This window comes from Stegostoma tigrinum, chromosome 10, assembly GCF_030684315.1.
Source record: "Stegostoma tigrinum isolate sSteTig4 chromosome 10, sSteTig4.hap1, whole genome shotgun sequence".
Taxonomy (NCBI): domain Eukaryota; kingdom Metazoa; phylum Chordata; class Chondrichthyes; order Orectolobiformes; family Stegostomatidae; genus Stegostoma; species Stegostoma tigrinum.
In genome coordinates, this window is record NC_081363.1 from 49,267,623 (window position 1) to 49,411,801 (window position 144,179).

Sequence of the window (144,179 nt, forward strand, 5' to 3'; positions counted from 1 at the left end):
CACTACACAGCAATGAAGACCAACTTCTTTCTCAAATTAAACAGACGTTGTAACACAAAATTTCTGAATTAACTTGTATTCTAACTGAGGCAGAGAGCAAATCCCTTCCAGTCCATTACAGGAACCTATCAACTGCAGAATCCATTGTGAATTCTCCAGATTAGGGAGATCCAACCGGACAAAGCCATGTAAGCTTGGCAACTGCACTTCAATTCTCTAAAGTATAGACTGGCTAATAAAGGAATGTATGCATAACCCTTTGATATAGTTCCACTCCAATTATTGTTGAAGACCAAGCACATGGGACAAGTTGCAGTGTAGTACATTATATTTTAAACCATTATTTATAACTGTGGAGACTTTGAGCACCTTAAGTCAAATATATGTAGAATTTTGCACCGGAGAATAAACGATAGCATTAGTTCTATTACTTTTCCTTTTCTCTCTTTCAAAAGTTCAGAGTTAATTATCCACTTCACTTAGAAAGTGATTCTGGATCCTGATTCCATGACTAACGCACAGCAAATTCCATATCTTAACTACCCTGTGCATTACAAACCAATTCAGCAACTTATATTGAATGCCATCTTTAAATTTAGACTGCCTTATACCTTACATCGAAGGTTCACAGCTAGAGTTCATATTTGGAACTAAATCTTTGATTTAAGTTTTGCAATTTGTGAAACCACTCAAACTGATCAAAGCTCTCTTGTTCTTCTGAATAAAATGAACGAGCACTCAGATATCCAACTTAACACAGGAATACGCAGGAAAATGATTCACACCCAATTCAATGCTGATTCAACATTTCAAAACAGATGGGTGTATAAATGATCTCAAAGCTGAAAAAGTGGTCTAAAGACAGAAGAGTATGGCATCTCAGAATAGCTTAAGACAGACATGAGTAATGACGCAGCGGTGTGGTGGCAGTGCAAGAGAGTTCAGAATTACAGGAAGTATGTTTGGAGTAGAGGAGTAATTTTAGCACTAGGTAAGGCAATGAAGGAGCCAAGAAGGGTGGGGGTGTAGAAATTCACACATGAAAGAATAGAAGTAGCAAAGTTCAGATGAATTAAGGTTTATAAAGATGATGCTGAGCAAGGGAATATTATAATAGTCCAATCTGATAGAAGTGGTGGAGGAGGATTTCAGTATGAGATGTGTTTTGTTAGGTTTATGGTGCAAAATATTATTTAAAATGGGAGCAGGGAATCTTTGTGACAGAAAAGATAGCAGCTCATAAATTGAACAGGATAGCGCGCAACACTACAGGCCAGGTGCTGTGAATTGGGCCAAAGGCAGTGGCTTTGGTCTTGCCAGTCTTTACAAAAACTGATAGACAGCTGGTTGAGAATTGGGGTTGTCAATGCTGGAACATATGGAAGCTGGCGAAGGAATGATGAACATATGATGAACGGCTAAGGATCCTGGAATTGTACTCATTAGAGTTTAGAAGGTTGAGGGGAGATCTAATAGAAACTTACAAGATAATGTATGGTTTAGAAGGGGTGGACACTAGGAAGTTGTTTCCGTTAGGCAGGGAGACTAGGATCTGTGGGCACAGCCTTAAAATTAGAGGGGGTAAATTTAAAACTGAAATGAGATGGCATTTCTTCAGCCAGAGAGTGGTGGGCTTGTGGAATTCATTGCTGCAGAGTGCAGTGGAGGCTGGGACATTCTCTGCCTTGAAGGCATCCATCGACAAATTCTTGATCTCAAAAGGAATCAAGGGCTACGGGGAGAGTGCAGGGAAGTGTTGTTGAAATGCCCATGAGCCATGATTTAAGTGGCGGAGTTGACTTGATGGGCCGAATGGCCTTACTTCCACTCCTAGGTCTTATCGAAGAGGCAGAAGCCAAGAACAGGTTACTGCATAACTTTTTTTCTCCTTAGGTTTTCTGGTGCTTTAATAGCATGTGTGCTATTGCTGAGACAGACAGAGACACATACATATAGAGACAGGAAAGAAACAGATGGTGCTGCAAATGCTGCCTTATATCCTTGTTATTTATTATTAAATCTATGCTTAAAAGCATCGTAGCGTTTGAAATTTTTTCTGCACATTGAAGATCATGTTATCATGTCATCAGAACTCATTGCCTAAAGTTATTAAAAACTTTTGGTACCAGCACATAGCTTCAGCTAAGGATTCTTTGAGATCAGCCTAATATATACTCAAATCTTGAATAGGAGGTAACAAGTTAACACCATATTCACATCAATTTAAAGACCTTTAGTCTGAAATAAAATTGGACTCAAATTAAAATTTAATGGAAGTACTAATCTTTCTTCAGATTCAATAACTTTGAGTAATGAATAAACATTACTGCATTGTGTACTGAGTAATGGATGGTAAATGGGCATACATTTCTGGCCTCCACTGCATTACTCCACTAGTTACAAGATACTTGTTGCTAATTGCATGGAAAAGGAAATGTAATATATGGAAAATCAAACATTATTGAGTAAAGCTATTTCAAAACTGTTGATTTATTAGAATACTCAAAACAGTAATGCACCTAAGTGGGTTTGCCTTTCGTTCCTATTTTGAGTTTTCCTGACTTTGAACAATTAGACTTGCAGCCCCTAAGAGGCGGTTTATGAGTTATATATAATGAAAGGTCATATCTGTTTGCCCAATCATTTGACTAAGGTGGTTTCAGACTAAATGTCTTTTGGAATTCAAATTCTAAATTTGGGCAACTAAATTCTAACCCTAAATTCCAATATGACATCTCATCTTTCCCCATATACCGATAACAGTATTTCTGTATTATTGTCAATAATCCTTGATAAAGAGAAATACTTCAATTACTCTGTATACAGGGGCATTTGCAGTTTAATGATTAGGGAGCAATGTTTACAATTTTCCTAGTAGAAGCATTCTGCAGCTTTCCACCAACCATTTCCAACTTTCCACTCTTCATATTCAAGAAGAAATACTGCACAGCATGCAGGCATGGGAAATAATTACAGCCATTACAACTGCATGAGAATTATGCAAAATCATACTGTAGAATGTGAAAATGTCAGCTTTCCTGCTCCTATGCTGCTGCTTGGCCTGCTGTGTTCATCCAGCTCGACACCTTGTTAACACTGATAGATAAGATTTGTTTTAAGAACATTTAAATAAACTACAAAATAAATTTGAGTTCTGTTGAAATCACTGATGTTTACAGCAAGGATAATTAAACCTCACTAGAAAAGAAAACCATCCCCATACATTAAAAGCAATGACTTTCAGAATACTCAATTATTCTTCTATCTCCTTTAGCAATTGTTATTAGTGTAACAGAACAGTAATAACACCACAAATGTCAAAGGTATCATGTATTTAATCGAGCACTATTTGCAGTAGCTCATTAACACTAAAGCTAAGTTAACTTACATATGAATGGCATAAGAGACACATTACAGCCGTCTCAACCCTCACCCCATTTCATGATGAACAAAATAACCTATGAAGCAATATGTTTGATATGCTGAGGCATCTGCTGTAGCTGTTTAATCAAAGACCTGTATAAACAAATATACTCCTATTAATATAGTGTTACATCTGTGTACAGTAAGAGGAAGTGAATCCATTATACCTGGATAAAACACTGTACATTTTCTTCAAACAAGTGTTTATAGAACTGAGCTTGAAATTTATTATTCAGTGCTTGAACAACCTCCCTGATTTTAATTCATAATTAAATACATTTTGTTACATATGCAAACTGAGTTGTTAGTAGCTTCTGATAGGTTCAGCTCCAGATAATCATTAGAGCATGGATTGTGCAAAAACATTATCGTGTTTGACTTAGATTAACTCAGCTTGTTTTTCAGTGAAACAGTTCAATAATGGCTGCTTTTTAGTGAAGTCACAATGTCCCAAATATATTTGTAATTGGCTATATAACAGGAGTTGGAATGCCCTGTATTTAAAGCTTCCGAAGTTCCAAACAGCCTAAGCCCAAAAAGTCCAGCGTATCAAGCTCTGAATCTGTATTCCAATTCAAACACCAAAGAATTTCAGCTGAAATGACGACCGAGGCGTGCTGATCTGTAGTCAGACCGTAACTGCACAAAGGCATGAAGGATGTTCTTGTCAAGATTAGTTAGATGCTCTCCAGAACAGACCTGCTTTAAGTTGTCAGGTGCTACTACCAGGAGATTACAGAGTGCATGTAGCGTATCAAAAAGTTGCAACACCAAGGGAATCTATATTTTAAAAAAAGAGAAAAAAGTGCAATTAGCTGTTGTAATTCAAGAGAAATTGCATCTTTGGAAGAAAGCTTTTAATCTGAAGAATGCAAAAGATATGCACCAAATAGGAAGATTAATAGCTTGGGAAGAGGTTTTCTTTATCCCATTCCCTGCATCTCTCCCCTTAAAAACAGCACGCACTGGAACCATTAGCTGGAAAGTATAAACTCATCTAGATTCGATGATGATTAAGTAAACAGAAATGCTTATGAGAGAGAATACAATGGAAAACATGGAACTCTTTTGCTGAATTGGAGGACTTCTTTTAAAAAAAAGCAAATTACACTTGTAACATGCCTAAAATAATTCTGCTACTGAACTAATAACTGTATTACATTTGTCAAGTTGCAAGGACACAATGCAGGTCAAAATGGGATTTTATCTTCTCTCAAGTCTGATTTTTATGATGTAAATTGTATCAAAGTTGGGTTGTTTGATCAGGAAATAAAACAAAACCTTTGACCAGTTTCAGGTTTTCAATTCTCCAGACATCACATTCTTTAGAGATGATGTACTATTTTTGAAAGCTGACTTATTAAGGACTACAAATGGAAAGTGTCTGTAACATATTAAAATACTGTAGAAAAGCTGCTTGAAAATTGCAAGAGCAAGAAGTACACTCTTAAGAGTGACATCCAGAAGGAAGTGAAAACAATTTCTGCCATTTAGTCAGAGCTGAAAAGCTACTGACTGGAGGACAAAGTGGACAGCAACAGAAAGACGAGTTGACCTTGCCATTGCTGGATGTCACATAATGGTTATATGTATGAGCTACAGTGAATAGTGCAAAACAGTTGAGCATGGCATACCATTACCAATCTCCTGTTAGGAGCAGCTTAAAAAGGAGATTAGTAGAAGTTATATACAAGCTAACAGTTTGTAACCTTGGGAAAGAAAGACATTAGCTTTTCAACAAATGCATACCTCCACAGTTACGAACATTACAAAAATACATTACAATTAGAATAGAACATAGCATTTATATTACTTTGATACAATAATGCAAGTGTCCATGCATAATTATTTATTGTCATTAGTAAGTCCTCAGCATCAGTCTGACATTGTACACCATCTGGTCACAGAACTACAGAAATGCTTCAATTAAGTTGCTGAATATAGGACAGGTCAGCCTGATCCTCAATTTTGAAGGTGGATTTGCTGAATATCTGCATGGTTATATTTAACTTCTTCACGTCAATGATTTTCAATGATTTCTAACATGCAAACAAACAGGTGCTTGGACTAAAGTCTTAACGTTAACCAAAATTTCAGGTGATGATGTTTATACTTTTAACAACACTAAACTATCATTCAAGGATATCCCATTCTATTACTCCTGACAAATTAAATCAAATCAATGTATATTTATGTATATTATTAGGGGGAGTGTAGGACATTCCAAAACTAAAATATTCATTTCACTATTTGAGGCAGTTTTTCAATTAATTTAGCATTTTGTTGAAGGAGAGGTGATAAGCAAATCAGAAATAATGGTCACATTTAATAAGTCTTTTTTAAGTCACAAGTTTCAATTTGTTAACAAACAGGCAAGGAAATATCATACAATTAGCAAACAGCAACGTAAAACAACAACAGTACGAAGCCATGTTGAGACAAAGTTAACATTAAAAGAGTATATACGACACCTTAAATTCTTTGGCACACTTCCGATATTCCGCTACATCACAGATAGCCAGCATGCCACCCATCGAACTGTAAGTATACTGCTGAAGGTGCTCATGAATTAGACGATGGAAGCGAACTCCAAATTCTGTTAAAACAGTATCCACGTTCTTCCCGTCCATCGAATTTCGATTTTTTTCTACTTGCTTCCTGACATAGCCACAGACTTTGACACACGCCTACCCAAAAAGGACATGAAATGTGACATTACAATTTGCTGTTGTATTATACTAAGCAGTGAAACTGGGATATTGCATTATATGCTAAATGCAATATCTTCAAAACTGCATGGAAATTAAACATTCAGTGTCATCTGACAGTTGCCAAGTTTACAATGCTAACAGACACATTTTCAACTTGTAATGATTTTCATTAACCTCTATGCTCCAATGGTAAAATCACTCAAAGGCCAAATCGAGCTTTTTATTTTAAAACAAGTGTTATTCGTATTTACTTTTAAACATTCTGTCTTCACAGGATAGGTATAGCAACATTAGTTTACAAAACATTCATCCCAAATTAATAAAGACTCTGGAGCTTGTTTATAATCAGATTCCTGCTGAGATTTGTCATTTGATGTATTTCTAAAGCAGCTGTTCCTATGTAAGGAAACAAAATGATTGCAATCCCAGCCAAACAAAATGACTTCTGGGATCACTGCTAAATATACAAAATTTGAGAGATATACAATGTTGTTGTTCTACATGGGCTAACCTTGACAAATCAATATATTATCCCAGCCCACTGCATTTTTCAATCATTTTGTTTTATGTATAATGTGAGGCCACGTCAGGAGTCCCAACTGTAAAAAGTACATTATGGAATGCAGGGCACAGATAACTCTTTCTTTTGAGAGAGCTCCTTTTGAGATCTTCTGAACAACTACATTTTGATTTTTGAGAGCCACTTTTGGATTGCACTGTGACTATAACAGCAGAATTGAAAATCATCTTGTACCTCTAGTAGTCAATGACCGTTTGAACACCTCTGACCATCCTATACCAAAAATGGCAACAGGCTGTTGAAAGTTATATAGCAGAATTAGCTAGCTTTTCGTTCTAAGCCCATAGCCTAAAGGCATAAGCAGCAGATAACCTGCAGATTTTTAGTTTTGTCTCAGTCCTCAAGTCTTGATGCAAATGTTCAATTTTCTTTCTGGATATTGTAAAAGTAGTACAAGTAAAATCAACTCCTTAAGTGCAATATTATGCAACAAATTGTCACCAATTTGGTCTACTGAGGTGGGGTGGTATGAACATAGCACAAATTGTTTGCATGCACTTTTGAATAGACAGATGTGGTTTCAAACTCTATTCCGGGAATTAAACAAGTAATATACATCTAGCGAGTTTTGAGAAGATTTGTAGCTCAGGTTGAGGCTCTGGATGTGAGTTTGCTCGCTGAGCTGGAAGGTTAGTTTTCAGACGTTTCGTCACCATTCTAAGTAACATCAGTGAGCCACCAACGAAGCGCTGGTGTTATGTCCCACTTTCTATTTATCTGGTTAGATTTCCTTGGGTTGGTGATTTGGACATTGATTTGGAGCTGCCCAAATCACCAACCCAAGGAAACCTAATCAGATAAATAGAAAGCGGGACATAACACCAGCGCTTCGTCGGAGGCTCACTGATGAGGTTACCTAGAATGGTGACGAAACGTCTGAAAACTAACCTTCCAGCTCAGCGAGCAAACTCACATCCATAATATCGATCTAATCTAGTTCATGGGAGAATTACACTGACAGACATGCCATCTTCTGGATAGGACATTAAAATAAAGTATGTTGAGTTAACTGTTAGATTTTGTGGTTCACTTCAATGAGTAGATACTTTTCCAAACTAAAATTCTGCCTCATTCATTTAAAAGCAGATTCAGTGTGTTTGTAGAAACTTACTGCACACAAACAAATTGCCTTTTTTTTGCACAGCAGTGACTGCACTTGAGAAAGATTTATTGAATGCCAAGTCCTTTGCAATGTCCCAGTGATGTAACAAGGCACTATCAAATGCTAATTTATCAGAAATTCAGAAGGCGAAGTTAAAAAAGGAGGCTAAAAATATTAGTACACAGATTCAGACTGCTAGCTACAGCATAAAAATAACTGATTACAGATCATTAATTCTTGCCTAAATTTTTCAAAGCAATCATTCAGCAGATTTGGTAGAATTAAACATAGCAATGCTATTTTATGTACGATAAAACTCAGATGGTATTGTGAGATTATATTTTACATATTGTCAAGAGTCTGAAAATACATACATTAGTATATTGAATTAGTACGTTGTTTTCGTCTTCTGGCTTGAAGTCTGTCTTTTTTTGTTCAACACTCAGGATGTGCTTCATATGCCCAATCATACAATTCAATGTCCTTCACAAAACAAAGTAGGGACTTTAATGTGGGATATACCAGTTACTTCATTCTATGCTTGTACAGGACTATACAATTTAAAATTGCAAAGAAACAGCATACAGATATTATACAGATGTAAATTTTAAAGATTTATACTGTGTAAAAAGGGTAACCCATGAAACATGAATATCTACACTTTTTGAAAACTTTGAAAGGTTGACTATTGCATTCCACAGTAATAAACTACTCAATCCAAATCAGAATTATACCAGAGACTAAACTAAATGTATGCCAAGACCACTGCTACTGACTACTTTTCTTCACAATCTAGTGGTAGATGACGGGGAGATGTTTCACCTTCAAATCTTGAAGATAAAGATTATGAATCCCAAAACTATAGATTATGCTCAAATGTTCAAGCTAGATATCAAGGGATCAGATTGTTCACAAGCAAGTTGAATTTAGATGGCAAACTGCAGTTATATACTTGGGTTAGGTTACATATTGTCCAGGTAAAAACATTACAGCTGGTGGATGTCAATTTTCTGAAACCCTTTAGAAACTTAAACACTGCATAGAGTATCAGGGCTAGTGTGATCTGGACTGGTTCTGATAGCCAAAATGCACAATGGAATTGTTCAGGTTTACTTCTTCCAAATGAGGCTGGATTTTTCAATCTAGTTTCCCAGATCACCCAGATATTATGGCTTCAGGTGGGGTGAACAGTAAGTATACCCTGAATCTCAAACTGACAACTGAATGGAAAGAAGGCTAGATGGACAAGTAGGTATTTTGTTATTCAGCATATAAGAGAACATCAACTATAATGGAAACACGGAGAAGCTGGAACTGTTCTTAGCCTAGAGATATTTAAGATTTAATAAAGAACGTCCAAATTCAGTCAAGAGTTTTGATAAGAGTAAATCAAGAAAAATTGTTTACACCGCTAGGTAGGTCAGTAACCAAAAGGACAAATATTAAAAACAACTGGGGAAATAATTTGCGGAAATAAGGTGGCATCTTCTGAAAAAAGTATACAAGCAGCCGTTACAATCAGGATTAATCTGCCCAAGGAGGAAGTAAAAACAGATTTGACATTAATTTCTAAAAGGCAAAATGAATAAACATTCGATATCGAGAAACTGCAGGGTGCTGGACAGAAAGCAAGGAGTGTGACTAACTAGGACGCTATTTCCAAAAGTCAGCACAGGAACATTGTGTAGATGCCATTTAGCCCAGTCTTAAACTACCAAATGAAGTTATTATTGAACATATACAAAAGTCTTTGTTATTACATGGCCATTCAAAAATGTCTTACTCATATTTACAAAATTATATTTCCAAACAATAATATGAAACTAGTGGAAAACAAGTGCTAAAAAACTTCCATTCATACAATCTGGTTCTTAAATAGAATCGAATTGCTCTAATGAATTTAATAGTTTACTATTAATGTGCAGTAAACAACTGTATTAGGACGAGAGATATTCAGATAGATTCTGTAGAAACCTAAATAAAACATGCTAATTGAAAATATACTGAACATCCTTGAGAATCTCCCATTCAATTGGAAAAAATGTTTTCTACAGTGGAAAATGATTTTTTTTGCAGGAGAAATGTGTTTATTTTTGGATTAAGCAGCTCAATGACGACACTGTTTATTGCAAGGCTGTATCTAACAGATGTCTGACGGATGATTAACCAACCGATAATGAGATGCCATACAGACTGATGAAAAGCAGAGATTAAATGACATCCCTGATATGGCATGTTGTAATGAGTTTATATTTACCTGTCAATCCCTGTATCCAGTTTAACTTCCATCTGTTCAATCACTTCTTTCTTCTTCTGTAGACACTCAGTCAGTTTAGGAGAAGAACTGTAGGTACAATCATTTGCAAAACATCAACTTAGTTGGAATGAGGATAAATAAAAAAGGTAGATAACTAAACAGATAAGAATTTTTTTTCAAATAGGACACTAAAAAGTTTTTAGTTCTTGTACTTATGATAAATACCTTCAAGACTTGAAAGCCTAGTCAATGGCTTTTCACAATGGAGCATTAAGGATGCCATAACATTTAAGATACAAAAGACACCTTTTTCATGCAATGTGAATATGTTCCAATAAAAGTACAATAGGTTTATTGGAAAACACAAGCTTTTAGAGTCTCAGTCCTCCTTCAGGTGTTACCGAGAGAGGTAGTATCAGACACAGAATTTATAAGTTAAAAAAAATCAAAGGTTCACACGACTGATGAGGATGTACTGAACCAAACTAAGATACTGTTAAGTCTTTAAGCAGTTAGAAAGTTTTAATTGATTAATATGTATATCTATAAATCCCCAGATTCCTTTCAAGTCACAGTCCTGAGAGAACAAAAGATTTACTAAGTGTAAAGATGAGGTGACATTTTAGGTCAGACGATGCATGTTAAGTGTGAGACCTTGTTTCGAATCTGTTTGTGTTTTGGTTTGGAGTCAGACTGATTTTATTTCTGAAGTAGAAATTTATAAAACACAATATTGACTGGAGGCCTACAGATTCATTCATGCATGAGTGTGTGTCGGGACAGAGAGAACACACACACACATTAATAAAACCGTTAGTTCTCTCAGGACTGTGACTTGAAAAGAGTTCAGGGATTCATACATACATATTAATCAATTAAAACCTTCCAACTGATTAAAGACTTAAGTGTCTAAGGTTTGTTTAGTACATCCTCAGTGGTGTGGCCCTCTGATGTTTTCCTTAAAAATCCTGAAACTACCTCTCTCATTAACACCTGAAGGAGGACCGAGGCTCCAAAAGCTTGTCTCTTTAACCTGGTGTCATGTGATTTCTGACTTTGTCCACCACCAGCACCTCCACATCATTCCAAATGATTATTAGTATAATCAGAGATAGATTGAAATACTTGTCAATTAACAAAAATCTCTCACCTTAGCAGTGGCATGAGGTGGTCGTTAAACTGTTTGTCAAACAAATGAAAAATTGTATTTGCCTGTTGCACAACATCTAAGAAGTAAAGAGTTCCTGTCTTGGAATCTGTTGATGGGATTGCTGAAGGAAAGAAAGACGACTTGTTCTCAGTTTTTAAATCTTGTCACAGGAGCAAATTTCATCACAAAACTTAATTATCTACTTTATTAATCTTCAGGTTAACATAAATAGACTGGCACGGCAACCTAACTCAAAAGATCTCGGCAACTCATTAGTCTAATTTAAAATCACTACAATAAGACAAATCACTATACAGATGTTAACACGATTTCAGAAATGGAAGTTTCTACTCCTGCTTAATTTCTCAGGGGAGAGATAATTCAAGTGACATGGTAAAGACCAATGGTACAGTTTACCACTCCAAGTCATGCTTTACAAACTTGGCGTTCTTTGGAGGAGGTAACCAGCAAGGAAGATAATGGGGATCCTGTGGATGTGGCATATCTAGACTTCCAGAAAGCATCTGACAAGGTGTCACAAAAGACTGAACTAGAAAGGGCTTAGGGTAGAGGTTTGGCTGACTGACAGAAAGTAAATGGTCAGAATACATGGGTCCTTCTCTGAATGGTGATCTTTGATTAGTGGGGTGCTGTGGGGTTACAATCCACAAAATTATCTGCAAGTACGAACAGCGAGTAACATAGTAAAGTTCATGGATGATAATAAAAAAAGGTGGAAAGGAAGGTAATGATGAGGAGATAGAGCTTACAGATGAACATTGTTAGGTTCGGACAATGGCCCAGTATCTGGCATATGGAGTTTAATGTGGATAAGTACAAGATTGTCCATTCTAGTTGGAAAAATAAAAAGGGCAAATTATTATTCAATTGGGAAGCAGATTCAAAGTGTGTCTATGCATGAATCACAAAGTAGGTATGCGGGTGCAGCATAGAGTAAGAAAGGCAAATTGAATCTTGGCATTTATTGCACCAGGACTGGACTATAAGAGTAAGTAAGTGTTGTTACCATTATAGAAAGAATCAGCGAGACCACATCTGGAATATTATGTTCAGTTTGGGTCTCCTTGAAGGAGGTTTTGGCAGCATTGGAGGCATTTCAAGAGGAGGTTTACAACGATGATTCCAGGGATCAAAGGGCTGTTGTATGAGGAGCAGTTGACTAGTTTAGGCTTGTACTTGCCGGAAATCGGAAGAATTGGGGGGCGGGGGGGGGGGGGTGGAGGTGGAATCTGACTGAGATCTATACAATGCTGAAGGCGATTGATAAAGGGGGAAATCATCTGTTCAACATCGACCTTGTAAGATAGTCTCGAACAAGAGGGCATAGACATGCAGTGAGAGTAGGTAGGTGCAAAACTGAGATGAGGAGAAACTATTTCTCTCAGACAGTTGTGAATCTGTGGAACTCACTGTCACAGAGTGCAGTGGAGGCAGAATCAAACAACAGATACAATTCTGATGAAAAAGCGTAATAAAGAGCAATGGGGAGCTGGCTGAAAAATGGAGTGGAGATCAAGGCAAGATCAGCCATAATCATGTTAAATGGCAGAGCAGCTCAAAGGGCTGAACTGTCTACTCTCACTTCCCATATTCTGGTGTTACCCCCGACTCCCTGCAAAAAGTTTTTACTAAATTACAACCCTCAACACTGGTGATCTGCAAGGATGCATTCTCAGCCCCGTACTGTACTCACTATACACCCACGACTGTGCAGCCAAGTCCAAACAAACTCAATCTACAAGTTTGCTGATGACACCATCATGATGGGATGGACATCAAACAATGATGAGTCAGAATACAGGAAGGAGATACAGCGATTGGCGGTGCAGTGTGATGATAACAACCTCTCACTCAATGTCAGGAAAATAAAAGAGCCGATCATTGGCTTCAGGAAGAAAGCAGGAGGACATGCCCCTAACTACATCAAAGCTGAGGTGCAGAGGGTCGAGAAAGTCAAAAGTTCCTGGAAGTGACGATAACCGACCATCTGTCCTAGGCCTTCCACATGGAAGCAAATGGTCAAAAGGGCACAACACCTCTTCTTCCTTAGGCAGCTTATGAAATTCAGCAACTTTTACAGATGCACCTGAGAAAGGCATTTTATCTGGGTGCATAATGGCCTGGTACGGCAACTGCTCTTCCCAGGAGCATAAGAAACTACAAAAAGTGTGGGCACCGTCCAATGCATCACAGAAGCCAACCTCTTATCCATGGATAACAAAGTGTGAAGCTGGATGAACACAGCAGGCAAAGCAGCATCTCGGGAGCACAAAAGCTGACGTTTCCAGACTAGACCCTTCATCAGAGAGGGGGATGAGGAGAGGGTTCTGGAATAAAGCTTAAATCTCCCCTTCCCCTAATGCATCCCAAAACCAGCCCAGTTCATCCCCTCCCCCCACTGCATCACAAAACCAGCCCAGCTCGTCCCCTCTCCCCACTGCATCCCAAAACCCGCCTGTCTCCGCTCCCTAACCTGTTCTTCCTCTCACCTCAAGCCGCACCTCCATTTCCTATTTACTAACCTCATCCTGCCTCCTTGACCTGTCCGTCTTCCCTGGACTGACCTATCCCCTCCCTACCTCTACTCTCCTCTCCACCTATCTTCTTTCTCTCCATCTTCAGTCCACCTCCCCCTCTCTCCCTATTTATCCCAGTTCCCTCTCCCCATCCCCCTCTCTGAAGGAGGGCCTAGGCCCGAAACGTCAGCTTTTGTGCTCCTGAGATGCTGCTTGGCTGCTGTGTTCATCCAGCTTCACACTTTATTATCTTGGATTCTCCAGCATCTGCAGTTCCCATTATCACTCTTATCCATGGAGTCCATTTACACTTCTCATTGCCACGGAAAGTCAACTAACAAAGACTCAAACCACCCCCCCACCAATGTCTCCTTCCCCGTCCCATCCAGGTAATGCTGTCTTCAAACCTCTTCCATCAAGCTGAACATGCAAAAGCTTGAACACGCAGCAACAGCTTCTTCTGTCATTGTCAGATTGCTGAATGAAGTTAGAGGGGTCCAAACAAATACTGATTTTGCTAATGTTGATCTTGCTTTGCACAACTTTTGTGCAGTTATAATCTTTTACGCTTTAATCTAAGCACCCTATGAACTATATGCCCTTGTTTGGTATGAGCTGCCTATACAGCTCACAAAAGCAAAGCTTTCAACTGTACTTATGTACACATGGCTGCGAATCAAATCAAATTTGTTAGTCTCAAAATTGCGGGGATACAGTGTGATTCTTGGAACAGCCAAGAGTTGCTGACCAGCAGTAAATTGGGCTTTTTAAAACCTACAGAAAGAATTATGTCATATGATTAAGAAAAGTGGATAAGATATCAAAAACAAACAGGTAATTATCCAAACCAATGGAGATTTTAGAGTTTTTGAAATTAAATGTCAGGTATATTATCACTTAGAATTTTAATTAATGCATTCCTTTCTTTGACAGAATCTGAAAAATCTCTGGTCCTAATCTGGTTGATTCCAGAGCTCCATCCATTAGTTTTGGTAAGCATAACAAGACACAAGTAAATGCATTTGAGTGATTTGATTCCATGTGTAGGCAAAGTTACGTGAACTGAAGATTTCCTTCACATTTGTTTTCTCTCCCCCAGCCTCTTATTGCAAATAAGCTTGTGTGAGAAAAACATTTTTCAATTGTCAGTTAATGACAAGAGTGATGCACAGAGGAGGGGTAGATTGCTATGTAAGAATTTTCATGCAATGAATGCAGGGCGAAATGAGACCCACCGTTTTTAAATCAGAAAATTATTTTTCATTTATCAGAGTAACTGCCAGTTACTTTGAAGAGTGTTGAAGTGCAAACCTGGAAAATGTTTTAGAAATGATCCTGCAATGGATGGACTGTTAGGAATCAATAGATGAATTAATGACCTTGTCAATCCATAACCATCTACTAATCTTGCAAATTCAAACTTGGAATCTATTAAATTAGATTTAATTTGCACCCACAATCCTTCAAACCATACACAAAAAAACAAACATTTTATATCAATTTTTACACAGAGAAATGCACAAAACTACTTCAAACTAGTCAAGGGAAGTAACCTGTGAGTTAGAGATTAGGAGAGAGGGAGCAGATGCTTCTTCAAAGAAATTATAGACCCTGAAATAAAAGTGCATTAGACAAGTTGAGGGGCTGGATTTCACTGTGGATCCGAAGCAAGAGAAAGTACTCAAGAAATCCCAAGAGGTTAAGGTTCAGGAATGCAGAGATTGAGAGAATTGACATGGAAGACAAATTATTTTCAATTTGACTGTGACATAAATTATCATCTTCACAGCCCCGGTGCTTTTGAACAGTTTCTAGCCTTTGGCAAAGCTCACAACAGAATTCTCACCCAACTCCACTGCTGAGTTATCCAGATGGGTAGGACCGCAGTTCCATTTCTATTCCTATATATCCGCCCGTCAAAGAATCAAAGACTTGTTACTATGCAGGAGGAGGTCATTGAGCAATCTTGTCAGCACCAGCTCTGAGTATTCTGACATACTGTTAAAGCCCTTAATGACCCTGCACATGAGGGGAAGTGATGGCCTAGGACTATTATGGCAAGACCATTAATCTAGAGATCCAGATAACAACTGGAAACCTGGTTCAAATCTCACCAAAAGCTGACAATGGAATTTGATTTCAACAAAAATTGAATTAAAAGTTGATCATCAGGAAAACCCATATGGTTCACTAATGTCATTCCTTACCTCATCTGGCCAACACATGACTACATGCCCACAGCGATGCAGTTGACTCTTTACTGCCCTCAGGGCAATTCATCACATGAATGTTTAAACATAGATAATTATCACTGAACTCAATCATCCAGAACCCTCTTGAATGTCTTAATTGACTCAGTCTCCACTGCACTTCAAGGCAGGGTTCTTCCAAACTGGAATTCAGTATTGAATCACCTGCAACAACTTTTTTCTCTACTCTTGTAGTGTTTATAGTGTTGTTAACCAAGGCCCTATCTTTGACAATCTCCTATTTCTCATTTACATGTTACTGTTGAGGGCAATATGTGAAAGCACAGCTTCAGTTTTTACATGTACGGTGACACGCACCAGTCAGCTCTCCAGTTGCATGTCAAACATCCAGTACTGGCTAAACAGAAGTGTGTGCAAAACGCATAGTCTTTGGGTCCAGCATGAGCTCTGTTCCCTCACCATGGACTTCATCTCTCACCCTGGCATCTGCCCGAGCCTGAATTTTTATGTTGCATTCAACACGAGATGAGATTCCATATATCTGCATCACCAATAAGACACCTACTTACAACTCCCTAAAATCATCTGACTCCACTCCTCCTCACCATAGTTCATTTCTCATCCGTGCTTTTGACTCACCCAATGCCCTCCTGAATGATGTTGCCTCATGGCGATATATAGATAAGAAAAAGAATAATAAGTTTCAAGCACAGGTCCTGGGGAATGTATTGCTACAACTTCCAAAAATCATCATCTGGCATCATGTTTTCCTCAGAACATCACTGTTGCTGTGAATTCAACTGCCAAGGCTCTAAGCTCTGGAATTATTTTGCTAAGTCACACTTTCTCCTTGAAGATGCTCCTTAAAATAGATTTCTGATCACGTTTCTGGTCATTGGCCTAACTCAGTGGAATTAGGTAATTCAGTGTCAAATTTTGTTTGCTAACCCTTCTATGATCTATTATAATAGATCGAGATGCTTTATTATGTTTATAACACTACAAAAAAGAAACAAAACTCCTGTTGTTGGTTTTAGGTTTCAGAGCTAAGGCTACATAAAGTTCTTAGCCTTGTGTTTAAGTCCTTTAAGTTTAAAATCAAATTGGTGTCTGCGTCATTAGTGGGGCTATGGGGTAAAGGTAACTGTAATGAGAGCTTACCAATTGCAGAATTTCAAAAGGAGTTGAAATTCAAAATACATGGTCCATAAACAGCTTGTCAATAGAACATCTGAATTATCAAGAGTTGCAGTGATCAGAGATAATGGGAACCGCAGATGGTGGTGAATACGAGATAACAAAGTGTGGGGCTGGATGAACACAACAGGCCAAGCAGCATCTTAGGAGCACAAAAGCTGACGTTTCAGGCCTAGACCCTTCATCAGAAAAGGGGAATGGGGAGAGGATTCTGAAATAAATTGGGAGAGGGGGGAGGCGGATCAAAGATGGATAGAGGAGAAGATAGGTGGAGAGGAGACAGACAAGTTAAAGGGGCGGGGATAGAGACAGCAGGAATGAGTGTAGGAGACAGGTGGAAGATAGGTAGAGGGGAGAGTATACGTGGGGAGGTAGGGAGAGGATAGGTCAGTCCAGGGAGGACGAACAGGTCAAGGGGGTGGGATGAGGTTAGTAAGTAGGAAATGAAGGTGCAGCTTGAGGTGGGAGGAGGGGATAGGTGAGAAGAAGAACAGGTTAGGCAGGCAGGGACGAGCTGGGCTGGTTTTGGGATGCAGTGGGGGGAGGGGAGGGGAGGAGATCTGGAAGCTGGTGAAATCCACATTGATGCCATTGGGCTGCAGGGTTCCCAAGCGGAATGAGTTGCTGTTCCTGCAACCTTCGGGTGGCATCATTATGGCACTGTAGGAGGCTCAGGATGGACATGTCATCTAAGGAATGGGAGGGGGAGTTGAAATGGTTCGCCACTGGGAGGTGCAGTTGTTTATTACGAACCGAGCATACGTGTTCTGCAAAGCGGTCCCCAAGCCTCCACGTGGTTTCCCCAATGAAGAGGTAGCCACGACGGGTACAGCGGATGCAATATACCACAATGGCGGATGTGCAGGTGAACATCTGCTTGATGTGGAAAATCATCTTGGGGCCTGGGATGGGGGTGAGAGAGGTGGTGTGGGGGCAGGTGTAGCACTTCCTGCAGTTGTAGGGGAAAGTGATGGGGTTGGAGGGGTGTGGGGTGCGGACAAGGGAGTCGCGGAGAGAGTGGTCTCTCCAGAAGGCAGACAAGGGTGGGGATGGAAAAACGTATTGAGTGGTGGGGTCGGATTGTAGATGGCGGAAGTGTCGGAGGATGATGCGTTGTATCCGGTGGTTGGTGGAGTGGTATGTGAGGACAAGGTGGATTCTCTTTTGGCAGTTATTGCGGGGGCAAGGGTGTGAGGGACGGGGTGTGAGAAATGCGGGAGACACTGTCAAGGGCGTTCTCGACCACTGCAGGAGGGGAAGTTGCGGTCCTTGAAGAATGAGGACATTTGAGACATACGGGAGTGGAATGCCTCATTCTGGGAGCAGATGCAGCGGAGGCGAAGGAATTGGGAATAGGGGGATGGAATTTTTGCAGGAAGGTGGGTGGGAGCAGGTGTACTGCAGGTAGCTGTGGGAGTCAGTGGGCTTGAAATGGACATCGGTTCATAGGTGGTTGCCTGAGATGGAGACAGAAAGGTCCAGGAAGGTGAGGGATGTGTTCGAGATGATCCAGGTGAACTTGACGTTGGTGTGGAAGGTGTTGGTCAAGTGGAACATGAGGCGGCGCCGATACAGTCATCAATGTAACGGAGGAAGAGGTGGGATTTAGGGCCAGTGTGGGTGTGAAAGAGGGAGTGTTCCACATAAACCTACAAAGAGGCAGGCATAGCTTGGGCCCATGTGGGTACCTATGGCCACCCCCTTTGTCTGTAGGGGGTGGGAGGAATCGAAAGAGAAGTTGTTGAGGGCAAGGACGGGTTCAGCTAGGCGGACGACGGTGTCGATGGAGGGGGACTGGTCGGGCCTGCACGACAGGAAGAAGCGGAGGGCCTTTGGGCCATCTGCATGGGGAATGCAGGTGTATAGGGACTGGACGTCCAGGGTGAAAGTGAGGTGTTGGGGACTGGGGAATTGGAAGTTCTGGAGGAGGTGGAGGGCGTGGGTGGTGTCACGGATGTAGGTAGAGTGTTCCTGGGCCAACGGGGAGAAAATAGAGTCCAGATAGGTGGAGTTGAGTTTGGTGGGGCTTGAAGGTGACTTTGACAGACAGAAAAAAAAAGCGCTTAAGCTCTGAATTTCATTGCGTGGGATTTTCATGGGATGGAATAGTATTAAAAAAAAAACTAGAACATGGACTTAAAATAGCGACACAATCACATTACTAGTCAGAGATAATGGGAACTGCAGATGCTGGAGAATTCCAAGATAATAAAATGTGAGGCTGGACGAACACAGCAGGCCAAGCAGCATCTCAGGAGCACAAAAGCTGACGTTTCGGGCCTAGACCCTTCATCAGAGAGGTGAAGGCTCTGATGAAGGGTCTAGGCCCGAAACGTCAGCTTTTGTGCTCCTGAGATGCTGCTTGGCCTGCTGTGTTCATCCAGCCTCACATCACATTACTAGTCATGTTGGTCATGTTTCATAAAATAAAAGTGCTGAATAAATAAAATCAATGTTTCATTCAAAAGGCAAGGAAATCAGTCAGCTCCTCCATGCAGAGATGTAAAGAGAACATCACTGCCTACTCAAGATAACAAGGTGTGAGGCTAGATGAACACAGCAGGCCAAGCAGCATCTCAGGAGCACAAAAGCTGACGTTTTGGGCCCAGACCCTTCATTTCTGACGAAGGGTCTAGGCCCGAAACGTCAGCTTTTGTGCTCCTGAGATGCCTCTTGGCCTGCTGTGTTCATCCAGCTACACACTTTGTTATCTTGGATTCTCCAGCATCTGAAGTTACCATTATCTCTGATCACTGCCTATTCACGTTGTTTTTCACATGTTGCAGAAAGGATCATCGGCAATTAAGCTTGAAGACAATGAACTTTCACATGGAAATACAAGTTAGAAGCTTCTATTTCTGTAAACTGCTTGTTTACAGAGATGAAACTTACAATGCAACACTGTACATAGTGCACAAGTTCCCAGCCTGTCTCACCTCGAGAGTGCCCACTGGTACGCAGATGGACAACAAACAAGAAAATTCCAAGATCTTGAAGGATAACTGCAAGATTCACCATGACTGATGATCTAAGATACTACTTAAATGCCAATGGTCTCAAGTCATACAACAGGGAAACAGGCACTTTGAACCCCACATCAACAAAAAACAAACTACACCAATCTCATTTTCAAGAGCTTATGCTACAAAGACACGCAAAACATACTAAACTGCATATTATTGTCTTCCTTTTGGTACTGAACGCTAGCTTTAATTGTGGTGCCACAGTGATCAAATCAAGTTCAGTCAAAATTGGGGCTGAGAGAGAATGCTGGGTGATCATAAATTTATTTAGAAAAAAAGCCTTTACTCATCCACAGAGAATCTTCCATATACTGAACTTTCAAAAGATGGAAATTACCTGCAAGTCCAATTTCTAGAGCATAGTCAATATGCTCAACACACAAGTACTCCACGAGAATAGTAAATATCCGAAAAGCATTCTTTGGTAAATCAGAAGAATCAGACAGCTATAAATAAAAAAAAAGTTAAGAATTAGCAAAAACAGACACTGCTTAACATGATTATATTGAGCTGGTCCATTGAAAATCATCCCCAGAAATAACCACTTGCAGAAATTTTAAAAGTTAAAGACTACAAGGTATTACTATTTGAGGAAAACCGTCATACAGCCCAAGTCCCAAACAGTGCAAGGAATTTTATTCTTTAAGAACAACATTACCCTGTGACACCTCTCAAAGGCCTGTCTGGTCTCCTGCAAAAGATTGACAACTACTTCCTGTGACAGAAAAGTCTCGCCATGTGTGTCAATACTTGGCCCGAGAGGTAAGTTGGTACGCTGGCGAATTCGCTCTTTTAGGTCCTGAATCCTACAAAATACACAGTCACTATTTCACAGAAGAGTTCACAATTTACGTGCATAAAGATTTAGAACTGTACTAATTTGCAGAGGACAAACATATATAAAAGTATATCATAAGCAAAACGAGGTGAGATTACACAGGTTGACTCACCTATGGTGTCAGACATGACAGACTTCTTGCAGTCATGTGAATGTCTGACATTATAACCATACCCGAAGCTACCGTTTCTTAACAAAAAATGAATTCAGTGCACAACATTACAGATTGTTGGCCTGTTCCCATTTCCTGCAGGTTTACTATAGTAAGCAAACTCATTGAATCCTATGTGTAAAACCCAATGGCTGTGCCTATGAAACTCTTCCACATAGGCATCTGTCCCTCCAGTGCGTAAGGTTCCAAAGTTTCCATTGTGAAAATTCATACAGGCAGTCATAAATTTGAAACAGTTTTGCTCATAATTATTTTATGTTTTTACAAGAGAATGGAAACTATCTAGAAGGTCCAACAGCACAGTATTTCATCAGCCAGTGTTTGATATTTTGTAATTTGGTACCACTCAGGCAACGAGAAAACCTACAAGCTTTGATTCTGCTTCTTAATAGGATAAATGTGAACATTTCAAAACACATGGATGCTATAAAAGTCTTGCCAGAAATTCTGAACAAATTTTGTTGGGAAAAAAGCTCATAATTGAACAAGGAATCAGCTTTAGCAGCCTCCTTAATCAACCAAGGTGGGTCCAGAAATAAAAGTAATCAGTGAAGTTCATAAAGTGGCCACTGAAGTGAACTTAATTAAAATAACTCTATCCATATTACTTCAAATCTATCAGCCTTGCAAATATTGAATTCAACTTCAATGAAACTTTTATGGAGGTTTCTAACTTCACAATAGAAAGCATGTTAGTGAAGTTTAATTTTCAGTTTGCTCAATTCCGTCAATGTTGCTGATAGACGTTGGCATTTGTGACACAGCAACTTTATTGAATACTTTGCTTTTTATATACGGCCAGAAAAAGGAGACCTTAGTACAGAAGAAATCAAAGTCAACACTGAGCTGCAGAACATTTAGAAGAGACAGCAATAAGTAAGTCAGTAATTCTGAACATGATCAAAATCAAGCACTTTGATCCAAATCTACAAAGCTTTGAGCTAACCAGAACAAGAATGAAATAATTAAAATTAGTGAGGTAGACAGTATTTTGAAAAATCATGATCCTAGACTGCATCAAGTTGCTCTGACATTAAGTATTAAATTGAGAATTCGTCTAACAACTAACTTCACCCAAGAATGTTAAAATAAATTGAAGTAATGCTTCCAATTAAATTTTTAAAATAAGCAAAAACCCTTAAAAATTCTGCTAAAATTAAAATGAAATATGGGACTTGGAATATTCCTCAAATTGTAAATTCCTTCAAAACATCTTGTTTTGATGTCAAACAATTTCTCCCAATTTTGTCTGTCCAGTAGAATATAACATCCAACAGATTTGAAGGTAAATCTAAAATAACATTATCCCATAACACAGCAAGGTGCTGAAAATTCAGAAAGCAGATTAGACAGTTTTCTAAATAGTTTGTGCACTGATGTGGTTTTGACATTACTAATTTAAAGAGGCACCACCATAATATTTACAAAATGATAATGTACAGACAATTCTGAAGTCTGTCCAAAACCAAATAAAGCATTTTGATGCCGAGGTGACAGGTTGGTAAAAATGTGGATGAATCAAAGCGTAATTGGGATCATATTGCCAAAGCGCATCAGTAGCTCCAAATGCAGGCTTATTTTTCAGCATGGTTTTGAAGTGCTGCAATTATAAGGCAATCACAAAAAGGAAAGGAAGTACTTTGCTTCTGCTGATTCAGATAGATTTAATTTTCATCTAAAGGAAGTTATTCTTCCATTCAACAAATTGCAGAGGTTAATACAGGGAAACAAACTTCCACGTATGCAGTTAATATACACACTTGGGCAACTAGACAACTTTTTAAAAAATCAGCTACAGTAAATTACAAATTACTTTCTTCACACTTCACTGTACTGCATTTCCAAATGCTTCTTCAAAGCACTGTACCTTAAATTTAATTATGTAATCATACAGACATACCAAATATTACAAAAGGGGGCATAATGATGGAGTGCACCTGCTGTGTATTCAGGTCATGGTATTTAATTAGATAAATTCATAAATGCTCTTCAAGCTAAGCCGGTTTCTAGACTCTTCTGTGAAATCCAAATTGGATGTCAGGCCTGAAGCAAACTCAGTCACCGAAGTAATCATTAAATTGGCACTGTAAATGGCTGTCCATCAACGATAAGAAAACCTTTATTGTAGGAATCTGATAAATTGTTTGATTATGGTATAAATTAATTGAGTAATAAGCATATTAACAAACAGCAAAGGCAGGGAAATGTAGATCTTTATAGATGCACTCTATTAACATAATATATAAAGCCAATCATTTTTTTTCAATTTCATTCATGAGATGAGGACATTGCTGGAATAGGCCAGCATTTATTGCCCATCCCTACTTGCCCAGAGGGCAGTTAAGAATCAACCACATTCTTGTGTCTGGAGTCAAATGTGGGCCAGACCAGGGTTTGTGGCCATTATTAAAATCTTAGTTCCTGATTTTTATCGAAATAAAATTCCACCATTACCATGGTGGGATTTGAACCCAGGTCGGCAGAACATTTCCTGGGGTGTCTGGCTTAACAGTCCAGCAATAATACCACTATGCCATTGCCTCCCATAAAGGAAATTATTATTTGATAAGAATGAGGAAATTAATCGTTGATGTGATAATAAACAATTTACGTAATGGATCATTTGAAGAACGTAGGAAGAGTGTAGGGAAACGCAACAAACAATATTCTTTTGGGTTAACCCACTACCAATCACTTTCACTCAATGAATATGACCCAGTTTAAGCAACATCTGAAGTGGAGTTTCACACATCTTTCAGGTTTTGCGACAGGCTTCATAAACTGATTTTGTACTTGATTTGTCAATGAGGTGACCTTGATGAGATCATGTACTATTACAGTCTGCTTCAATAAACTAGATTACTTTGAATTCAATTATGTTGATAAGGTTAGTAAGAATATCTATTGCACATTGTAATCTTTATACTAAATCAATTAAAGAAATTTACAGTTTTGAAATCCCAAACATCAAAATTCTTCCAGAAGTGAAAATAAGTACAAGTATTTTGAACGAAGTGATCTTTGTTTCTGTAATTAATGACTGGTTACGAATGTTATCAGGAACGATTAGTCGTAGCCAATGATTTCTCTATGATGCACCCATGCACAGCAGCCAGGAAGGTAACATACAACAATACATCTTATATTTATATAGCTCCTTTAAAGCAATTAAATGGCCTATGGCATTTCACAAGAGCACTATAGAAAAGTAACACTGAGTCATACATGATGACAAAAAATTTGATTGAAGAGACAGGATTTAACATGACTTTTAAAAGGCAGAACAAGAGATAGAGAAACGGACAAAGGAGTGTGTGCGCTTAGGCAGTCGAAAGTGCAGGCACCAACAGTGAATCAATTAACGGAGATACAAAACAAGCCAAAATTAGCGAAGTGCATATTTTCCAAATTGTGGAGTTGGGAGGAGGTAAGAGAGATGTGAAGGGCCTGAAGCCAGGGAAGGTTTTGAAAACAAGGTGGTCAGTAAGCATGGGGCTGTTAAGTGAATGGGATTTGATGCAATCTAAAATATGGATTGTAGATTGAGAGTTCAGTCTAGACATAAAGGCATGAATTAGGGCTTCAGCAGCAAATAAGCTGTGGCAGGAGTAAAATCGGATAGTGCTACAGAAATGGAAATCAATCTTAGAGACTGTCGTAACATGATATCGGGGGCTCACATTGGGGTTAATTGTGATGCTGAGGTTGTTTAATCTCAGGCAGTAGTCAGGAAGACAGATACAGTTGGAATAGAATTTAGTGTTCAGACTGCTTTCAGTCTTATTAACACTAAATTGAAGTAAAGTTTTACTCCGCTAGATGTTGTCAGGATATCTGAAAATGTGACAGTAGAGGTGGCATTAGAGGTAATGGTGAGGTGGGGCTGGATGTCATCAGTACACCTGTCAGAATTATCAACGTTCTTGTGAATTCTGTCACAGGTTTAGCATATATACGAGAAAAAGGAGTGGCCCCAGAACATTCTTCTGGGGACCGGGCAGGAGCAAAAGAAGTCATTGCAAGTAATAGTCACAATTCAATTAGACGTCTGTAAAACCTTGTGTTGCAAGTGGTCAATGTCAAAGGCTGCAGACAGATCATAAAGGATTAGGGGAAGTGTATTGAGATGGACAGAAAACTGGTTGGCAGAAAGGAAACAAACAGTAGTCATTAACAGGTCCTTTTAAAATTGGCAGGAGCAAGGATGTGTTGGTGTTGTTACTTAGGACCTTGGTGAGGCCACACCTAGATTAGTGAGAGATAATTTTGATCTCCTTTTCTGAGGAAGGATGATCTTGTCGAGGGAGTGCAGCATAGGTTTTATCAGGCTGATTCCAGGGGTGGCAGGACTGACATAAGACAGACTGACCAGGTTAAGATTATTTTCACTGGATTTTAGACAAACAAAGGAGGTGGGGTGTTGGGGGAAATCTCAGAGACTTTTAAAATTCTAACAGGACTAGACAAGGTACATGCAGGGTGAATGTTCCCACTGGCAGGTGTGTCCGGAACAAGCGGTCACAGTCTGCCGAACAAAAACAGAAGTAGCTGGAAAAGCTCTGCAGGTCTGGCAGCACTTGTGAAGAAAAAAAAAATCAGTTAACATTTTAGGTCCAATGACTCTTCTTCAGAAACTGTTCTAAGGGTCACCAGACGTGAAACGTTAACTGACTTTTTTTTTTCTTCACAGTTGATGCCAAACCTGCTGAACGTTTCGGGTCTAGGCCCGAAACATCAGCTTTTGTGCTCCTGGGATGCTGCTTGGCCTGCTGTGTTCATCCAGCCTCACATTTTATTATCTTGGAATTCTCCAGCATCTGCAGTTCCCATTATCTCCAGCTACTTCTGTTTTTTGTTCCTGATTTACAGCATCCGCAGTCCTTTCAGATGTCCAATGATTTGGGATAGGCTATTTAGGATGGAGTTGAGGAGTTACTTCTTCACTAAAAAACAAAGGAGAGAGCCTGGAGAATTCATTACTACTGAAAGTATTCAAGAGTTGGCTAGAAATAGCCCTCAGGGTAAATGGGATCAAAGGTTATGAGGTGGAAGCAGACAATCAGCCATGATTGTGAAGAATGGCAGAGTAGGCTTGAAGGGCTGAATGACCTCCTTCTGCTTCTGTGTTTCTATAAATGAGGAAGGAAAGTTTATGTTTGTCAAGTCACATAGGATAGAAATGTTGAGTTTAATCAAAGTTATTATTTGGAGAGAAAAAGAAAGGATGGGTTAGTCAAGATTTTTTTGCAAACTGTCCCATTTAAAATGATCCACAAGAATGGTCTCTTAAAATTTACCAGTAGCTAACGTTGAACTGACCACTTTTAACAAAACATTGCAAAGAGTAATAATTTGTCATGTCAAGAATTTAGTAAGTATTTCCTGTTTTCCTTCATCTTTGAAATGCAACATTTAATTGTAGCCTCTGTTCATTAAATTTTGTAGCCAATGGGGTGATTTTCCCTTATTTTACACCTTGAGTTGCAACTATTGTTTCTTTAATTGTCCCATTACTGTATATCTTCAGCTTTCATTATTGCCCCTTTTGTCATTTAAAATTGATCGCCAAGTGCTCTTAGTCCTGACCAAGGGTTACCTGTTAAATATTTCTGTTAAATAACACCTAGGTGTTATTTTAGATTCCCTGGGCTGAAGAATTTTGTGTTTGTGTCAATTTCAGTCAGCGATTTAAATTTAGAGCTAAATTCTCAATGCTATCAGTGTTAATAGTCACAAAGAACACAACTGGTGTCTGTGCACACAAACAACATCCAAACTAAAAGGTGGGAAAAAAAACAAGTGCTTTTGAACATAAGAAAACAATTAGAGTCAGTAAATATCAATGATTATTTTATCATAACTTCATATTACTGCACTTACCCTCCGGATCCATAAGACCGTTTTTGATGATTTTTGGAATCGTAATAGCGTTGTAACACCATGCTACTCCTATTTTTCAGGTACCCAGTCTCAATTTCGATATAATTTTCCAGGTATGAAATGAAAATGCCTTTGATCATCTTGGCCAGAAATGTCTGTTTATCTGTGCCAAGGTCAAATTCTGCTAACTTGCTAGCTAAACTTGTGGTCCTGTAAAGCAGAGGCAACAAGAAAAATAGATTTATTACCAGCTCCCAGGCCCCTGCTAGTAGTACACAGCTAAATGCTAAGTAGCATTTTTTCAGAAGAAATAGCAACCAAGCCCAGCTCTTCCCACCCCCCCCCCTCCCCCACCCACTGCATCCCAAAACCAGTCCAACCTGTCTCTGCCTCCCTAACCGGTTCTTCCTCTCACCCATCCCTTCCTCCCACCCCAAGCCGCACCCCCAGCTACCCACTAACCTCATCCCACCTCCTTGACCTGTCCGTCTTCCCTGGACTGACCTATCCCCTCCCTACCTCCCCACCTACACTCTCTCCACCTATCTTCTTTACTCTCCATCTTCAGTCCGCCTCCCCCTCTCTCCCTATTTATTCCAGTTCCCTCACCCCATCCCCCTCTCTGAAGAAGGGTCTAGGCCCGAAACGTCAGCTTTTGTGCTCCTGAGATGCTGCTTGGCCTGTGTTCATCCAGCCTCACATTTTATTATCTTGGAATTCTCCAGCATCTGCAGTTCCCATTATCACTGGTAACCCTCTCCAGCATATATCAAAGACCCCCATAACACTATGTTGAAGATAATTAGGGGTGTTCTCTGTGGTATCCAAGACGTATTTAATCCTTATCAATATCAGAACATAATATCCAGCAATTATCACACTGCTATTTGCAGAGTTTGTTGTGTACTCATTGGCTGTGTCCCCTACATTACAACAATGAATATACTTCAAAATTACTTCATTAACTATAAAGTCATAAAGGGTATTATATAAATGAAATTTTTTTATTAAGACCAATTATTAGGATCTCTGCCTCCTAAAAGGTAGCAATAGATGTGAAAAACAATGAAAGTTCTCCTGCAAGCCATGTGCTATTCCAACTTAGAACTAGATTGCTATTCCTTTAAAGTCACTGGGCTAAAATCCTGAAGCTCCTTCCCTAACAGAACAGCGGATTTACCTTTCCACATGGACTGCAGTGATTCAAGGAGGTGACTTTTCAAGGGCAAATGGGGGCAAACAATAAGTGCTGGCTTAAGCCAGCAGTGCCTATATTTCTAAAGTAACATGCAGAAGCATATACAGTAGATTTCTTTTATATTTCTCAGGCAAAATTGAAAAGCGTAAATATCTCCATTCTTACCTCAATTTCAAACACTAATCAGACTCTCGGGCCTCTGTATGGTCTCCAATGCACAAAAATCTCCTACATCTCAAATAACCAGAACTGACTGCAATACTAAAAGTGGTGACATCTAGGAATAATGCAACTTGATTTGGAAGTTGCTACACCTGGAGTTGAAATTATTATTTCAGATGCATTCCAATAGTTTTATTTATTGGTGCTCTGCATTGTAGAGATATATCAAGTGTTAAGTTTGCCATGATTCAGTCTCAGTCCACTCCATGATTGACTATTTTAGTAACATTCAGTATATGCAGAGCATAAGCCCATTTTCCTTTGCAATTTACAATAACGTACACTCATCCGTACTAAGTTTATTCTGCCCACTTGCATATAATAGTTGCTTTCTCTGTATGCTTTGCCCTCCTAGTTCGATACAACCTCAATTTTTAAAATGTATTGCTAGTTTGAGGTCAACACAAATTATACATACTGGAAATAGCACTATGAAGTTCCCATTTCTTCCCAGCCACCCATCCAAACTGACATCTGTCTCTGAATGTATATGCAATATTTTCCATCCATCATTCCACACATCTATTCTCAAGATTTCCCATGTTTTTGCAGAATATAAGAAATCTCTTTTAATACGTAAAACATGGTTTTTGGACATTTCAGTCCACCATGCTGCAGCACTTTTTACAATTCACTTGAGAGGTTATTTGCTCATTAAATAGTCCAAGTAACTGCAATAATTCACATCGGTTTATGTTGAGAGGATTATCCAGTTAAGCCTCAAATTTATTCCTGGTAATCAATTCCATTATGTTAGAAAAGACTCAGCGAGACTGTATTTCATAGGTGCCTGTGACATTTTTGTCACTTTTGAAATCAAAAATTAAATGTCTTGCTCAATAACGTAATATTGTTCAATTGTCATTGGTAACAAATTATTAGAGCTTACCCAATTTCCTCCCAACTCTCAAAACTCTGGAATATATTCAATTTATCTTTTGATACATCAAGTCATACACTAATGCCAAGTTATATTGCATACAAGGCTTGTTTTTTTGTTAATTTTTTGCTTCTGTACCTGCAAAATCTGAGACCAGAAAGTACATCAGCAGCATTGGGTTATAATAAATTTCAAGGTGTGTATAAATTTGTAAGTGATGCTGTGAACAGGACAGTATCATTTCTTAATGCTGATGCATATTTCAAACCCAAAAGTCGCTAATGTTTACTTCAATCAGGTCAGTTTCTTTGTTTCGGTATTGCAATTTTAAATTGGTTTTGGCTATATTTGAGGAACTGGACTGGAGACCTAGTTACTTGTTACCTAAGAGGGACTGAATTTCAGAGATGAAATGAAGTATAAGAATTACAAATGCTAAGTTACCCATGCCAGGAAAGAACTAATGAAATAGCCAGAAAGTTCTACAAGGGAATTGAAGTGCCAAGCACAACATGCAGTATAGTTCGTGTTTACAACTGTCCACATCTGGCAGCCACCATGCCATCCTCTCACTTCCCTGGCTATACTGTTTTAAAATTTTTCAATGGCAGAGTCTTATTTTAACAACACTTAAGTGGAGGTACTTATGCTGCTGAAAGGCAAATCATCAGCATACTTCCTTTCACCTTTCCAATAATCCTCCTAATCCACTCTATCGTGTCATGCTCTTTTTATACTGCCAGATCTTCTGACTCCTAGTTACAGTACAACTTGATACATTGATTGATATCATCCATGGCAGAAGACTTTTTTTTAAGTTCTAGGGTTTTTCACTGCGAACATTTAATATCTTAGGTCCTTTCAGAAACAAAATATCTGAATCACATCTTTGTATGCAGGAATGTGGTTAAAAACTATTTTCTAAAAGAAGGGAGAGGGGGAAATTGATTAAGGCAATATCCTACAATACAGACAGAAAATGTGTTATTTACTTTCTTGCATATTGAAAAATATGGGTTGGTCTGAATAAGTTTGTAACAGGATAACTGCCACTGGCAAATTATGGACTTAAATCCGATAAAATCACGTTCAAAATAATCAAAATTGTATGACAAATATCGCTCATTGGAAAATATTCATTATACAGATCAAATGTGTGTTTAGAAGAAGTGAGCAACATGCTGAATACAGCTGAAGCAAGTGCTCACAAATTACAAGGGGAAAAAAAACAGTACCACTGCATTCAAAAGGGAAATTTTGTTCATCTCAACAGATACAGGACATCATTCTTGCCACTGGAAAATTGTATTTCAAATCAAAATCAGATCTCCTCCCTAGACTGACCTATCCCCCTCCCTACCTCCCCACCTACAGGCTCCATCCCCACCACTTAAACTTGTCTGTCTCCTCTCCACCTATCTTCTCCTATCCATCTTCGATCCGTCTCCCCCTCTCCCCATCCCCCTTTTCCGATGAAGGGTCTAAGCCCAAAACATCAGCTTTTGTGCTCCTAAGATGCTCCGTGGCCTACTGTGTTCATCCAGCTCCACACTTTGTTATCTCAGATTCTCCAGCATCTGTAGTTCCCATTATCTCAAATATTTTGAAAGTTGTTACACTCTCAAAACAAATGCAGATTGATACACAGTGACTAATAACTCACTTCCTCCCTAACCCTCACTGCTCCCGATGTTATGTATTGGAATACATACCTTAATTTCTTGAAAGCAATGACTGACACTTAAACTTTGTTTTAAAACAATGAATGCTGATTACAGGGCCTAAAACATAAGTATGAGTGTCTTACAATTAAAAAGATACCAGCAATGCCTTACCTTGTATACAGATCGTACAGGTTCTTTAAATATTCTTCCGCATCAGATTTTTTACATGCTTCTAATCGATCTCGGATAAAACTCTAAAAAGAAACAGAAAGGACAATAGTTTCCAGCACTAAATTTGACTATATAATCTGCTACAAGTTAGTGACAAAAATCTGACTACAACAGTGTGGTTACATTGCTGGTCAAAGTATCCAGCATGTAATCGCCTCTGCAGTAGAAAAATCAAAATGCAATCACAAACACTAGCAAAATGTTCATAGTGAATTTATATTTGAAAAAGAAAATTAAAATAAGTTAAACAAATGACAATGCTGATGAATCAGGAAGAAGCAAGGGCTGGCCATTAGTCACAACACAATTACCTTGAAAGGTCAAGATTCCAAGACTAAACATATAAAGTTTTTCATGTTTGCTACTTTTAAACTGTAGCACATTCATTTTTTTCAGATATGTGAAAAAACAGTAAAGTTACATGCGTTAAGCACAACAAATATAAAACAGTGTCATGAAATACACACCTGTCTTTGGACCACCACACAATCATCATTCCATGGTCTCTGATAATGCACAACCGTGCTATTTTATCAACCCTGCACTCTGCTTCTGATCCCATGTCTTCTCTATCAGCAAGATCAACATTGGCTTCAATATAATTACTGACCGACATTTCACTCCTATTTCAGCTGAAATAATCATCCAAGCCTCTGTTACCTTAAGTATTGACTATTCCAACACACTGCTGTCCAGCCTCTCTGTAAAATGGAGGTCAACCAAAGTTCTGTAGCCAATGTTCTAACTCTGTCTGCTGTTACAACACCACTTAAAACCTATTCACAGATAAACTGTAATTCATTTGTCCTTTTTCATTGTCAATTTTTTTTGCTGAAAATCACTCCATTAAAACATTGAGGTGTGCTGCTACACTAAAAATTTGTACAGCTATTGCTATGGTATAAAATTTAACATGACAAAGAAGTTGAAGTCTTTTGGAATGACAAAAGTGGGACTAAAGTTCTAACAAAGTTCCTATCAAAAATTAAATGAATGTTCTATCCAAACCAAGCAAAACAATAACCAACTTGCATTTAAATTGTTGTTTTTGCACAGTAAAACATACCAAGCCTCTTCAGAATTAAACAAAATTTGACATCATGGCCCATAAGGATATTAGGTTTGGTGACCTAGAGTTTTGTCATAGAGGCAGATTCAAACAGCATTTTAAAAGGAGTCAAAAGTAAGGTTACACATGAGATGCAAGAAGAATTAAACAGTGCATTCAAAAGCTTGGGGCCTAGATAAGTGAAGGAATGGCTGCCTCCAGTAATGCAGTGTTAAAAACCAAGGATCTGCAAGACCAGACTGGGAACAGAAACTCTTCACAGTAGTAGGGATGGAAAAACAGATATGGAAGGGTGAAGCCATGAAAGGATTAGAGATCAGCAATGAGAATTAAAACAAATAGTGCTAGAAAGGGAGCCTGTATAAGTTAGGTGAGTTTGATGAGTGAATGGGACTTGATGTGAATTAGAATGGGCAGAAGAGAATAGCATGACCTCAATATTTACAGAGAGTGGAAGGATGGAGGTCAGCTAAAACAACACTGGAATAACTCAAGGCTAGAAACAACAAAGCTACAGATGGGGTTTTTTGTAGCAATGAGCTAGGGCAAGGGAAGAATTTAGAGGTGTTACCAAAGTAGAATTATTTGTTCTTGGTATAGTACTGGCACAGTCAAAAGATCATCTTACAAAGGTAAGTTAATTAATGTTTTAATGCTGTTAATGGGTTAATGCAATGGCTTACTACAGTCAATAGGTTAGTATCTTAAATGAAATTCTGGTATAACAGCACTTAAGGCAAAAGCAGGCGCATTCATGTCAAAAAAATAAAAAGGCATGGCTGATAAGGTAATGAAACTGACAGAGTGTGCATGGACTTTCAAAAGTATTTGATAAACCATCACAAAACAGATTCATCAGTAAAGTTAAAGCCCCTAAAATAAGTTGTACATTAACAATGTGGTAATGAAGCTGGCTAAGCAACTAGAAAGAGCATCAATGAACTTCTGTTATTCAGACTGCAGTAAGGGATAAACAGGAATCCTCAAGGGTTCATATTTTAGGATATCTGCTCTTCTTGATGGATGTTAATAAACTGAAGTTTAAATGTAGAGAGAACACATTTGTACATCATTAAAATCAAGATGAGCTGTTGGGGTGGCAGACAAATTTCAAGAATGGAATTGGCAGCCAAAATGCCAGATGGGATTTAATGTAATGAAGTATAGAGTAATTAGCTTTGATAGGTAAAAAAAAGGAGCAGTCTAATAGAAAGGGTTCAATGCTAAAAACAGTGAAGGGGTGTTGGGTTAATTTGCAAAATCTTTGAAGATATGGGGGCACGTGAGGAAGCAGTGAAAAAAATTTGCAGAAGTTTGGGCTTTATTAACAGAAGAAAAAAAGCTTGCAATAACAAAAGGTGGTTATGCTGTTATGGCCTGCTTAAAATATTGGTTCAACCTCAACAAGTAAGCTGTGTCCAGTTCTGGGCACCACATTTTAGACAGGATGTACAGTTTGAAGATAGACTGAAGGTAGTTCCCTATGAAGAAGAGAAGAGAAGACTATGAGAAAATATGATAGAGATGCTCAAAACTGACAGTGTTCTGGATAGAGTAGATAGAGAAAAGCAGTTTTCACTGCCAGAAGGATCAAAAAGTTAAAGAAGCAAAAGATGCAAACATTGCCTGCTGAAACTCTTAACAAGTTAAGTTGTTAGGATCCAGAAAGAACTGCCTGAGGGGGAAAATGGAGGTAAAATTAATTGAAATCTTCAAAAGAGAATGAATAAATACTTGGAGCAAGAAAACTTCAGATGACTGAGGAAAAGGTGTGTGAATGAAACTAGGGGAGTTGGCTGTGCATACAGCCAAAGTAAGCATTCTCCTTCAACGTTTTAACCATTCCACGCATCTGTTGCACTCCGAGTAGAAAGTCACACAGCTTGGATTTTACCTCTTTAAAAATACATGAAATTTTATCTGCAATAGTAAACTTCTTACCTGAAGTTTAATTTCAAAAACGTTCTGTATAAGTTTGGCCATCACATTCTCCGGGCTGCTGAAGACTTCACAAACTTCTTTATTTACTCGTTGGCACAATACAGCTGTGTCTTCAAATAAATCATTCCTGAAATATGAACCCTGCACAGACAAGATTTTAACTACACTACAAAATCAAAAGATTATGGTATTACAGAAAATACAGTCAGAATTTCACAAACACATTTTTATGCAAATAAAACCAAACCAGAAACAAACAAACACACACACACACACACACACACAAAGAGGACTTAAAACAGATTACCTCCTGGCACTGTTTTATATACACATCCACACAGTGAGAATATCCCTGAAAAGAGAAAATAAATTTTATATTTTAACAAGTGTAAATGCAAAAGATTCAATTTAAACACAAATATTCTATTTTTTTAAGAAAGTCAGGTACTTACTACCTTCATTGCCATAGTTTTAGTTTCTGATAAAGAATAGGAGTGTCTTTCTTTTCATTTTTAAAAATCCATTGTAAGCAATATATCCATATTTTAGTTGCACCAACTAACATGCATCACACATGCGCGCATACACACAAACAGTTGACATTGCTAAAAGGCATGAACAGCAAATGCTGATAATATTCAGGTCAGGCAACATGTACTTTTTTTTCCCTTCTGTTCCCTTAGTGCTGCCTGATCCATGACATTTCTTTCATTCTTTATTTCAGATGTGCAGCAGAAGTAATTCTGGCTTTGATAAACATGAAGTAAACCTCAAAAAAATGCGAGAGAAACTCACCACGTCTGGCAGCATGTGGAGAGAAAAACCAAGGTAACATTTCAAGTCCCATACAGTTCTCCACAAAGAAGGGTCACATTGGACTTGGAACATTAACTGTTTCTCTCTCCACAGATCCTACCAGTTCCAGCATCCATAGTATGTTGCTTTTAAGCAGATGTCAAAGTCTGACACAAACAGGTAAGTGTGAGGGGATGGAAAGTTTGAAACATGTTTAATGAGTCTTATAGAAGAGGAGACATGGTTAAGGGAAGATGAGGCAACCATGGCTGACAGGAGAAGTCAGGTACAACATAAATGCAAAAGAAAAAGCATACAATATTGTGAACATTAGTGGCAAGCCTTTAAAACCAGCAAAAGGTCACAAGGGGGAAAAGATGAAATAGGAGGTAAGATAGCAAGATTTTGTTAGATATCTCAGGGACAGACAAGAGTGGATACTGGACTACAAAAAAGTGAGGCTGGATAAGTAGCAATGGGGAACAAAGAAATGGCATAGGAAATGAATAGGTACTTTGCATAATTTTTCAGTGGAAGACACGAGCAGCCTACCAGAACTTCATGATAATTAGCTTGGGGGGGGGGGGGGGGGGGGGAGAGAGAGAGAGAGAGAGAGAGAGAGAGAGAGAGAGGGAGGGAGGGAGGGAGGGAGGGAGGGAGGGAGGGAGGGAGGGAGGGAGGGAGGGAGGGAGGGAGGGAGGGAGGGAGGGAGGGAGGGAGGGAGGGAGGGAGGGAGGGAGGGAGGGAGGGAGGGAGGGAGGGAGAAGAGGAAGTGGCCATCGCTAAAGGCTAGGTGCTGGGGAAACTGCAAGGTCTGAAGGCGGACTACACCACAGGTTTTTGAAGGAGATAGCCAAGGAGATTTCATAGGTACTTAGATGATTTTTCAGGAATCATTGGAGTCAGGGAGGTTCCCAGAGGCCTAGAAAATGGCTAATGTAGCACCCCAGTTTCAAGGGGGGAAGCAGGGAACATGAAACTATGGGCCAGTTAGTCCAATCCTGGTCGCTGGTAAGATTTTAGAGTCCGTTAAGTGAGAGTGCGTGGAGTAATTGGAAGTGAAAGGCAAAATATGGTTGGGTCAGCACAGCTTCATCAATGTGCATGACAAATCTCCCAATCTGTTAGGATTCTTTGGAGGAGGTAACAAGCAAGTTAGACAAAGTATCTATCTGGATTGCCAGAAGATCTTTCACAAGGTACTGTACAGAAGGCTGCTACATATAAGAACCCATGCTGTTAGGGGCAAGGTACTGGCATGGACCAAAGATTAGCTGACTGGCAAAAAGCAGACAATGGGGATAAAGATGTCTTTTTCAGGATGACACCTGGTGATTAGTGGAGTTTTGTGGGGTTGTGTGTTAGGAACATTATATATTAACGATCTGGACGAAAGAACCGAGGGCACTGTTGCTAAGTTTGCAGATAACAAAGACAGTGGAGAGACAGATAGTGTCAGGAAGCAGGGGGCTGCCAAAAGCTAGGACAGAGGGCAAAGTAGTGACTGATGCAATACAATGTGGAAAAGAGTGAGGTTATGCACTTTGCTAGGAATAGAGGTGTAGACTATTTGCTAAATGGGGAAAGGCTTTGGAAGTCTGAAGCACAAAGACTGAGGAGTTCTGGCTCAGAATCCTCTCAAGGTTAATATGCAGGTTCAGCTGGCAGTTCAGAAGGCAAACAGTGTTTGCATTCATTTCCAAGACAGCTAGAATACAAGAGCACAGATATACCACTGAGGCTCTAGAAGGCTCTGGTCAGCCCACATTTGGAATATTACAAACAGTTACAGGCCCCATAACCAAGGATGGATGTGCTGACACTGAAGGGATTGCATAGGATGTTTACAAGAACAATCCCAGAAATGAAGGGTTTATCACATGAGGAGCGGTTGAGGAATCTGGATGTTGTTAGAAGTTTGAGAAGATTTGTAGCTTGGGTTGAGAGTGAAGATGTAAGACATACTCGTCAAGCCAGTGAGTTCGGTTGCAAATGTTTCGTCACCCTGCTACGTAACATTGTCAGCATGCCTCCGGTGAAGCATCGGTCTTCTGTCTCACTTGTAATTTGTATGCCTCAATGTGTTGGGTGTTTGGTACCACTTCCAATGCTGTTTCTCAGTGGCTTGTACACAGGGTCTAATGTATTGTGTCTGTTCATGGAGTTCGGGTTGGAATACCAGGCCTCCAGAAATTCCCAGGTGTCTGTGTTTGTCTTGTGCGATTATGGATATGTTGTCCCAGCCAAAGTCATGTCCCTTGTCGTCCATGTGTAGTGAGACAAGTAAGAATTGGTCGTGTCTCTACGTGGCTGATTGGTGTTTGTGCATCCATATTGTCAGTTTTCTTCCAGTTTGGCCTATGTAGTGTTTCTCACAGTCCTTGCATAGTCTTTGGTATATTACACCAGTTTTGCATCCATAAATCGCTCAGGCTAAACAAACAGAGACACTAGAGAATTCCAGGAGGCCTGGTATTCTAACCCAAACTCCACCAAACACACTGGTTTGTACACAGGGTCTAAACACCCCATCAAACTAAGGCATATAAATAACAAGTGGGACAGAACACCTACACTTCACTGGAGTCACAATGATGATGTTACCTAGCAGGGCAACAAAACATTGCGAAACCGGCTTGGCAAGCATGTCTACAAGCTTACTCGAGATGTGTAATTGAAGTTTAGGATCCCAGAAAAAAGGCAAAGGAGGCAGCAAAACAAAATTACTAACTTAGTTACGAGGCAAAGATTTTCTAGTTGCTTTTCGCCAGCTTTTTTTTTTTAACTCCACCAAGTCCCAGGTATGAAGAGAAAAATCGCACTCAAATTATCTCAACTAATTTTCTCTACTAAAATATCTTGTATGCCTTTTATTGTTTTTTTTAATCAAGTTTAATTCAGTCTCAGCTTCTTCTAAATGCTTATGCTTGAGGTCATTATTTTTCACCACCTGTGACACTCCAAGCTGTATCGAAGAATAAACTGATATAGTTTGAGTGATCACAGTTGATGAGATTCTAAACAACAAAATGGAAGAAACAGAGGAGGAGGAGGAGGACAGATAAAGAGAACAAAAATGAGACACAGGCATGTCACGAATGTATAATCTGTAAAGCTAGAAGGATACCAAATCCAGGCCCAATTATTTGCATTTTTCAATTAAGATATTTCAACAACTATAAAGTTGACATGTTGACAAAGTGAGATTACAAGGTGTAGAGCTGAATAAACACAGCAGGCCAAGCAGCAGAGGAGGAAGGCTGACATTTCAGGCCTAGGCCCCTCTTGGAAAGAGACCCCTTTTTTTGAAGAAGGGTTTAGACCCAAAATGTCAGCTTTCCTGCTCCTCTGATGCTGCTTGGCCTGCTGTGTTCATCCAACTCTACACCTTGTTATCTCAGATTCTCCAGCATCTGCAGTTCCGACCACCCCTGACAAAGTGACGTTATCTGTTGAATTGAGCTCATCTCCAACAGTGTGCAGTTTTTAAAGAGAAGTTTCAACTTTCTGCTCCACAGAACAAAAGGTTTAGTTGGGCACAGATAAAAATTAATACCTTAAAATGGAGTAAAACTGCTGCAACCTCATGCATCCTGGAAATTTCACCTCTTTTCTGTGCATTTGTAAATTCCTGAATCAGCTGGCATTCCAAGTCATGATATTTACCTACAAAGATTGCAAACTATATTTTACTTTGCTTGGTACTCATGATCTACTGATTATAATGATCATGGCAGTAAAAGGGTAGCAAATTCTCAGATTAAGACAGGAAAAAATGGCCAAAACATGAACGTTCCATCAATAACTTGATTGAGATTTGCAAACAAATTTGTTTTGAAACACCTGGGCATCTCCTCAGCTTGTCAACCTATTGTTGTATTTTATCTTTTTTTTGAGATATGCTGGCAGAGCATGGTGATCCAAACATATTTTAAGAATATGCTAATTTCAAGGGTTTTTTTTTTAAAAAGTGATAGCAACAGAAATAGAGCCGCAAGAACTCACTTGCAATTTTTGACTTCACTTCTGAAAACCTAGGAGTGAAAAAAACATTAATTTAAGGTACTTCAAAAAAGATTGAGTCAAATTATTTGCAGAATTTATTTATATTTGAATACTGAATATCTTTATTAAATATTTAGATGTGTGAGGAACACTGAAGAGCTAGTTATGATATATGTATACGTAAACTTTACGTTACAATGAAAGATCTATGTACTTGAAAATAAGTTAAAATTTAGATCAATAAAAATCTCCTAAATTAACACATTTAAAACAAAGCATCATGATCTCACTGGTGAAGCATTCGATATTCAATGTATAATTGCACTGAACTCAAGATTTTATTTAGAAAGATTGTACAGGATTTGTGGTCGACCACAGTTGGAATACTGCGTACAGTTCTGGTCACCACATTACCAAAAGGATGTGGATGCTTTGGACAGGGTGCAGAGGAGGTTCACCAGAATGTTGCCTGTTATGGAGGGCGCCAGCTATGAAGAGAGGTTGAGTGAATTAGGATTATTTACATTTGAAAGATGGAGGTTGAGGGGGGACTTGATTGAGGTCTACAAAATCATGAGATGTATAGACAGGGTGGATAGTAAGAAGCTTTCTCCCCCCCCCCCCGCTGCCCCCGGAGTAGGGGACTCAATTACTAGGGGTCACGGTTTCAAGGTGAGGGGGAAAAGTTTAAGGGAGATATGCACGGGAAGTTCTTTACGCAGAGGGTGGTGGGTGCCTGGAACGCATTGGCAGTGGAGGTGGTAGAGGCAGGCACGATAGCATCACTTAAGATGTATCTAGACAGATACATGAATGGACAGGGAGCAGAGGGATACAGATCCTTGGAAAACAGGTGACAGGTTTAGATAGAGGATCTGGATCAGCACAGGCTTGGAGCGACAAAGGGCCTGTTCCTGTGTTGCAATTTTCTTTGTTCTTTGATTGGCTTACCTGTCAAAGGGCAGTTCTTGAGCAATGAGGTGCAACTTCTGAATGATATCAGCTGCTTCTTTAATCTGAAGAAGAAACATAACACTCAACATGAAGTCAGAAATATTTATTGAATTTTTTGAAGGAGAGAAAGAGAAGAAATACAAATAGCACAATTATTAAATTAGTTTGTCAAATCCAATGATTCATTAATTTGTACTTAAAAGTTGGCCAAAAGAATACAATTTTTGATTGGTGACCAAAGTATAATTGCGAGATTAAAAATAAAACCAAAATTTCAAAACTAGAACAAACAGCACAGAAGAAATGCCAGTTATTCATGCTCTTTGTTATGTAACCTAACTGGCCAGTATAGCATTCATAAGCTGAGCATCAACATGTAATAATTTATAGAAACCTTACTGGGCTACATAAGGCACAGAGTTGGCCAGTGATGTTATATTATTACTCTCAATTTTTGCACAGGAAAAAAAGCATGACAACTTCTTTAAACTTATAATTTTGTGACCTCAAAGTACTGATTTTTCTGTTTGAGAATTAAGAGTAATGTGTAACAGTGATGGCAATTAGCATCCTTCAAAAAACCGTACAGTTTTATAAGCCAATTTCCTTCTAATCAAACTTTGAGTGAATAGAAACAATGAATGTTTCAGGGAAGAATTTGCAAAACATTATTCACAGTGATGTTGACAGAGGAATAAATTACAACAATAACCATATTATAGCACTGATTATATACTTACCTAAGTAATTTATTAGCTAATGGAAAATCCTGCAAAAGGCACTATAGAAATGCAAGTCTCTCATTCTATAATGGGATGAAATGCAGAACTCCTCACAGGACTGTGTGAGAGTAGCTTTTAAAGAAACATTAAACTATTTAAGTTTGCGACAACTGTACAATCTCATGGAACTTTCTCATGAATAAATAATGCAGTATAAACTGCATGGTGTGAAGATCTGTGAAAAATGTAGCACTTTATTATTCTAGTTTATATCACCACCAAATGAAAGCAGAATCATATTCAGATACTAATTAATCGCCCATGGACATTGTACTGTGGCAGAAGATCAATTCCAGCATTCAGGTGAAGTTAAAAGAGAGATGGTTAACTTGATCAGCATAACACTGAAGACTGACAGAAAAGGAGTGGAGGTGGAGCATGAGCTGGAGAAAAATGGTAGAGGTTGGGACAGAAGATAGACAGGGTCACACAAATGATGCAACCCAAGAATGGTGGGAGTGGGACATTAGGTTCACGGTCCGTTAGTGATGAGGGGAACGAGAGGAAAAGATAAAGTAATCGAATGTGGAAATGTTCGGAGGAAAAGCAGATATAGGGACGGGTGGCATTGGATCAGAGCCTATTTCCTTGTCAATGGGAGCTGTGTCAGATTTCTTCATTATAGCCATTAGAGATGGCAATACCTCTTGCTCAAATCAACGATAATGACGGCAACAGTCAAGCAATGTTGCTATGTAATGTAGCTACTTTGCTACACTGTAGCAATATGGGACATTAGGAAGGTGAGCGTTTGTGGGTCAGAGTCAGAAAATAAGGAAACAACGGGAACAAAGTGGATGCAGGTCAAATGGGTGGGTGGAGATTGAAAGAGGGTAGGTAATTATTTCCACTCTTATAGTTTATAGGTTGGGGAGGTGGGGGGGGAATGTTTGACACTTAGATCTTTAGTGACAAAGGTTTCACTCCACCTCAGTTTGGGAATGACAAATCTTTCCCCTGTGTTGTGCATGTAGGCAGCAAAGGTCTACTCTTATCGAGTTTCAACGAAGCAACAAAGTAATCATTTCTTTTCAGGCATGGAAGAGGTTTCACATTTGAAGACATTGGAAGGTGAATAACTGAGCTTTGAGAGTGGAGGTAAAGAGACAACTGCAAGGATTACTGTGGCAGGAAGGGGGCAAATGTTAAACAGAGCTGGGCTGAGAGGTGGCAAATGGAGTTTAATGCAGACAAGTGTGAGGTGATGCACTTTGGTAGGAGTAACCGGAAGGCAAAGTACAGGGCTAATGGTAAGATTCTTAGTAGTGTAGATGAGCAGAGAGTTCTCGGTGTCCATGGGCACAGATCCTTGAAAATTGCCACCCAGGTTGACAGGGCTGTTAAGAAGGCATAGCGTATTAGCTTTGATTAATAGAGGGATCGAGTTCCGGAACCAAGAGGTTATGGTGAAGCTGTACAAAAAACTCTGGTGCAGCCGCACCTGGAGTATTGTGTACACTTCTGGTCACCGTATTATAAAGAAGGATGTGGAAGCTTTGGGAAGGGTGCAGAGGAGATTTACTAGGATGTTGCCTGGTATGGAGGAAGGTCTTACGAGGAAAGGCTGAGGGACTTGGGGCTGTTTTCATTAGAGAGAAGAAGGTTGAGAGGTGACTTAATTGAAACATATAAAATAATCAGAGGGTTAGATAGGGTGGATAGGGAGAGCCTTTTTCCTAGGATGGTGACGGCGAGCACGAGGGGGCATAGCTTTAAATTGAGGGGTGAAAGATATAGGACAGATGTCAGAGGTAGTTTCTTTACTCAGAGAGTAGTAAGGGAATGGAACGCTTTGCCTGCAACGGTAGTAGATTCGCCAACTTTAGGTACATTTAAGTTGTCATTGGATAAGCATATGGACGTACATGGAATAGTGTAGGTTAGATGGGCTCGAGATCGGTACGACAGGTCGGCACAACATCAAGGGCCGAAGGGCCTTTACTGTGCTGTAATGTTCTATGTTCTATGTTCAGTCTGCATTATTTAGTTGAGCTCTAATATGCTGTCAGGCAAATGGCATGTAGATACAATTCTGCATGCCATTTCTCCTGATTTTTTAATGTCATGTTCTTCTCTGGCATGGGCAGTCAATTGGTGCTTCAGTGATTTCCAAAGTTATTCATCTTTCAGCAGTTATTTCTGTTTTATTGCCAGGTATCCTTTTCCACCAGCTGTCCTTAAATGAATAGCTCTTGTGGCTTCAGTTAGCAATTTCTATTGACAAAGCAAGTTGCATAAATTTAACTTCGACAATCACGGAGGGATGAGAGTGAATGGAAAGGCGTGCTTCAGACTTCTTGATATGCGCTCTTAAATATTTTATGTTAAAGGCATCCTCAAGGGGATGGACATGTTAGCTGCTTTCCTATCATACTAATTTAGCCACAATATTTATATGTACAAACACGAGAAGAATTATTTTATTACTAGTAGTTGTAACTGAATAAAGAACTTTAAATCTTTGAAGGCAAAAATCCAGATTTCAGTTCAATAGTTGAATTTTAAAAACTTTTCTAGGTGCCAACTTATTCCTCACTAATGCAGTTGACACACTTTTATTAAAATTTGTTAGCCACACAATAGCATTCAACTCAAGAATAGAGTGGTTGAAATCTCACTTCTTTACCCATGTGAATATGAATAAGCCATGAGCCAAAATTCTCAGATAATTAGCAAAATTGGAAAATAAAATTTTAAAAAATACCAACAAATGCATTATCAGCACTCTGCAGGTTACCAATTCTAATTCACATTTCTGAACAACGAAACTGTTAGACTCTTTCAAAAGTTTAGGCTCTGTGGTTTGAAGTCTTACCGTGGTAAGTCATGGTAGCAGCTTGTAATTAGAGAAACATTTCTTACTGCTTTGAACCATTTTTCTCCTGCTGACAGCACTTACCTTTTCTGGATTTGTGAAAACATCTGACTTCAGTTCTCCATCCAGAAACTCATTAAAGTATTTCATCAATTTCTGTGCCTCTACAGCCCGTTGCCTTGGCGTATTTACTCCTTCCAATTGGTCTCCAAGGTGACAAACCTTTGTTGCTACATAGCTGATATGTTCATCCAACTCTTGGAAATGCTGAAAGGCGATCTACAGGCATGAAAAGGAGGCAAAATTAGGGTTACCAGTGTATTAGAGCATTATCCAGATATTTCACTTTGACAGAAAAGACATTAGTTATTAATATTTAGGGTACAGCAGTCATGAAAAATGAAACAGTATAAACTTTATTCAACTCATCTTTCTAAAAGTAAATTCATCAAGCATATTATCCTTTGACTTGTCATTCTGGGTTGCAGACGTGTTGATAATATTTGTTGGTACTCAACTGATCAATATTGCAAAAGGATAAAAACAAAAAAAAAACCACCAGTCTTCATTCTGACTTTCACCACTCACTGACACCCAGAAGGTGTACTCAAATTTAATTTCAAATTTCCTCATATACACCTACAAATCCCAACATGGCACAATGCTACTTATGTCCGATGCTACTAGCTTCACAATCTGTACCATCTACCTTTCTCTCTCTAGACTATTGTACCTCACATCATATCCTCTCACATAGTTCCAGTGATGGAACCTTCAGCTGTTGCACATCGCAAATATCTAATTCTAAACATGATCTTTGTTCAGTTAGTAGCACTATCATCCGTGCCATGAATCCTTGTTCTTCACTGGCATTTCAGTGCATAACCTACACTGGGATTACTTCGCAGGGAGTGCTGCATCATTAGAAGTGCATATGGGAGACACAATCAAGTTCTAACTTTTATGATTAGCTAGGCATTCCAGATCCTACTATGTGTTTAAGAGAACAGAGCTCCTCTTTAATTTGCATTATCACCAGCAAAAATAGATCAGTAAGTTATCTATATCATTGGCTGTTCATGAAATGTGAGCAAAGTGGGTGGATTCCTCTCTCATGCAATAACAGTGACTTTAAAGTGATTCATTGAATCACATCTCCTCTAAATACCCTTTACCTTTACAAAATGCAGGTGCAACACTGAATTAGAAGTACCAGTTTGTAAAACTCAGATAAAATTTCTTCAGGATGTTATTCAAACGACTGAAGAAGTTACTCAATCTACGAGACAGAAGAACTTTCAACACTCAGCAACAACACAGAACTTCAAAGATTCCTTGGGACAGTGACCCAAATGCAAAAGTTTCTACCAAATTTGGCAGAGACTACTGAAGCTGAGACAGGTTTTTCAACAAATTATGGTGGAACAGGAGTGAGAAAGAGAAAAAAAAAGCTTTTGACATAATCAAACAATTAGCAGCCCCTTCAGAAACCTTAGCACACTGTGATCCATGTCTAGTGACCGTACATCTTGAACAGGATTGAGAGCAATACTCTTTCAAGTAAAGAAAGGAGTAAAAAGTAAATCAGTCAAACTACTAGCACAGACATAACAGGGCTACAATCGAGAAAGAAAAGCATATACGTTTTAGATAAAAATTGAAACTGACTAAAAACTACTAGCCACCCTGAGTCAAAAGCAATCGCAAAGATGCTGTCCAGCAATCAGCAGGTCAAATGGAAGTTTAACTGCAGGATGTGTATGTGGAAAGTACTAAACAACAGCTGAAACACTTTCAAAGTTACCATCAAGTGGAACAGAACAAGATGATATAGACTCTGTTGAGAAATAACTAAATACTTAACAGCCACTGAAAGGAAACTGCAACAGATATACAAAGCTGAGCATCCTGAATTGAAAATGTCAGTTCCTTCAGTTTTGTTAAGTCAAAATCCTGGAACTCCTTTCCCAGCAGAATTGTGGGTCTACCTACAGCACATGGATTACAGCTCAAGGGCAAGTAGGATTTGGCAATAAATGCTGGTCCATCCAGCAAAAGCCACATCCCATGCAATAAAAGTTGTAATAAAAAGAATGTGAAGAAAAATACTGAATAAAAATCAAAATAACTGCAGATACCATAAATCAGGAACCAAAAAAAAAACTTGCTGGAAAAGCTCAGCTGGTGTGGCAGCCTCTGTGAAGGAGAAAACTGAGTTAATATTTTTGGTCTGGTGGCACTTCCTCAGAACAGAGGAACCTCCAGTTCTGAGGAAGGGTCACCAGGCCAAAAATATTAACTCTGTTTTCTCCTTCACAGATGCTGCCAGATCTGCTGAGCTTTTTCAGCAAGTTTTTTTGATGTTGAAGAAGAAAAGTACTGTTTGGAAAGAAAGCCAGGTTTTGTATTTAACAATGCAACACTAAACCATTATTTTGAACTACTTAAACATCTGTGATTGTTGACTTTCTAATCTTTAACAAAAGATTAGTAATACCCACAGTTCTTTAACTTGAAATTCTTCAAAAAACATCATGACATTAGGTAATTACAAAAAAGTGTCACATGAGGATGCAGTCAGACATCACTTATTCTACAGACAAAATAACTGATAACTAAGCTCCATGTGCTTTCAATAGCCAGAATAAAAAAAAAATCACCTTCACCTTTTCCATCCAAGGTACAGGAAGGCCTGAGAAATATTTTACACGAGTTCAAAGGGAAAATCTTCATTACTGTCCTAAACCATTACAGAAGATGGATTGAAGTCAATCACCTGTATAATATTGAGGCAGAGGACGCATTCAAAAGAATCTAATTCACGTATGGGATTCTGGGCGTTGTAGCATCAGACTGTGGTTCACTGATTGCAAATGAGTAGTTGAAGAAATTCACACGTGAATCCAATATATTTAGGAGGAGTTTAGCTCATTACTTTCAAGCAAAAGGAGAAGTTGGGCAAGGAGCAGAGACAATAGAAGCATCGCTGAAGAAAACAAAAAGATTGAATATTGCTCTTAAGTTCCCAATCTACATTAATAACTCTGACACTTCATTCTTATTAATGAACAGGAAATTAATACAACTGCCATCTGTGACTCAGATGATTAAGCAGAGAAAGCTCAAAAGGAAGCACAGATCTCACTTCAAACGTGATGAAAATACATAGATGAAACACTAAGTAGAAAGTTCTTGCAGAAAATTCCAGGGACTCCAATCATACTAAATGGAGGCTAGGCCCAAAATCACAAACACCAAACACACTGAAATTTCTCGACAGCAAACCAGGAAGCAAAGTGCATTAATATTCCTTTCCTTTTGGTTAATTGAACCAGTATCTGTTTCATAAATATTACAAATTGAAATATCAAACTTTTACAAATATGTTAATAGGAAAGCATCTTATAGATAGCTAACAACTGTTTTTTGCTCTCCTGGTAGGCAATTTAGTTTCAAGTTCACTGGGAAAACAAAAGAACTGTACACCCTTCATGCTCAGTAGGAACTTACATTGTCATTATCTACTCAACAGACATCAACTTGCTTCCCAGTTTAAATTTCTAGTACTTCAGTTGCATTGCAAATCACATTCAATGCATAAAAGTCCCAATTATCTCCCTGATAACAAATATTCCACTTCCCAACCTCCTCCTCTACTTGAATGGTTTTCCCTTTCTGCTCACAAAAACAGTGTTCAAATGTTGGAAACACTCAAAATCAGGAAGCAATGAGTTAATGTTTCAGTTGTGGACCATTCAATAGAACTGGCATTTTGCATGTCGTTCCCTACTGAAAATAGGGAATTGACAAAAGATTTTTGATCTTTAAGAATCAAAGAACACGGGGTGCAAGCAAGAAAGTGAAACTGAGGCAGAAGATCAGTCGCAATTATACTGAATAGAGAAGGCTTGATGGGCCACATGATCTACTCCTGCACCTTTTCCTTTGTTGTGAATTAATGTGAAATAGAGTGAGAACTCTGATAAATTTGACTTATTTGCTTCAGCATAAAGTTAGATGGAGATGCAGTACCAAATCAAGTCATTTAGACCATGAGGTCTTCAGCCAGAGAGCCATAAATAGAGGGGAGGGCTGGTGATAGCAGGTAGATAGTGGAACAGAATTCAGACAGGTCCAGGAGGCAGGGATGAAGGTAGCAAAGGTGAGTGTTGGTAGGCAATGGTGGGGATTGGTCAGTGAAATGGAAAGAGCAGATAGGTAGGAGAGCGAGTGTAGTGGCACTATTGTAGTAGCAATGTTACAGCAAGAGACATCTGACAGATACACAAATAGGCAGGGGACAGAGGGATACAGACCACATAAAGGCAAGAATTTTAGTTTGGAAAAATGTCATGTGTTAGCACATGTTTGTGGGCTGAAAGACCCGTTCCTGTGCTATGCTGTTCATTGTACAAGCCTCTTCTCATGTGTTTTCATCTAATTCTATCAACAATATCTTTCACTTCTTTCCTTTCTAAAATTATAGATTTCAATTATAAAATACAAAGTGAGAAGCATATCCAACTGTAAAAAGCACAAAAGGAAAAAATGGGTGTCATGTGTCAATCACACACTGTTTTACAGTTACCTGTGTTTTGGAAACATTAATATCAGCCCAACAGCTTTCTGTAAATCTGTACTGAAAGACATGATGCATCAAGCATGTTATATGAATTGCATGCTAAACAGCAGGTATCTGAAATCTTTGGTTTGAACGACTATCAAAAAACCATGCTTTCTATTTTCAAATTAAACTTATGTTCTGCTGCAAAACTCTACAGATTTGGTGAAGATTACAATGTAATGCATTATGGTTTACATTTTTAAAATGTGTGAGGAAGAGAGACCATAAAATTGAATGTTCAATCTGCTTAGGTTGCTATATGGTCTGCACTTTTCATGAATATATTTTCACACTACAGAACATGCTTACTGGTTAACTGATTCGGGTTGGTTTAGCCAACTGAACAAGTTACTAAGGAAATTTGCCAATTACAACTACACTAGACTTAATCCTGGAGTTGCACCTAGTTGAAACCAGACCTGTCCATTCTCAACAATATGCATTCTTTTACGATTAGTGCAAAAATGTCCTTAAGCTTTAGCAACCCAAATGAAAAACCTTTAAACATCATAACCTTTATAAAATTTCTTTTGAGTTTATACGTTGAAGTGGCTACAAAAGCAGGTCACTGAAGTGTGGGGGTGACAGAGGCAAGTACGAGTTCAAATACATAATTCCATGAAACCACAGAGAGAGAGAAAAAAAAAGTTAAGTACTTTGCTCATTGAGGAACAGAGCTGAAAGACAATGATTTATATATGGTCATATTTAGCATGCTATGAACAATTTTGAGAGCTATTTCTATTTGCTGGTGGGATGTAAGCACTGCTGGCTAGCCAGGATGTATCGCCTGCCCTAGCTAGTGATGGGGGTAAGCTGTCTTCTTGCACTACTGCAGTGCACGTGCTGTAGACAGACCCACAATGTCCTTATAGGGAGGGAATTCCAGGATTTCCAACTGTGCAGTGAAGGAACAGTGCTATATTTCCAAGTCAGGATGGTGAGTCTCTTGGAAGGGAACTTGCAAGTGGTGGTGCTTCCATGCATCTGCTGCCCTTGTGCTTCTAGATGGTAGTGGTTGTGGGTTTGGAAGTTGCTGTCTGAGGATCTTTAATGAATTTTTGAAAAGCATCTTGTAGATAGTAGCACTACGTACTGAGCATCAGTGGAGGAGGCAGCGGATGCTTGTGAACGTAATACCAAATAGGCAGGCTGCTTTATCCTGGATGGTGAGAAGCTTCTTAAATGTTGTTCAAGCTGCACTCATCCAGGCAAGTGGGGAGTATTCCACAGCACTCCTGACTTGCGCTTCGTGTATGGTGGACACTCTTTGGGGAGTCATGAAGCAAGTTACTCGCGCAGTATTCCTAGCCTCTGACCTGCTCTTGTAGCCATTATGATTATGTGACAAGTCCAGCTGAGTTTCTGGTCAATGATAACCCCAAAGATGTTGATATTCAGGGAATCAGTGATGGCATCGCCATTGAATGTCAAAGGACATCCATTAGTACATAGAACATAGAAAAGTACAGCGCAGTACAGGCCCTTCGGCCCACAATATTAAGCAGTGGAATAATCCTAATCCAAAAATAAAATAACCTAACCTACATTCCCCTCAATTCACTGTTGTCCATGTGCATGTCCAGCAGTCGTTTAAATGTCACTAATGACTCTGCTTCCACGACTACCACTGGCAAAGCATTCCATGCGCTCACAACTCTCTGGGTGAAGCACCTCCCTCTGACGTCTCCTCTATACCTTCCTCCTAACACCTTAAAACTACAACCCCTCGTGGCAGTCAATCCTGCCCTGGGGAAAAGCCTCTGGCTATCGTCTGGCTATATTGTCTCTTATTGGAGATAGTTACTGTTTGGTATTTGTGTGGCATGAATTTGATTTGCCACTTATGAACCCAAGCCTGGATATTGTCTGGAACCTGTTGCACCTGAACATGGGTTGCTTCAGTATCTGAAGAGTTGTGAACGGTGCTGAACGTTGCACGATCATCAGCAAATACCTTCACTTCTGACCTTATGATGGAGGTGAGGTCATTGATGAAGCAGCTGAAGCTAGTTGGGCCTAGTACACTACCCTGAAGGCATCCTGCAGAGATACCCAGGAGTGCAGGTGACTGACCTCCAACAACCCTCCTGTATTCCCATGTGTCAGATATGACCCAAGCAGTAGACGGTTTGCCCCCCGATTCCAGTTTTGCTAGGGCACCTTTAAGCCACACACTGAATCTGGCCTTAATGTCAAGGATTGTCACTTGCAGCTCATCTCTAGAGTTCAGCTGTTTTGTCTATGTTTGAAATAAAGCTGCAATATGGTCAGGAGCAGAACTCAAACTGAGCAGGTTATTGTTAAGCAGGTAGTACACCTAGTAGCACCTTCCATCACTTTATGAATGTTTGAAGGTAGACAGATTAAGCAGTAATTGCCCTGCTGTGTGTTTACAGGACACACTTGGGGCAATTTTCCACATTGTCGAATAGGTGCAAATATTTTACTGTACTGAAAAAGCTTGCATAAGGGAGCAGCAAGTTCTAGTGCTCAAGTCTTCAGTACTAATGCCAGAATGTTGTCAGGGCCCATAGCCTTTGTGGTATCCACTGCTTCCAACTGGTTCTTGATATCAAGTGCAGTGAAGCAAATTGAAGACAACTCTTTTCTGCCATGCTGGGGACCAGTGAAGGTGTCCGAATGGATTATCCACTTGACACTTCTGGCTGAATATTGCTGCAAATGTTTCAGCCTTTTATTTTGCACTATTGTGTTGGACTGTATCATCACTGAGAAAGGGAATATTTGTGAAGCCTCCTGCTCCAATGAATTGTTTAACTGTCCACCAGCATTCCCTACTGGATGTGGTAGAACTGCAGACTTTAGATCATTCTATCACTTACTGCTTATGCTGTTTGGCATATATTGTAGCTATACCAAGATGACACCTCATTTTTAGTGTGTGGGGTGCTGCTCCTGGCATGGCCTCCTACACTCTCCATTAAACCAGGGTTGATGGTAATGGTTGAGTGGCAGATATGTCAGGCCATGAGTTTACAGATTGTGTTAAGAGTTCAATTCTGCAGCTGTTGATGGCCCAGAGCGCCTCATGGATGCCCAGTCTCAAGTTACTAGATCTATTCAAAGTCTGCCCCATTTAGCACAGTGATACTGTCACACAAAATGGAGGGTATTCTCAATGTGAAGGCAGGGCTTCATCTCCATAAGGGCTATACGGTGTTCACACTGACCACTACTGTCATGGGCAAATGTGCCTGCAGATTAATAAGGATGAAGTCAAGTATGTTTTTCACTCTTGTTGGTTCCCTTAACACCTGCCGCAGACTCTGTCCAGCGACTATGGTCTTCAAGGCGCAACCAACTCAATAAGTAGTATTGACGCTGAGGCTGTTTTGGTGGTGGACAGCAAAAACCCTCACCAAGGGGATATTTTGTATCCTTGCTACCATCAGTATTTCCTCCAAGTGTCGCTCAACATGCAGGAGAACTGATTCATCAGTTGAGGGAATAAGGTACATGGCAATCAGCAGGAGATTTCTTTGCCTATGTTTAAACTGAAAATATGAGATTTCATGGGTCCCAGAGTCAATGTTGAGGATTCCCATGTCAACTCCCTCCCAACAATATACCATTATCTGCTTGGTCCGTTCTGCCAATGGGGCAGGATACGTCTTGGGACGTTTGAAGCTATGGCCAAGTCAGGCTGTTGCTTGACTATCTGTCAGACAGCTCTCCCAACTCTGGTACTAGTCCCTAGATGTTAGTAAGGCAGTCTGTGCAGAGTTGACAGGGCTGTTTTTGCTATGTCTTTTCTGGTGCCAAGAGGTCCAGCCGGTTTTATTTGTTTGTCAAGGCTTGGTAGAGGCTGATACAAAACGGGTGGCTTGCTAGGCCGTTCCGGATGGCAGTTGAAAGTCAACTATACTGTCTTGATTTCGGAATCACACATAGGCTAGACCAGATGAAGATGGCAAATTTCCTTCCCTGAAGGAAGCCAGATGGGTTTTCTGACAATCGACAGTGGTTTCATGGTCATCAGCAGATTCATAATTCCAGATTTTTTTATCCAAATACAAATTCCACCATCTGCTGTGGCAGGATTCAAACCTGGGTCCCCAGAGCATTAGCTGAGTTCCTAGATTAATAGTGGAGCAATAATACACTTGGCCATCACCATTCCTCTGAAAAGGCCACACAATTAAGAGCATAGGTTCACCAGAATGGTGTCCGAAATTTGCCATAAGAGATGACAGCAAAAACAATTGCACTGGTGTAAAGAAGCTGAGAAGTTTAAGGCAACTTTCCTTAAAAGTTGTTAAAATCGTAAATCTTCAAAGTCCTCAGGCAAGGATAACTTCCTTTGGTTGATGAATCAGTGGGAAGGAATCAATTAAAAATGTCATTAAAAATATTGAAGATGGATTATTACAAATTTATGAGCACAGTTACTGGAGCATGGGTTGCTCTGCAGCAGGGGATAGTTGAAGCAGAGACAATTGAATTCATTAAGGAAAAACAGATAAAGCAAAAAGCAGGTATATAATTCAGTTGCTCACAAAGTGCTGGCACAGACATGATGGGTAATAAATCCCTGCATTTTAACTGCTACAAAGATGAAGATTGAATAAAGGACGAATACCAAACTGAGGTTGTAGATCATTCACCTTTATAAGAACTAATACCACAATTCTGTCAATACATTCCTTGCAGAGTGTGTTCAATTTCAACTAATGTTCATTTTCAAAAAACCATCTTCCTTCTAATCAGTCTAAACAAAAAAGATGCTGTAGTGAACTACAGCATAATAATTGGTATATGTAAGTATAATAATGTAAGGACAGTGTCTTTTTATTTTTGTGTTTTTAAAAACTGTGGACTGAAATGAGGGAAAAAATAGTTTCCAACAAAAAGAAAATCAATGTTTGAAAGAATGGCTGCAGTTTTGAAAGCAATAAGCCCAATACCCATGGCAGGCATTGTAAACAACTGTTTGAACAAGCAGTTTTCAGACTGCAGACAATCGCACCAAGAGTACGTACTGATGCAGCTCTTAGAGGCATCAAGAAGTCAACTGATCTGTAGGCGAGCGACTAATGAGACACCTGTTCTTCGAAAATTGAAATTGTTTACCAGGTAGCTGAGTAAATTGTAGCTAAAAACATAGCAAAAGTAGGCAGATCTTTTCCCAGCCCAGAAGCTGCCTCATCTCTGCATTCAAAACTTAGTTTAAAGCTAAAGAAAACCTGTTAACTTTCTTATCAGCTGTGATTTTTAACCAAATAAATCAGGCATTTTCCAAGTGAATCAGTGACTTCTAACAAACCAGAAGGATTGAGAGAAACATCTCCAAAACAAGCAGTCTAGCCAACTGCAAAACGACCATCCCAACATTAAAACTAGGAAGCAAAGACCCCACCTCTAACTCTCCACATTTTCTACCTCCGTAATTAATCTACTTGGCAAGCAATACTCTCATAATGCAGCCACATAACGATTAATCGCAAATCCTTCCAACATATAGGGAGGAAGTAAGAGACAGTGATATTCCTGGTCAGCCATATCTAAAGCTCATTATCCAAAGCTCCAGATTATAACATGCATTTGATCAAGTACATATCATCAGCACAACAACTCACTGAGTGATCTGTAACACCACCACCACCAGCATGTGGCTTCACAGCAGGCAGATCAACTGTAGACAAGATCTCATCCTTAAGTCAGTTAAGGTTGGGAAGAACACCAAATTATGATTGCAGTTTACTATTCTGGATCTCTTAGAAGCATATGACACTAGAAACAATATTATATCCCTCCTAGGTACCAGACAAAACTGGTATCCACCAACCTTCTCAGGATTCATCCAACATCTCCATGATTAGGTTTCCAGCATTAGTCAGCAATTATACCATCTCAGTCTGTTTCACGATCAAGAATGGAGTGCAACAGGGCTGTACCTTGGCCCCTAAACTGTCGTATATCCTTTTTATCTGTTCTTCTAAACTATACTTTCCTGACCAACATCAAAGCAATGTACTTCCACACGTGTTCAGATGGGAAACTCCTCAGCTTATCAAGAATAAAAACCAACACAAAAGCACATCATGCCCTGGTCAGACAATTCCTGATTGCAACAATATGGTGACATAAGTTACAAGCAGCAACGCACCATCAGTTTAACATGTATTCAGAAGTTCCAAAGTAGATGCAAGTTCAGCAAAAAAAAAGGTGTCACAGATCACCACACACCATCGACAAGGGGCAATTTCTGGTGTGGTACCTGTGGCAGATTTCATTATCCTAGAATCGACTTGTTCAATCAAAAGTGCAGATGACACCATTTGATCTCAACAAATGAGGTTACAATCTCAACATTTTCCTGTTATGTGGACGATATATTTCTTAAACAATGGAAATGTAAAGTTAGAGTGGAGTCACTTACCATTTGTCTGGGATTTTACTACTGTTCAGTACAATGGAACTATAAACTTCTCTTCCACTTCTAACTGATTCCTGCACATTGCTGACACTGTACCTTTATAGCTTTTCCTTAGCAGTTAACAAACAACCACGCCCCTCCATGACAATCAATGGCATTACCATTACTGAATCCCCCACATTGAAGAACCTGGATGCTACCATTGACAGAAATTGATCAGAAAAAACTGTACGAATACAGTGAATGGAAATTTTTCGGTAAATAACTGAGCTCTTGACTCCCTAGTATCTGTCCACATTTACAAGGCACAAGTCAGGAATGTGGTGGAACACCCCCCACCTGCCTGGATAGGTACAACTCCAAGAGTACTCTAGAAGCTCAACACTATCCAGGGCAAAGCTATTTGCTCAATGAGCACACCATTCACCATCTTCAAAATTCACACACTCTAACACCAATGGATACTGACAACAGTGAGTACCATGTACAAGACGCACCAAAGCTCATTCAAAAGGACGTTCCAGACCCCTAACTTCTATCTAGAAGGATACAGGCACCATGGGAATATGGCCACCTACAAGTTTCCTTCCAAGCCACACATTATCCTGAATTGAAACTGTGTTGGGTTAAAGCCCTGAGGCACCTTTCCCAAAAGCAAAGTGAATGTACCTGCACCACGTGGACTGTAGTGGTTCAAGGCGGCAGCTCTCCATCACTTTCTTCAGGTCAATAAATGGTGGCATGGTTAGCAATGCCAGCATCCAGTGTAAGAAATATATGAACATTTGTCATCTAATAGTTTGATGATTGTTGCATTGCATGTTTCATTACAATTACCTTGATAGCAGTGGCACCAGGTACTACGTGTACTATTCAGATTGATGGGTATGGTGTTGAAACTAGACAAAAATGCGTTATGGCAATCAATGTGGCCACTCTGTAAAAGAGACCACTAGAGTTAAATCTTATAAATCATGCCTCTATCAATTGAAGGTGTTATAATAAAGACAATGTTGCATACAAATGCTTTGCTACATGAATTCAATAAACACGAATTTAAAACTGGAAACAAAGGGAATTAGTCATTGCAATTGCACAGTTAGTGGCAAAGCTTGCTGTACTCAACAAATATACTGATACAAGTGCAGTGATTTTCTTTGTGAAAAGTACAAGTTTTAAAAATCAAAATCACTTTCAGCCTGGTTGGTTGAAATGCACTGTACTTTAAAATACAGCATTTTCAATCCAACACAAAATTCCAATGATACTCTACCAACCTGGTTGCTTTTCTGTAATTCTTGAACCTTTCTGGCAAACTCCTTGGCTTCCTTCTGGCATTGTTGCTCCAGTTTTTCCACTCTCCTCTGAATGCGTTCATCCAACATCTTCAGCTCCTCAATGTGATTGACAAATTCTTCCAAAAGCCTATTGCATAAAAGTATATTCATCCAATGTTAAATACCAGTTTTCAACCACCATATTAACAATCACTGCTTCTTCCACATTTTAACAACCTTACTATGGATAAATGTAACAACATTATGGCCTTGACTATAGATTGGCTCAAGAGTGGCAAAACAGCATTGCATCCCTCACAACTACCCTGCCTGGCTAGATTAGTCGTGACCTGCCTCAACTGAATAACAGCAGTGGCAGTTAGCCAATATCACTACATCAAACACCTGTCTCCTCATTACTACAACTCACTCTTTACTATTCTCCAAACTGCGTCTAAATCTCCCTCACTATCTGCGAGTGAATGCTCATTTTCTCCTTCAACTCCTGTCATATTTCCTCCAACTGAATTCAGTTTACTAAAATCAAAAGTAGTGTTTTCTGCAATTATGACATGTAACTTTTTCCCTCCTTAATCAGTGTGTCAGTGCTTGCATAGTCATTTAGACCATTCTGCTCTAACATCACTGTTCTATCTTGGTCAGTGGGGTTTTCCACGCTTTAATCAACATTACGCTCCGTGGTTAGCACTGCTGGCTAACAGCGTCAGGGACCCAGGTTCGATTCCAGCCTTGGACAACTGTCTGTGTGGAATTTGCACATTCTCTCCGTATCTGCATGGGTTTCCTCCCACGGTCCAAAGATTTGCAGATTAGATGGACTGGCTCTGCTAAATTGCCCATAGTATTGCAGATGTGTAGATTAAATGGGTTATGGGGAGTGGGTCTTGGTCTGGGCAGAATGCCGAGGGTCAGTACGGACTTGTTGGGCCAAAGGGCCTGTCTCCACACTGTAGGGATTCTGTATATATATATTATTTACCCATTCATTGTCCTACCCATACAGTCACCTCTGGAATTTCTCAAGTTTCTATCCTTGATCCACTCCTCTCACTTCCAGGTCAGCTCGTAGCAAGGCTATCCAAGATTATTCAGCCAGCTTCCAAATCTATTCTGATAACACTCAGCATGCCCTCTATAGGAGCCACACTGCTTGTGCTGTCTAACTGCATACCCAAAAGAGAACTTCAAGTGAGGTACAATTTGTTTCAGTTAAACTCTCACGAAACCAGAGCCGTTATTACACCTTGCCACAATCTCCATACTTTTTGCCAATGGTTCCATCCCTTTCCCTCACCTGTCTCACACATCTGGAATTAAAACTGTTTGCCAACTTTACATTTATTCATTTCCAAACTGAGTTCCTGTCTCTAAAAGTTTATTACAAGAGCACTCCCTACACTTTTATCAGAGTTGACCTCCACTTCACCTTAGTTCAGCTAGCCACGAGACTCAATTATTTTAGATGATCTCATCACGAGCCTGCCATCCCCCTCCATACTGTGCAAACTTTAGTTCATCTAAAAATCTTCTGACTGTATCATACACTTCAAATCCTGCTCACCGATCACTCCTACCCTTGCTGAACTACATATCCTCTCCATCAACTTAAAATTCTTCCATTGTGCTGTTTTCTCATGCTATTATCCCCCTCTAACTTGCTTTAGCTCTACAACTCTTCAAAAATCCATCTTTCAGATACTGGCTATTCCGCATCCTTTCCCACCATGGCTTTGTCTCATCCCACTCGTCCCTATATTTTAAAAATTCTATCCATGAATTCTTTTTCCAACAGTATTATTCTCAAAAAACTAACCAAGAACAGACCTCTTTGATTATTACTTATTCAGCTCTTTGGTCCTGGCTTAACAACAGTAATCTCCTTGTCAGCCTATTCCTTTCATCTCTCTGTCTGGGCTTCATCGCCAGTTATTTGATCACTACCTCCTCCTCTTTCTATTCTGCACCATGTCCAACCCTACTCTGCCTTGACCATAAATACCTTATTTCCCAAACTGCTAACAGTTCTGATGAAGTGTCACCAGACTCCTGTGTATGTCCAGTGATTTGTTTTGCTGGATTTTCTCTTTTTTTGGAGATGGCTACTGTCTAGCTTTAGTGACATGCATTTTACTTGGCACTCACCAGTCCAAGCCTGAATGTTATTCGCATCTTGCTGCTCAAGTATTTCAGAAGTTCCGAATAGTGAACACTGTACAATTGTTAGCAAATGTCCACATTTCTGACCTTCTAATAGAGGCAATGTTATTGATGATGTACCTGAAGCTGGTGAGATAGAACACCGTGGCAGCAGTTACTCTGGGTCACATCCGGAGACTAAGATGATTAGTCTCCAAAAATCAGAACCATCTTCCACTATGCGACGTGTGGCTCCAACCAACAGAACGTCTGTACCTCCAATTCTCAGCGACTTCAATTTTGCTAGCACCACTTGACGTCAAAATCAGTTGAATGCTGCCTTGATGTCAGGAACTGCTTCTAATGCATTTATATCTTTTCTTAAATAAGGAGATCAAAAACGTACACAATATTCTAGACGTGGTGTCACTAATGTTCTATATAACTGCAACGAAACACTTAGTTTTAAAAGAAAATTCCAATCCCAAAACCAATAATTTAAAACACAACCACCTTCCCAGACTGCATATTATACATACACATATTTGAGTACCAGATGGCATATAATGGTATCAAAACCACTAGTTTATCAAATACTCTGAGGTCTTCCAGTTTGTCGTTGCATAGTCTAAAACTAGCTACTTCATGAACCAGGATTAAAAGCATCCATTGGATTAGAACAGTATGCATAACACACAGATTTCTCTATTACTCTTAAATTACAGCACACAAAGGAAGTGCACCATTCCTGAAATAGTTTGAGTTGAACTGATAACTGCCATTAATAGACAGTACCTTTTTGGATCAAAGGCTTCTGCACCACCTTTGGAGCCGCCACCTGGTGTCCTCCATGCTAAACGTTCAATGTACTCATCAACATCAAAAGGTTCCTGGAAAGAAAATAACTCTGTAACAAAACAATTTTGAACAGTCAAATACATGTAATTTACATGAATAAAAATAACTGCACAACTGATCAGGATAAATTGGACACTCAAAAAGTTTTACGACAAAACATTCAGAGAACTTCCATATCAGCAAATATTGATATTTTGATGGTTGTTTCCTATTAACGCAATATTATCAGCCGAACCAGAGGTCACTTCCACAGAGGTCACTTCCACAGAGGTCACTTCCACAGAGGTCACTTCCACAGAGGTCACTTCCACAGAGGTCACTTCCACAGAGGTCACTTCCACAGAGGTCACTTCCACAGAGGTCACTTCCACAGAGGTCACTTCCACAGAGGTCACTTCCACAGAGGTCACTTCATAATATTCTTACACAAAAGTAGCCTAAATTTATATTGCCCTTGTTGGGGTAACATATCCCAAGGTGCCTCACAGGGGTGCTATTAAACAAAATTTTGCCCTAAACTACATAAGCCAAGTGCAGTCGACCAAAAGTCATGTCAAAGCTAGGTATTAAGAGGCATATTTAAAAAGAGGGGGGGCCAAAGACACAGTGTAGAGGCCTGGAACTTCAGATCTAAAATATACACATCTGAGTTAACACAATTTTGAGTAGGTAAATGCAAGTTACTTGTATTCAATAGCTGTGCAGGTGAAAATGTCTGTGTTCATGACTTTAGACAAATTATTCTGACATAGGCATGGCATGAAATTGCCATAGAGACTGCTGTTTCACATGCATCATATCACCCGAGTATATGCATGTATATTTTGAACATCAAAGTTATTTTGTACTTTCATTTAAGTTCAACATTCAAACAAAAAGGAATAATTAACAGCAGCAAATGTAATTTTGCACTAGTCTTCATGCTGTTGCTGCAGCATCTGAGTATTGAGCACAAAATATTTATAAATTATTTTTAAAATGACAACTTATAATTCTGGGCCACATTTCACTGATTGTGTAATTTTTATGCTTGCACAAAAATTCACTGCAATTTCTAACCACTTCAAATCTTGCTCACAGAAGTGCTCAAGTGGCATTGCTATCTCAAGTTTCTCCACTCACCCAGTCTAACCTATACCCATTCTCTCAGGCACATACTAACCATATATATAACCAATGCATAGCATTGAAAACCTGTTGACAAGATGGATGCTGCAGTTTGCTGACCCGAAATTTACCCAGCACAGGCTGAATGCCAACTCTCTACTTCCCCACCCTGGACCATGACTTGCTGTTCAGTGATGGAGTCATCATTTGAGAGATGTTTTTGACATTACCTGCTCTGAAGATCTTTGCTTCACAGCCACCAACCTCACTCCCAAGCCTTGATCCCATCAGCTTCTCAAACACAAGCAGGACTGCCCTGACAGACCTATTGTTTCTGTTCTTTTCCCACAGTACAAATTTTCCTTTCTTGACTATCTATTCATTCTTCTCCATCCAGCTTTTACCTAATTTCACATTTACAAGTGGCTCTTCTGATGTCCCCTGCTAATTTTGAACAGTTTTCCCAACTTCCCTAACTGTCACCGTGACATCAAATCTCCGGCATCGTTATTGCCCAATAAGACAGTCTGAGAGTCCTCTGCTTCTTCTAAGTACACACATTCAACCAATCACTATCACCACCCAACTTGGCCAAGATAGACTTGTTCTCACCTTTGACTAAATTCTCTATTTATCTCCAGGCACTTCCTCCAAATACTTCGTACTGTTTTGCGAACGTGTATGAGTTACAGGCATGCCTGTATTTTTAACTGGCTATGTGGTATATCTTCTGTTCCAGAACCACTCAGGTCTCCACCTCATCTCAGCTTACAATGAGTTTTTCCAATTACCATCCCCTTTTACTTTGTACTCTCTATCTTTTCAGCATTTAGTTTCTCCTGCCAATCACAGATCTTTAACTCTTGTTTCCACCCATTCCCTGCCAGTGCATATGCATTCGTCACATAGTCATTAACTTGCCCCTTCTGGTGATGCTGACAAGTCTGTCTCAAAACATGCAGCTCAAGTTATGACTTTTCTTCCCAGTATTTTACATTAGTCTGTCTGCCTATGCACAAACCAATTTTTGTGTTCAGCTGATGGAGTAAATTAAGAATTTTATCCTTATTCAATAGAATTATTAAATAACAAACCCGGCAAACCCGGCACTAAAAACAGCAACAGTTCCTTCCTTCAAAAGTACAATTAAATTTACATAGAAAGAAAGTGCAAAAGATTTCAAACCTGTGAGAAATTAGTCAGCCTAGCTTGATCTAGTAAGGTTTACTTTATGCCACTGGCTAAAATGTGAGCACACAAAGTTATTAGTGCATAAATCAAGGCTAGGGACTAAATTGACAACTTTTTGATACGACTGTGAATAGAAGAAAATTCTTTATCTTCTATGGATGATATTAAAAATTACTTGGTCGTCATCCTGGCTTCTTCACCCCCTCCCTATGATATAGCTGGAATGGAAGTGCTTTCACGAAACAATTCAGAGTCAATTTTGAAAAATTGTAAGGATGAGAGTTGGATGTGAGACATCGCTATAAATCACTGCAGTCCTTCTGTGACAGAGGAGTTATAAGTCATTTTAATGTGGAACTAAACCTATACATTATATACTTAGTTATGAACTGTCACAAAAGACCTTAACATGAAATCACAGAGGCAATCATATTTCTGGCAATATATTCAAAAGACCCTCATTCAAAAGGGGAAAAATTAGCAAATGGTAAAGGCAAATTACTGAAAACTGCAAAATAGTCGGCAAACTATTTCAACTATCCTGGGACTAAATTCAATGTGGAACATATTGAGGGTACAAGTTATTTTGTTAAATTATTTAGGAGAAACTTATTAGCCAGTACTCAACAAAACCAAATACTGGGGGCAGTATTAAACAGCAGTACCACATCCTGGACATTAGGTTTAGGGAATGAAATTTAAAAGATGGAAGTGCCATCACAGGGAGAGCATTTCAGTGAGAGCAATCATTATTTTTTGAGCTTTAAAATGGTTATGAAAAAGAATATCAAGAGAACAAAGGTAAGATGGGGTAAAGATGAATTTTACAAATCAGACATGGGATGTGGTAAAAGAACAAAAAGAGAACTACCGCACAGGAACAAGCTCTTCAGTCCTCCAAGCCTGTGCCAATCATCACGCCCTAACTAATCTAACAAGCAAACCTTTTGTCCTTATTCGGTCTGTATCTCTCTATTCCCTCCTTATTTACATAACTATCCCAGTGCTTCTTAAACGTCACCAATGTGCCTACTTCCACCACCTCTGGCAGTGCATAACAGACTCCTGGAACTCCATATGAAAAACTTCCTTCACATATCTCCCTTAAGCTTTTCCCCGTCGCACCTTGAAAGTCAGCCCTGGGGAAAAGCCTCTGACTATCCACCTGTCTATGCCTCTCATAGTTTTGTAGGTCTCTATTAGATCTCCTTTCAGCCGCCATCTTTCCAAAGAAAACAATCCTAATCTTTTTAACCTTTCCTCATAGCTAATGCCTTTGAGACCAGGCAACATCCTCGTGAGCCTTCTCTGCACTCTCTCCAAAGCTTCTACATCCTTCTGGCAGTGTTGGGACCAAAACTATACACAGTACTCCAAATGCAGCCTAACAACAGTTTTATATAGCTGCAACATGGTTTGCCAACTCTTGTACTCCATGTGCCAGCTGATGAAGGCAAGCATGCCATATGCCTTCTGAATCAACGTGGCCACCTATGTTGCCCCTTTTAGGGAACTGTGGACCTACACACCCTGATCTGTCTGAATGTTAAAGTTCCCAAGGGTTCTGCCATTTACAGTATAATTCACACCTAAATTTGATCGTCCGAAATGCATCACACCTCTGGATTAAACTCCATCTGACTTCTGTGCCCAAGTCGCCAATCTTTTACCTGTTGTATCCTTTCACAATCGTTGGCACTATCAGCAACTCCAATCTTCATACCATCTGCAAATTTGCTAATCAGACCATACGCATTTTCTTCCAGATCGTTTATAAATATTACAAGTGGAGGACCGAAGGCTGATCCCTGTTGAACACCAATAGTTACCGGTCTCCATTCTGAAAAACGCTGTTCCTCCGTTAACCTTCGTCTTCTACGAAGTTGATTGAAAACAAACACAATTGAAGATAAATATGTTTGACATCTGTCAAAGGTGTTCAGGGAAGAGATAAAGATGGTATAGAACAGGTACGTGCTCATTAAGAAACAGGGAATAAATCTTTGATCATAACACTGCTGCCCACTTCTTCATCTTATCAGATGTCAAAGTAGGATAAAGCAAAATAAAAGTTTGTTAGATGCCAAGAGCTCCATACCGCAGAAAAGAGAGGGGTATATACTGAGCAGGGATGAAAATTAAAAGGAAATTAGGATGTAAAAAGAGAGGGCATGAAAAAATATTATTAAGCAAACATCAAGGGACAACCAAATATTATTCTTCTGTGCATGAAGTAGTAGTACAATTTGAGAACCCAAAAGTAACTTGACTGTGGAGTCCCAAAACATGGGCCTGTTCTTAATGGATATTCTGGTACGGTCTTCACAGAGGTGTGTAGCAATATTGACTTTATAGTTAAGCAGCATCAGATAGGATAAACATATTGAGGAGGATAAACTAAGCAATTCAATATCCTGGAAAATGCATAACCAACAGACCAAGATTATGCACAACACCAGCCTAGAAAAGCAAGAAATGAAATAGTAAAGGTCTGACTACCACTTTCTAATCCTCTGGCTATAGCCTTGATGTCCAAAAACTGAACAACTGCAAATATTGTCACCGTTTAAAGAGGGAGGAGAGAACGGCCAAAGTAGTTACAGTTCAGTCAGTGTGGGAAAATTATTCTGAAGAAGTTAGAAAGGCATGGAATGATCAAGGACAGTCAGTATGGATTCTTCAATTGAATGGGCTTGACAAGGTGGAGATGGAATGGATTTTAATCCTGCAGGCAAGTCCAGAATTAAAATTTGGAGATACCCAAATAAGACAGAGATGGGCATTTTAATTTTCTTTCAGTGTGTTGATGCACTTTCAAACACTGCCACAAAATGCAGCAGAGGTGATGTCACTCAATACTTTTTAAAAGATGGAGACAGATTTGTTCCCTTGCCTAACAAGAATCTAAGGTTTTTGGGGATACATGGGAATGTGGAATTCAAACACAGATAAACAGCCATGACCATACTGAATTACAGAGTTGACTCAAAAGGATGATCAGCCTATTTCTGCTCCTAATGCGTTTACTTGCAAGTCACAGGTTGTCATGGCTAACTAACTTTATCAATTTTTGAAAGTAGGTTAATGAAGATGATGCATGTGATGCCAACCCCGGGGACTTTTGAAAGGATTTCGCAAAGGTTTCACATTGACAGATTAAATAGAAAACTGCAAGTTCATTGAATCTGACTGAAAATGGCAGGTCGTATCCAAAAATGACTCAGTGCCGGACAATAAAGGTATTTTTGTAAGTGGAAAGCTTCTTTCAGAGTGGCACACGGTATTAGTCCTCCACTGATTACATCAAAGATCAATTCTTTAGACTTGTGTTTTTGTGGATAGGATTCAGAAGTTGGAAGATAGTACAAAAATTGACCTTACCATTTACAGCAAGCAAGCTGTAGATTGCAGAAAGATATAATAGATCAGTCAACGGGCAGAAAAGTGCCTTCATTCTGCAGAATGTCCACTGGAGTAGTTCCAGATGTTTGGAGGGTGGCAATGTTATTCCCTTGTTCAAGAAAGAGAATAGGGATAATCCTGGGAATTACAGACCAGTCAGTTTTACTTCTGTGGTGGGAAAATTATTGGACAGGATTCCAAGCGATAGTGTTTATGATTATTTGGAAAAGCACAGTTTGATTAGAAATAGTCAGCATGGCTTTGAAGGGGGCAGATCATGCCTCACAAGTCTTATTGAATTCTTTAAGGATGTGACAAAACACATTGATGAAGTTCGAGCAGTAGATGTTGTCTATTTGAATTTTAGCAAGGCGTTTGGTAAGGTTTCCCAGGAAAGGCTCATTCTGAAATTAAAGGAGGCCTGGGATTCAGGAAAGATTTAACTGAGATGTACACAAAATGCAGAAGGACCCAGATAGGAATTTTAAAATATGCTTGTTAGCAGAGAGATCAATAATCAGGATTTTAAATTTAAAGTAACTATTTGAAAGATCAAAGGGAACAAAAGCAATATGTCAAAGAATGGCAGGCATCTGAAACTGTCTGAAAAAAGGATGGTAAAAGCAGAAACTATTCATATCTAAAAATGCTTAGAAACGTGTTCAAACTCCTCTAATTACTGGGTAATGGGCAAACAGTTGAACAGTGGAACTAGACTGGTTTACATTTTTTTAAACTAGCCAAGTTAGAATAGTCCAAATAGCCTCTTTGCGACCTCACTGTTTCACTATTTCATGCAATGATGCTGCACAGCTTCGTCGATCATTATAATAGCTCCTCAAAAAGAACTAACCCATTAAACCATAACCCACAACATTCTTCCAAGATGAGATTTTGTTTGGGAAATGGCAGAGAACATCTGCTCAACTTTAATTTTAATATTGTTTCTTCCAACCATATCCAACCAGTATATTGCATCTGAGATTGCATATAGGAAATCACTTCTTCCCCCCCCTCCCCTCAATTTCAACTACTGAATGAGTCAATACCAGAAACAACACTGGGCTTCGATTAATTTATTCAACTTATCCTGCCAATGAAAAAAAAAGAGATAATCCCCACTAAGAATCCCCAGTGATGGAGGATTAAAAAACAAACAAGCCAGGAACGGAAGGCACAAGCTTAAATCCTAGCTTGCCATGAGACCACTTGCTGAACGGTCCAATGTCTCACCATAAGAATGAATCTAACCACTTGCCTTTGACATTCAATTGCATTAGCACTGCTGAATCACCCACAATTAACATATTGTGGATCTTAATCAGGCCAGCCATGTGAATTCTGTGGCTAAGAGAACAGCTGAAAGGTTGGGACTCCTACATCAGTAACTCTCACCTTGATGAGCAAAACTTGTGCAGCATCTACACGGCACAAATCATGAATGCTCTCAACATGGCTGGATGAGTTCATCTGAGGCAATCGGTTTCACTCCCAAGCAATCGATTCTACTTACTACGCCTCATGCAAGGCAGGCGGTGCTTAATAGCTCAGGCAGAGAGAGTGTTTGGTAATTTCCCTACTCCCTGCAATGCCTCAATAATGCCTCTGCATGCTCCTGACAAAATCCCATGAAAACCTTCTCCATATTAGTCATTCACAAGTTGGGATCCTCCATGAATCATGAGGATGTTTGGTCTCTAGAGGGGGCTTTGAGGACATCCCCAACATGTTTCTACTGTACTTCTGGGAGTCTCTAGCCTTGACCAAGTTCCAAAAACTCAAACAACAGCAGATGTTGTAAATCAGAAACGAATACAGAAATTTCTGGAAAAGCTAAGCAGGTCTGGCAACACATGTGAAAAGAAATCAGAGTTAGTATTTTGGGTCAAGTGACACTTACAACTCTGAAGAAGGGTCAATCAACCCAAAACATGAATTCTGATTTCTCTCAACAGATGCTGCCAGACCTGCTGAGCTTTTCCAGCAATTTCTGTTTTGTTCTAAGTTGAACAGTTGCTTCAGAATCTAGTATCAGGCACATGAATGTGCCCTATCCAATGAAGCTAATTTTGGGTGATAGTGCCTCTACACTGGATAGATTGGTCTGGGAGAGGACACTGGTGTTGGACGATCTTCCAACAAGTTTGAAGGAGCAATGACAGTACTTGCTCATTGCTTTGAGGTGTCTGTTACAGGTTGTCCCATTCTCTGATGCAGTGCAGGGATGACTGCTGCCCAGCAAAACATCACTTTAGTCTCCAATTTATCTGCAAGTAATCTTTTTCTCACTTGTCTGAAAACTAAAATGGAACAATGGAGAGGATGAAGAATTTTGTCATCTATAACTACTTTCATAGAGATCCATCCCAAGATACAGACAACATGTCCTGAAAGTGTGCAGTTCCAACACTCAAGAAGCTCAATAACATCCAGGTCAAAGTAGCCTGCTTGATTGGCACTCTATCCATTAATCACTCATGCCCTTTGCCATCAATGCATAGTGGGAGCAGTACATGCCATTCACAAGATGCACTGCAGCAAGCTGCCACACCTCCAGAAACAGCACTTTCCAAACCCTTGGTCACAACTATCTTCAAGGCCAAAGATCGCAGATACATGGAAACACTACCACTAACTCTTCCCTTTGAAGCTACACACTACCCTGACTTGAAACAAAATTGCTGTTTCTTCACTGTCACTACAAATTCCTTGAGATCCCATTTCAACATCAATATGGATATATTTACACCAGATGAGCCATACTGGCTCAGTAGATAGCAGGTTGCGATCTTCTCAAGTGATACTAGGGATGGGCAACAAATGTTAGACTTGCCAAAAATGTTCATATTCCATGAAAAACTAATGGTGTACAAAACAAAGCAGTACTGAGACCAAGTTGAAAGTATCAAGTTTAAGGAATAGAGGAACAACAAGTAGAAAGGGAAGATAAAACAAATAGGAACTCCATGGTATGAAGTCATCTGTGACAAAATGACAAAAGGATAATGCTACAAGGGTAAATGGGGGATAGAAGTAGAGAAACAAAAGACATGTCAAAAGGAACCGTAAACGGAATTACTGACAGCTGTCATCCAAAAGCCAAAACACATCGGTCCAAAAGCTACAAAGTTTCAAAATGAAAGATAAAATTCTACCACTTGCTTGTATCAAGCTGATTGTGCATGGGTAGCTGAGGACAAAGTGGTTCGTTTCGGACTGGAGCTGAGAATTAGAATGACAGGCAACAAGATGCTTGAGCCTCAACCTTGTTAACCAAAAAGATGTTCTACAAAGTGAACACCCAATTTGCATGTAGTTTCCTCAATGTGGAGGAGACCAAATCATAAACAGCAAATATATTTCTTTCAATTTAAATATAGTGTAAGTAAGCCATTGTTTTATTTGGAAGAATGTAAGGACCTTGCAATAGAGAGAAGGGAGAACATAAAAGGGCAGGTGTTGTGTATTAATTGAATCAATTGAAGTGAAGCACATGCACATGGAGTGAACGTCTTGCAGAGGAAAAGATGACAAGAGACTATGCAAACGGCAAATAAAGCAATGCCTCAATTAACGGTCAGGTAATCCTTTCTCAGAACTGAAGCAGCTCTGAAGTTCAGTTCTGAAAAAGAGTCACCTGAATCAAAACGCTAACACTGATTTCTCACTACAGATGCTACCAAATCAGTTGAGCTTTTCCAGCAATTTCTGCTTTTGTTTCTGATTACATCATAATTCTTTGGCAAAGCAGCTAGTGTCAAATCTCCAGTACAACAAGGTGGCTCTCAGAGGTTTGAAAGTTTTTCCTCAATAACGTTATCATAGACTCAGTGAGTTACACCGAGCGCAACAATCACAAGGTCAGAGATAGTAGGAACTGCAACTGCCGATGCCAGAGCCTGAGATAACAAGGTTTTTCATTTTCTGGAGGAGGGTCCAGGCCTGAAATTTTCTTGCTCTTCTGATGCTGCTTGGCCTACTGTGTTCATCCAGCTCCACACCTTGTAATCACAACAAGATGGCGGCCATGGATATGGCACACGTATTATGGCATGAAGGGCAGGCACTAAATGGCTTCAGTGATTGAACATTATATAAAGAAAGTAAGTTTGTCTTTATGACTCACATTCGGACACAAGAGTTGAGTAAGTCTGGATCAAGGCACAATTTTATGAGGGCTTTTCTTGATGGATACATTTGTATTTTCATTCTCCCTATATCAATGATTAGGCAATGCAATCACGTACTAACAATGCTTTGAGTATTTGTCATACAGTAGACAGCATGGAAACAAATCCTTTGGTCCAACTTGTCCGTGCCAATCGGGTTTCTCAAGCTCAACCAGTCCCATTTGCCTTGTGTGGCCCAAAATCCCTCTAAGCCTTTCCTATTCATATATTTGCCCAAATGTATTTCACATGTTGCAACTGTACCTGCATTATCATGTCCTCTGGCCGAACATTTCTTTAATGCATCACCCTCTGTGGGAAAATGTTGTCCCTCAGGACCTTTTCTTTCTCACCTTACAACGATGCCCTGTAGTTTTGAATTTCCCTGCGCTAGGGAAAAGACCTTTGCTATTCATATCCCTCATGACCTTATAAGCCTATATAAGATTAAACCTCAACTCCAGGGAGAAGAGTCCCAGCCTAACCAGGCTCCCCTTCTCACTCAAGCCCTCTAAGTACCAGTAACATCCTTGTAAATCTTTCCTGCACCCTTTACAATTTAATAATATCCTTTCTACAGCAGAAGGACCAGAATTGTACACAGCACTCCAAGGGTACAACGACAATGATCTTTGGACTCAAAAAGGTTCAATATCCTCAATAACCATTAACCCTCCATTCAATTTAAAAATCACAACCCACAAGGAAAATATCAATTTCCGCACCACAGTATTTAAATTGGCACAAGAATGCAGACATAAGCAATAAAAACCTGACACTTCCACACCAGAAAACCTTTATGTTAAAAACACTTACCACGGATGAGTTACATCAAATGCCTATCCATCACATGCACAAAGCTGGAAGATTTTAACCAAGTAGTTACTACCCCATTCACAGCCTCTCGGATCTCAATTTCAGATCTAAAATTTACCATTTTACACCTGGTTCATTATAAATACACCTACTGCATTTTTCTGGAGATATTAGCTCCTGAACACACAGCTACAAGTTAGAGAATCCACATTGATTTGCAAGTAAAGGTAAAGTTGCCATAGTCTTACTAGCCCATAGGGCTGTTCACTCATTAGAGAAAGATACAAATAGTGGTGGTTTTTAACTGGAGGTCACCACTCCTCAAGCGACAGCCAAGACCTTCACGGTAACCGACAATTTTTGTTGACGATTTTAAAAACACCCAAGCGATCTCCCTGCAAGCACGCCAGCCCACTTGCAGGCTCCAACCGGTCCTGGCCCTTTCACATGTTCCGCTTCACTCCCAACCTCTTCCCTTGTCTCAACTGTCGGACGAACAAACAAACAAACAAACAGGGTCCACTCAGCCATCTTCATCCAATCATAGGTCATTTCTTTTCCAGGTTTCTCTTCCAAGGATCCATACTGGGGCCTCTGCTGTTTGTGATATATATATATAAATGACTTGGGTGAAAGTGTAGATGGGTGAGTTAGTAAGTTTACAGGTGATATAAAGATCAAGAGAGTTGTGGATAGTACAGAAGGTTGTCAAAGGATATAGTAGGAAATAGATCAGTTGCAGATGAGTGCAGAAAGGGCAGATGGAGTTTAATCCGGGCGAGTGTGAGGTACTGCACTTTCAGAGATCAAATATTAAGGAAAAGTATACAGTTAATGGCAGGACCCTGAACGGCATTGATGTACACAGGGATCTTGAGATTCCAGTCCATTGCTTCCTGCAAGTGGCCACTCAAATAGCCTGGACAATTAAAAAAAAGGCACGTGGCATGCTCGTCTTTATTGGTCAGGGCACTGAGTATGAGTCAGGATGTCATGTTGCAGCTTTACAAGATTTTGCTTAGGCCTCGCTTAAGAGTACTGCATTCAATTCTGGTTGCCACATTACAGGAAGGATGTGGAGGCTTTGGAGTGGGTGCAGAAGAGGTTCATAAGGATGCTACCTGGATTGGAGGGTGTGAGTAATAAGGAGAGGCTAGAAAATCTGGTGTTGTTTTCTCTGCAGCAAAGACTGAGGGGAGACTTGATAGAAGTCTACAAAATAATGATATGCATAGACAGGGTTGGCGATCAGGATCTTCTTCCACAGAGCTGAAATGTCCAAAACTATGGCAACATGAACTTAGGTAAAGGTGAGGGGAGGTCACAGGAGATGTGAGGACCAAGCTTTTCTTTAAACAGACAGAGTGGTAGGAGTCTGGAATGTGCTGCCAAGTGTAGTGGTGGAGACAGATACAATAGGGGCATTTAAAGAGCTTTTAGATAAGCCCATGAATATGCAGGGAATGGAGGGATATGGACCATGGGTAGGCAGAAAGGATCAGTTTAATTTGGCGTCACGTTTGGAACAATGTCAACGGCCAAAGGGCCCGTTTCTGTGCTGTACAGTTCTACATTTAATATTGATTGATGTACAAGTGAAGCAGCCTGCGACCGGCAATGTGTGAAAGATGGTTATCTGAATCAGTACATTGACCAACCAACTGGAAGACGGGCCATCCTAAATTAGGTATTGTGTAGCGAATGAGAAATAATTGGCAATCTAGCTGGGTGAGGCTTCTCGGGGGGGAAGCGACCATAATATGATGATAGAGTGTGACATAGTTAATACCGACAATCGGGCCCTAGATGTAAATAGAAGAACCTGTGATCGTTTGATGCATGATCTAGCTATGATCAATTTGTGAACATTACTTAAAGCAATAATGGTGGACAGCTAATAGCAAACTATTAGCAGTTGTTCATTCCTGTCTGGTACAAAAATAAATCGGAAAAGATGACATGACCATGGCTAACAAGCAAAATTAGGGATAGCATTCGATCCAATGAAGGGGCATACAAATTCACCAGAAACTGCAGCAGGCCTTAGGACTGGGAGCAATTTAAATTTTAACAAAGGAAGATAAAGCAGTTGATTAAGAGTGGAAAAATACAGTATAAAAGTCAGCTTATAGGGAACACACAAACTGATTGTGAAAGCTTCTAAAGGTATGTGAAGAGAAAATGAGTGAAGATAATTAGAGAACACTTACAATCAGAAACAGGGGTGGTTATAAGTGGACAAAAAAGGTAGACCAATTAAATACATAAAAACAGAAACTGAAGCAGCTCAGCAGGTCTGACAGCATCTTTTGAGAGAAAACAGTTAACATTTCAAGCCCAACATCCCTTCTTCAGAACAATTAAATATATATTTTGGTTTTATTTTCCAAAAGGGCAGAAATAATATCCCAAATATGCTGGGAAGCAGAGGGCTGAAAGAGAGAGCAAAAGCAAGCGCAAGAGTAAGAAACTGAAGGAAATCAATATCAGCTTGGAAATCGTGTTGCAAAAACTGATGGATTGAAAGGCTGACAAATCTCCAGGGCCTGGCAATTCATATTGCAGAGTACCCAAGGCCCTAGAAATAGGTGATCTTCTTTTCAAGATTCTATGGACTCTGGAACAGTTCCTACGAACTGGCAGGTAGCTACTGCAACCCCACTATTTGGTTAAAAAAAAAGTAGAGAGAAAACAGAGAATTACAGGCATTCATTTCTCTCTCTACTGTCTCCCTGTATAGGTCCTCATCCCCTGCCATTTTTGTTTAAACCCTCCCCAACCACGAGCAATACTCAGGTGCAACCTATCCAGTTTGTACTGGTCCCACCTACTCCAGAACAAATCCCAATGCCCCAAGAATCTGGGCAACACCACCCCTCCCACGGCGACATCTTTTCAGCCACATATTCATCTGAATGTGTACCAAAGCTTACATTTCAGAAACATAAGTTGTATACTTGATTAATATTTTACATTTTCTACCCACTTTTAATTGTTCCAGGTAATTCTTTTCGAAATTTTTTGAAATAGATAGCGTTCTAAGCAGAAATTAAAAGTATGGAAACTAGTGTAATTATTAAAAGGGAATGATTATTTTAAAGTTGCAATCCTTAAGTAAGTTGGTGAAGACATTTCCATTGAGTAACAAAATGTTTTTTGTTCTTCTCAGTTAGATAGGCAACTACATTAAAAAAAATCTAAGACTGCTGTCTTTAGTTTTGGTGCTCCTGACACTTCGCCACATTAATCATATCACTGCTGCAAGCAGTAATCTAACTCACCAGTAAGCTCCTTAACATTCAAAGTAATCATAATTACATTGAACGTTAAGTGTATAATTCTCCTCAAAATTAATAGTTCATTCTATGAAAGCATTGTATACAAGTCAACTGTTTTAAACACAGCTTTTTTTTCTGGCTGTATTTAATATCTGAGATCTCAGTAATCTAAATTATGGCTAACAGAATTTGCCATTTCATTGAGGCTCATTCCTGAACAATATAGTAACAATAATATACATGGATATGTAAAGAAATTATTTTTGAAATACTTGAACAGATAGTCTAGCATTATATTATGCCAGCTACATATTTAGCAATGTTTTAAACAGTAAAATATTTGTTTCCAACTCACAGGTGCAAAGACAACACAACGCAGTTCTAAGTTAACAAGTATGGTGCCAAGGAAAACAGTCTAACATGGCTCAGCTATCTGAAGTTGAGAAGGAAAGTCAAATCCTACAATATTACATGAGATTCAAAGATGAGTCGTAACTATAAACTGGATTTAGACAATCAAGGCACAATTAGAAGTGCTGGAAATAATCAAGGTCAGGCAGCATCGGAAGGAAACAGTTTTAAAATTTTGAACTGTTCACATCCTTTTGGATGGTAAATGACTTAAGAAGATTTGTTAAAACCATTATATTTTAAATAGGAACTTCTTGGAAAACGGGGAGCATTGGGAAGAGAACAGAATCATAGCGCACGGAAACAGATGCTTCAGTCCAACTCGTCCATGCCAATCAGTTTTCTCAAACTAAACTAGTCCCACTTGCCTGAGTTTGGCACATATCCCTCTAAACCTTTCCTAATCATGTACTGATCCAAATGTCTTTGAAATGTTGCAACTGCACCTTGAGCAGTTTATTCCCTTTACGCAACATCCTCTGTGTGAAGAAGTTCCCCATCAGACCCCTATTAAATCTTTCTCCTCTTAAGTGTCCCATAGTTTTGAACACCCCCACACAAGGGAAAAGACCTTGATATTCACCTTATCCACGACCTTTGAGAGTTTTCTAAATTTCTGTAAGGTCACCCCTCAATCCCCCACACTCCAGTGAGCAAAATGCCAGCTTATTCAGCCTTTCCTTATAATTCAAACCCTCCAATCCCAACAACACCCTGATACATCTTTTCTGAACCCTCTCCAATTTAGTAATATCCTTCCAATAACAATGACCAGAGCTATACACAGTACTCTAAATAGAAGACATGAGGCCAAAGGGGTTGTCAATGTTACATATTTTTAAAAAATCAATGCTTCTAGAAGGGCGAATAGAAATTACCCAAAAAGAGAACAAACACCAAAACTTGAAAAGAAAAAGGAAGCAAAATGGGAGCACATTAAGTTTTGCTTCTAAGACAGTAGGACTGGATTGGTTAAAAATTTTCAGGAGCTGGTCATTGCTGGCTATGTCAGCATTTGTTACCCATCCCTAACTGATGTTGAGAAAGTGGTGACAAACCATGTTCTTCAACCACTGCAGTCCATGTGGCATAGGAACATAAGGAATAGGCGCAGCAGGAGGTAATTCAGTCCCTCAGGCCAGCTTCACCATTTAATACAATCTTGACTGATCTCACCTCAGCCGCAACTCCACTTTCCTGCCGACTCCCTCTAATCCTTCAACTTACTAATTAATATTTGTTTATCTTCCTCTTAAAACATACTGTGTCCCTGCATCCAATGCACTCTGGGGTAATGAATTCCACATATTCATTCATTCCTTTGAGAGAAGGAGTTTCCCATCTTGGTTTCTGCTATCCCTCATGCTTACACTGTGGCCTCTCATTCTGGATTGCCTCACATGAGGAAACAACCTTTGTTTGTCCACTTTGTTATCAATTCCCTTTAGTATCTTATACACCTCAACCAGATCACCTATCAAATAAAAAAAAGGACTGCAGATGCTGTTAATCAGAGACAAAAAGAAAGTTGCTGGAAAAGCTCAGCAAGTCTGGCAGCATCTGTAGAGGAGAAAACAGAGATAACATTTCAGGTCCAGTGACACATATTCCAGCAACTTTGTTTGTGAAGATCACCTATCATCCTTTTAATATCCAGAGAGCACAGGCCTAAACTGTTCATTCTCTTAAGAGTACTGCCTACAGTTCTGGAAGTCAGATGTTAACAGTTATAAGGAAAGGATTTAAAATTAAGCTTTTCATCAGAATAAAAAGGACTACACAGAATGATCAAAATTATTGGAAACTGAAGTACAATAACATTTTTCATTATTGTGGTGAACAGGGCCAAATTTCAAGACCATCTAAAGAAGTCAAAAAGATGCACTTTCATTGACTGTTACTTCTAATAATAGGCAAACTATTAATCACTGGACAGAAGCATAACATTTTAAACAAATTGAATAGATGCAGGTAAGGGAATCTTAACTGAGCTCGTTTAGGTGTGATGGATCAAATAACATTTGTTGCAACTCAATAGTGACAACAAACTGTGTTGAATTCACCATAACATAATGAATGACACAGTCCTTTGCCATCTCATTGAATACTGCACACTGCAACAACTAGAACACTACATTCTTGCAATGACAGCAACCAATTAAACCCATCTTCGTGTCTAACACTTCTGGACAGTCAGCCATGTTCCCGAACAACCGAGCACACAGAGGCCCGAGCTCAGCCAAACACGGAGCGAGCTTTGACAAAGGGGCAGCAGGCACGGCCCTACCGCAGCAACCAGTGCCGGGAACCCACCTCGAAAAGTTCCGCTGTAGCAGCCATTCCGTTCGAAAAGAGGAGCCGCTCGCTATAGGCCTGCCCAGCTGCCTACATAATGAGCAAGAACTCAAGAAAGGGCCAAAGGACTATACTGCTGAGTTGTATTGGAAATCCAGAGACGTTCGGCTTATGCTGTCAGCCGCTCCTTCATCTACACAAACGATACCTCAGCCATCTTCCTACCACCGGAAGCTGCGCAGATAAGCCCTAAATCTGCAGTTTCTGCGCACTAGGCGCTGCCCTCTGACCCCGCGGGCGATCAGCGCGCAGGCGCTGTTTATTTGGTCCTGTTGTCGGGGCTAGAGTTTTAATGGGATCGGGTACCTGGTGGAAAATTGTCAGGATCACCACGGAACACTCTATTTTTCTTTAACAGGAATCTGTCTAGGTTTGGTAAAAATGAGTGTTCGTGCGATTTGGTTGCTGGGGCTCGAAAAGGGAGCAGCATCCGTGAAAATGTCAAGGTAACAATTTGAAACTGCAAATGATCTGAAATATATGGCCTTTCGTCGAATACTCACTCCTCAGCAGCAAATGTCACAAATACTATTTTACAATTATTATATCATAACTTGCTTTAGCATACTGTCTTGCTCAAATAAGCAAATATGCCGTGCACCGATAAAACAGTAACGAGTATTGGGTATATGTTAATTTTCTCGGGGGAAGCGGAACTGGGAAAGTTGCATTTTGCATCTCAATCTGGAAATAGTTTTATTTTAATTAAATTTTCTTGACCACTAATTTTTCATCTGAAGCAACGACTAGAGTATTGAGTGCCTGTGGCAGCTTCCTGACCTAACCGTTCTGAGGAAGCGTCACCGAACCCGAAACGTTAACTCTGATTTTTTTTCTTCACAGATGGTGCCGGATCTGCTGAGCTCCTCCCGCAACTTCTGTTTTTGTTCCTGATTTACAGCATCCGCAGTTTTTTCGGTTTTTATATAGGTGTCCTTTGCTTTGATATGACCCTCTTAGTAATGTCTACAATTTACGCAAATGGTGAAAGTATTGAAAAGTCACATTTCACACGACAGATCAGTTGGGATCAGAGATAATGGGAACTGCAGATTAATGGGAGTTTTTTTTTCCATTGTATACATATACTGTAATTAGTAATAACAGTACAATGTTTTGTCCTTATTGTGCAATTCAACATACTTACTATTTAAAGTGTAAAGAAGTTGGAGATTATATCATTAGTAATAAATTACAAATATTTTAGAATCAGCTTTGACCCAGCATATACTTTTTGTAATGAAGCTATTCCTTATAAATTTGTATTTCAGTAACTTGAAGTAGAACTTTAGCATTGTGTGCTGTTCTATTTGTTTAAAATGGTTAAAATGTAAATGTAGGCTGTTTATAATACTGAACAGTACAGTTGAGCTTTAGTACATAGTTTTTAAAAAGGTATTTGTTAATTATTTTGAAGTCCATGCGACAAAAGGGGAAGTAGCATCATAAATTCCATGTCAGCTGAAGGTCAGAAAATGTTGTAGTTAATTGCTGTTTTTATTTCGATTCTAGAGAGAATTTCCTCAAGGTTACTACTAGGATCGCTGCTGTTTTTAATATACATTATGGGCTTGGGCTTGGACTTGGGAATAGAGGACACTTCAGCAAACTTGAAACTATTATTAACCCGATGCAAAAAAGTAACAGATTTCAAGAGATTATTGACCAGGGAATGGATGTGCATGTGACAGATGATGTTCAAAGTAGAGAAGTCTGATTTGTTGAGAATTTGATTGGAGTAGTGTGGAAAAATATGTACCTGATGGAATCCTAAACAGAGTTCAAAAGAAACAGACCTTTGTGTCTATAGAGACAAATCTTTGAAGTTGGCAGAATGGTGAACAAAGTGTTGAACTTTGAATGGGTGAACAAGTTCAGAAAGCAAATGTGACTCTGAGCTTAGATAGATGTGTAGAATAGAAAAGCTAGGATGCTAAACCTATAAACAAGCAAAACCCAAGCTTGAGCCTTGAGCCCCATTGTGGGCATCAGACTTCAGGAAAGATGTGCTAACTTTGGAGATGGTACAGAAGAAATTGTTTCAGGAATATGGGATCACAGTTATGTGGAAAGTGTGTAGAGACTGTGTTATTTCTTCTGAGGGCACACATTCTCTTTTTTTTAAATTGAACTATTTTTCCTATTCGACCTGTTCAAAGATGTTGCTAGACAGCTGTGGAGCAGGTAGGACTTGACCCTGGGCTTCCTGGTCCAGGGTTAAGGACACTTCCATTATACCACAAGGGGGCCCTTTGAGAGCACATAAGGCTTAAGAGACTTGATACAGGATTTAAATTGGAGTAAATGCAAAGAAAACCTTTGAGTGGTTGAGGATTTAGTGAAATAAGGGCACTGGTTTAAAAATAAAAAAAGACAATTTGAAGAATTTTGTTTTCATGGAATGAGTGGTTAGGATTTGGAATGGAGTGGTTGTTAGGATAGTGGATACAGATTCGATGTTCAAAAGTAACTGGATCAGTACTTGAAGGAGAAAGAATTTCAGAGATGTGGAACAGAGTGTGGGAATGGTGCTAACTGAAAGAGATTCAGTCATCCAGATAGTCCCTGTGCTGTACCATCTATGATTCAGTTGGCAAATAAGAAAATAATTTACATTATTGCAGGACCTTTCTTGAGTTCAGGATACCCCAAAACACTTCACATGGCAGTTGGCTTAGATGGTACATCTGTCACCTCTTTATCAGAATGTTGTAGATTTATAATTTCTAAGTACATATTGGTGACGGGTTCCGGAGTACAGTTCTGGGGAGTTGTTGTTTTGGTATACTTTGAATGATAGCTTAGGCAATGTCAAGGGAGTACTGAACAACACTGTTCAGAATAGAACTAGATGTCCTGTCCAAAATTCTTAGCAACTAACAACCAAAATGCGATTGACTAAACTTCGTCTCATTGCTGTTTTAGGAATCTTGCTATGTGGAAAATGCTTGATACGTTGGCTTAACAACATGAGTACATTGTTTTTTTAAATTGTCTGTTGTGCTGCATTTGTAGGAGCCATTAGGTGATATATAAATGCAAATTCCTTTGTCAGTTCTTCATGAAGTAAATTTTAACATTGTTGCCATTTTCAAATGTAAGGCAAGGTAAGTGTTCACTGTTCACGGAACAATATCTTATGACATTTAAATAAGGTTGCTACTTACACAGTCACAATACTGTTCACTTCAAGCTAATGGAGGACATTTTCCATGGTGTGCTGTTTTAAATCTATTAATTGCTGTGTTCCAGATGGGGGTGTGGGTGGGAAATAAATACAGAAAAAGAAATCAGATTTGATTTACAAGCTTTTTATTATTTTATAAATGCAATCATAGAGTTGTACAACACGGAAACAGACCCTTCAGTCCAATTTGTCCATGCCAACCAGACATCCTAAATTAATCTAGTCCTGTTTGACCATATCCCTCTCAACTCTTGCTCTGTTCATGTACCCACCTCCACCACTTCCTCTGGAACCTCATTCCATACACACACTCACCTCTGCATTAAAAAGTTGCATCGTAGGTCCCTGTTAAAAAATTTTTAAAACTGGTAAATTGTATCTATTATTTGCATATTGTATAATTTCATCTGGCACATAAGACACTGCTTTAAATAAACTGATTATAACACATAGTATGGATTGATTAATTTACAAAAGGAATAACATGCCTTTTTTCTAGACGATATCCAACTGTTGAAAAAAGAGCCCGAAATTTCAATGGGAAAAACTATACAGAGGTACCAGAAGACAAGATCTTCCTAAATGCATTGTTAACTGAGCTCAGTATGACTGAACTGGATAAGAACTTTGTGGAGCACAGAGATAGCTGTTGCAGAATAAATCGGACGTCTGCTTATGAAATTGCAGTTGGAGATGGTGTTCTGTGGCCTGTCCTTGTAATGACACAAAATGCTATCCTCTATGCTTGCCTACCTTTAGTGGAACAGTCTTTGACTCCTCGCCCACCATTATTTTCTCTACGTGGAATTTCTTCTGCATTTGCTCTGCTATCAGGGTTAATGACCTTTTTAACCATGACACAAAGAAGTGAACCAGAAATGACTACCAAATTGACACAGATCTCTGCTATGTTAATGCATGCTTGTCCGTTGGGGACTCCAACAGACACTGACTTTGGATTGATGCAGACCCTGTCTGGCAGCCTTGTACCTCAGACTCCAATATCTTCAGCACAGTTACAAAAGCAACCAGCTTGGAAGCCTGGTATATACAAAGGAAAACCACAGGTTAATGTCTGTGTGACTGAACAGATTAGATCTATGCAATATGACAAGAATGATGTCATTGATGTCTGGCAGGAGTATGGAACTGTAACATGTAAGGTGAGTTTCGTTTACATATTTCCAACTAAAACGAGGGATGCTGTGTTGTATTTTAAAATCATTGTGCATTTTTACTATGGAAGTTTGTGGATATTGATTTGTTTTCCCCTTATGATTTGTCTTATTTGCAGAAATCACTTGCTGAAACTGTGAATCTCAAAATGTTTTTCTTTAGCTACCATTAAGTAACTGAAAGGATATGTTTTGATTTACATCTACATGCTTAGTTTCTTTAATTAAATTTGCATTACTTATTGGTAGAGATTTTGTCATAACTAAGGCTCCCAGAAACAGGATAATTTTGTCTGATGCCATCACTTGCGTCCAATACACATGCCTGTAACATCAGAGAATTTTCTTCTATGGTGGCAATCTAGCTTTAGAGTGAGAACTCTATGGGTGCAATTTTCTAATAAATCTTGCAGATATTTTCAAATCCTCCTGTTCAGAGATATTGGTACATATGGGACTTTAACCACAACCTCCTAGCTCAAAATTGGGACATTATCAAGGGTGCACTTGTGGTGCAGGGGTAAATAATCAAAAGTGTGAGGGTGAGCTAACACACCACCACTCCCTCCTCCAACAAGAAACTTCATCCAGTTGCTCAGTTAATCAGCTTATTGGAAGCTGACAGGCAGAGCTAGGGTGGATTTTTGGGTGAATCGCATGCCTCAACTCACTGTCCAGGTTACCAGATGCTGCCAATTTCTGGGTCCTAAAGCTCACTGGTCTAAACCAACTGCTGAGGCAGATCCAGTGGTGAGAAGATAAGTCATCCTTTCTTGTCACTCAGCCAAAGTCAGCCAAACCGTCATACTACCATGTTTATAATCATGGCTACATTTGAAAAATAATTCAGAAGCTGTAAGCACTAAACTTAGTTTTTTTTTAACCTGTGCAGTGTCTTTCTTAGATTTTGGAAGTTCTTGTTGCGTGTATTCAGTAATGCTTGCTTCCTTTTATTTCAAACTAAAAGTTTGATTCTGATTTTCTGAAAATTTTGTTTCTAACTTGCTGTATTTGTTCCAATTTAGTGTGATCTAGAAGGAATAATGCCCACTGTTACAGTAAGCCTGAATCTACCAATCAATGGCTCTCCTCTACAGGATATCCTTGTGCATCCATGTGTCAGTGCTGTTGATTCTACTATCCTCGCGTTTAACAGTGTTGATGATGTGGATGATTCACTGTTTAATGGACCGTATAAATTTTCTTTCACACCGCCATTAGATGTATTTAAACTTTGCTACTACACCTCCCAGGTCAGAATATCTTGTATTTATTGAAATTAAGACAAAAAGAATGTACTAATTTTGATCACGTCTTCTTCGTACAGCTACAGTATTTTTAATATAAAAAACTTGGCTTAAATCATTTTCATTGAATTTGAATTGTATTTAGTTTGTCTTCAGTTATCGGTTTCAACTTTGATTCCTGTTGTTGTCATGTATCAACTTCGACTCCATGTTAGCGTTCACCCTTCAAAGTTAGAATGCCATGGTAATGCTCTTGAGAAAATACTGAGCTATTTCTAGGTCTTACTGTCTTTAATTTGGCTGCTGTGGTTGGCTACAGTGAAGGTGCTTTTGGGTCATCCCAAGTACACTGAATAAATTCACCTTTTATTCACTTTTAACTTTTCCTTCAGAGAGAGAGAGAGAGAGAGAGAGAGAGAGGGGGAGGGAGGAGGGGGGAAAGAGATTATTATAAATATGCAGAGATAATGGGAACTGCAGATGCTGGAGAATCCAAGATAACAAAATGTGGAGCTGGATGAACACAGGCCAAGCAACATCTTAGGAGCACAAAAGCTGACATTTCGGGCCTAGACCCTTCATCAGAAAAGCCGACACATCAGCTTTTATACTCCTGAGAGGCTGCTTGGCCTGCTGTGTTCATCCAGCTCCACACTTTGCTATCTCGGATTCTCCAGCATCTGCAGTTCCCATTATCTCTGCATATTTATAATAATCTCTTTCTCCTCCCCTCTCTTTCTCTCTCTCTCTCTCTCTCTCTCTCTCTCTGAAGGAAAAGTTAAAAGCGAATAAAAGATGAATTTATTCAGTGTACTTGGGATGACCCAAAAGCACCTTCACTGTAGCCAACCACAGCAGCCAAATTAAAGACAGTAAGACCTATAAATAGCTCAGTATTTTCTCATGAGCATTACCATGGCATCTTAGGAGCACAAAAGCTGATGTTTCGGGCCTAGACCCTTCATCAGAAAAGCCGAAACGGCAGCTTTTGTGCTCCTAAGATGCTGCTTGGCCTTTTATAAATACGCAGATGCCCTCAGTGTAAGTTATATTTTGGCGTTAGTTACTTGCCTTTGATTTTTTTTTGGTGTATATTATTCTGAATTTTCTTAAAAAATCCATGTTACAGAATAATGTATGCAGGTTTGTAGCTTTGGATCAAAATGTATGTATATGGTTCCCAGAAACTGTTATATATCGTGGGCACATCTTGATACAGCTGAAGACCATTTATCGCCCATTTCCTTGCAGGCACTAGCCATTAAAATGGGACAATGGAGTTGCTTCACACTTGCGGAAGCTCTAATTTTGTTGTTTAAGTTATATCCATCTACTATGTCCGAGATAGTTCTGACATTTTTCGAATCTTAAAGTTTGATTTTTCATTATTGTTGGAATTAGATTCTGATTGAAATACAAATACCTTCTCAATCTGTAAATGATTTCTTGGATAATCTATAATTGGAACCCTTACGCCCCTGCACAAAATATGTTACCGCTAGAAGAAAAGACTCTTTGAAAGCAATCTGTAAATTGGAGCCAAATATGGTGCATTTTATGGTATATGAAATTCTAGGATGTTTATTGCTTGTGAAATATTCTTGTCAATATAAAGTAATTTTCCTTACCAATATTTTTAAATATAACTATTCATTCATAACTATAGAACTCCCATATCTAATGTTTATAATGATTATTTGTCAGTTATATACTTTATGTTAGCCTTCACTGACATCACCTTCACCAATAAGGGCAGTCAAAAGTCTGAAATAAACTAAATGTCCTTTCCATAGGAAGATCAAAATAACAACTTCTTTTGAGAGATTATCACAATATGTTACACAGACAAAACAAAATGATTGAGAGTACTAACTTTACCTGAAAACTTTTTATTGTCATCCTATTTTTAGTTTTACTGCATTCATTGACTTGTTTGAAGTTTTGAGAATCTTTCAATTTCACAAAAAATATTGCAAGTTGATTTGAGTAGAAGGATTAGATTCCTTCTCAAATAAGTGGTCATCTGAATCAATGTAGTTAATTTCAGTTTTTAGGAGGTTAGGGAATAGTTAAATATTATTGACCTACCAGTTTGTTTGCAGGTACCCATCCCTCCAATTCTTGGTTGCTATCAAATGAAAGAAGAGGAACAATACTTAAAGATTACAGTTAATCTGAAACTACATGAAAGTGTCAAAAATGGATTTGAATATTGTGAAGCTCATATTCCTTTTTTCAACAGGTAATACAGGTGACAGTGTCAGAAGAATTTGTGTGCTAATGTTTTCAAGATATTGCAGGATTAGGTAAATAGAGAAAGCACAACTTTCACTGGTTGAAGATTGTAGAACTAGGAACCATTGTCTAAAAACGGAAACCAAACTTCTCAGAAATGAAATTAAGCAACAATTCTACACAAAGGATGCAAAAAAGTTTTGAGCTGACTCAGGTTAACTGCAATTGATGCTACATTTATTGATTATGTTTTCATTATCCAAACATAGATTCAAGCTTTTTAAAATTATTTTATGAATGTGGCAATCTCTAACCTGTTGCTAATTACTAATTGTCCTTGAGAAGATGGAGGTGAGTTACTGCCTTGAACCATTGCAGCCCCACTAGATATAGGTGCTCCCACAGTGCTGCCAGGAAGGGAGTTCCAGACTTTGATGCAGAGGAGTGAAGGAGCAGTAATATAGTTTCAAATGAGGATGGTGTGTGATTGGCAAAGAAGTTTGCAGGAGTTGTTGTTCCCATGTGTCTGTTGCCCTTTGTCCTGTTGTGTGGTAACGGTAACAAGTTTAAAAGGTGCTGTTGGAGGAGTTATGGCATGTTGCTGCAGTGCCTCTCATTCATAGTGCACACTGCTGCCACTCAGGACTAGTGGTGGCGGGAGCAAATGATTAACATAGTGGGTGGGTGCCAAGCAAGATTTATCTTGGATGGTGTTGAGCTTTTTGTGTGTTGTTGATGCCACACTCATCTAGGCAAGTGGCAAATATATGAAGTTACTTGCAGATTATCCATAATTTCATTCAATGGTGAAATTGGCTTGAGAGGCAAATGGACTACTCCCATTCCTACGTTGCATTAAGTGTATCTTCATGAAAATTAGTTCTAATAACTAAAAACTTATGGATAGTGGCAAATTGTATGCAGTATGGTGTACGGTCCAGAAGAATGTGGTGTCTACAAGTTTGATCATTTACTTTGTAACCCATTGTTCTGATTTCCAAAAAGATAGGAAACTGAGTGATCTTTATATGAAAATATGTGGGTGGTGGAATGCTGAATGAATTGGATTTTGTGAAATGTGAATTTAGGAGCTCAAAGTAGTATTTTGTAAAAGCAAGACTGGCGCAGATGCAAAAACATTAATTACCAGTGAGTCGTTTGCACTTAAATATTATTGCATTCGCATATTCAATTGCAAGTGAAGAGATCTTACTTGCTGTCTAGTCACATTCTGAAAATGTAACTGAAATACAATTCTCACAGGAACAGAATTCCATCTGTTGCACAATGAGTAGTCATCTGAATTCATTTTCTAGATGAATGCCTTTTAACTTGTGCATTTTCCTTTCCATATGTAAAAAGTCAGGCTATACAGACTGTTCTTTCAACTGTTTGTTTAAGGGATTTACTTTGATAAGTGTGTAGTTAGAACCACTGCAAACAAGAATAATATTTGGAAATGATGTTTACATTAGCGCTATTGACTCACACCCAAACTGTTAAATAGCTTTAAAAATTATTTTTGCACTTTAAATGAATAGTAATTCCATTAGTACGAAATTATTTGTAGCCACTTTTCAAGTGTGGTTTTTTTTTTAGTTCTGTTAGTATTTTATCTATTGTCCTTTACACAAAGAATGTTAGCTTTTAGTTTTGCAAAGCATGATCCTAATAATCTTTCATTCTGTTCTTACTGTTCAAAACTTGATTCCATGGCCCAATAATACATTTTACCATTATCTTATGGAAAGTAAATACTTAGGAAACTACAAACACAACTGTTAAAAGTTCATTACTATTAGAAAGTATGCAACAATTAATCAAATTTCTTTCCTCTTTTCAAAGTATCAGTTAACTATAGTAATGTTTTTGGCCACAGCGGCTTCTTCTAGTCATGGGTATTGATCCTGCATTCAAATTCAATTATCTTTCTTAACAACCTGTCAAGAAAGCATTTTTCATCTTCAATGTACATTACATTATGATTTTCATTAATGTCCAAATCAAGTCTATGAACATTTTTTTCACATGAAAAATGACCTAATATTCTGGTAGTTGCTATGGAATAGTTGCAGAAGTGAAAAGATCAGAAAATGTAGTTCCACTCGAACATGCATTGAAAACCAAATAGGAGCTCAGTCTAACAAAATTTCTCTGAAGGTGACTGTTCTTATTTATGTCAATTTTATGACCATTCTGTTCCTGAAGAAAGATAAAATTTTAAATCCTTTGAAATAAAAAAGATGGTATGAATTAGGATTCTTTCAAAATGTGCCTCGTTATGCAAATCTCTCTCTTTCATAACAGGGGTCCAATAATACACGCTGAGTGTAAGGTGAGCCATGGGCAACTGGAGGTGTCACGGGAGAAAAGCTTGCTGGTCTGGGTCATTGGTTAGTTCATTTACTGTTCCATTTCACTTAAATTTGATTCATGAAACAAAATAGCTTTGGTAAAGTAAGAGTTTAGGAAAATCATTACTGTAATTTCAACTTTAGTAATAAAGAAAAAGTCATTTCTCTAACTGTGTAATACACAACATACATTTGTGCCCCAAAATAAGATGCATTTAATTTTATTTTTCACTCAATGGTCAGATTTTCAATGGCCAGACAGTCTTACTTAGACCATAGATAGAATGTGGGCATGGGGACCCTGCAGAATCCTATTGTACTAGTCTCTGAGGAAATTGCCCACAAAATGCCCTCTCCTAACCCATCAGCGCTCATTCCGTGCCCTCCTCTACCCCCATGACTTCAACCCTCACACCAAGAGGAGGACTGTCAGGATGGAATTAGGGCTCCACATTTCTGAGAGATGTCTGATGAGAATCTCCTGTCAGAAATGCTTCCTTCTTTGCCCTTCTGTTTTGCAAATGTGCCACCCTACATAAGACCACCAATTATCAGAAAATCTAGCCCAATAGGCAACAGTGGAGAAAAGTCACTAAAATGTTAGGGATACTTTACTTTTCATTTGCTGTCGTCTAATGACTTTTAACGGTCTTGTACTTTATAGAATGTGAAACTATTTGGCATTGCTGAGCAATAACATCAATGTCACTGCTAAATTACACATTTGTAATTCACAAAATGTGTGCTTGCTGAGAGGGAGATTATTTGTGAGAGTAAAAATAGATACATTATTCAAACATAAATAGAGTTGTATGCTCTGGATAGCCAAGCAGGATCATAGATCATAGAATCCCTACAGTGTGGAAACAGGCCCTTCAGCCCAACGAGTCCACGCCGAACCTCGGAGCATTCCACCCAGACCCATCCCCCTGTAACCCACCTAATCTACACATCCCTGGACATTATGGGCAATTTAGCATGTCCAATCCACCTGGCCAGCACAACTTTGGACTGTGGTAGGAAACCAAAGCACCCAGAGAAAATTCACGCAGACAAGGGGACAATGGGCAAACCCCACACACAGACAGTCACCCGAGGTTGAGAACAAACCTGGGTCCCCTGGTGCTGTGGGGCAGCAGTTCTAACCACTGAGCCACCATTCCACCCATCTTGGCAATATTTTATTTTTCCAATCAAGGAAAAGAATTGTAAGTCTAGATCCTCCTGTTAAATTGCACAAGTGGTAAATGTCTTCACAAAACACCAGAAAATGTATTAATCCCAACTATGATAAGTGATAATGGGAACTGCAGATGCTGGAGAATCCAAGATAATGAAATGTGAGGCTGGATGAACACAGCAGGCCCAGCAGCATCTCAGGAGCACAAAAGCTCCCAGCAGCATCTCAGGAGCACAAAAGCTGTGCTCCTGAGATGCTGCTGGGAGCTTTTGTGCTCCTGAGATGCTGCTGGGCCTGCTGTGTTCATCCAGCCTCACATTTCATTATCTTTAATCCCAACTATGTTTATTTTCTTCCTTCAACAGTTATAATAATTATATTGTAATGTGGGAAAATATTCACTTGCCAAGTGATTGAATGTGTTAATACTAAATCAATGTTAATAAAACCAATTTGTTTCAGTTTCCATCAAAAACATTCACAATGTCTTATCTGATTGCAAAGACTTATAATTTGACTAGTTTCTTTCGTGTTTCTAATGTGTGATTAATAAAGGTTACTAATAAATGTAGAGGTTAATCTATGTATTTACCAACCAGAGATTTCACATTGATTAAATGGGTTTAAAATTCAGCATGGAACTGCAGGTTTTGGGAAGTTGAAGCTGGTTTGCTGTTTGTTGAGCTGTAAAGTTACTACAAAATTCTAAAGTATTGTTGTCTTAGTACTTTTGAAGGCAAATAGATCCTGTTGCAATGGAAGTTAATTTTGGGAACCAATTACTTTGGTGAATTAGTCAGAATATTTTCTGCAAAATCAAATATTAGAAAATATTTAATGCATTCATTATTATGAGTGTGTTTCAAATACTGTTTACTTTATTCCATTTTTAGGTCAGAAATTCCCTAAATCTTTGGAGGTATCTTTAACTGGTACTGTAATATTCCCTGCATTTGGTGTAGCAAACCATTCAGTGCAGCTAACAGATCCATTTTGCACTGGCCTTACTGCATATGTTAAGGTAAGTAGATTAGGATTTACTTTCAAAGGTAATTATCTCAGCCTGTCATTTGAAGAAATGAAATCTTAAAATGTATACATTTAAACTATTTTATATTGTGAAAAAAATCTTGAAATGGGTAACTGTTTGTAGATTGCCCTTCTTAATTAACGGCATGTTCCATTGATAAATTCATAACTGCCACAACTATTTTTAAAACAGTGAAAATGGAAAGATCCATGGTAGGAAAAAAATTGCGAACACTATTAGACAAATCAACTTCCTATTATAGTCTGTTAGTGCAGCTGGTGACTGCAACTCCATTTTAATTAATTCTGTGCTGTAAATACTCAAAACTACTCCTACATCTACCATATAAAAGTGTATGCATCCCTTTGATTTTAAATAATGACATGCAGCCAACTTCAGGTTAGTCCTGAATTTACATGGAAAATAAGGCTCAGTTTAAACTTTGAATCATAAGTAAACCAAATACTGCTAGTAGCTAGATTATCAAAACTATATTTTAAAACAATAATCAGAATTTCAGGATGGCAGTGACTCGATGGGGGGTAGTGGTCAATGTTGGGACGACAACTACTACCTTTATAAATTGACGATCTGGACAAAGGAATGAGAGTAGTGTTCCTAAGTTTGCAGATGACTCAAAGTTAGGTGGACGGGCAGGTGATGTTGAGGGAGCAGGGAGGCTCCAGAAGGATTTTGACAGGCTAAGGAAGTGGACAAACATTCGGCAGATGGAATACAAATGTGAAAGTGTGAGGTAATGTACTTTGGTAGAATGAGTAGATGTGTAAACTGTTTTCTAAATGGAGAAGGGCTTGATAACCTGAGGCATAAAGGGATTTAGGAGTCCTAGTTCAGGATTCTCATAAGGTTAGCATGCAGGTTCCGTTGGGAGTTAGGAAGGCAAATGCAATGTTAGCATTCATTTCGAGAGGACTAAAATTATAAGAGAACAGATATATTTCCAAGGCTATATAAGGCTCTGGCCGGACCACATTTGGAACATTGTGAGCAGTTTTTGACCCCATACCTACAAAAGGATGAGCTTGCCTTGGAGGAGGTGCAGAAGACATTTACAAGAATGGTCCCGGGAATGAAGAGTGGTTAAGGACTCTGGGTCTGTGGCTTTATGGAGTTTATAAGAATAAAACAGGATCTGATTGAAACTTACAGAACACTGAGAGGCCAGGATAGAGTGGATGTGGAGAAGATATTTCCACCAATAAGAAAGACTAGGACCCAAGGACACAGCCTCAGAATGAGGGGACGACACTGTAGAACTGAGATGAGGAGGAATTTCTTCAGGCAGAGAGTGCTGAATCTGTGGAATTCACTGCTGCAGAAGGCTGTGAAGGCCAAGCCATTGAGTGCCTTTAAGACACATAAAGGTTCTTGATCAGTAAGTGGATCTAGTGTTATAGGGAGAAGGCAGGATAATGACCTAATTCCGTTCTTATATCTTATGGTCTTAATGCTAACCAGTGAATGTAGTTTAATTTCCTTATAAATATTGATTGTTTTAAGTTCGGACTAGTTATTGCTATTTTCCAAAATACACAAAATGTAACTATCCACATTTTGTAGACTGATGTAGCTTCATACATTATTTATGAGGTGATCATTTGAATAGGGGTATGTCTGTAACAGAGATAAATACTTGGGGTCAATAGTTCCGTTATCTCTGGTTTTGACCAATTTAGTTTATTGTTGTTTTCCTCCCTCGTTTTGCACAATGTTGGACAACATAAATTGGTCTCTCATAAGATGTGAAAGGAAATCAAACTGAGTTAATTTACAGTAAGAAGTAATATTTTTATAAGATTGTTTCAAATATTTACGGTGATTGCTTAACTTGCAAAAAGACTTTAAAAGGAAATAATTTGACAAGATCAAATTGTAAAATAAGCACTTTAAATGTCATATTGAGTTCAAAGTAAACCTGTAATTAAGCAGAGCATAACTACGCAGACTTTGACAGAGAAAGGATTCTTTGAACAGAGTAATGAGCTAACACGTTGTTTTATCCCTGGAAATACAGATTTATTTCTGTATAATAATAGTTCTTCACATGAATTTTGTGTGTATCTTTTAAATTTGTTCAGTGCAGAGCACAAGATACAGCTTTGTGAAAAAGCCTTGGTTAAAACTACTATTCCATTCCTCCTTGGAAATTTGGTGTGGCACATTGGTTGTGACAATTAACTTTGGCTTAGGATGAGAAAACAAAGTATAGTTTTATTAGTGGAAATCTAATGATGGTTTAAAAAATTTGTTCTAGAATATGATACTAAAATTTAATTCATGCTTTTTTTAGCAGGTGGCAGTAACTTAAGTGCTTCATACTTTGCAACAATAATATGAAAAGACATGTAACTTATGCAAGAGCTAACTCTCTTACCCTGAAGTTAGTTTGGTACACTGAATCTGTTGAACAGCTGATTTGTTGATATCTAACTTACAAAGGTGCTGAGACTTCAGTTAACCCAAGAAAAAATTTACTGTGGCAGTTGACAATAGTTAGAAAGCAAGTGGAAAGTTTTCAGAAGTTTTTAATGGCAACTAAGTCATTTTGCTGTGAAGCTATTAGTTAATTGTTCATTTTCTTGATTTTATTTTGTCTCTCCAGCTTTACTTTCGAATACCAGATTATACATTGACAGGTTGTTACGTGGACCAGCATTCTGTACAAGTATATTCATCAGCAAAACCCAAAATCGTGACATGTAAGGATCTACTTTTTATTCTACTGTTTGAACTATGAATAATTTTAATTGTATACTAGCCACAACAGATTTTTTCCTGCAGAGGTCAGTCTTGCCTGATATGTAGCTGAAAGCAGTGCACTGTAGTACAGTGAGGTGAAGATTTGCCTCATCATGTTGTTGTTCTGGTATGTGACTTGCAATTGCCCAATTCAGCTCAGAAAAGTTACCAGATTTAATTGTGATTTAGTTGTTATGGAAGGCAGCAATACTGATCATTACTACTCCAGTCCCACTTTGTAAACTTATTGGCTTTGTTACTGCCCTTGTATCATACTCATCATTCTTGACTGTCTATTGAATTGGGAATAATTTACAAAGGATTACAAATTTCTGCCAAGGTTTTTGTATCTGAACAAGCCTATTCTCAACCACAGATCTTTGGGCACATGGGGCAGGGCGTTCCACAAAGTAGTGGGATCTAGAGAGCAGATTTGGCTTTCTTTTCTTTCCTTCTCAGCCAGAGCTCTGCAACATTGTGAAGTTGCTGTGACTCAGAAGTGATTCAACTTAGTGGACAGGTTGTCTCAATTTTGGACGTTTAGTAGTAAGCACCATAAGTGGGGACCCTTTTGTGGTACAGTGGTACGGTCCTTACCCCTGGACTGGGAGGTCTGTGTTCAAGTTCCACATGCTCCAGAAGTGTGCAATAACATCTCTGAACAGGTTGATTAAAACATAGTAAGTACCTTAGAATGTCTTTGAAATATTTTCTTTGCTTATTTGAGTGCTGAGGAAACAGAACCTGGCTGGAGAGATGCTATTCAACCATTCATATAAGTTTTTATTGCATGCTGTGGGTACACTTCGGCATGGAGTGATGTGAGTACAAGATGGGGACCACTTGATGAGGATAGGTGCTAGTAGGCCTTAGGTTATAAGATCGGGGCATAAAAAATGCAAATGATCAAATATGGCATTGAATAAGGAACATAATCATAGTACAGCAAGCATCCAGCGAGTCAGCAGAGCCCCTTCCATTTCTGATTACAGCTGCAATTTAACATCATCTTTTCAAGTCAACACCACTGCATATTGCTCTGTGGGTACTTTACCAACATTTTAAACTATAATATGTCACAATCTGTTACCAAGACTGGAGGGTTTGAGTTATAAGGAGAGGTTAGATAGGCTGGGACTTTTTTTTACCTGAGAGCATTGGAGGCTGAGGAATGACCTTGTAATTTATATATTTGTAAAATCATGAGGGACAGAGATGAGGTGAACAGCCAAGGTCTTTTCCCCAGAGTAGGGGAGTCTAAGACTAGAGAGCATTGATTTTAAGATGAGAGGGGAAAGATTTAAAAGGGACTGGAGGGACAACTTTTTTGCACAGAGGGTGTATATGGAACAAGCTGCCAGGGGAAGTGATAGAGGTGTACAGTTACAACATTTAAAAGGACAGGGGCATGGATAGGAAAGGGGTAGAGGGATATGGGCCAAGCGTAGGCAAATGGGACTGGTTCGGTTTAGGAAACCTGGTCTGCATAGATGATTTGGGCTGAAAGCCTGTTTCTGTGCTATGAGACTCTATGGCTCTAATTAGAGTGTCCAGTCCATTGACATTGGGGAAGCAGGAGTTTTGGCTGAACACTTACAGAGCTGGCTTCAAGAAGGACACTAACATTTGTTTAACATTTCTCTCATTGAACCTGAATATGTGTCATAGATATTATTGGTTAGACGTTCTCTGGCACACATTATGTGTCACTTATACACGTTTCCGGTCTTACTGGACTACAGATGTGTGATTAGGAAAACTAATCTGTACACTCTGTATTCTGTTAACATGAGGACATCTTTCTTACCAACATTCGCTGCCATAGTTTGTAAAAAGCTAAGCTGGTGTAGCTGATCCAGCATTGGAGCTCCTCATCAATGTTGGCCTTTTGAGAAAAGTAGCTTCCATAGATAGAACATAGAACATAGAACAGTACAGCACAGAACAGGCCCTTCAGCCCACAATGTTGTGCCGACCATTGATCCTCATGTATGCACCCTCAAATTTCTGTGACCATATACATGTCCAGCAGTCTCTTAAATGACCCCAATGACCTTGCTTCCACAACTGCTGCTGGCAACGCATTCCATGCTCTCACAACTCTCTGCGTAAAGAACCTGCCTCTGACATCCCCTCTATACTTTCCACCAACCAGCTTAAAACTATGACCCCTCGTGCTAGCCATTTCTGCCCTGGGAAATAGTCTCTGGCTATCAACTCTATCTATGCCTCTCATTATCTTGTATACCTCAATTAGGTCCCCTCTCCTCCTCCTTTTCTCCAATGAAAAGAGACCGAGCTCAGTCAACCTCTCTTCATAAGATAAGCCCTCCAGTCCAGGCAGCATCCTGGTAAACCTCCTCTGAACCCTCTCCAAAGCATCCACATCTTTCCTATAATAGGGCGCCCAGAACTGGACGCAGTATTCCAAGTGCGGTCTAACCAAAGTTTTATAGAACTGCAACAAGATCTCACGACTCTTAAACTCAATCCCCCTGTTAATGAAAGCCAAAACACCATATGCTTTCTTAACAACCCTGTCCACTTGGGTGGCCATTTTAAGGGATCTATGTATCTGCACACCAAGATCCCTCTGTTCCTCCACGCTGCCAAGAATCCTATCCTTAATCCTGTACTCAGCTTTCAAATTCGACCTTCCAAAATGCATCACCTCTGATGAAGGGTCTAGACCCGAAACGTCAGCTTTTGTGCTCCTGGGATGCTGCTTGGCCTGCTGTGTTCATCCAGCCTCACATTTTATTATCTTGGAATTCTCCAGCATCTGCAGTTCCCATTATCTCTGATACTATGTTGATATGACTTTTGTTTCAGTAACATTCAGGAACAGGTCAACTTCCTTTGACGCAGAATTGAAGCGATTGATTTGCAGCAGATTTGCAAGCGGACATTACAGTCACCTGCAAATTGTGGGTCATGTATGTGTACGGTGTTCAGTATAGTTTTTGCATGGATGCAACTGAGGTGAAAGAGTTTTCAATCAAGATTGTATTATCATTGTTGTTTGAGCATTCAATCATATCTTTAGTATCAAGTACCAGCTCCTGGCCAGGACTGTGAGACAGTTAACTTTCAGTCGTCTATTGTTGGGTCTTTTGAGTTAGTCACTGAGGGAGCACCTTCATATCTAAGTGGAATACGTCCGACACATAATTAACCTAACAATTCATTGTAACTTCATTAATTGCTAACTTTTTTATTGTGCTGTATTTCTATGGAGTACCAATTACTTTCATCAAAAAAATTTATAATCAGTGTGTGATCTTAGGTGTATTAGTCCTGAGCTCAAAACTCAATTAAGACAGTTAGCTGTCAACTTGAGTATTTTCTTTTGTTTTTCCAGCCAGGGAATTACTTTCTTCCGAGTACTACATCTGGAACTCCAAAGGTCATGCCCCCGTGGCCAGTAGGCCATTAATATAGTTACGAAGTTGGGAGTGAACATGTGGACTTAATGTTTCAAAAGAAAAATCTTTTTAAAAAGAAAATACAATTGTTAAATATTCAGTTGTGTTCTCAAAGGTAATCTGTTTTAAATGGAATGAAACAAAAATTTAGCATGTTATTACAGTGAAGTTTGACCATGTGATGTACCATGATAAATATTGTAACTATAATCAATAAAACATGATGAAAAACTTGACTGAGTGAACCACGGTACTTATTGCAAATATGATGAACTGTAATATTTTGGATAGTTCTTTCTTGCAAAGCTGTCTCAAATACATTAAATACAGGATACAGTTCCAGAGGTTCCCTTCAGCAACTAGCTCAAGCAACTATCATTGACAGTTTTGGGAGCTCTGGTCTCATTATCACATTGGCTAATCTGTTGGCAATAAGCCAATGTAAACCAGGACTAGACACTCTGAATTTTATTCTCACCCCATCACACTCAATACCATCTCAGCAAAGATTAGCTATCTCAGATCAGGGAATGAACCTGGAGCTTTACAGGTAACTATTTCTCAACTAATCAGTGGATACTCTGAGATTTTCTGGTCAATCCTAAATGGCTCATATCTCATTCACTGAGTATACACAAACACTAACAATAAAGGTATTCCTTGAACGTACTGTTAAAATTTGATACTTGGGTGCTGTGTTGTTCAAAAGTAGTATGCAACAAACTTTTTCACCAAGAAGCAGAAGATTACTCACACTGTAGCTTGACATACCATGCACTAGATTAATACTTGTGTAGTGTTTGACCAATCTGACACTGCCCTGCACCAGCATTAGAATTAATCAAAAAAGTAATATTGAACAGTCACCTGTGTTTTTTTTTCCTCTCCAGTCTTTTTATTCTGAAATGACTTCTCCCAGTACACTAATTACAAGCACAAGTTTATTTCTGAATTCTACAAATGTTAGTCCTTAGCTTACTTTCAAGAGTTCTGCTAGAAGGTGTCAAGAATACTTGCCCCTGCTGTTTGTTCTTCCTTGGGGCAAACCTCCAAGTTTTTACTCACTCATTATTTGATAACACAGATGAGACCAGAAGCTTTTTTTTATTAAGTGTGTGGAATTTGGGCTTTGCTGGCTGGGCCAGCATTCATTGCCAATTCAAGTTGTCCTGGAAAAGATAATGGTGAGCAGCCTTCTTGAACCACTGCTATCAATTTATTGTCGGTAGACCACAATGCTTTAGGCAGGCATTTACAGTCTTGACACTGGAGGAACAGTGAAATATTTCTAAGTCTGAATAGTGAGTGGCTTGGAAGGGAACATGCAAGTGATAGTGTTCCCATGCATCAGCTCTCCGTCTCCTTTTAATCCAAATAAGCTGTCATCAAACACTTTCCCATTGTCGATACATCGTGACATTAAAAACATATCCAACCAAAAGTTGGGGGCTAGGTTCTAACAAATACGTTATTACTATCTTTCTCCCAGAACAATTGAAAGAAGAGGAGCATTCGGGGGAAGACATGCTTGCAGACTTAAGCTGTTACTCATTAGTGATATATCAGTCATGAATTTTACCCTTCACCATGGCTATGTGATCATTGCTCAGTTTGATATTGAGTTGGCATCTTAAAAGATATTACTTGGCCATTGTACTGCAATGGCTGCATACTGTCATAAATAAGTGAACATTCACAAGTCAGGCAACTACTGCCACTCCAAGCAATGTTGCCTCACCGCCAGTTATCAGATGATTTGACCATAATGTGATGAAGAAGAAGCACAGTGCACTATGTGATGTTTTTCTTCCAACCATTTGTACTGACTTCATGAAAGCCTCCCAAGTTTTAAAGAAAGCCATATATGAGATATAAATGAACACATTTTAAATAGCTCATGCTACTCACATTCACCAAATAGTTCTTGTTGTTGCAAATAACATACAAGTAATAAACATCTCATTCCTCGTTGTTCTAATACCAGCCCCTGTGTTGGCAAAACAATTTTAAAGTTCTTTTTAACTATTCACAAATAGTCTCCATTCTGAGCAGCATGTGAAAGGGAATTCCTTTTCCTGAATCTGCATCTCATTATGATTACATTCTGTAGTAATGTAAATTAAATTGAATATTGATTTAAACTTGCAGCATTTAGTCTTTTGTGTGGCTTAGAAACAGCAGACTATATCAATAGCATTGGTAATATAGGTATTTTATTAACACACTCCAGTCTTTCGTAAAGAGATGGATTAAAGAGGGAGGCTTGAAAGCCAGATGAGTCCTGTGTTAATTTATTTTGAAATATTTCCTCCGTAATAGTCACGCCTCCAGAAAAAAAAGTGAACAAATGAGAAGGCTGATGCCATCTGCAGGTTTGGCTTATCCTCTGTCAGGCCTCTAAGGAAACAAAGAAGGCAGGAGAGGAGCCCATACTTTTTACCTTTTGTGGTCAGCTGATCCCACTGAGTTGCTTTTGGTCATGTCTGGAAATCTACTACTTCAGAAAGATTTTTTTTGAAGGCTGAGTCTGTTTCCAGTTTGGTAGGTGACCTGTTTTGTGTTTTCAGTGTGTCTGGGAACTCCTTAGTGTAATTAGTGACCTTTGAACTCTGAAGCTAATCCTGAGCTGTTTTGTATTCCTTACTCATCTTTAAGGCTGGTCTTCTCTCTTTTTCAGTATCCGTTGCCACAATTAAAGAAGAAACAGCTGCATTTCAAAGGGATTCCGATTCTAGAAGCTTAATCGTGATTGACAAGGCCTTCTTATTCTAGGCAATAAGAAAACTCTGGGAGTCCTTTCTTCTTCTGAAACTTCAATCATTTTCAAAAATTCTCATTTGGATTTCATTCTATTCCTTTTATAACTATTCTGCTATACGATTTTACAAAGTTGAAAGATGCTTAGTATTTGCAGTATATATGAATTGCATTCATCCCAAGATTGGTGCCAGACCTATATTGTTGATGGGGAGGAAGCTAAAATCCATTTAGCTTCACAACACGGTTATAAAACATTGTGAAAATCCTGCAGACGGTCTTCTGTCACAATACTTTTATCTGTGTACATAAAAGTACCTTGCAGCATGGCATTCTATAAGCTAAAATGTCCAGGAAGTGTGCACATTAAAGCTACTGTTTTTAGTATTTTCACGCCTTTTTTGTATCAGAGCCTGCATTTTAAAAGATACTTTGTCATGTTGAGAAGTTGTAAGTAGATTAGTAAATGAATTCTGGAACATAACCTTTTTTTTCCTCAACTGTACCTATTCAATTATATTTAAAGACATCAGTTTGGGGGTGTGCTGTTGCCTTCACTTGTTATAATGACTGTTCTACATTAGTATCTGAAGACAAAATAAAATTTAAGCTTTTTGTTTAAAAAGGTAATCTTTCTTTTACTCCTGCTTCCATCCCCTCAAATCACCACTGCCGTCATCACAATAGCAAAAGAAAAGAACCACCTTCTAATGTAGTCAGATCTTTAGTACTTAATTAACATGATCATTCCTTGAACTTCAGATGTAGTCTTCCCTAGGGGTCACTGGATAGTCCCTGTTACGAAAAGGCTGATAGATTTCTTCCCTAACCCAGTCAAGAAGGGTAGTATCAATTATAAAACCCCAGGCCACTGCCCCAACCAGACTGGCACAAAATGACAAGTGGAAGTGAATTTATGGAGTGAGCCATTGACACAACAAATAAAACTACTCTTAAAAAATATATTTTGGTAAGTTTATATGTTCAAGCTCCAACTAAAGTAACTTTTAAATTATGTAACAAAAGATCAAAGATCATTCATGCTGGCTGCAAACTTCAGCAGAAACAGAATGAATTTAATGATCTGAAAGAAACATATATGATTGCCAATTTTCTGGAAGAACAATACTTTTTGCATTTTGAATTAATTGACTAACTTTGTAGGCAAATGATTTAAATAGAAACCTACTAATTTCCTTTTGTACGATGATGCATGTTAATCTTTGGCTTTATTACTGTATTACCATTTATAACCTTAATCTCTATTATTAATGAAGTACAAAACTTGGAGTTGCAATAGACATGCATAAAATTGTGGTTATATATTCATTATGAGATAAATCTATGAGGCCTTCAATATGCCTGCAAGCTGTTTATGTGCGCTCAAAGTTCATGTCAAAATAAAACTTCTCGATAAGGCTGAAAAGTATTGCTCAGCCCAAGGTGAAACCTTGCATCAATACAGTAAACAAATCCAAACGTCAACAATGTAAATTATTTCAATGATGAACTCTGTCATTTCCAGACCATTTTACGCAATTCCAAAAAAACAAAGAACTGTGAATGCTGGAAATCTGAAACAAAAACAGAAATAGTTGGAGAAACTCAGCAGTTCTGGCAGCATCTGTGCAGAGAAAGCAAAGTTAATATTTCAGCCTGTTCTGAAGAAGGATTACTAGGCCAAACACAGCTCCTTTTGCAAGAGTTAAAGAGCAAATTTCTCCCACAACACTTCTTAGTTTTCCATCAATTGTCCTGACTGGTCTATCCTTCCGTCACCTTCCACTCAAATCTTTCCCATTTGAAGATGTCTAGTTCCAGTGGTTGACCTGAGATAAAAGTATCTCATGCATGAATCTTGTCTTTGGTGTCTTCATGTTTATTCCCCATATTATTCTGTTACATGATATTTCCGGTATACTGCATATCATGCTGCTTTCTGAATAAATACCCAATGCCCAGACTGAACTTTGTCAATATATGTGTTTCACTATTTGCACCTTACTTGCACTCTTTTTCTCAGGCGTTGGTCAAGCTGTTCCTCTCTTCATAGAATTCTTACATATACGAACCTTTCCTAATCAAATCCATACAATGATGTTGTCACCTTAATTTTATTTTGTTTGATCCATGCTGTGCATATCCAACATCACTAAGAAAATACCGAGTAGCTTTGGTGGGAATACAACTACATAAAACTATCCGAGAACACACTTAATAAAAAAAGCCTAAATGTGTACCTCGAGACAGAGCTGCTCAGGAGGACTTTTCAATATGCTAATACTGAATCGCGTCTAATCGTAAACCGGTATTATCCACATAAAGTATAAATCACAACAGCTCAACAATGTAAAATAAGATGTATTTGAAAAAGGAAGACAGTTAACAAAGATGTTGAAAAACAAATAACATTGTTCAGATTTCAGGGACATTTTGGGATTACATCTTAAATGCCAGCAAATCAGATTTGCAGCAACTGAAAGTGAAACCGATACTTCCTTTCCGAAAGTTTGCAATACTATCCAATTCGAGCCATGGTCCAGGCTGTTTGTTGTATTATCAGGTTAGGATACATTGCAAGGAATGTTATCTGTTTTCACAAAGAGGACCGCAACTAAAAGAAAAGTTAAATGTTAGCTGAATTCTGAACCTTTTAACCTGGCTCAAGCCTGTTGCACCCTGTTATGCAAATACCTTAAAATCCCCCTGTTTAGTTCAGTGGAAATAATTTTTTGAATGACAGGTTTACTTTGTGTGGATTCAATTGGTGATTAATCCCCCTTTGATCTAGGGTATTTTGCTAAACTACCAGTTACCTCTTCTGACAGAGTGCAACTGAGATTAGGGAGATCATTGGAATGCTATCAGGGTGTAGGTTTATTTTCCATAACCTCTAAGAGCAAGGGCGAGGAAAGCAATCTATTTGTAGGATTTGATGCTGTGCGACGCTGTCAATGGAGTCAGGAAGCTGATTGTGTTTAACACTGCAACTGTTTTTTTTCACACAAACAAGGCAGGTTTTTTTTGTTAACATTGCACATCCTTGTTGATCGGACAGTTATGTCAACACTCAAACAAATTTGGCGAAGGGAATAATGTTCCGTGTTCATCTCAAACATAAAACTGTCAATGCATCCCTTTAGCCTCATGAAGAAGTGAGCAGATTTTCCCTTCAAATGGCTGTCGTGTTGATGAAAAAGTAGTATGGTGTAGATAAAGGTTTTAACAAGTTGAATAATCAAAGCCGAGATTGTGAAAATGTGTTTTGTACAATGCGTTCCCATTATTTTCACTTGCAGTTTGCGGATAACGGCATCCCTCATTCCACTGTCATAGAGACCTTCAATAAGCAATGTCTTGTAAGACATTTATTTTAAAAATCTCAATTTCAATTTTAATTTCCTTTCCACATTAGGAGAACTGCAAATTTCTAGCTGAGATGTGTGTCATGGATGCCATTTTTGCTATAATATACTGACCAGAAAATGTTTGAAATGTTTAGCTTATTGACAACATCTAACTCTGTTGAAAAAATTTCTGAAAATTTGTACCTAAAAAACAAAGACTTCTTTTTTTAAAATTCAAAATACAGCATTTTGGGTATATTTAAAAATGATAAGATGTTTCTTTGTGTGATTTTCCTTTGTCTGAATCAAAGAAGCAGCTGTAATGTTAAAATATGAACAAGCATTAATGTGTTTTCTTAGACAATAAACCATAATAAATTATCTCATTTCCTGTCAGATAGAGTTGCATAGATTTTTTGTTAAACAAAGGATGTTCTAATATATATGTATTGTTATATATATGAATTCTTTATATCAGCCAGACTTCCAGGAAAGGCAGTAAATATTGGAAAGTGAAGCTTAGAGGACATTGATCTAGAGTAATTTTTTCCACCTTCATGTTATTTGTTATTATAGGAAGACATTGGGAAAAGACATTCCCTAGTTCCCTGCACCATTCCCTTGCAGGAACAGATGATGGAATATTAAACAGCAGGAAAGAGGAATACACATCAAGAAGGGAGAGTCATGATGTCGACACAGACCATGTCATGGTCAGTTCACATTAACATTAGCAAAGTCAAGTACAGGTTGCATGGCTACGACAGCAAAGCAGTAAAATACATACAATGTTGTTTAATTAATCCTTACTGAAGTTATTTCCCACTTGTTCTAGAACTGAACGATGACCCCTCGTGTATATTTTTCTTCACAGAAGGCAGTTATGTCATGGGCATTATCCAAGTCACTCATCTCTTGCACTGGAATAGACAACAGCTAAATCTAAATTTGGCAAACTGCTCAGAAACAAAGTTAAATAAGCAGGAAGAGGAGGAAAGCTGATTATTCACAAGTCTCAGATGCTTGTTTATTCCTTCTGTGTGATATCAAAGAATGAATAATTTGCTGATATTTCTGATGTTTGAATGTATTATATCAGATCATACAACTGGTAAGAGAATACTATAGTTGCTATTATATACGTAAATTCAACATCTGTATAACATTTTAACAGCTGTGTTGAATGGAATAATCATATAAATGAGTTAAATCATAAACTGCTGTAGTGAAGCACAGAGGTTAGATAACAATCTGATCTCATGTCAAGGCCGATAATTATATTTCTAATTTTGGCATGTTTAATTTATGAATTAGGGTGATTCATGAATTTATATTAACTTATACCCATACTACAGAAACTGAACCTTTATGTTACCAGTTACAATGTCAAGAATTTGTGATGCAAGTAAAAGTTTATCAAATATATGTTTTGGTGGAAAGCCATTACATATTCATTTGCTACATGGAAAATGCCAAGTATTTCAGAATAACATTAGAACTTTTTTTAATAAAATCATTTCATTTGAAGCCTTGATTTGTGTATTTGATATAATCAATGCCATTTATAATAATTCAAGGAGCATTGGACAGCAGCCATGAAAGTGTTTGAATGTATCATATTAATAGGAAGTAAAACTCCACTGCAGTTTAAAAGAGAGAACATTTATACAACACCTTGCAGATTCTTAAAATAACTCAAACTGCTTCAAAACCAATCCACTGATTTATTATTGAAGTGCAGCCACTTCCATTTTGTAGCCCAACCTGAAGCAAGTTTTCTGAGCAGCCAAATTCTACAGATATCAATGAGATGTGTAGATGGCCAACTAATCTGATTTGGTAATTATAACGGAAGAATCAAGGTTATCAAGAGAATGAGGAGAATCCTTCTGCTTATCTTCAGATTACATTGTTAGATCTTTGGCATCATTTGAATTGGATCTTAGGTTGGTTCTGCAGCTCAAAGAAAATACTTTAGATATTGCAGAACAGCACTGACACATCAAATTTACATGCTCAAGTTTGGAGTGGAGGATAAGTCTACAATTTTCGGAACTAATGTGACAGTGCAATCAAGTAGTCAGCTAATACTGTACCTATTCAGAAGAAACATTCTACAGAAGTAAAATAATTATTCAGTTCCATTCAAGATAGCAGCTTTGAAACTTTGCTTGTTCATTTCTATTGTGACACAGTGCAATCTGCTCAGTTTACAATTAAAATTGAATTGAATTGAATCATTTATTGTCACATGTATTCAATGTAAAAATAAGGTGAAAAGTCTGTACCTTCACCGTGCATACATGGTACCATTCACATAAACTTAGAATAAGACAAAACAAAACTATGTACTTTTTCCAAGGAATATACTTTGTACTTTAGGCACATTTGTAACTGTTAACTCTGGAAAAGTTTCTTCAGTCAGAGGGCAGGAATGTACAAATCATTTTGCATTGGACATAATTTGTTTGTTTCTTGAATGACTCATTATGGTGATTAGTATAGCGGGTAATTAGGTGTTCAGTATGTCACATTTGCAATTGAAATCACCAAAATTATCAGTCTTCTGGCAACTTGTAGACAAATAAAACAAGGTAAAAATTTAGAATAAGAAATTTTAACTTTAAAATAAACATTGTTTAGGAGAAATAGAACTAAACTAATTACTAATTAAGATATCACATAGCATTTATCCTAATATAATCTTTAGCCTGAGTAAAATGTCAAATAAAGTAATGGAGTAGACTTTAACAAAAGATATCACAATGGCAATAAATAGGCTAAACATTAGCTTTGAAAGACAGCCTTCAGTTTTATTCAAGAGCTGAATTAAGAAGGTTGGTGCTGATCCCAATGGAGACGTTATTGTTTGCAACATCTTGTCACATAACAATGCATTCTCTAATTATCTTTAACATAGCTTTTGTCCTGCAATGTTACAATATTTGGAATTCTGACAAGAAATGAAAAGTGCAAAGAATTATGTTGCATATGTAATCATGATTTATTTCTGTGTTAGCCCGTGATGAATTTTAACAATTTAACAAAAGTTGCTGAAAAATACCCACCTGGAATTCTGTGAGGACCTTCCACAGGAAATCAGCCAAACCACACAGAAATTCAAAGCCTAATAAGACTCACAGCAATTATTGTGCCAAATTAACAATGTGGGGCGTAAATAGTAAATAAAACCATTGGAGTTTTGGAGCTGTCATTTTGGTAAAGGCTAAATTAATATTCACATTTTAATATCTGCACATGCTCTCAAATCATCCAAAATGTTTGTTTAAAATGTCATTTTGGACTAAAGCAGCCAAAATACTAACTTTCCCTTCATGTTCATAGATTAACATTTTAAGGCTTTATTTGAGGAGTTTATTTCACAAATAATTGCATTTCAAGCATTGAAAGCCAGTTCTGTAAGTGACATTTCTTTAGTTTATTGCATTCAATCATTCCACTAACATTGTTTCCCAAATAGCATGCATCAATCTTTTCTTCCACTCAACATACAAAATTCAATTTTCTTCATTCATATTTTAATGTCTCCAGCTCCACATTGTTTTTGAAATCCATACACAAACCTACAGATTATGTCCCATTCTTGAGCTCTCAGATATCATGTACCAGGCCTCCTAGTAAATAAAGTCATCAAAATGACAGCAAGAAAAATCGAGAGCCAAAACTTTAAATTCCAAAATTAGTTTCTATTGCAAATAGCATTATTAGATTTGCACTCTGAAATAGTTAATGATGAGCAATCTTTTAAAAAAGTTCCTTTATAAATAGAAACATATCATCAATACCCAACATCAATTATTTTAAAGCAAAACACATTATTGCCACATATAACCTTGATAGGCAATATTTGTATTAGAGATCACTTGTCGTATCCTGTTATGAGTTGAAAACTTAGTTTAACGTTTTATTTTAAGTTAGGTTTCACAAAATTACTTCCTTGTGGGTGTGGTTACTTTGGATTTTATCAGTTTCCATTGTATCACAAAAACATAGTAATGGTGGTACAGAGTCAACACGGGTCATTTATAAGAGGCCTAACTTGATTAGATTTCATCAAAAGAAAGGTGTACTGGCCCTTCCAATGACTTAAATGCTTGCTGTTTGTTTCGTTTATAATTAGAGCCAGATAACTGAAACTGGGTGACATATTGTAGTAGATGCCAATGGTATTACTGCATATTCCTGAAGATATTAAAAAGGAGCATTGTAATTTAAACATTCTGGCTTGAAAACTTTGGATTTCTGCAAGCTTCTGCCAGGTATAGAATCATTAGAGTCATACAGCATGGAAACAGACCCTTTGGCTCAACTTGTTCACGCCGACCAGATATCCCAATTTGATGTAGCCAGCATTTGCCCCATTTTCTTCTAAACCTTCCTATTCATATGCCCATCCAGACAACTTTTAAATGTTGTAATTATTGAAAAAATACCACACATAGTGAGAAACCATTGGTAACTTTTACGTGAACTAAACTGGCAAAGAGTTTCAAAGACTTCATTTGGATTATATCACAGAAATTGTTCAAGACCATCCCCCACTGGCAGATTTTTATGGCCCCTTGTTTACAATTGTACAACTTGCAAAAAGTACTTAATTCTTTGTGGAATTGAATAGCAAATTGCTTTCTGTTTAAAAATACAAACCTGAAAATAGCATACCGGGTATGACACGTACTGTTAAACTCTTCAAGGTAGGCAGTTAGCCGTTTGTCCTTGATGGCAGAATTCTGTACTAGTCTTGTCTGTCCTCTAGTGGCAAATTTATTGCACTGCAGCATGCAAATCTCAACCACAACAATTTACAGGAAAAATCCACTTACCACCATCGTTTGTTGAAAGAAATATTTCATTTTCATTGACATCATTGAATAATGGCCTGCATGAGTCAAGAATTTCTAGATTTTAAACCAAGTATTTTGCATAACATAGGACATTTCAACAAAAGACCAATGACTGATCAATAAATTAATAGTTGCTGCTTCCCACACCTTAATTAAAGAGCCATTCCTTGTTGTTAGAGCATATAATTTAATATGAACATGATAATGTATCTTGAAGTACCCTGTTGTCATGATTCTCAAAAATGTAGGTGTTTTATAATACTTTGCAGCTCTTTTCAGTTTCTGTCACATCTTCTGTCACATTATATCAAATGTAGTTAAACACGTGGGGAAAAAAAGAATCTATTATAGTATAGTAAGTTTGGCATAGCACTTGCTTTTCGTATGGATTTGCCTTCTGGTTCCTCTCCATGAAATTGCTATGAGAATCAGAGCTAATTTACAAACTAGCACTCCACTAAGCAATGCTATAAAGATGCGCTATTCAGAAACATGTTTCTGTCCACTCCAATGTTCTAACCTTTCTTCCAATAACTGCTGATTCGCGTTGGGACTTGGTACTCTGACCACCAGATGCCTCTCTCTACTTCATCCAAGGTGTTCAGAATGGTAGGCACTTCTCAGCCATTAAAATGTAGTAAATGATCATGTTGTCGTTGTCAGATACTATTTTGCATACAGATATGGTGCATGTCAACTTGGAGATTTACTAGGGAGACATTGCTAATAAATCTCATTTTGTTCTCACTCATATGTTGGCCTTTACCAGGTTTTAGCCATGATCAGTTGACTCAGTATAACCTGTGGAGCAAACACAGGATCTGAATCTGTATGGTTCAATGCAAAGTCTCTCAGTACACTGATTTAGCATGAGAAAGCTGGATAATGTTTTGGTTTTAGCTAGTTTCAGTTTGAGGACCATTCGGATTTACATCTTTAAAAAACATTGCTTATAATTAGTATTACACCTTGTAATTCAACAATATTCATGAATTTGCCTTAATTCCTGTTCTTTTGAAACTGACCCCCGAATGAGATGCTGTTGTTGAGCATAATCGTGCTCTGGTGCCCATTATAAAAGACAAAGGGGCAGAAGGTTGTCTGCATTGTGTTTGTTTTCTGGGTGGACATTGGCACAATAGATGCAAATTTAGCAGTGAGATGCCTGGCAATGATTTAGCAGGTGTCAGACCTAGCCTGCATCTTATTGTACTGCTGTAAAGTGTCTTCAGATGTTTTATACAAATATGTGCTTTAACAGTGAAATAATGTATGTTGTTTTTGCTTTACATAAAGATTCAGCAACCACTCTGAGTGCCAACTAAGATAACAGCTTAGAGACTGGGCTTAGATTTTTTAAAAAAAACAAAGTGTCTACTGTGAATGCAACGTGCCTTTTGATAATAAACGCAGAATATTATGGATGGCTGAAATGTGAAATAAAAACACAAAATGCTGGACATTCTCAGAAGGTCTGGTAACATCTGTGGAGAAAGAAACAGGGTTAACTTTTTGAGATCAATCCAAATTCTGAAGGAGGGTGTTTAGACTCAAAACTTTTTCTCCAGCATTTTCTAACTTTATGACATTTGGCAATGATTCTGTTACCATTTAACACATTGCAGCTGATACCTGCCTACTTTCAATGATTAGTACCTTTTTTAAAAAAATAATTTTATTTAAATCTCTTTAGACTTTAACATTTAACATCAGCATTTAACACAAACTATTCTTTTCTTGATTTCCAAACTTCCAGATTGTCATGTTCTTTTTTCCCCACCTGTAATGAAGTTTTATCTTTTCTAATGTTTGCTATCTATTCAGATCGAAGGGATCCAAATTCAGGTCAATGTTCTTTGATTGTTTGGAGACAGAGGTATAATTACACATTCCATCACTATCAACGGAGTTACGCACGATGAAAATGTCTCTTTTCTGGCCCACTTGGCTACCTAGGTGGTCCAGGAGTAGGTTTATGTCTGACCACTGACAGTCAGAAGCGGTTCATGCAGTGGCCTGGATTATCAGGATCAGGCTACAACTTGGGCTTACTCAGATTTCCAGATATTGGAAGCAAAAGTAAATAGCTAAAGAAGATCTGAGCATTTATCCTAACAAAACAGCTGAGGGAAGATGGACAGAAACATTTATGTTATAGACAAATTTGACCGCCACAGTTATATCAGCTGTAGATTGAAACTTGTTAGACTGGGAATGCTTGAATGAAGTCAAGCGGATTGGACAATGGACAAAAATTATGCACATATTTTCCTCATACTAATTCTCTGAAATCTCATAACCAAAGTTATTCAGGGACTTATTATAGCTCTATTATTTATTCTTTTGCCTTCAGGGCAAAATCACTATTATTCACCGAGATGCCAATACACCTTAAATTAAACAATAGGAAAGAACTTATACTATTATATGTTTCTCATCAATAGAATTAAGTGGTCTTGATTGAGAACATGAACTTCACATTTGAAACTGCTTGTAATAATCTTTTTGTCAATTAAATTATTTTGAGATATAATATTTAGTGGAAATATAGAATCTCAGATATGCATGTTAAGTCCCAGAAAGCTATCCAAATATTACACTACAATCATTCAGATAGTGCATTTTTTTAAAGGTATCAGCAGTTATTGACTGAACATTGTATTAAAAATAACAATTAGGCTATAATTACTCACTATTGTTATTTTCAAGTAAACAGCACAGGAGTTTCTGCAGTCTGCATGTGCTCAGTTAAATATGAAGATCAAGAAATTGTGCCCAATTTGCCCCGATCGTCCATAACATACAAAACATAAGGGAGGGCATCTGGTTGCGACACTGACCAACTAGACAAATACTGCAAACACCAAAAAATGTTACACGTGTCTATTCAGGTACAAGAAAATTTTTAAGCTCCTGGCACTGAAAATTTCCATTTAAAAAATCTATTTCCTTCAGATTTTAATTATTAGGATTTTTAAAAGTTAAATTTGTGTTAACTTTTTCTTTCTATTTAATTTCTCTCAATCCCACCTCTCTTTCCATCACCTTGTTTTACCTCCTGAATGTGATTTTACAGAGAATACTTAATTCAATCTGACATAACTTCATTTGGAACCTTCACCTCTGAGGTTTCCTCACTCTGTTTGAAGAACCTCTTATTTCTTGCACTGTTTATCCAGACTCCAGAGAGTGCTGTACTTAAAAATATCTCTGGTAACTGTAAATTGCAACTCAAAAGTCCATGAAAGATGTGTGGCTAGCTATAAGAATGATGAATTGCAAGGTCTGTTCCTTCACTGTTGATTACAAAGTCCAGATCATTTGTCTCCAAAATAATTACCTCCATTGCCTGTCTGTATAATCCTAAAATTGTTCTTAATGCCAAGAGGCAGCAGTGCACAAAAGAGCGTATTGTCAAATACTTATCGTTTAAGGAGAGAAGGAATCAGCTCCATTCTTTTGTGCAGCCTTGGATTGATTTTATCAATTGTTACTGGTTGGTGGTACGTTTAGCATCACCCGTGTTTACTTCTCCTTCCCAGAGATGATGATGATCAATTTGTAATGACCATTGACAGAGTCACAATGGCTTCAGGCCAGGTTTGTAGTCGACAGTTAGTTGCTATATGTGATTCACGAGGAATTCTTTGATTACAGAGATTTTAACCTGAGACTGTATGAGTGTCTGATTAATGAAATTGTCCTTGAAGGGCCTCACAGTGTTCACAAGTAGATTTCACGTAGCTGTACAGAAAAAGAAATTGCCCAATATGGACGTGGTGGTAGCCATTTCTCATTTCCACCGCACATCGGCAATTCAGATGAGGATGGAAGGCAGTGCGGTTAGTGCTTCAGAGAGTGAGTTACAAGCTCAGCCTATCAACTTAAGCGAATTGACTTAACTTCATTTATATTCTCTCCTCCTTGTCCACCCTGTTGATGCCATCAGGTTTGAGCTTTCACACATTCCCAACATGTCTTTTAATTAACTGCTCAAATCCCCACTTCTATCCTCGAGCCCCAAGCCTACAGCTTAGATGTAACCAATATTATGTTGTTCGGCCCACACATCATCAAACCCAGGGTGGTAGTAACAGTCAATGACCCACGTTCCTGCAGTAACCCGTGCTCTCTAGAGCACCCACGTCTCCCTTCTTACATTCTGAGCTGCTTCCTTCCCAGTTATTGTCCCTTCTGTATCCCAGCTTTCTGCCTCTAATTCCCATAATTGACTTCCTCAGAGTCCCTACAACAGTATTGTCACTGGTAACACTCCTCCCAGACCTTCAGTGAGTAGACCTTTCAGGACTGACCTTGCCCACCTCTCAACTGATTCAGCACCTCCAGCTGATGACTGACCAGCCCCCTGACTGATCACTGTGCAGCTCCCTCACTGGTGGACTAGTAATTCCCCAGACTGGTTACAGGAACATTCTCAGTGTGCAGGAACACACTGGGCCACTCTTCAGACTGTAATGATACAGAACCCCTGACCCAAAGCAACCCAAGCAGCCAGCTGATATGTCCAAGCTCCTGGACAGAGATCGGATGATCCTGACAGACCATGGGACTTGACTGAGGACAACTCTCCTTAGATATTAAGATATCACCATTTGGTTGAGGTACATTCAGTGCATTTGCCATATAATCTACATGCTGAATGTGTGACATTGATATGGTATAGTTCAGTGCTGCAACATGTCTAGCCCCTTTGTTGATCACTGCTGACATGTACAACAAACTGGCTGCTTTGTATCTGCACTAAAAGGCAAGCCAAGACAGAATTAATGTGAGCCTGTAAGTCCTGAACGATACAGCATAGTGCACAAAAAGGCAAAGCACAGTAGAGATGCTTGGAGCGTCAAGTAGGTGAATGAATGCCAAAAGATTAAGCCAACAGCCCCCAGATGAACCCGTTCCAATTTGTGAGACAGGTGCCATCCTAGCAAAGAGGTCTGGCAGCAACTTTGCAACATGCAGGGTGAATTAGCCTGAAAGTGCATAGTATTCTAAGGGAGTCAGAGATGTGGCATGATGATTTGGTGAACCTGGAGCTTGTCTGATGCCAGCCTCTGTGTACAGGGCCAGCCAGTCACTGCCTCAAGGTGTAGGGGAGTGATGAACATGGTAAATGCCTATGGAAGACACCTGTGTTTTTGTAGCTGCCAGATAACTGTTCAGATTTTCATGTCAGGAATTGATGTCATTGAGTTTCTCTCCAGGTATTGGGAAAAATAACTGAAATGGATTAGTTAATAAGATGTTAATACATTCATATAGGTACCTTGCCACTCAATAACAAAATTCTCCCTAACCTGCATTAGAACTTTGGGGTGGAAAGTCAGACTTTTTGTTCCTCTCAATGTAAGAATTTTTCTGTATTTTTCAAACTGATTTGCCATTGCCTATATCATTCAGACACTGGGAAACTTCCACCTATGCTTTCCACAGTGGAATGCAACAATGTTCTGATCCAATGAATTGTAAATTTAAGGCATTACCAAAGACAAACACTTTGTCATTCTCCATGTCTAATTTCATCTTTACTTTCTCAGTGATAAAATTTACATTCAGGACCTCAATAGTGCTGATGGCATTATGCATTCCGGCTATTTCACAGGGCAAGACCGTTCTTCTTGAAAAAGCAGAGAGTGTTTTCATAGTCTTTAAATTTATATTTATTTGCCTTGTCAAGGGTTTCCAGGTAACAGTACCACCAATCAACCCTGCACACTGAGGTGCAGCCGTGATCCAGTTGGCACAATTGAATGAATCAGTGATCGTGATGGTCATGGCCTGACTTAAGTTTTCAGCAACTATCTTCATGTCATTCATTTGCATTATTCTCACCATCAGAGTCATGTCAAATATTCACTTCCTGGTTTTCATAGAGTCATAGAGTCATCCATCATGGAAACAGGCCCTTTGGTCCAATCAGTCCATGCCAACCATGTTCCCAAACTAAATTAGACCCACTTTCCTGAATTTGGCCCGCATCCCTCTAAAGCTTTCTTAATCATGAACTTATCCGAATGTTTCTTAAATGTTTCACCTATGACAACATCCATCACTTCCTCTGGTAGTTCATTCCACACACGGCCCACTCTCCATGCTGCTCATGTCCTTTTTAAAATTTTCTACTCTCACCTTAAAAATATAGCCCCTAGTTAACTCCCCTACCACAGGGAAAAGATCCTTGCTGTTCAACTTATCTATGCCCCTCGTGATTTTATAAACCTCTTTAATCAACCTCCAATGCTCTAGCAAGAAAAGTCCCAGGCTATCCATCCTATCCTTATAACTGAAACCCTCCATTTCCTGCCATACCCTGGAAAGTCTTTTCTGACCCTCTCCAAATTAATAATATCGTTCATACAGCAGGCAACTTGAACTGCACAGAGTGCTCTAGAAGAGGCCTCACCAGTATTCTGTACAGACTCAACATGACGTCCCAACTCCTATACTCTCAATGGTCTGAGCAATAAAGGCAAGCTTGCTAAATGCCTCCTTAACCACCCTGTCTACCTGTGAGGCAAATTTCAAAGAATTATTTACCTAAATCCATAGGTCTCTCTGTTCCACAACACTACCCATGACCCTACAGTTAAGTGTATAAATCCTGCCCTTGTTGGTTTTAGCAAAATGCAATACCTTGCATTTATCCAAATTAAACTCTATCTGCCACTCCTTGACCCAACTGATCAGGATCTCTTTGTAGTCTGAGGTAATCTTCTTCACTGTCCACTACACCACCAATTTGGTGTCATCTGCAAACTTACTAACCATGTCTACTATATTCTCATCCAAATTGTTTATGTAAATGACAAACAAAATTGGACCCAGTACTGATCCCTGTGAAATCCTGCTGGTCGCAAGCCACCAGTCTGAAAAACAACTCTCCACCACCACCCTCTGTCTCCTACCATGGAGTCAATTTTGCTTCTAATTGGCAACTCACCCTGAATCTCATGTGATCTAATTTTACTAATTGGCCTACTATGTGGAACACTGTCAAAGGCTTTACTAAAGTCCTTGTAAACAAAGTATACTGCTCTGCCCTCATCAATCTTTCTGGTTACTTCTTCAAAAAACTCAATCAAGTTTGTGAGACATGATTTTCCTCACACGAAACATGCTGACTATCCCCAGTCAATCTTTGCCTCTCCAAATGTATGCAAAACCAATCTTTCAGAATCACCTCCAGCAACTTACCCACCACCAATGTCAGGCTCACAGAACAATAGTTCTTAGGCTGATCTTACAGCTTTGTAAAATAAAGCACAACATTAGTCACCTCTTCAGCCCTCTGGCACCTCACCCACGGTTATAGATGAAACAAAAGTTTCTGCTAGGGACCCTGCAAGTTTGTTCCTAACTTCCCACAATGTTCTGGGATACCCTTGGTCAGGTCACAGTGATTTATCCAACTTTATGTTTACTAAGACCTCCAGCATTTCCTCTTCTGTATTGTAACCTCGTTTCAAAACATCAATATTTATTTCCCTGAATTCTCTAGCCTCCATTTCACCCTTGGGCAACTGTCTGTTTGGAGTTTGCGCATTCTGCCCATATCTGAGTATCTGGGTGCTCTGGCCTTTTCCTACAGTCCAAAGGTGTGCAGGTTAGGTGGATTGACCACACTAATTTGGCCATAGTGCCCAGGGATGTGTGGACTAGATGGGTTAGACATGGAAAATGCAGGGTTGCAGGGATAGGGTGGGTTTAGTGGGTCTGGGTCAAATGCTCGTTGGAGGGTCAGTGTGGACTTGAAGGGCTGAAGTTATTTTTTCAGAAACATACTGTTCTGAAATATTTTCTTCTAAACTTAAACATTTTCCTGGCAAAGACAAAGCTAAGGACATGCCTTGTTGCCTCTTGGTTCGGGAAGTAACCCAAGGACATACTCCCACTTCATCCTTCCATCGTTCTGTGTATATTTGTTTACATGGTTCAATTTCTAACAAAAACTGGTGGTTATCATTGTTAGAGAGCTTGAAACATAATTCAGGTATTTCTCATCAGGAGCTTCAAGAAGCAGTACTTCTTTCAGAACAAAAAATGTTTTTTATCTTCCCACCAGCAGAGGTCAAAGTTGATGGATGTGAGTTTGCTCGCTGAGCTGGAAGGTTAGTTTTCAGACGTTTCGTCACCATTCTAGGTAACATCATCAGTGAGCCTCCAATAAAGCGCTGGTGTTATGACCTGCTTTCTATTTATAAATAGATAAACAGATAAATAGAAAGCGGGACATAACACCAGCGCATCATCAGAGAATCACTGATGATGTTACCTAGAATGGTGACGAAACGTCTGAAAACTAACCTTCCAGCTCAGCGAGCAAACTCACATCCAGAACCTCAACCTGAGCTACAAATCTTCTCAAAACTCGCTATCAAAGTTAATCCTCTGCTACCATGTTGAACCACAACTTCTCAATTCACTGGAGTAGGAAGCAGGAATCAGTCTATCACCCACAACTGTTGATCAGGTTTCTTAGTTCTGTGTAAACATTAATTTCCTCTTTCCCACTTACTGTGCTTACAGGTTAAAACCAGCCATTAAATCTATGCTTATCTCTTGAGTATGTCATAACAGGTCCATTCTTTTGCAACATTGTCATTCCAAACATTGGTATATGCTTACCATTACCATGCAGGAAAGCATTATGAATTATGTACATGTGTGTATCTGGGTGTGTGTATATACATGAACAGAGATGAACTCAAAGCAATGAGAGATAATGGGAACTGCAGATGCTGGAGAATCTGAGATAACAAAGTGTGGAGCTGGATGAACACAACAGGCCAAGCAGGATCTTAGGAGCACAAAAGCTGATGTTTCAGGCCTAGACCTTTCTTTTCTGATGAAGGGTTTAGGCCCAAAACGTCAGCTTTTGTGCTCCTAAGATCCTGCTTGGCCAGTTGTGTTCATCCAGCTCCACACTTTGTTATCTTGAGCTCAAAGCAATGTCTCGAGTACTGTGAGCACTTTAAGAAATGATATGATTTCATTTGAGACTGTATAGAGAAGGTTCACAAAGAATGAGCTCTGGTATGAAGGGATTGTCTTATGAGCAAACGTTAAACAGACTGAACTTCTACTCATTGGAATTTATAAGAATGAAGGATGATCTCATTGAAACTTAAGGGGCTTGACAGGGTAAATGTTGAGAGGATGGTTCCCCAAATGGGAGAGTTTATGACTAGAGGGCATAGTCTCAGAATAAAGCGGCACCAATTTAGCACTGAGATGAGGAATTTCTCCTTTCAGAGAGTCGTGAGTTTTTCGAACTCTTTGCCACCGGGAACTACGGAGGCAAAGTCCTCGTGTCTTAAACAAATACAGAAATTGCTGGAAAATCCCAACAGGTCTGGCAGCATCTGTGGACAGAAATCAGAGTTTCATGTTTCAGGTCCAGTGACCCTACTTAGGAAATTGATGATAGCTGGGAAAATGTTAGTTTTTATGGAGAAGATAAGGTATGGAGTAAATGATTAGTGGAGTTAGAGCCCAAAGAAAGAGAAGGACATTTGGACAGAAAAGGGAGTGAATAACCATCAGTCTAGGAGAATGAATAGCTGCTAATGGGAACTATTTGTGACTAACAATGGATTGTGTATTACAGCAGACCATGTGATAACAAGGCCTGGGTTGCAGGGGTTGGTTAAGAATAGAGAAGGTCCCTCAAGCCCTAAAATTGTTGAATTCAATTTTGAGTCCAGAAGACTGTAGAGTTCCCAAGTAGAAAATAAGGTGCTGTTCCTCCAGCTTGTGCTGAGCTTTGCTGGAGCACTGCAGCAAGCCTGAGACAGAATTGGCCAGGGAACAGGGTGGCGCATTGAAGTGGCAGGCAACCTGAAGCTCAGGGTTTATATTATGGACACAAAGTAGGTGACCTGCAAAGCAGTCACCCAGTATGTGCTTCGTTTCCCCAGTGTAGAGGAGACCACAATGTGAGCAGTGAATGCAGTAGTCTAGATTATATGAGGTGCAGATAAAGTGCTGCTTCACCTGGAAGGTATGTTTGGGCCCTTGGATACTGAGGAGAGAGGAGGTAAATGGTTAGGAGTTACACCTTCAGTGATTGCAGGGGGAGGTGCCACTGGGCTGTGGAGGATGCTGCAAATAAAGGAGGAGTGGAACAGAGTATCCTGGATGGAACAGCCCTAGCAGAAGGCCGACACGGGAGGGGAGAAGAATATATATCTGGCGAAGGCATCCCATTGGAGGTGGTAGAAATGGGAGCTAATGATCCTCTGGGATATGGATACCTGTGGGATGGTAGATTTGGACAAGGGGGACCCTTTCGCTATTGTGGGAGCGAACAGAGGAGATGTGGGTGCAAGATGGATCGGTCATGGCTGAGGACACTGTCAATCACAGTGCTGGGGAGGTACTCGATTGAAGAAGAAGGTGGATATTTTAGAGTTCCCTTGATGAAGTTGGCATCATCAGAACAGGTGCGACAAAGATGGAGGAACTGAGAGAATGGAATAGAGTCCTGACAGGAAGCAGGGTTTGAGGATGTATAATCAAGAAAACTATGGGAGTCAGTTGGTTTGTAGTGGATATTCTCAGCCAGCCTATCCCCCGAAATGGAAACAACGATATTGAGGATGGGAAGGGAGGAGTCAGAAATGGATCAGGAAAAGGTGAGAGATAGATGGAAATTGGAAGCGATATTGATAAAAATTTACAATTCCAGACAAGAGAAGGAAACAGCATCAATGATATCATCAATATAGCAGAGAAAGAGTTGTGGGTGGGGTCTGAAATAGGACTGGAACAAGGAATGTTCTACTTACCCAGCAAAGACGCAAGCATAACTGGGGCCCATGAGGGTACCCATCAACACCCCTCTGACATGAAGCAAGTGAGACCAGTTAAAAGAGAAGGCGTTCAGAGTGAGGATGAGCTCAGCCAGGCTGGGGGGTAGTGTAGAAGTACGGTTCAGGCCTTTTTCCCAGAAAGAAGTGGAGAGGCCTGGGGCCACCCTGATGGGGGATGGATGTGTAGAGAGACTGTACATCCATGATAAAGAGGAGAGAGCTGGATTCCACAAACTGGAAATTCTGAAACTGACGTAAAGTGTCAGAGGAATCATGGACGTAAGTGTGAAGTGACTGGACAAGACGAGAAAAAACTGAGTCGAGATATGGAGAGATGTATTCTGTGGGGCAGGAGCAGGCAGAAACAATGGGTCACTAGATGAAATTAAGTTAATGACCATAGTGGACACAATGGCCTGATGTTCCATGGTGAGGCCATGGTCCACTGGGAGATGGGAGGATGTATGTGAGAATTAGCTCTCTGTCCACCAGATAACAACAGCACCACCCTTGTCAGCAGGCTTGATGAGAAAGTCAGCATTGGATCTCAGAGCTCGGACTGCCATCAGTTAATGGGGAGATAGGTTGGAATGGGTGAGGCGAGAGGCAAAGAAATTGAGGTGACGAATGAAAAGGTTGAGTGCGGGTAAAAGGCCAGAGGGAGGGGTCCAGATGGAGGAAGAGTGCTGGAGGTGGCCTAAGAGGTCTGTGGGACCGTAAAGATTTCTCTGACTTGTGTCTCTTTAGGCGCTATCTCCATCTATCGTTTCCTTCCTACCCCTCCCGCAACCTATCTTCTGCACAAAAATTGATGATCTCCTATCTACTATCAGTTCTGAAGAAGGGTCACTGGACTGAAAACATTAACTCTGATTTTGCTCCAATGATACTGCCATTTTTCCAGTAGTTTCTGTTTTTGTTTCTGATTTCCAGCATCACAACTCAGAGATATTCTCAGAAATATTCATGTCCCTCTGAAAATTCCTCCCCTCCCCTTCCCTCTGACTCCATCACCTTCACCTCCATGCCCATTTCTTTGGACAAGAGACCCCACCCCTCACCCCACCAATGCTGAGTCTTTGGTAACTGAGGATTATATAGATGAGTAATAGAGGGAAAAAAGTTTATAGTGGACCAATTATTATTGAATTTTGTACTACTAATTTTCAAAGTATTGATCATGTCTTGATCTCATAGTACAGAGTCACTGCATCAAGTGATACTTTTTACAACCTCCCACCTTCTAAAGAATGGGGCACCAGGAAAATACGAATGATATTCTTTTCATGGAGTTTGTGACCGGCTTAATCTTTTAATACTTTCAACAATTTACCAGCTTTCTTGGTCCCTGACACCTGCACCAATACATAAAATACTAAATTTTCTATCAGTGCTATTGGTTTAATTGCCATTCCTCTTCTTAAAGTTCATTTGGAAGTCTATTTCCCACAACGGTATCCTACTGTTTGCGTGAGCTTATTCAAACCTAGTGGGACCTCGTGAAACTAAGACCATAAGCAATCATTCAACACAAGGTGAGACCCAGCTGACATTCTGCTTGATGGGCTTCCTGAACTGGAAGCTCATTAAAAAAAAACTTGATTGAAAGAAGCCATAAAGTGATATTTAAGTTAAATAAGACTTGTTATACTAGAGAACTGAATTTCAGATCGAAAACAATAAATATCCTGAGTTTTAAGTTTAGGTTCTGTTAAGTCCTTTTATCACATATATATTCGGAATGTAGTTTCATATATGTACAAACATCCCTGGGCAGGTGCATTGTATCCATTTCTGCGCAGGATAGGAGAGGTTTGTTTGCTGTGTAACTGAAGAATGAAGCATAGGGTGCAGGTGCCACTTCTAATTCAATCCAGATACCTATTCAGAGGATCAGCAGCAGGCACTGAATGGGAGAAGTGTCCATGAAGACAAATTAATATCCAAGAAAACGTACCCGATTTTGGGATAGGCTGTGCATATGAGAGGAGGACTCAACTCATCTCATTAAGGTGCCCTTCAGGGATATTATAAATTAGACTAGCTGGTGATGACAAATTCTTTCAACACCCTGAATGTAGTATTGTGAGAATTCATTGTTTTTGTTACAGTTAAAGACATGCTGCACAATGGAGCAGTTTCCCTTGCTCCTTCTGTGGGTGCTCTCCCCTGTGTGAGTTCATGTCCTTTCCTGCCTTATTTAGGTAGTTAGAATTATTTTTATATTTGATCCTGTTAGCAGGCATTTCTGATATATTTTTATGTTATTACATTACTTTTTTATAGTAGCGAGTCGCTGAAGAAAATCCTTAGAATGCAAGGAAGAATGAAGTAAATGTATATCACTCTGACAATGGCCTCCAGAGGCCATGCAAGATATACCATGAACTCTTATGAAGAAATGTTTTATGGAAATTACCTCCAAAACTTTAAAACATCGCCAAAAAAAACCTCAAGGCAACAAACCTCCATCCTTTCAAACATGTGTACAGTTAGGTAACTGTATTAAAGGGTCTGTAGAATTAAGAAGGGTCTTGGCCTGAAACATCAGCTTTCCTGCTCCTCTGATGCTGCTTGGCCTGCTGTGTTCATCCAGCTCCACATCTTGTTATCTGTAGAATTTAATGTCTTCTCTTCTAAGAAGGATGTTGATAAAAATGAATTGTGAAACACTATCTCATCTGTTGGTAGAATAAATATTCAGGTTCCTCTAATTTAAAGTAATTACTGAGAGTGAACAGGTAGGATGTTGGGTAAACTTAGAGGATTATTAGAGCGTGGAACATTTAGCTGCAGGGAATGGTTGAGGCTGCAGCTTGTAAAGGATGAAGCAGAGATATGAGGATAGAGTGAGCAGTGAGGTGAGTTTTGAATTTCTCCGGCAAAATGCTGAATATCTCCTATAAACATTTCTGATTTTTGACATTTGGTCAGCGGTATTTTTCTAGAATAAGATATGGCACATATGACAATTCTATGAAATCCCAGCAATCTTGCTGAATCATTAGTTAATGGCTTAATGAAACTCTTAAGAGATTTAAACACAGTAATTGTACTATGATATTAAAAAAAAGGTTCCAAATAGAGCAATGTATCAAGGCAAGATGAGAATTAACATTCTACCTTGCAGGTAGAGTGAAAATGACATTTCAGCCTTAATAATATTGAACCCATATGGACTATGGCAGGCTTAGAATGAGGCAGCAAAAACAATTAACACACCTAGCACACCGAAAGAAGTTAGCAATTGCTGTATTTGGAAATGCAGTTGAACATCATTAGGTTCACATAAGATACGAAGCTAGGAAGGGACCATTGTAAGTGAAGGTCAGACTTCCTCTAAGTGCATCTGAAAATTGCATCAGGGCCTACATCTGAAAACAGCACTGTTTCAGAAATGAACACCTCAAAAGGTGGATTGTGAGATTCACTGGGATTGCTGGGAGAACAACTTGGTATGAGTGAACAAGTGTCATATCTGATGGCTAAGGAATTGCCCCATTGTTAGAGAAAGTATCTACCCAGTATTCTGCTAATTATCAATTTTGCCTCTGCAGCAATGATCCTAGTGGTGCTGAAATAAAAATGAATAAACAGAACACCTGTTACATACTCCCACCAGAGTTTTGAGGTCCACACTCTTTTGTATAATTGTGTTTTGCATGGTAGTCCCAAGAAAGAACAGTAAGAGACTTCAAAGCTATACACATATCATGAATAATTAGATGGGGAGCCTATGTGGGGAACTGGCTTCAAGCAATCACATGCAAACTGATGTAGCCAGATTTTGATTTGACTTCAATCTCATGCCAGGTCTTTGCATTCATGACAAGTGTAAGTTTGCCTCACTGCAGGTGCAGTCTTCTTTGCAACTATATGTTGAAATCATCATTCATTATTTCTGGATAAGTGGCCAAAGAGCCCTTAAGTTCACCCATCTGTGATGTAATGTGTGTTATTTATATATATTTTAATATCATTTATTTTGGATTTTTGAACTTTGAATTCATGATGAATGGGCTTTCTGAGGCAGTGGGGTAATAATTAACTTGTAAGTATTTCTGGAGCCATGGTGATTTCTTTTCAACATGGTATTGGAGAGGGACTTCCTGAGTATTAACATGATTTTGTATTAATTTAGACAGTTTGTGAGTGAACAAAGGAAACAATCAAGTGTATTAAACTTTCAGATAAAAGATCCGAATTTTTTTTGAGATTAGCTTGGAAAAAGGTTTTTTTCTTATTTTCAGTTTCAACAGTTTTACAGAGGTCTTGGCTGAAAGCTGGATGTGTGAAACAGTTGCACCTGAGAAAAGGAGCAAGTTTAGGAATGAGTCGAATTAGAAACGAACGTCACTGTTGAGTCAAACCGTCTGTGAGATAGAGAAGGGAATCTTCTCTTGTGTTTGAGTACTGTAAAGGGATACTATTGGGATTAGTGCGGTTATATTCTTACAGTGTGTTCTAAAATCTTTAAATGCAAATCAAATTTAAATAGTTTGGTTTATTCTACTTTGTTTGCATAATTTTTTTTATTACATTGTTAAAACGGAATTTGTAGCACAAATATGTATGTATTTCAGTGAAAGACCACCATTTTAGAGCCAAATAAAAATAAATTGATCAATCAAGCTGGATTAAAGTTTGACATCTGACTTGTCCAGTAACAACATCAGCTGAGATCGTAATCTTCATTTAGTGAAAGATTCAACAGAAGTAGACAAGTCATTGAATGGTATACAAGTTGACAAAAAGGGACACCACTGTCATATATCTCATTGAACACAACTCACTAACTCAGAATTATGTTAAAGAAACTAAAAATGTAGAATTTTACTCATTGGAGTCAGTGTTAGCTAATTAATTTAAGGAATAAAAATTAGGTTGCTGGTTTAACATATCTAATCGGAGATGAAATATGACATTCAAATTAATGTGTATATCCTGTCCAACCACATTTAGATATCAGCATAAAAGAAAGCTTTCAATGAAAATCTAATGTGTGTTCATCTCCTCTGCAACACTGGGTTTCTCCTCACAATTCTTCCTGCAGCTCCTTGTCTTCATGATCTTCTTCAGATTCCAGCAGACATTGGGCCTACTAATATATTGTTTTCAACTGTAAGGGGACATGGGTAGGCACTACAGTTTGCACCATTCAGTGCCTGCAAAATTATTGTGTTGTGTTTGTAATTCAAAGACTTATGTGTCTATGCAGAAATGCCAAAAGGATGGTAAGACCCACAGGACCAATCCACCACATAGGCTCCAAGGAGCTAAACTCATAAGTTGCCCTGCTTTGGGAAAATTTAGGCATGCATTAATTGTAGGAAAATTATGATTTATGTGTGAACCCTGGCAGCATTCATTATTATGAGTCCTGTACGAACAGACAACTTGACGGAGAAATCGCCTTTGCTGTTGATTTGGAGCTTTTTATTAGATGAAGTGGCTGGAATTGTAATATGGGTACAGTCATTACAGCTCTCTATTCGAGGAACATATAATTATGGGAGGAATGTTCTGTCATTTTATCTTAGCTGAAGGTATTAATCCTGGTCACGGAAGGTGGGCACACATTTGTGTGAAAATACATACAATGACTTGAATAATGGTTTTTTTAACATATCCCTGAGAAGGCAAGCAGTGCCTCAATTGACCTTTAATCTGAGTGAAAGTACCTCCAATAATGCAGCACACCCTCAAGACAGTACAGGGCGAGTCAGTTAGCAGGACAGCTAGTTTGTGGCGCAAGAGATGCCAACAATGTAGGTCCAAATCCCACACAAGGTGAAGTCACCATGAAGGCCCTGCTTTTTTGATCTTGTCCATCATGTGAGCCACAGCGACCTTCAAGTTAAACTTACCACAATCATGTCTCTCTAATGAGAAAGCAGCCCCCTGGGACTTTGGCTGTTATTACAGCAATGGGATGTCACCACCTCTTTCAAGAGGCCTGAAATGTAACAAAACCATATCGTAATCCCACAAAATTACCTCATCATGCTGCCTGAAGATTGTGCGCATAAGTGGATTCTTCATTCATGAAAACCTTCAATATATATCAAATAGACTATTGTCAAAAATCTCAGGAAAGGCAATGACACACCCCAGTACTTTTCTGCAATGATTTGAATTGTCCAGCAGGGGTCAGAAAATGTCAATAACAGATCATTTTCATTGGCCAGTCATTTTTTTTGCCCTCAAGCCATTTTCAGCAAACAAAATTTTTCCATGACTGCGTATTCCGGCATGGATTCTCCCACTCATCTGTCATTAATGATGTTTACAACATTGTGTGGCTCCTGTAACTTTTCTGTTAAAGGTGGATGGGCAAGAGAACTCCATCAGAAGGTGATAATGGGAACTACTGATGCTGGAGAATCCAAGATAATAAAATGTGAGGCTGGATGAACACAGCAGGCCCAGCAGCATCTCAGGAGCACAAAAGCTGACATTTCGGGCCTGGACCCTTCATCAGAGAGAGCCTCTCTGATGAAGGGTCCAGGCCCGAAACGTCAGCTTTTGTGCTCCTGAGATGCTGCTGGGCCTGCTGTGTTCATCTAGCCTCACATTTTATTATCTTCCATCAGAAGGTTACCCCTGTGAATGGAATTACTTCATTCACTAGGAATTGTGGATGACCAGGAAGAAGCAAAACAAATGGGAGAACACATCCAAATTAACACAGCAATATCTATACTGAAGAATGTTAAATTTCCCTGAAGTCACTAATAGTCAGTGCATTGAACTGCATTTGCACTGGGCTGACAATGAATGTGACAGGCTGAATGGCTTCCTTCTCTGCTGTAACCATTCCATGATGCTGTAAACAGCATCAACATCTTACAAATATTGTCACCTGATGAACATAAATAAAATTTGTCACAAGTTAATGTCAAAGGGTATACTGCTCAGCAATCAGCTATTTAGAGGAGACAATATTACACACAAAAATGAGATAGCTTTAGTTTCTTACTGGTGACTTATTTTTTTGTTTCACCAACTTTCCAAAGTTCTCATACCATAGAGTGGAGGCCACTTCTGGGGCTGGAGGAGGCCCTGGGCCAATGGCAACAAGGGACGCCTGGAAAGAGAGGTGTGAGGAGTAGGTGACTGGGCAATTCAGCCAGGGTTTGGCTATTGTATCAGCAGTAGTCCCTGTGGAGGGCAGTGTTTGGTGTCTGTTTTAGAATACCTTCTGATGCGGTTTGAAGTCTTTAACTGGCAATGCAAAAGCCTCAAATGGCTTAGAATTTGGAAAGGCCACGATGACTTTCACTGACTTAATTGAGAGAAGTTGGGAAGATGAGAGACAAGGGCAAGGATTGGCCGTTAAATTCCATCCATAGAATCAACTACCAACATATTCTAGCAGAAGGAATTAAAATGAAAGCCAAAAAAAATCCCTTAACATCATTGATGCGGCTGCTGTAAATAAATCATGTTTAATTCTTTCCTTTGCTTGTTTCTCTTTCATTTTGTATCATTTTGCCTCAGTTCTGTGTCTTACTCTCCATGCTATAATCCCTTTTCTTGAATTTATCGCTTCATATTGTGGATTTAAGGGTTTATTTAAGCCTCAGCTGAACAGGTTTCTCAGTAGTAACATTAGGGGAGCCTTCACTGGGGCTGAAAGTAAAGAAAGAAGGAATGGCTTGGATTTATATAGTGACCTTTCGTGACCTCAATATATCCTAAAACAACTATGAAGTACTTATGAAATGTAGCCACTGTTGTATTCCAAAAGAAGAACTTCCAAGGTATTACACAAAGCACTGCCAATGTCTTCTTCAATTCGTATTGAACTCAGAATGATAGCTCTGGTTCTATCTCCACTGATGCTGAAAGATCTGTTGAGTTTCTCCAGCACTTTCTGCCTTTTTATTACAGATCTCTGACAATCTAATGTACTTTGCTTTTATGATGGGCAGCTCCACACAAAGTCTTGTTTACTCAACTCTCACATGGTCCATGTTCTAAAGGAAGACAAAGAAAATGCATGGCAGCATTGACATCAAGAAACTTGCTACCAATTCTGTAAGTGGCAACAGCTCAGCCAAACTGTGTCATGCTTTGAATCCAAATGCCTTAATGATGTGGCAGTGTACAGGAAGAGAGGGAAAGTAAGGGAAATGAATCCTGAACTCCGGATCTGATGACTTTCTGTGACATCCAATTCCATGTGCCTGAAGAAATGTTGGTGGAGAATTAGCCTGTTCAGCCACATGAAGATCCACAGCAGAAACTCACAACCCTCAGAATCCGCAATTCTCAAAACAACAAATAACCAACGAATAGAACAAAATAAAACAAACAGGTGTCCAAAGTCTAGGCCTTAAAGGAGTGAAATGAAGTAGACAGATAGGAAGCTATAGGAAGAATATTCCCAATCTTAAGACCTGGATAACTGAAAGTCCAGTGGCACAATTAAATTCAGGATGCTCAAGAGGCCAGACTGAGATAAAATAAGAACCAATAAATGAATAACTATATGACATTTTAATTTGTTTCTATCCAGAAATTAGTAGCAAGCAAAATTACATGACAAACCAGTTTGTCAAAGAGCAATGCATAGTGCAACACAAGAGTGAGCTCATAAATGACTAAACAAAGGAATATATCAATATGGTGATTAACATGTAGCTATTAAGTTCCAGCAGGGACCTGACATAAGTAATTATAAATCTTTGCAGTGAGGTGGAGCATCAGTTAGCCTCTGCTGTATAATCACACTATTAAGACAGTTTTTATCTGATAACCCCACACTGCAATATCATGCAATTCTCCTACATGTTTCTTTTGCATTACTCAACTGGGTGGCTTGTAAATAGATGGATTGCTCATGGTGCTGAAACATAAGTTGAGATCAAAGAGAACCCACCCTAGCAACGACATTAACCTCCTGTTCACCTTACTTCTTTATTTGGCGTCAAAAAAACAAGAATTTGTTTGGATAAAAGAACAGAGCCAACTTTTATTTTAATTCTAATTACTATGTAAATAGAAAAGCATTTACCTCCCTTCAGTTTCAATTTCTGACTCACAACTGTCTCACTAATTACCTCATGCCACAAAGAAATGAAAAAAAACTGTGATTGATAGAAACACCACGGATCTATGTTAATTAAGTGTTTTAAATTCTGATAATAATAGCAGGAAACTCTGTGGAATGAATAGAGATAGATTTTAGATTTGACTCACATTTGTTTGGAAAGACAATTACTCCTCTGGTCTACTTGTTTCCACTTTTTTTATAAACATGTAATTTTGAATATCTTCAATATGTGTCACAAAGAGGATTATTGCTGATGGATGTCAAATCAACAATTTGGCTTAAGGATAAACAAGCAGAATTTTTCTTGATGAGTATATGCGCCAAATAGTTCAGTCATGTAGTACAAGTAAGGACTAAATCCCTTGGCTATTGTGAATTAGTTGATCTCATTAAGGTGGTAGAGATGTCACAAGTAGCCTCACTCCTATTCTTTGGTTGGGGAGGGCAATATTGTCTCCAGTAGTGACCCTGATGGTTCTTGTATGCGTTTGCTTGATTTTCATATTTGTGGATATCAAGTGAGAACAAGTTAGTGCTGGCGACTTGATCCCTATAGTTCAATATTTCAATATATTCACTGTCAAAGCTCACATGTGAAACATATGTCCACTTTGTTGAGATACCATTGACCATTGGACAGAGGCCATAAAATCAACTTCAAAAAAAAGTGAATGCTTTTCGGAGGAGAGAGCGGTGGGCAAGATGAAAATGAAGTGCAAAATCTATTTCACTATGGACTCAGCTATTTTCTTTGGACTAAGATGATGGAAAATAAGGAGGAAGGGACATTGTGTAACCTATCATAACAAATCCTTGCAGTTACCAGCCTACATTAGTAGCACTGCTTGGTTCATTACCAAAAAAAACAGTCACAGATGACTGTAAAGAAAGTAGCTCAAGGATAAAAAGGAACCACAGCTCTTTTTAACCCTAATTTTCAAAATGAGGAATGTATAAAATATGCTTGTTTCTGGTTAATGGTGTGGACTTAATTTATATAATTTAATTCTTCAATTACTGTGTTTTCAGAGGCAAATCGATGGAGAAAGGAAATTACATCGTTACATGTTACAACATTTTAACAGTTTGGGATGGGCCAATGAATTGGTGTGCAGTAGCATATTTTGCACTGAAGCATCATAAAACTGCAACAAATAGTAAGTATGTTTTTTTCCCAACTGACACCAAAAGCACCATCAAAACCAAGATCTTTTAGGCACCATTCCTGCTGATGAGCACCTATGCTAGATGTTCCTAGGTGGGGGCTTTCTTCTTTACTGGCAACAGTGTGGTCAAAGCACTTCCCACAATGATGTTCAGCAGGAAGCGACAACATTTTGATATGGCAACAATGAATGAACAGACTCATGTCCACTTTTTAAATTCATTCATGTGATTACGGCATCACTGGCTCGGCAGCATTTATCACCCATCCCTAATTGACCAGAGGGCAGTTAAGAGTCAACCACATTGCTGTGGGTCTGGAGTCACATGTAGGCCAGACCTGGTAAGGTTGTCAGCTTCCTTCCCTAAAGGACATTAGGTTTCTCTGACAATCAATAATGGATTCATGACAATCATTAGATTCTTAATTCCAGATATTTTACTGAATTCAAATTCCACCATCTGCTGTGGCGGAATTAGAACCCGGGTCCCCAGAATATTAGATAACAAAGTGTGGAGCTGGATGAACACAGCAGGCCAAGCAGCATCTTCGGAGCTCAAAAGCTGACGTTTCGGGCCTAGACCCTTCATCAGAAATCAGCTTTTCTGATAAAGGGTCGAGGCCCGAAATGTCAGCTTTTGTGCTCCTAAAATGCTGCTTGGCCTGCTGTGTTCATCCAGCTCCACACTTTTGTTATCTCGGATTCTCCAGCATCTGCAGTTCCCGTTATCTCCCCAGAATATTGTCTGGGTATCTGGATTAACAATCCAGCAATAACACCATCGCCTCCTTAGGATATGTATGCCTTGAAGAGATAGGGCTGTTCTCACACACCTGCTAATCCTGTCTTAATAGAGGTGTGAACAGCCTGTGTTTAGAAAGTGCTGCAGAAGATGCTGTAGTACATAACAAAACTAGGACAGATTGCAAGATAATAAAATGTGAGGCTGGATGAACACAGCAGGCCCTGCAGCATCTCAGGAGCACAAAAGCTGACGTTTCAGGCCTAGACCCTTCATCACAGAGGGGGATGCGGTGAGGGTTCTGGAATAAATAGGGAGAGAAGGGGAGGTGGACTGAATTTTGGATTCTCCAGCATCTGCAGTTCCCATTATCACGAGGACAGATTGCAGCTATGGTATGCTAGCAGTGGTGGGTTTGGTGCTTACGCTAGTGCAACATGTAGCAATTATCTGTCCTTCTGGTGTTGAGATTTTATTGTACCCAAAGGAGGGCAGATATAATGATTTTGCCTCTGTTTGTTAGTGTCTTTGTCTTCAAACAATATATCTGAAATACTAATGAATGGTGAGCAACAAGACCTAGTACAAATATATGGTATGACTTCAGGAAAAAGTATTCAGAGCAGATTGTTGGATGCAGATTAGGATAAAACTGCCTCAATGAGATGGAAGCACAAGGAAAATCCGAAAGGAAGAGCTCCATAATTGTAATAAGGTTCACAGGGGGTCATAGAGTGGACATTCTACTAAGTAGCTATTTCATTTGTCATCTCAGTCAGTGAAGGTATTATTCATATCCCTGTTTGTTAGCTTGTTTGTCTATAAACTTATATCTTAAAAACAAACATACAGATTTCAATGAATGCTGGTACACTAGAAGGATAATAATCATATATGATTGCAGAAATTCCCAACGGTGAATGTATGATAGAAATAGAGAAATATCTATAAAATCATGTAAAAATTCTGGTGTGTAGTATTTTTGGAATAAAAGAGTTGTTTCATGACTGTTGTATGCTATAATTCACAAACGAAGTGCTCAGAAGTAAATGTGCAATGGCGAATGTGAAAACAGAAACCAGTGAAACATAGATAATAAAGTGTGAAGCGGGATGAACACAGCAGGCCAAGCAGCATCTCAGGAGCACAAAAGCTGACGTTTCAAGCCTAGACCCTTCATCAGAGAGGGGGATGGGGTGACGGTTCTGGAATAAATAGGGAGAGAGGGGGAGGCGAACCAAAGATGGAGAGAAAAGAAGATAGGTGGAGAGAAGAGTATAGGTGGGGAGGGGATAGGTCAGTCCAGGGAAGACGGACAGGTCAAGGAGGTGGGATGAGATTAGCAGGTAGGAAATGGAGGTGCGGCTTGGGGTGGGAGGAAGGGATGGGTGAGAGGAAGAACACGTTAGGGAGGCAGAGACAGGCTGGGCTGGTTTTGGGATGCAGTGGGGGGAGGGGAAGAGCTGGGCTGGTTGTGTGATGCAGTGGGGGGAGGGGAAGAACTGGGCTGGTTTTGGGATGCGGTGGGGGAAGGGGAGATTTTGAAGCTGGTGAAGTCCACATTGATACCATTGGGCTACAGGGTTCCCAAGCGGAATATGAGTTGCTGTTCCTGCAACCTTCGGGTGGCATTATTGTGGCACTGCAGGAGGCCCATGATGGACATGTCATCTAAAGAATGGGAGTGGTAGTTGAAATGGTTCGTGACTGGGAGGTGCAGTTGTTTATTGCGAACCGAGCAGAGGTGTTCTGCAAAGCGGTCCGCAAGCCTCCGCTTGGTTTCCCCAATGAAGAGGAAGCCACACCGGGTACAGTGGATGCAGTATACCACATTGGCAGATGTGCAGGTGAACCTCTGCTTAATATGGAAAGTCATCTTGGGGCCTGGGATGGGTGTGAGGGAGGAGGTGTGGGGGCAAGTGTAGCATTTCCTGCGGTTGCAGGGGAAGGTGCCGGGTGTGGTGGGGTTGGAGGGCAGTGTGGAGCGAACAAGGGAGTTACGGAGAGAGTGGTCTCTCCGCAAAGCAGATAAGGGTGGGGATGGAAAAATGTCTTGGGTGGTGGGGTCGGATTGTAGATGGCGGAAGTGTCGGAGGACGTTGTATCCGGAGTTTGGTGGGGTGGTGTGTGAGAACGAGGGGGATCCTCTTTGGGCGGTTGTGGCGGGGGCGGGGTGTGAGGGATGTGTTGCGGGAAATGCAGGAAACGTGATCAAGGGCGTTCTCAACCGCTGTGGGGGGAAAGTTGCGGCCCTTGAAGAACGTGGACATCTGGGATGTGCGGGAGTGGAATGCCTCTCCTGGGAGCAGATGTGGCGGAGGCGGAGGAATTGGGAATAGGGGATGGAATTTTTGCAGGAGGGTGGGTGGGTGGGAGGAGGTGTATTCTAGGTAGCTGTTGGAGTCGGTGGGCTTGAAATGGACATCAGTTACAAGCTGGTTGCCTGAGATGGAGACTGAGAGGTCCAGGAAGGTGAGGGATGTGTTGGAGATGGCCCAGGTGAACTTGAGGTTGGGGTGGAAGGTGTTGGTGAAGTGGATGAACTGTTCGAGCTCCTCTGGGGAGCAAGAGGCGGCGCCGATACAGTCATCAATGTAACGGAGGAAGAGGTGGGGTTTGGGGCATGTGTAGGTGCGGAAGAGGGACTGTTCCATGTAACCTACAAAGAAGCAGGCATAGCTGGGGCCCATGTGGGTGCCCATGGCCACCCCCTTTGTCTGTAGGAAGTGGGAGGAATCGAAAGAGAAGTTGTTGAGGGTGAGGACGAGTTCGGCTAGGCGGATGAGGGTGTTGGTGGAGGGTGACTGGTCGGGCCTGCAGGACAGGAAGAAGCAGAGGGCCTTGAGGCCATCTGCATGCGGAATACGGGTGTATAGGGACTGGATGTCCATGGTGAAAATGACGTGTTGGGGGCCAGGGAATTGGAAGTTCTGGAGGAGGTGGAGGGCGTGGGTGGTGTCACGGACGTAGGTGGGGAGTTCCTGGACCAAAGGGGAAAAAATGGTGTCCAGTTAGGTGGAGATGAGTTCGGTGGGGCAGGAACAGGCTGAGACAATGGGTCGACCAGGGCAGGCAGGTTTGTGGATTTTGGGAACGAGATAGAAACGGGCCATGCGGGGTTGGGAATAATAAGGTTGGAGGCTGTGGATGGGAGGTCCCCTGAGGTGATGAGGTCATGAATGGTGTTGGAAATGATGGTTTGGTGCTCGGGGGTGGGGTCATGATCAAGGGGGCGGTAGGAGGAGGTGTCGGAGAGTTGGCGTTTGGCCTCGGCGATGTAGAGGTCAGTGCGCCATAGTACCACTGCGCCACCCTTGTCTGCGGGCTTGATGGTGAGGTTGGGGTTGGAGTGGAGGGAGCGGAGGGCTGCCCGTTCTGCAGGGGAGAGGTTGGAGTGGGTGACAGGGGTGGAGAGGTTGAGGCGGTTAATGTCTCGATGGCAGTTGGAGATGAAGAGGTCGAGGGAGGGTAGGAGGCCTGGGGGTGGTGTCCAGGAGGAGGGCTTGTGTTGGAGGCGGGTGAAGGGGTCAGTGGAGGGAGGGTTAGGTTCCCGGTTGAAGAGGTAAGCGTGGAGGCGAAGGCGGCGGAAAAACTGCTCGATGTCCAAACGTGACTGGTATTCGTTGTTGTGTGGGTGGAGGGGGACAAAGGTGAGCCCCTTGCTTAGGACTGACCATTCATCCTCAATCAGTGGGAGGTCTGGGGGGATGGTGAAGATGCGGCAGGGCTCAATGAGGCTGCCCCTCTGGGGTTGCTGGCTGTGGAGGTTGTGGGCGGGGTTCCGTCGGCATCGGCCGTGGGCGGGGTTCCGTCGGCTGTGAGAGGAGCCGGGTGGGCGGCAGCAGCAGCGGTGAGGGTGGTGTGTGTGGTGTTGTAACTGGAAGTGGAGGCGGTGACTGCAGCAGCGGTCGCGTCTGCAGTCCTGCAAGTGGTGTGCCCGGCGGTGGCGGATGTGACATCATCGGTGGGGGTCACCGGCCGTGTCCTCGTGGTCAATGGCGGCGGGTACATGGTGGGGGAGGGGCAGGGACAGGCTCGGGATTTGGGAGGTGCAGGAATCCTCTTGTGGGTGGCAGGGGCCAGTGAGTTTGTTGTACTTACGATTTTTGGTGTCCAGTAAAGCTGAGTAGAACTGGGTGTTCAGTCTGTGGATCCTGCTGAGGATAAAAAACAGCAGAGGTCCTTTGCAGGTCTGGGAGTGGGAGGCTCTGAGCTGGGGCAGGCTGGATTGCAGTGCCTGGAGGTGCCAGCGCATGGCCGCGAGTGTCTGTTTCAGGACTCGCAGGGAGAAACACTTCTGAAGGGTCTGAATTTTCTGGGTGTAGAGGTGGTCACGGTTGGGGCCAAATTGGGAAGGCTTGAATGTAGACTGTAGTCCAATGGGGATGATCTGGTTCCGTAGGCAGGTGCTGAGGAAGGTGATGTGACTGTGAAACATATCTGCCTAACTGTATTCAATGTACATCAGCAATTTGCAAACGTCCACTGCAGCACAATCATTCAGGAGCGTAAATAGGAAACATGAGAAAGGTCATACATATCCCACATAACCACAATAATTCATTGTTTCAGGTTTGAAACAGAATAGTTTTGATTCCAGAGTAACTCTATAAACTCACCCAGAAAATATAAGCCAGGACTTGAGGACTATAATAGAATAGTAAATCTAAGTACGGCTATAACAGAGATGGGGAGAAATAGTGATGCTATTTGTTGAAGATGAGAGAGGAACTAAGTGGAGATGATACAGAGCCGTTATATAAAATACACTGCTTTTAAAAGATCATATTTAAGTATTTCCAGGAACTTGTGTTGATCAGCAAGCAGAAAGGAAACAGAAATGAAGTGAAAGATTGAGAGTTGAAAAAGCCAGTGGAATGTTAAAATTTATGAGATGTTACTAGACTTGTCTTTTGATAGTAACATAGAAACTTAGGAACTAGGTGCAGAAGTAGGCTATCTGGCCCTTTGAGAATGCTTTGCCATTCATTATGATCAAGTCTAATCATGCAACTCAATACCCTGTACCTGCTTTTTTCCCATTACCTATGATCCCTTTAGCCTTCTTGGAAACATTCGATTTTTTGCCCTCAACCATCTTCTGTGGCAGAGAATTTCACAGGCTCACCACCAACTGTGTGAAGAAACTTTGTCTTATCTCAGTCCTAAATGTCTACCCCTTATCCTTAGACTGTCACGGCTGGTTCTAGTTCCCCAGTCTTCAGGAACATCTTTCCTGTATTTACCCTGTCTAGTCCTGTCAGAATTTTATGTTTCTCTGAGATTTCCTCCCTAATTCTTTGAAACTCTAGTGAATACCGTCGTAACCAATCCAGTCTCTCTTCGTATGTCAGTGCTGCTATCCCAGGAATCTATCAGACAAACCTTTGTTGCACTCCCTCCATTGCAAGATAATCCTTCCTCAGAAAGGAGGTCAGAACTACACACAATGCTCCGGACATTCCTGCTCCTGCTATGAAGTTTAACATACTTCTTCACTACCTGCTGCTCTACAAGCAGTGCCAGGCCTTATTACATTTACCCCTTTCCCAGTTTATCACCATTCGGGTAAGAATCTACCATCATGATGTTTGTTTTCAAAGTGGATAACCTCACATTTATCCACATTATACTCCATCTGCCATGTATTTGACCACTTACTCAACTTGTTCAAATCACATTGAAGCACCTCATTATCCTCCTCACAGTTCAATCTAGCACCCAAGATGGGTCACCTGCAAACTTTGAGATTTTACGTTTAGTTCCATCATCTAAATCATTAATATATGTTGTGAATAGCTGGGGTTGAAGCATTGACTCCTGCAGTAACCCACTAGTCACTGCTTCTCTCTCAGAAAATACCTGTTTAATTCTCATCTTTGTCTCTAATCTGTGAAACAGTTCTCTCTCCATAGTAGTATATAAGCCCAATCCCATAGGCTTTAATTTTCATAAATCATAGAATCCCTACAGTATGGAAGCAGGCCCTTTGGCCCAACAATCCACATTGATCCTCAGAGCATCCCTCCCAGACGCATCCCCCTATAACCCACCTAATCTACACATCCCTGAACACTACGGGCAATTTAGCATGGCCAATCCACCTAGCCTGCCCATCTTTGGACTGCAGGAGGAAACTGGAGCACCTGGAGGAAATCCACACAGACACACACTGGTAGAATGTGCAAACTCCACATAGACAGTTGCCCAAGAGTGGAATCGAACCCAGGTTCCTGGCATTGTGAGGCAGCAGTACTAACTACTGAGCCACAGTGCTGCCCCCAAAGCGAGTGGAAAATGCTAATATCATATACTTCTTAACAAAAGCCTTCTGAAAATCCAAGTAAACCACATTCACTGACACCCCCTTATCAACTCTACTAGTTACATGCTTGAAAAAATTTAGCAAATTTGTCAAGCACAATTTTCCTTTCAGAAATTTACAAAACTGTCAAATCTACTTACTGGTTACCAAGTGTTCTGCTCTTCAGTCTTTTACAACAGACTCAATCATTTTCTCTACTACCAATGTCAAGTTAATTGCTCATAATTTCTTGTTTTCTCTTTTAACTCCTTTTTAAATACTGAAGTCATATGAGCTACGTTCCAATCCATAGAAACTATTCCCGAGTCATTCGAGTCTGAAAAGGTAAGCACCATTGCATTCATTATATCTAGCGCTACTTCCTTAAATACTCTGGGATTCAGATTACCAGGCCCTGGGGATTAATCAACCTTTAATCCCAACAGTTTTCCCAAACTATTTCCTTACGAATATTAATTTCATTCAGTTCTACCCTCTCACTCGTCCCTGCACTCCCCAAGATTTTTCAGATGTTATTTGAGTCCTTTGGGCAGATTGAACCAAAATGTATAATTTGTTAGTATTCCATATCTTTGGTATCCATTATAACTTACTCTGTTTCTGACAGTAAGGGACCTACAATTGTCTTCACTAATTTTATTTTCTTTACATACCTACAGAAGCTTTTACAATCAGTTTGCATGCTCCATGCAAGTTTACTTTCATGCTCTATTTTTGCCCTCTGGATCAATTGCTTCATTTTTGTTTGAACATAGAACATAGAACATTACAGCACAGTAAAGGCCCTTCGGCTCTCAATGTTGTGCCGACCTGTCATACTGATCTCAAGCGCATCTAACCTACACTATTCCATGTACGTCCATATGCCTATCCAGTGACGACTTAAATGTACCTAAAGTTGGCGAATCTACTACCATTGCAGGCAAAGCGTTCAGTTCCCTTACTACTCTGAGTAAAGAAACTACCTCTGACATCTGTCCTATATCTTTCACCCCTCAATTTAAAGTTATGCCCCCTCGTGCTCGCCGTCACCATCCTAGGAAAAAGGCTCTCCCTTTCCACCCTATCTAACCCTCTGATTATTTTATTTGTTTCACTTAAGTCACCTCTCAACCTTCTTCTCTCTAATGAAAACAGCCTCAAGTCCCTCAGCCTTTCCTCATAAGACCGTCCCTCCATACCAGGCAACATCCTAGTAAATCTCCTCTGCACCCTTTCCAAAGCTTCCACATCCTTCTTATAATGCGGTGACCAGAACTGTACACAATACTCCAGGTGCGGCCGCACCAGAGATTTGTTCAGCTTCAGCATAACCTCTTGGTTCCGGAATTCGATCCCACTATTAATCAAAGCTAAAACACTGTATGCCTTCTTAACAGCTCTGTCAACCTGGGTGGCAACTTTCAAGGATCTATGTACGTGGACACCGAGATCTCTCTGCTCATCTACACTGCTAAGAATCTTACCATTAGCCCAGTACTTTGCCTTCTGGTTACTCCTACCAAAGTGCATCACCTCACACTTATCTGCATCAAACTCCATTTGCCACCTCTCAGCCCAGTTCTGCAGCTTATCTATGTCTCTCTGCAACCTACAGCATCCTTCGTCACTATCCACCACTCCACCGACCTTAGTGTCGTCTGCAAATTTACTAACCCATCCTTCTACGCCCTCATCCAGGTCATTTATAAAAATGACAAACAGCAGTGGACCCAACACCGACCCTTGCGGTACACCACTAGTAACTGGTCTCCAGGATGAACATTTCCCATCAACTACCACCCTCTGTCTTCTTTCAGCAAGCCAATTTCCGATCCAAACTGCTATATCTCCCACAATCCCATTCCTCCGCATTTTGTACAATAGCCTATTGTGGGGAACCTTATCGAATGCCTTGCTGAAATCCATATACACCACATCAACCGGTTTACTCTCATCCACCTGTTTGGTCACCTTCTCAAAGAACTCAATAAGGTTTGTGAGGCACGACCTTCCCTTCACAAAACCGTGCTGACTATCCTTAATCAATTTATTCTTTTCTAGATGATTATAAATCCTATCTCTTATAACCTTTTCCAACACTTTACCAACAACTGAGGTAAGGCTCACTGGTCTATATTTACCAGGGTTGTCTCTACTCCCCTTCTTGAACAGGGGAACCACATTTGCTATCCTCCAGTCATCTGGCACTATTCCTGTAGACAATGACGAGTTAAAGATCAATGCCAAAGGCTTGGCAATCTCCTCCCTGGCTTCCCAGAGGATCCGAGGATAAATCCCATCCGGCCCAGGGGACTTATCTATCTTCACCCTCTTGTAGGATTTCTAATACCTCTTCCTTATAAACCTCAATCCCACCTAGCCTAGTAGCCTGTATCTCTGTATTCTCCTCGACAACATTGTCGTTTTCTAGAGTGAATACTGTTGAAAAATATTCATTTAGCGCTTCCCCTATCTCATCTGACTCCACACACAACTTACCACTACTATCCTTGATTGGGCCTATTCTTACTTTCGTCATTCTTCTATTCCTTAAATACCTATAGAAAGCCTTAGGGTTTACCCTGATCCTATCCGCCAACAACTTCTCATGTCTCCTCCTGGCTCTTCTGAGCTCTCTCTTTAGGTCTTTCCTGGCTACCTTGTAGCCCTCAAGTGCCTTAACCGAGCCTTCACATCTCATCTTAACATAAGCCTTCTTCTTCCTCTTGACCAGAGATTCCACCTCCTTTGTAAACCATGGCTCCCACACTCTACAGCTTCCTCCCTGCCTGACAGGTACATACTTATCTAGGACACAGAGGAGCTTTTCCTTGAATAAGCTCCACATTTCTAATGTGCCCATCCCCTGCAGTTTCCTTCCCCATCCTATGCTCCCTAAATCTTGCCTAATCTCATCATAATTGTCTTTCCCCCAGCTATAACTCTTGCCCAGTGGTATACACCTATCCCTTTCCATCACTAAAGTAAACATAACAGAATTGTGATCGCTATCACCAAAGTGCTCATCTACTTCCAAATCTAACACCTGGCCAGGCTCATTACCCAGTACCAAATCTAATGTGGCTTTGCCCCTTATTGGCCTATCTACATACTGTGTCAGGAAGCCCTCCTGAACACACTGGACAAAATCTGACCCATCTATAGTACTCGAACTATAGTGTTCCCAGTCAATATTTGGAAAGTTGAAGTCCCCCATGACAACTAACCTGTCTCTCTCACTCCTATCGAGAATCATCTTTGCTATCCTTTCCGCTACATCTCTGGATCTATTCGGAGGCCTATAGAAAACTCCCAACAGGGTGACCTCTCCTTTCCTGTTTCTAAGCTCAGCCCATACTACCTCAGTTGATGAGTCCCCAAACATCCTTTCTGCAACTGTAATACTGTCCTTGACCAACAATGCCACACCTCCACCCCTTTTACCATCTTCTCTGTTCTTACTGAAACATCTAAATCCCGGAACCTGCAACAATCATTCCTGTCCCTGCTCTATCCATGTCTCTGAAATGGCCACAACATCGAAGTCCCAGGTACTAACCCATCCTGCAAGTTCACCCACTGTACCCGGTGCGGCTTCCTCTACATTGGGGAAACCAAGCGGAGGCTTGGGGACCACTTTGCAGAACACCTCCGCTCAGTTCGCAACAAACAACTGCACCTCCCAGTCGCAAACCATTTCCACTCCCCCTCCCATTCTCTAGATGACATGTCCATCATGGGCCTCCTGCACTGCCACAATGATGCCACCCGAAGGTTGCAGGAACAGCAACTCATATTCCGCCTGGGAACCCTGCAGCCATATGGTATCAATGTGGACTTCACCAGTTTCAAAATCTCCCCTTCCCCTACTGCATCCCTAAACCAGCCCAGTTCGTCCCCTCCCCCCACTGCACCACACAACCAGCCCAGCTCTTCCCCCCCACCCACTGCATCCCAAAACCAGTCCAACCTGTCTCTGCCTCCCTAACCAGTTCTTCCTCTCACCCATCCCTTCCTCCCACCCCAAGCCGCACCCCCATCTACCTACTAACCTCATCCCACCTCCTTGACCTGTCCGTCTTCCCTGGACTGACCTATCCCCTCCCTACCTCCCCACCTATACTCTCTCCACCTATCTTCTTTACTCTCCATCTTCGGTCCGCCTCCCCCTCTCTCCCTATTTATTCCAGTTCCCTCTCCCCATCCCCCTCTCTGATGAAGGGTCTAGGCCCGAAACGTCAGCTTTTGTGCTCCTGAGATGCTGCTTAGCCTGCTGTGTTCATCCAGCGTCACATTTTATTATCTTGGAATTCTCCAGCATCTGCAGTTCCCATTATCTCTTATTCCGGACACTCCTGGCATTGAAGTAGACACACTTCAAACCATCTTCTCGCTTGCCGGTGCCATCTTACTTCCCTGAAACTTTATTTTGGACCACCCTACTCTCAACCTTTTCTATAGTCGAACTACAATTATGGTGCCCATCCCCCTGCTGACTTAGTTTAAAACCACCCGAATAGCCTTAGCAAATTTCCCCCCCAGGATATTGGTACCCCTCTGGTTCAGGTGAAGACCATCTTGCTTATAGAGGTCCCACCTACCCCAGAAAGAGCCCCAATTATCCAAGAATCCAAAACCCTCCCTCCTGCACCATCCCTGTAGCCACATGTTCAACTCCTCTCTCTCCCTATTCCTCGCCTCACTAGCACGTGGCATGGGCAACAAACAAGAGACAACAACTCTGTTCGTCCTAGCTCTCAGCTTCCGTCCTAGCTCCCTGAATTTCTGCCTTAAATTCCCATCTCTCTTCCTACCTATGTCGTTGGTGCCAATGTGGACCACGACCTGGGGCTGCTCCCCCTGCCCCTTAAGGATCCCAAAAACACGATCAGAGACATCACAAACCCTGGCACCTGGGAGGCAACACACCAACCATGAGTCTCTCTCATCCTCACAGAACCTCCTATCTGTCCCCCTAACTATGGAGTCCCCAATGACTAATGCTCTGCTCCTCTTCTCCCTTCCCTTCTGAGGAGCAGGGACAGACTCTGTGCCAGAGACCTGTGCCCCACTGCTTTCCCCGGTAAGTCGTTTCCCCCCCAATAGTATCCAAAACGGTATACTTATTGTTGAGGGGAATGGCCACAGGGGATCCCTGCACTGCCTGCCGGTTCCCTCTCCGTCCCCTAACCGTAACCCATCTGCCCTTTTCCTGTACTTGAGGAGTGACTACCTCCCTGTAACTCCTCTCAATAACCCCCTCTGCCTCCCGAATGATCCGAAGTTCATCCAGTTCCCTAACGCGGTTTTCAAGGAGCTGGAGTTGGGTGCACTTCCCGCAGATGTAGTCAGCAGGGACACTAGTGGTGACCCTTACCTCCCACATGCTGCAGGAGGAGCATTCAACTGCCCTGTCCTCCGTTCCCATTATTCTAAATTCCCGAGACTTAAAAAATAAAGAATAAAAAATAAACTTGCTACCTCACCAATCAATCACACAGAACCTTTTTTTTGGTTAGAGGAGGAGGATGGGTGGCACTACCCAGGTAGTGTTTCGGGTAACGCAACCACACAAATATATTACCTCACTCACTCACCAGTCCCGTGTCAGCTCCTGCTCAGCGTCCCTCCGCCTATTCACGAGGTAAGCTTTTTGTTGTTTGCTGAAATCTAAACTCTTCCCAGTCTTCAGGTCTGCTGTTTTTTTTGGCCAATTTAGAACATAGAACAGTAGAACATAGAACAGTACAGCACAGAACAGGCCCTTCAGCCCACAATGTTGTGCCGACCATTGATCCTCATGTATGCACCCTCAAATTTCTGTGACCATATACATGTCCAGCAGTCTCTTAAATGACCCCAATGACCTTGCTTCCACAACTGCTGCTGGCAACGCATTCCATGCTCTCACAACTCTCTGCGTAAAGAAAAGTAAGAATTTGTGTGTCCTTCCCTTGAAACTAATAGTATCTATAATTTCCCTTCCTAGCCATGGCCAGGCCACCTTTCCCATTTTATCTTTGCTTCAGACAGTACTGAACAACTGTTGCAATATCTCCATGCACTCTTAAAATGTTTGCCATTGTTTTATGTATCATTCCCCAATTTAATATCTGCTTCTCATACCATCATCGTTTATTTAGATTCAGCACCCTAGGCTCAGAACAAGTCATGTCATATCCGTCTTAGTGTGGAATGTTCAGGTTACTCTTCCCTTAGACACCTTGCCCTGATAGTTTGCCAATTATTCTTTTCTCAGTATATAATAATCTGTCTAGGATTATCTATTCTCAACAGGCAGCATCTCAGAAGCACAAAAGCTGAAGTTTCAAGCCCAGATCCTTCATCAGAAAAGGGGGGTGAGGAGAGGGTTCAGAAATAAATAGGGAGAGGGGGGAGGCGGATCGAAGATGGATAGAGGAGAAGATAGGTGGAGAGGAGACAGACAAGTTAAAGAGGCAGGGTTGGAGCCAGGAGAGGTGAGTGTGGGTGACAGACAGGTCAAGGGGGCGGGATGACCCCTCCGCTCCAATCCCAACCTCACCATAAAACACGCGGACAAGGGATGCGCAGTTGTAGTATGGCCCACTGACCTTGACATCGTTGAGGCCAGACGCCAACTCTCCGACCCCTCCTCCTACCACCCCCTTGATCATGACCCCACCCCCGAGCACCAAACCATCATCTCCCAAACCATCCACAAACTCATCACCTCAGGTGACCTCCCACCCACAGCCTCCAACCTCATTGTTCCCAAACTCCACACAGCCCGCTTCTATCTCCTTCCCAAAATACACAAACCTGCCTGCCCTGGTCGACACATAGTCTCCGCCCCACTGAACTCATCTCCACATATCTGGACTCCATTTTCTCCCCCTTGGTCCAGGAACTCCCTACCTAAGTCCGTAACATCACCCACGTCCTCCGCCTCCTCCAGAACTTCCAATTCCCCGGTCCCCAATGCCTCATTTTAACTACGGATGTCCAGTCCCTATACACCTGCATTCACAATGCAGATGGCCTAAAGGCCCTCCACTTCTTCCTGTCCCACAGGCTCAACCAGTCCCCCTCCAGTGACACCCTCATCCACCTAGCCGATCTCATCCTTACCCTCAACAACTTCTCTTTTGATTCCTCCCACTTCCTACAGACAAAGGGGGTGGCCATGGGTACCCACATAGGTCCAAGCTATGCCTGCCTCTTTGTAGGTTACGTGGAACAATTCCTCTTCCATAGCTACACAGGCCCTATCCCCCAACTCTTCCTCTATTACATTGATGACTGTATCGGCGCCACCTCGAGGTCCCACGAGGAGCTCAAACAGTTCATCCACTGCACCAACACCTTCCACCCCAACCTCAAGTTCACCTGGACTATCTCTATACCTCCATCACCCTCCTGGACCTTTCTGTCTCCATCTCAGGCAACCACCTAGAAACCAATATCCATTTCAAGCCCACCAACTCCCACAGCTACCTCAAATGCACCTCCTCCCACCCTCCTTCCTGCGAAAATTCCATCCCATATTCCCAATTCCTCTGCCTCCACTGCATCTGTTCCTGGGATGAGGCATTCCATTCCCACACATCTCAGATGCCCTCGTTTTTCAAGGACCGCAACATCCCCACGCATTGGTCAAGAACGCCCTCAACCAAGTCTCCCGCATTTCCGCAACTCATCCCTCACACCCCGTCCACGCAATAACCACCAAAAGAGAATCGCCCATTCCCTCACATACCACCCCACCAACCTCCAGATCCAACGTATCATCCTCTGACACTTCCGTCATCTGCAATCTGACCCCACCACTAAAAACATTTTTCCATCCCCACCCTTGTCTGCCTTCCAGAGAGACCACTCTCTCCGTGACTCCCTTGTCCACTCCATACTTCCCTCCAACCCCACCACAGCCGGCACTTTCCCGTGCAACCGCAGGAAGTGCTACACTTGCCCCCACACCTCCGGCCCCAAGATGACTTTCCACATCAAGCAGATGTTCACGTGCACATCTGCTAATGTGGTATACTGCATCCACTGTTGCCACTGTGGCCTCCTCTACATCAGGGAAACCAAGCGGAGGCTTGGGGACCGCTTTGCAGAACGCCTCTGCTCGGTTCGCAATAAACAACTGCACCTCCCAGTCGTGAACCATTTCAACTCCCCCTCCCATTCCTTAGATGACATGTCCATCCTGGGCTTCCTGCAGTGCAACAACGACGCCACCCGAAGGTTGCAGGAACAGGAACTCATATTCCGCTTGGGAAGCCTGCAGCCCAATGGTGTCAATGTGGACTTCACCAGCTTCAAAATCTCCCCTCCCCCCACTGCATCCCAAAACCAGCCCAGCTCATCCCTGCCTTCCTAACCTGTCCTTCCTCTCACCTATCCCCTCCTCCCACCTCAAGCCACACCCCCATTTCCTTCATACTAACCTCATCCCACCCCCTTGACCTGTCCGTCTTTCCCGGACTGACCTGTCCCCTCCCTACCTCCTCACCTACACACACCTCTACTGGCTCCATCCCTGCCTCTCTAACTTGTCTGTCTCCTCTCCACCTATCTTTTCCTCTATCCATGTTCGATCCATCTCCCCCTCTCTCCCTATTTATTTCAGAACCCTCTCCCCCTCCCGCTTTTCGGATAAAGGGTCTAGGCCCAAAACGTCAGCTTTTGTGCTCCTAAGATGCTACTTGGCCTGCTGTGTTTATCCAGCTCCACAGTTTGTTATCTCGGATTCTCCAGCATCTGCAGTTCCCATTATCTCTTATAAATTCTCAAGTTGGTTCTACAACATATTGATTATGAAAACAATCTCACGCACAATTCTGGAATTCCCCCTCTATGGCTTTGCTTCTGATTTGATTTCCCAAATCTATATGCTTATTAAAGTCAACCCTAATTACATTTGTAGCTTCATTGCTTGCATCTCCAATTTCCTGCTTAATGCCCTTCCAAATATTACCACTGCAATTACTGTTACTGTTGTTTTCTGCCCCATGGTCTGACTAAACTCTGTCCAAACAGATTCCACTTTGATGGGAATTCATTTTCAATCACTTGACTCATTTATTTTCATGTGTATTCAATGTAAAAATACAGTGAAAAGTGTGTACCTTTGCCGTATGTACATGGCGCCGTTCACATTAACTTAGAATAAGGCAAGAAAACAGAAGATAAGTTAAGACAGATAACAAAGTGTGAAGCTGGATGAACACAGCAGGCCAAGCAGCATCTCAGGAGCACAAAAGCTGATGTTTCAGGCCTAGGCCCTTCATCAGAGAGGGGGATGGGGAGAGGGTTCTGGAATAAATAGGGAGAGGGGGGAGGTGGACCGAAGATGGAGAGAAAAAAGATAGGTGGAGAGGAGAGTATAGGTGGGGAGGGGATAGGTCAGTCCAGGGAAGACGGACAGGTCAAGGAGGTGGGATGAGATTAGCAGGTAGGAAATGGAGATGCGGCTTGGGGTGGGAGGAAGGGATGGGTGAGAGGAAGAATAGGTTAGGGAGGCAGAGACAGGTTGGGCTGGTTTTGGGATGTGGTGGGGGAAGGGGAAATTTTGAAGCTGGTGAAGTCCACGTTGATACCATTGGGCTGCAGGCTTCCCAAGCGGAATATGAATTGCTGTTCCTGCAACCTTCGGGTGGCATCGTTGTGGCACTGCAGGAGGCCCATAATGGACATGTCGTCTGAGGAATGGGAGGGGGAGTTAAAATGGTTCACGACTGGGAGGTGCAGTTGTTTATTGCGAACTGAGCGGAGGTGTTCTGCAAAGCGGTCCCCAAGCCTCTTCTTGGTTTCCCCAATGTAGAGGAAGCCACACCGGGTACAATGGATACAGTCTCCCACATTGGCAGATGTGCAGGTGAACCTCTGCTTAATATGGAAAGTCATCTTGGGGCTTGGGATGGGGGTGAGGGAGGAGGTGTGGAGGCAAGTGTAGCACTTTCTGCGGTTGCAGGGGAAGGTGCCGGGTGTGGTGTGGTTGGAGGGAAGTGTGGAGTGAACAAGGGAGTCACGGAGAGAGTGGTCTCTCTCGAAGGCAGACAAGGGTGGGGATGGAAAAATGTTTTTAGTGGTGGGGTCAGATTGCAGATGACGGAAGTGTCAGAGGATGCTACATTGGATCCGGAGGTTGGTGGAATGGTGTGAGAGAACGAGGGGGATCCTCTTAGGGGTTGGTGTGGCGGGGGCAGGGTGTGAGGGATGTGTTGCGGGAAATGCGGGAGACGCAGTCAAGGGCGTTCTCGACCACTGCGGGGAGAAAGTTGTGGTCCTTGAAGAACTTGGACATCTGGGATGCACGGGAGAGGAATGCCTCATCCTGGGAGCAGATGTAGCGGAGGAGGAGGAATTGGGAAAGTTAAGAGAGTCCAACTTTCCTTTCTACTTCCACTCCGTGCTTTCCAGTCCATGCCATGCTGCTGCCAGAATCCCGCTGCGTGCTTTCCAGCCTGCACCATGTCACTGTCAGAGTCCTGCTCTGGATTTTGCAGCCCACACCATGGTTCTGCTAGAGTCCTGCTCCGTGCTTTCCAGCCGGAACAGCACACGTGTCAGGCTTGCTATTCTACATACTGTACCACATTATATTAGGAACAATATTAATTTTGTTCTTTTATGTTTGTTCCATTCATAAAGTCTTCTTGTCTTTCAGTTTTAATTCTAGGAGTATACCTAGCTACCTTGGTATGTAAGATGGCATAAGGCATGACAACGTTGTACACTTTGCACTGTACTCCTGTATCCCTGAACTAGAGTACATGTGACAATAATATCTAATTCAAATTCTAGTATACAATAACACAACCTATAGCCTCTGTTTTATGAATAACCC

At 40.1% G+C, this 144,179-nt stretch overlaps 2 protein-coding genes across 5 annotated transcripts; one reads left to right on the plus strand and one right to left on the minus strand.

Annotated features, from left to right (window-relative positions):
* Nucleotides 1-3,317: 3,317 nt before the first annotated feature.
* On the minus strand, nt 3,318-75,850 carry exoc5 (exocyst complex component 5). Of its 2 annotated transcripts, none has more exons than XM_048538254.2 (18): nt 75,640-75,850; nt 58,890-58,984; nt 55,938-56,085; nt 43,721-43,915; nt 40,037-40,101; nt 39,086-39,114; nt 38,637-38,746; nt 34,593-34,637; nt 34,286-34,426; nt 31,216-31,298; nt 27,081-27,290; nt 20,849-20,996; nt 20,528-20,636; nt 11,224-11,344; nt 10,074-10,160; nt 8,191-8,299; nt 5,895-6,110; nt 3,318-4,203 (listed from the first exon to the last, which is right to left on the minus strand). In XM_048538254.2, the coding sequence occupies exons 1-18, from the start codon at nt 75,664-75,666 to the stop codon at nt 4,015-4,017; spliced, it is 2,127 nt and encodes a 708-aa protein (XP_048394211.2). In that variant the 5' UTR covers nt 75,667-75,850; the 3' UTR covers nt 3,318-4,014. The 2 variants fall into 2 exon arrangements, with proteins under 2 accessions (XP_048394211.2, XP_048394212.2); XM_048538255.2 differs by having other exon boundaries at nt 58,890-59,001.
* A 94-nt stretch (nt 75,851-75,944) lies between these two features.
* Nucleotides 75,945-97,553, plus strand: ap5m1 (adaptor related protein complex 5 subunit mu 1). Of its 3 annotated transcripts, none has more exons than XM_048538497.2 (8): nt 75,945-76,127; nt 79,368-80,031; nt 81,141-81,296; nt 83,393-83,532; nt 85,833-85,918; nt 87,953-88,080; nt 90,713-90,809; nt 96,952-97,553. In XM_048538497.2, the coding sequence occupies exons 1-8, from the start codon at nt 76,063-76,065 to the stop codon at nt 97,044-97,046; spliced, it is 1,431 nt and encodes a 476-aa protein (XP_048394454.1). In that variant the 5' UTR covers nt 75,945-76,062; the 3' UTR covers nt 97,047-97,553. The 3 variants fall into 3 exon arrangements, with proteins under 3 accessions (XP_048394454.1, XP_048394452.1, XP_048394453.1); XM_048538495.2 differs by having other exon boundaries at nt 81,069-81,296; nt 96,952-97,551; XM_048538496.1 differs by lacking the exon at nt 96,952-97,553 and adding an exon at nt 94,211-94,510 and having other exon boundaries at nt 81,069-81,296.
* The last annotated feature ends 46,626 nt before the right edge of the window (nt 97,554-144,179 follow it).

Excerpts from the sequence above, each read along its gene's own strand:
- ap5m1 (XM_048538495.2), top strand. The coding sequence starts at position 76,063 with ATGAGTGTTCGTGCGATTTGGTTGCTGGGGCTCGAAAAGGGAGCAGCA. Across the intron at positions 76,128-79,367 it reads GCATCCGTGAAAATGTCAAG|ACGATATCCAACTGTTGAAA; the intron begins GTAACAATTTGA and ends CCTTTTTTCTAG. Across the intron at positions 88,081-90,712 it reads GCCTTACTGCATATGTTAAG|CTTTACTTTCGAATACCAGA; the intron begins GTAAGTAGATTA and ends TTGTCTCTCCAG.
- exoc5 (XM_048538254.2), bottom strand. The coding sequence starts at position 75,666 with ATGGCTGCTACAGCGGAACTTTTCGAG. Across the intron at positions 56,086-58,889 it reads GAAGCCTTTGATCCAAAAAG|GCTTTTGGAAGAATTTGTCA; the intron begins GTACTGTCTATT and ends TTTATGCAATAG. Across the intron at positions 20,637-20,848 it reads CCTTTGAGAGGTGTCACAGG|CTGTCTGATTCTTCTGATTT; the intron begins GTAATGTTGTTC and ends TTTTATTTATAG.